The following is a 144,179-nucleotide window of genomic DNA, read 5'->3' on the forward strand; positions in this document are numbered from 1 at the left end:
TGCCACCGATGCAGAGAGTCTGGTGCACCCCCAACCCCCTAGTCAACAAGCCAAGGGGGCTGGCAAGACAATCATGGGACTGACTTCTAACAGCAGACATAATCACACTCGTGTCTGCTGTTAAGAGCTTCCTTCCCCAGCCCTCCTGAGCCCACCCATGCACTTCTTGCTGAAGAGACTCTACGATCGTGGGACCTTGAGTGTAGCCAAGGACCCTTTTTTTTAAAAAAACTATATATACACACACATATGTATTTACACACAACTCACCAAATCTAGCTTTTGTTCTGCATTTCTGCCTTTTCTTGCTTTTCTGCCTTTGTTTCTTTTTGCTTTTGTACATATTTTCACACATACATATACATCCACACATTTACACACTTTTTAGAAGTGTACACTTTTTGTTTCTGATACCATATTTTATCATTTTGTCTTATGTTTTTCTCCTAAAATCTGTTTAATTCACATTGTGACTTGGATCAGGTAGTCAGACCACTAACTACGCTGTAAAATAATTATGTTGGTTTGAAACAACATACTGTTCTTTGACTTCAGCTTATTCTTCCGCTTTTTAATCTTTTTCTTAGCGCCCCCCATTTTCAAAACGCTACTCCTTCTACAGTGTTAGGGGTACAACACCCAAACTCTCCACACTTCTTCACCCTATAGCAGAGCAGGTTGCTTGTGCTTCTCTAAGCAATCCCCTTGTTTTTGTGGTGCCGCTCCGTACACCCTAAGCTTTTCCATTGAGTTTGACTGGGAAGATTCTCAAACTGCTGCCACTCTTGCAGCTTTGAGGCTACGCTCCCCAAACTTGAAACACATAGTCATGGGGTCACCATGAATGAAAATATGATATTTGTTGGGTGCCCAAAAGTGGTTGGAGCTAAGAACAGTTATTAAAATTTTTGCCCTTTTGACTTTCAGTGGAGGAAATTCAACCTGATGCTGTTCCCACAGTTCTATTTGTCTGGATGTGTACTTTCCAAAAATATATGGTTTTCACGGGTCACCCTATATTTTTTCCTCTTTTACCACACACAAACTGCCTGTGTGTTTATGAATTAGGTAAATTCAAGCCATTAAAATAGTGTGTACAAGGTATATTTTGGGGTCTAAAACTGCCACATACATCTATGCACATTGGGCATCAAACTGTTTAGTGGCCCCTGGGGTACATAATTAAGGTGTTTAATCCTTGAATCTAATAGCTTGTGGGAGATAAGATGCTGCAAAGTGAAAGCTGAGAGGGGATTTTCGGAAATGTCATCTAAATCTCCAATTTAAGGAAAGATTTGCAGCTTGGTACTGTGGAATAGAAAGACATGGGTACCCATTTTAGATTCGGGGAAATGTGTACTTTCCAAAAATATATGGTTTTAAGGGGTGAAAAGACTTTCAGAAAATTTTGTTGTGAGGGGCCCCGTGTTTTCTGATGGCGGCCCTGTCTGTGTATTCATAATTATTCATTGTTTTTATTATAATATGCATCCTCCCTGTGAGTGCTTTTTCACACTGCAATGTCGTACACTGTTGTGTCCATGAAGCATTTTATAAATATAATTATACATACATTTTACAAAATAAAATCAAACTCATACTTTCGATAATGCACTTAAAGTGATACTGACCCGAAAAAACTTTTCAAAAACTTTTCAAAATATGAATCTACATAAAAAGTTACCTATAGGTTGTGTTTATGGTTTTTCGCTGACAGGTTTGGTTTTGTAAGTAATTGTTACTTGAAGTTCCTAAACCTGACTGTTTTGCCAACCTGACTGTCCCTTCTCAGCCTGTCCCTTCTCAGCCTGTCCCTTCTCTCCCTGTCTAATGCTAACAGACAAATATGGCAGCCCCCTCATAGAGGAACACAGGGCATCAGACAGGTTATGTAAATGCCTCAGGCAAATATTTTTATGGCAAAATGATAAAGTTCTTGCAAAGACAATGTTATGATAGATGTAAAAAAAGATTTACTTTCTGGTGTCAGTATCACTTTAAAACAAAACTTCAAAAACCATCTAAACCTGTCAACATAGAAGAAAAACGCTCAACATTACAAACACGGATGTAATAGAACGTGCATGCACTAATTACATTTACGCCTTCACGGTTATTGCTGTAAAAAGAACGCAGCATACACGCCAGTTTTACGCAACGCAGAAATTAACTCCAGTACATAAGTATGCAAGTCATTACATTGCGAAACACCGCGAATGGCAGTGTAACTTTCTAAGTTATAAAGCTGTTTTTTACATACTTAAGTATGTAAAAATATGCCCCTTAGATAAAGATTTTTTACCCAACGGCTAATTTCTAAAGTTTTTTGAGTGAGCATGTAGTGTGTAAGGATACAGATCATGGAACAGCCTATGTAGGGAAAGCCCATTTGTTTTTAAAAAACACATCAGTTAATTGTGCTCCTCAAGCAGGATCCTGTACTGAAATCCATTTTTCAAAAGCACTAATAGAATTTTTCTCTGAAATTTGACATGAGGCAAGCCATGTCTTACATTCCCAAGTCCCCTCAGCGTTGTAACATGTGATCTGATAAATTTTAGTCGCTCTTTACTGCTGCTGTGCAAGTGAAACCCCCTCCTCACCCTCCACCAGGTTCTAAACAAAAAAATGGCCAGGTAACAAGGTAACCTCTATCTGACGCACCTCCTGAAGGATTTTACTGCCTGGACTGATAGGAACTTCAGTTCCTATACTGCTGCTGCCAATACTCTCTGTGCTAATAGCAGTGATGTTTCAAATAGCAATTTATCAGCAACTAGATTCGTATACAGAGAGATTCCATAAATATATGCAAGCAGAGGCATTACCTGGTACAGGTATGGGATCCTGGGAAAGCTCTGAATTACAGGAAGGCCATCTTCCATGCACTAAATTTTAAGCAAATAATTATATATTTTTTAAACATTTCCTTTTTCTCTGTAATAATAAAACAGTGCGTTGTACTTGACGGCAACTAAGCTGCATGAATCCTTATTGGTACAAACCAATTCTATTAGGTTTCTATTATAATTCTATTATGTTTAAATACTTCAGGTATGGTAATCCAATAACAGAAACATTTTTCATCTGGAAGGCACCAAGTTCCAAGCATTCTGCATAATAGATCCTAAAACTGTAAGTTAAATTCTGCAGTAAAATCAAAATTTGTGGGTATAGGGGACCATAAATGAGATGAATATATAAAAAACATGTTGGGAGAAATTTGAGAAGTTCAAACACAGAATTTTTTTCTGCCAAAGTTATTAGATTTTGTACTTTTAAGCAAATAAATGTTTTATTTGTAAAGCAAAGAGCTGATTTAGCAAATAAATGTTAGACTGCTGTCTTGGTAAATAAAATTAGAGAATGAGTAACAGGAAACCAACATTTGTTGCTAAGTCTTGTGTAACAAAGTATAAAGAAGCAAAATTAAAGTTTTACTCTAAAAGTCAATGCAAATAAAATAGGTTTAACCCTTTAGGGCTCAGGCACACGGGGAGATTAGTCGCCGAATAGGGAGATTTGTCACGGGCGACTAATCTCCCCGTGTGCCAGAGCCCTTAAGTGCTGTAAAATCGACTGCACCAGAGATTATCTTATCATTTAGTCTATATTATATCATTCTTTACTGAGGACATTGAAACAAAAGTGTTTTATAATGTTTTTATTGTAGTTTTTCAAATTCAGAAAAGAAGTACAGTTTATCTTGATAAAACAAAAGAGCAGGGATACGTAGTACAGATTGTTTCCAAGTATCTGAAGCATTGTTTGTTTAATACTTTGTTGCACTTGCATGAATCTGAATAGCTTGGAAGGAGGAATTGAAAGGCTTTGCTTAAGCTGATCCCATAGATACAGTATGTTTTACATTTGTGAGGCCCTTAGTCTCCCACAATAGAAAGGTTCTCCTGCCCAAACCTGCTGGAAACTCTGGGTTACCTAATATGGGTGCTTCAAAAAGCTGGGAAGAGATCAGTTTTTCTATGTATTTCGTATGGTCTAAAATGCTTGGAGCTAGCTTCATCATTAAGGTTGGATTTTCTGTTCAGGATACAAATAGGATACAAAAGTACTTCCCAGTGAAAATCCCCCTTATCAAAAAGGGTAAGTAATAGAGATAAAAATCCAACACCAACTGCAGTCATAGGGGGTGATGGTCCCATTTATATAGTTGTATGGGGCCACAAGATTTATTGCAATTCTCATTACATATGTGTGGAATTAATGCAATGTTTATTCTCAGTTCTACAATGATTTTCTTGGCAGACCTCTGGAATATGTTGGTGCCTTATAGATATTTATACACTCCCATACATAAACCATTTACAGGGTAACCCTTTTGAAAAAATAACAAAAGTGGTATAAAGGTGATACCTTTATTGGCTAACTAAGATAATCATAGCAAGCTTTCAGAACATTTTAGTTCCTGTAATCAGCTTGAAATAGGAACTAAAATGTTCTGAAAGCTTGATATGATTATCTTAGTTAGCCAATAAAGGTATCACCTTTATACCACTTTTGTTATTTCTTATTTCAAAAGGGTTACCCTGTAAACATTTTGACTGGCTAACATGGTACATCACCTTTTCATACATAAACTATATATACCAGCATCAATACTAACTGTAGATTTCAGAATCGCAATAGCCTTGGATGTTATGCTTGTTTAAGAAATCATTCAAGAAATCAGTTCTGTTCATCTTATCTAAAGGGGTGGACTAATCATTTTTACGATTATATAGGAATTAGAATTATAGGAATTAGACAACTTGTTATCTACAAAAATCCCCAGATCCTTCTCAATTAAGGATACCCCAACACCTTACCATTTAGTGTATCACTCACATTTATACTATTTCTACCAAAGTGCATAACTTTGCAATTTTCAGCATTGAACCTTATTTTCCATTTTGCTGTTTTTCAGTTTTGTCAAATCGCTCTCAACGTGGCAGCATCCTGCATGGAACTTTCCATAATGTATTATCATCTGCAAAAATAGAAACAGTACTTTCTATGCCCACCTCCAGGTTATTAATAAACAAGTTAAAAAGCAAAGGACCAAGGAGAGACCCCTGCGGTACTCCACTAACCACTCTAGTCTAATTAGAAAATGTTCCATTTACTACCACTTTCTGCCAGTTCTTTATTCAATTACAAATATTATATTCCAGGCCAATATCCCTCAATTTTATCATTCATTTTTTGTGAGGTACTGTATTAAATGTTTTAGCAAAGTCCAAGTAGATGACATCCACATCCACTGCCATCCAAGAGTTAAGGCTCCTGTTCACATAACGATAAAAGGCAATTCATTTAGTCTGGGAAGATCTGATACACATAAAACCACGCTAGCAAAAACTCACAGTTTGTGACTTGTAATGTATTCAAGTATCCTATCCCTTATTACCCTTTCCAAAAGATTTCCTACCATTGCTGTCAGACTAACAGGCCTATAGTTTTCAGGCTGATAACGGGATCCTGTTTTGAATAATGGCACCACATTAGCAATTTGCCAGTCTCTCTGCACTATGCCAGACATAAATGAATCCTAAAAAATTAAGTGGAGGTTTGGCACAGATCTAACTAGTTTATTATCCTGGGATGAATACCATCTGGTCTTGTGACCTTTGTTTACCTTAACATGTTCAAGTATTTAAATTCTTCAATTGGTCTATTAAAAAGGAAGCCTTGATTAGCTGGCTCCTCAGTTGTATTGATAAATGAAAAATAAGAGTTCAGAATTTCTGCTTTTCACTGTTCTCATAGACCAACTGACCCCCCTGTGATTAAAGGGTTCCAGGCTTTCTTGCTTCAATTTTTTTTCACTATTTCACTATTTACATATTTAAAAATAATTTTGGATTCCTTTTACGCCTAGCTGCAATGCCCTTTTCCATTTTCTATTTCTATTTGTATTTGAGCTTGCCTGATAGCTTTTTTGCATGCTTTATTTGCTTCCTTGTACGTGATGAAAGTTTCAGCTATTCCAGCTAAGTTCCACACTAGCACATTTACCATAAAGGTTTTGCTTTGTGATGTATTTCCTTGCTTAGAAGGGGAATATACTGACATGTATACTTGTTAAGTAGCATTTTAAAGATATCCCATGTTCCTTCTGTGTTTAAACCTTGGAACAGCCTTTCCCAGTTAATATATTTCAGAGATGCCCTTATACTGGCAAACTTTGCACTTTTAAAATTTAGTGTTTTAGTTACTCCCTTATAGAGTTGCCTCAAAGGAGACCATGTTGTGATCACTGTTCCTTAAATGCTCACCCATGCAAATGCTAGAGATAAGTTCAGCATTATTAGTTATTACCAGGTCCAAAAGAGAATCATTTCCAGTAGGTTCTTAAACTGCCTGAAATAAAAAGTTGTCATTTAGCCTTTTTCCAACCTACTAGCTTTTTCTGACTTAGCCACCCCATTACTCCAGTCAATCTCCGGATAATTGAAGTCCCACATAATAACAACTTGACCTAGTTGTGAGGCCTCCTTCATTTGTAACAGTAGCTGGGCCTCATCCTCCTCACTTATACAGGGTGGTTTATAGCATACATCAATGATAATTTTCTTTGTAACCTTTAGCCCCTGCTGAAATTTGAAGCATATAAGTTCTGAGTTTCACATTCCCCATATTTTGTTGAGACAGCCCTGTTTACTGGATGTTATGAGGATCACAGTTATTGAACAGGTATTAAATAAGTGAAAAACACTTATCATAGAATTGTGTATTGCCTTATGGTTTGAATTTCAGGTCGGACCTTACCTGTCTGATTTGACCCCTTCAAATCTTGGCAGGGCTGTAGACATTTTTAGCTTTTTTTTCAAATATCTTAGTACATCTGGGGGGTTTTCTACATAGATGGCACTGTGTCTATACCATATATGATTATTGTAATGAGACAAGTCTAGAGTTTAAATAAGTTAGGAACCTTCTTTTGTCACTATTGTAGAATGTCCAATAATAGTATTGGTCCATAAAGTGTTTTGAATTTTAATTTATAGGAAACATAAAGAGTACATGCTGTCCCTGTTAATATCTTTAGTGCAAGGCTTTAATTCTGGCTTTATATACAGACAAGCCCCTCCACCTTTTCCATTCCCTCTGTTCCTCCTAAAAAGGGTGTAACCATTTAAATTTATAGATCTATTGCTATTTAGGGGCAGAAAAAAATGTTTACTCCTTTAGGTGACAATGGCAAAGGGACCAATTTAAGAATGTGCAAGCTTTGAGCATTCTTGAATCAGCCCCATAGAGAAATTTAAATAGAGCAGTAATGATTCTTTTTTTAGTTCAGAATAGGTATATTTTTTATAACTGAAGGTGTAAAGAAATCTTGGTAGAGAATAGACATAAGCAGTCATATACTATGTACTGTCCTCTCCAGCCTAAATATCCCTCAGTTTGCGTGCAAGAACAAATATATTAGAGTCATAATCACAGAGATTGTACTGCTCTTCATCATACTTTCTGGGAAAAACCTCCAGGTCTATTATAGCATAACCGGTATTGGTTATAGCACTTCTCATAAATTCCTCATTTAACGATAAGCAAGAAAACCTTTTGTCTCCAAACAAGTAAGTGGTACAGTTAAGGACTTCGGAGATTATTAAATACCCCCCCACTTTTAGCAAGGATGAAATATTATTAAGGGCATTACAATAACTATCCAGATCTTCACAGGCAGATTCCAGACACCCAATAGCCATTACACAGTCAGCTTTGGGCAACACCAGCGGTGCCACAGGATTGCTTTTAGTTACATCACATTTGATAGTCTTTTTCACTGTCTTTTTCAGTTTTTCTCTCTTCTCTTCCACTGTTGTACTGAAAAAAGTAAATTAAACTGGTAAGTGTAATGTTCTAGAAATACAAAGTTGCTTCGTAACTTCTAGACAGCTGACATGAATCATGAGATCAGACAGGTTACATATGCAAACAAGGAGCAAACGACCTAACGCAGTAACCCATAGCAACCAATCAGGACAATCAGGCCTTTGCTTTATTTATTCCAACTGCAATGGTCTAATAATCATTACGTTTCCAGTTATTGCTATAGAGCTAATGCACTGAAGCACATTTGCATGTATGCAAAGTAACCATTATTATAATAGCAATGTTTAAGGGTAGTTCATCTTTAATTTGACAGTATGTTAAAGCAGGGGTCCCCAACTGCCGGTCCGCGGACCAATGCCAGGCCGTGGGCAGCTCTCTAGTGGGCCGCCGGGGGGTTTAGAGGTGCCGTTCAACATGCCACACATATAGAGGCTCATAGGAAAGCACCGTATGCATAAAGGCGTAGTTGAACGCGCCACACATATAAAGGTGTAAATGAACGCACGACACGCGCATCACCCCCCCCCCCCCCCGGTCCGTAGAAAAAATTTTGTGCACCGGTCCTTGGGGACCACTGTGTTAAAGCATAGCCAATTTATATCAACTGGTATTCTTTTATAAGTTTTGTAGTTTCTTTTTATTTGCCTTCTACTTCTGTATTCTTATAGCTTACAGATGGGGGTCACCCCCAACAGCCAAAAAAACATTTGTTCTGTGAAGCAATTCAATTTTAATGTTATTGTAACGTTTTATTCATTATCTTTCAATTCCGACCCTCTCCTAATCATATTCCAGTATCGTATTCAAACCGCTTTCTGGTTGCTTAACCGGTTGCTGTTATTTAGACCCTTTAACTGATCTATTTACTCACTGATATCAATGCATAAATTCCTACTGATATAGAGTAAATGATTCCTAATGTTTTGGCAGGACTATGATTTTTAATATTGAAATAGTGCCTTACCCCTTTCCCTCCAGGTCACAGACTGCTTGTATAACACTTGTCCAGTCAAATATTCCTGGTTCATTTCTCAGGGTTTTTTCATAGTACTCGCGGTTACGGTCAGTGTATTCAGCACCAATGATCTCTCTGAAGGATTCGCATGCAGAAAGTTCCTGATAAATTGTTGGTCCATGGCCAACGTCAATAAGTGTTTCCCCCTTCACTCCATCTGATGAATAAGTGAAGATGACAAATGTTATACAAATAACATTTTTATTTATGTTACTATGTATTACTAGTTCTTTAAAAGTGCATTATTATATTACATGGAACTCCTCTAAGTGCTAAAAGTATTTCAAGGATAAGTAAGGCCCTAAACAGGCTCTATACAGCCCCCAGAATAATATACCTGTCTCCTTGCACTTAAGCTGGCCATACAGGTTACAATTACGATCTTTCCTGAGACCAATGGTCCTACCCTTCACTAATGTTCAGGGCTGAATCGTCAGATATGATGGTAGAATTCTACCTCTATCTGCCGATTCAGACCTAAACGCAGCTTTTGCTTTATCAAAATGTTTTGTCCCGCCTGATCGACAAGATGACCGATATGCAAGACTTTTGCGATATTGGTTGTTTAGTTGATCCACCATACACTCACCAAATATCATATGAAACCTTGTTTCGTACAATAATATCTGTGCATGTTTGGCCAGACTTAGTTTCATGTAGTTTCTGTATTACAAGCAGCTCAACTTCAGTTCTCTCAACTAGATGGTCGAAGAGGTGTCTACTCCGCATACCTGGTTGTTTTCCATTTGAGCAGAGGCAATTAACATTCTTGACAAAATTCAAAGTTTATCAACATAAATCTTGACCCAGGGCTGTGAGTAGCTGTTTTAGAAAAGTGTTACTACTCTGTGCTGTTTGTGGATTCTATAGGGAAATAATTATTTGTCTCAACCCTTAGGAGCTGAATTATTAATGCTCAAGCCTCCTGGCTTGAGCAATCAGTTACTGAAACCAAGCCCTGAACTCAAGTATGGTTTCCATACCAAATCACTTTTCTCTATTGAGTTTAAAGAGATACTGACACAAGAAATGAAATCTTTTTTTACATCTATCATAACATTGTCTTTGCATGAACTTTATAATGTTGCCATAAAAGTATTTCCTGATGCTTTTACATTCCCTATGTGTTCCCCCATGTTCCTCTATAAGGGGGCGGCCATATTTTTGCCGCGCTAATCCGTTAGCATTAGAAGCTATAACTGACAGGCTGAGAAGGGACAGTCAGGTTGGCAAAACAGTCAGGTTTAAGAACTTAAAGTAGCAATTGCTTATAAAAGCAGTCAGATCAGCAAAAAAATGATCAACATGACCTATATGTAACTTTGTACATAGAATGATAATTTAAAAAGTAGTTTTTTCATGTCAGTATCACTTTAAAGGAAAAAAAATAAACCCACTCAGCAGAAAGCCAAGGTAAACAGATTCAGAAATTACATATTTCAAGAAATTAAGTAAATATATACTTACGCATGGTAAATGCCTCATGAAGTTTTTTTAACGCAAAATCCAGATTACCATCCTTCGTCACAAGGCCTGATATTGGGTTATAATATGTATCTAAATAACTCCAAGGATCAAATTCCTTCTCATAAACATCTTTGCCTGTGAAGTCAGTGTCCATGTTGTTTGTTTCCTCACAGCTGAAATGACCGATATTCAAGTCTCTGTCTAAAAGCTGGGAGTGGTTTCTAGAAAGTTTGCTTCCAATAAAATTAAAGGCACAAAGCCAAAGTGTTTTGGAAGACTGCACAGCACTGCTGCTCTAAGCCATGTCAAATAAGTATGCAAATAATTGTTTTGGTTTTTTTTTAAAAGTAATTACAATATATATATATATATATATACAGGTATGGGATCCCTTATCCGGAAACCTGTTATCCAGAAAGTTCCAAATTACGGAAAGGCCATCTCCCATAGACGCCATTATAAGCAAATAATTCTAATTTTTAAAAATGATTTCCTTTTACCCTGTGATAATAAAACAGTACCTTGTACTTGATCCCTACTAAGATATACTTAATCTATATTGGAGGCAAAGAAGCCTATTAGGTTTATTCAATATTTTAATGATTTTTAGCAGACTTAAGTTATGGAGATCCAAATGACGGAAAGATCCTATACCTGGAAAACCCCAGGTCCCACGCATTCTGGATAATAGGTCCCATACCTGTACTAAGAATTGCAGTATCTGTCAATAAAATCCCCTAGTACTTGGTAAGAATAGAACAAAGGCTCTCCAATTCCAAACAAAAGGAAGTAATGAATCTAATATCAGCAACCTGATCAGAGGGACACGTCCTTTTCTGATTCATGATCAGCAGTTGTTCCTATTGCTATGTAATGCTCAAGAAAGCCCTCTATCAATTCTTTACAAGCTGGGAGCAACTCTGGCTGTTTTGGTCATTGGGGTGTCCCTTCTTGGTTTGGTTTTAAATGTTTTTAACAATGACAAACACATTTTTATTTATTGATTTGAGTGTGAATACATAAAGGTTCTCTGCTCCAATTCGTTTTTCCCTTTGGATGTGCTGGTGCAGCACTGTTCTAATGGGAGCTTTCCAATGCATTTTTCTGTAGTCCTTTTACTTCAAGATATTAATTTTCGATTTTTATCTATTAAAGTTATGTAAAGTTCATGATTTGAAGTATTTTGTTTTTTTAATGCATTTTAGTGTCTGTATATTTTTGGTATGCCAAGACTGAATGACCAAGATTTATATTATTTATATAGCGTTGTCAAGTTTATTTTGCTTGACAAACACAAGATTGGCATTATTTGAATTATTTCTTAGGGTGACAGGTCCCCTTTAAATAAAAAAGCTAACATCTAATTCCACATATTCTACTACAAACAAAAAAATATTTGTGAAACCACAAATTTCAAATCAAATTTGTATCAGGCAAAAACCTGATTAAAACAATCATACTGGGCTTATTGTTTATGTTTCGGTCAACCCTATTGAGTTCATTTTGCTTGTGTTTAAATAGACTGTTATGGTGATACACAAATAAATAACTATATATTTATCCATATAGCATGAAAGGAGCACTCAGGGGACTTTTTAATAACAAAAATGGGGACCCAATCAGCTATTTTGGAATTTGGCCAAATCCCAAATTCTTTGCAAAGGTTTCAGCCAAATCCCAAACCAAATCTAAACCTTTATTTGCTCATGCAAAATAGGGTAAGAAAGGGCTAAAGAGAACCGTGTATGGCAAATAATTTTCAACTTCCATTTTCATGTGATAAAAAATTATGTGATTTTAAGGATTCGCATTTGATTCAGCCAGGCACTTGGATTTGGCCGAATCTGAATCCTAATGAAAAAGGGCAAATCCTGGTGAATACTGAACTGAATGCTAGATCCAGTGCATCCCAAAAAATAATTTTGAAATCAACATTTTGGTTTTTACCAAAACATACCATATTCAAGACATATCAAACAACATCAATTTCCCTATCCAACAAATGTCAATATAATCCCCAGAACCTTACACTAAGATGTCATAGGTGTAATGTATAAGTGTGTGCAAGGAACCCACTCAGTGCTGTGCAAAGACAGTAACATTAAAATGTCATATGGCCCTTAACAGTGGAGTAGGGAAAAAAAGAACTGAAAAAGAAAGAGGAGAACAGCGCCCAAATCCATCTATTATATAGGAATTCTAACCAAGCCCAAATAACAGGCACATATTCAGAGGACATAAGGTGGCATTGCAGTCACTACAATCAGTATAACTTAAAGTTGGTGGACGAACTGCTTCCCTTCCAGACTTAGATGCCATAGTAACTGTGTCTAAATCCAGATGTTGCCTCTTTGTGGGAACAGCATATTCATGAACATTAGCACCAGTCAAAAGGGAATAAAAAGGGAAATTAATGGCTCTGGTATGCACCAGGCACAATCCATTACCCTGCAACAGGGGAGCAAAAAAACAACTAGGAGTGCTGATAACACTGTTGTGCACAAGGCAAAAATTCTACAGAATTTTGCAGAAGCTTAGTTGGCAGGGGAGAAAATTCATATGCATTATTTTCATTTGGGGTCCTACATACCAAGTTCTTTAGTTTATCTATTCATATTGGGCATCAAGCCATTCAGCAGACCTCTGTCGTTCATATTTAGGGCGATTTGTCATTTTATGTAAAACAATTGTGTGAGATAAACGTGGCTAATTTTTAGGTGATTTTCAGAAATGCAATTAACCTTTTTAGTGCCACAGGACGTAGAATCTACGTCCTGTGTATCAAAGGACCAAAGTGCCACAGAACGTAGATTCTACGTCCTGCTGCACTTCCGGTTTTGGGAGCGGAGGAATGGCTTTTCAAGCCATTCCTTCGCTCCCCACTCGTTCCCCAGCCTCCAGACAATAGTCAGAGGTGGGGAACGAGTGGCCCCTGGGTAGCGATCGCCCAGGGGCCCCATGGGACTCACCTGCCATCCTCGTGGCTTTGTGTGCAGCTCCTCTCCCTTCCGCAGCTTCCCCCTCTGGCCCCCCTGCTTCCTGCCCCGCCCCCTCACATGAGCTGGTGCTGCTGGTGTGCCAGATCGTTTTTCTCCTCCAGATCCTCACCTAGACCTCAAGTAAGTGGCAAATACACACACAAACACACAATCACACATTTATTACACTAATACACACTTATACTCACACTTACACACACACACATGCATTTTTGGGAGGTTTTCAAACATTTATCACTTACAGCACTTAGAGAAAACTCACACTTGGTTGCACACTCGCACACATGCACACAAAACACATTTTACACACATGTACACACACACTTACACACTTATGTAATTTTATAATTATTTTTTTTTTTCTAATCGCATCGTTTTTATTCTTGCCTGAAAAAAATGTTTTATTGCCATTGCGGATAGTGTATTCGCTAACCGCACTGCGCAATACCTTTTGTGTATTATTTTGGTGTTTCTACTACATTTTCTGTGATTTTGGTGGATTTTTGGGTATTTTACTGCATGTTTAGCCATTTTATAGCATTTTCAGTTATGCATAGTTGTTGTTTGCTTGACTTTGTCTGTAAAACTTATTTGCTCTAGCCAAAATACTCAAACTGTTATTCTGCCCGCAGATATTATTAGGCAAAAAAAAAAAATGATTTTAGTGATTTTTTTTTATCTTTATCAATTGTATTGCTTTTTACATTGTTCTTTGTTACTTGTCTTTGCACATGGACATTTTGTCTGCTGTATTTCAATTTGGCATCCTCTGTACCCCACATAGTTTGGTAAATCTATTCATATCGGGCATCAAACTGTTCAGTAGACTAGTGGCGTTCATACTTAGAGTGTTTTATGTTGGTACGTTACTAAATGTGGGGTACATAATGGGGCAACATGCAAGCTTTGTGACGATTTTCAGAAATGTCACAAAAACAGTTCTGTTTAGCATAGCTTTGTAATTTGGTAGTTTGTAGTAGAAAGATGTATTTACCCATTTTTGTTTTGTCAGAATGTGTACTTTCGGAAAATATATGGTTTTCTAGGGTCTCCTTACTGTTAGGTGGTCGTATGGCACATAATACACATACCGGGTGCAAAAACTGCATGAGCCGAAGCATCTTATGTGAAAATTCATATGCACTATTTTTACTTGGGTGCCCCTGTACCCCACATAGTTTGGTAAATCTATGCATATAGGGCATCAAACTGTTCAGTAGACCCCTGGCGTTCATATTTAGAATGTTTTATGTTGATACGGTACAAAATGTGGGGGTACATAATGGGGTAAAATGCAAGCTTTGTGACAATTTTCAGAAATGTCATAAAAACCGTTCTGTTTAGCATAGCTTTGTAGTTTGGTAGTTTGTAGTAGAAAGATGTATTTACCCATTTTTGTTTTGTCAGAATGTGTACTTTCGGAAAATATATGGTTTTCTAGGGTCTCCTTACTGTTAGGTGGTCGTATGGCACATAATACACATACCGGGTGCAAAAACTGCATGAGCCGAAGCATCTTATGTGAAAATTCATATGCACTATTTTTACTTGGGTGCCCCTGTACCCCACATAGTTTGGTAAATCTATGCATATAGGGCATCAAACTGTTCAGTAGACCCCTGGTGTTCATATTTAGAATGTTTCATGTTGATACGGTACAAAATGTGGGGGTACATAATGGGGTAAAATGCAAGCTTTGTGACAATTTTCAGTAATGTCAAAAAAATCGTTCTGTTTAGCATAGCTTTGTAGTTTGGTAGTTTGCAGTAGAAAGATGTATTTACCCATTTTTGTTTTGTCAGATTGTGTACTTTCGGAAAATGTATAGTTTTCTAGGGTCTCCTTACTGTTAGGGGGTCTTATGCCGCATAATGCACATGCCGGTAGCTTATATTGCAGTGTATACACTTTGTATGCACTAACTTCCTTTTGGGGTCTCTAAATGCCAGATACATCGGTGATCCTATGCACAATGGGCATCAAACTGTTCAGCGGACCCTTGGTTTTCATATTTAGGGTGTGTTTTCTTGGTACCTAATGTTATGTGGGAGATATGGTGCTTGAAAGTGGAAGATTTGATGTGTTTTTCAGGTATTTCACCAAAACTAGCAATTTTGGGAAAGCACTGCGACTCTGTAGTTTGGAGTAGAAAGACATGGGTACCAATTTTGAATTTGCCCGAATGTGTACTTTCCAAAAATATATGCTTTTGGGGGGTCAATGTATTTTTTGTGTTTTTACCCCACAGAAAATGTAGTAAACGTGTTGAATTTTCAGTAGCTAAAGAGATCTCCTGGGCAATTTGTATGCACTACCTTCCTTATGGGTTCTCTAAATGCCAGATACATTGGTGTTCCTATGCACAATGGGCATCAAACTGTTCAGCGGACCCTTGGCTTTCATATTTAGGGTGTGTTCTTTTGGTACCTAATGTTATGTGGGAGATAAGGTGCTTGAAAGTGGAAGATTTGATGTGATTTTTAGGTATTTCATCAAAACTGGCAATTTTGGGAAAGAATTGCGACTCAGTTGTTTGGAGTAGAAAGACATGGGTACCAATTTTGAATTCGTCCGAATGTGTACTTTCCAAAAATATATGATTTTGGGGGGTCAATGTATTTTTTTGTGTTTTTACCCCACAGAAAATGCAGTAAATGTGTTGAATTTTCAGTAGCTAAAGAGATCTCCTGGGCAATTTGTATGTACTAACTTCCTTTTGGGGTCTCTAAATTCCAGATACATTGGTGATCCTATGCACAATGGGCATCAAACTGTTCAGTGGACCCCTGGCTTTCATATTTAGGGTGTGTTTTCTTCGTACCTAATGTTATGTGGGAGATAAGGTGCTTGAAAATGGAAGATTTGAGGTGATTTTTTAGAATTTTCATAATTTTTTTATAGAAAATGCTAAATTCAGTAAAGCATTGCCGTTTGGTACTTAGGAGTTGGAAGACATAGTTACCCATTTCGGATTCGTCAGAATGTGTAGTTTTCAAAAATGTATGGTTTCCTGGGGTAAACCTAATGTTCCAGGATTTTTGGCTTTGGAATGTAAAGTGTGCCGTATTCTGCTGTAATGCTTTGAAAATTTAGTAATTTACTGCTGGGAGTTTTTGATCTATAGAAGTCAGAAATCTCAATAAAACTATACATATCAGGTATTGGCACGTTCGGGAGACATGAGGCTTTCCAAATCAGTTGAATTTTTGTCCATAAAATAAAATGTGTTTCTGGTAGAAATCCTTATATCATGAAAAATAGCATTTTTTCTTTTTTTTTTTTGTATTTCAAGCTCTAAATCTTGTTCCAGAAGTGGAAATACACAAAAACTCAGGTAGATTTGGAAAGCTCAGGTTCTCCTGAAAAAAACAATATATAGTTTGCCTACCTAAACTTAACCCTGCCCCCAGTAAAAGCCCCTACATTGAGAGAGCACAGAATGTTCACAAAACGTCTGGCACTGGGGGGAACTGAAATGACGAATTCGGCTGGCACTTAAAGGGTTAAAACCGCTAACTTTGGGAAAGATTTACTGTTTGGTAGTTAGTCGTAGAAATAAATATTTACCAATTTTTGATTTGCCTACATGTGTACTTTCCAAAAATATATGGTTTTCAGGGATCACCCTATTTTTACTATACAGATTTTACACACAAAACTGCCTGTGTGTTTATGAAATAGGTATCTCTAAGCCATAAAAAATAGTATGCACAAGGTTTATTTTTGGGGGCTCTATATGCCATATATTTTGATAAACCTATGTACATTTGGTATCAAACTGCTCATTAGACCTCTGACAGTACTTTTTTAGTAGCTTTATCCCACATAAAATGATGTAAGTGTGATTTTGCTGTACCTGAAATAACAAAAAAATCATATGGGGTATCTTCACCTTGGTGCTCCTTAATGCCACATACTTAACCTATACATATTGGGCATCAAACTCTTCAGTGGACCCCTGGTGTTCATATTTAGACAGTTTAATCTTAGTACCTAATTATATGTGTGAAATAAGATGCTGCGAAGTGTAAGTTGCCAAATTTAGGAAAGCTTTGTGGTTTGGTAGGATGTAGAAAGACATGTGCACCTAATGTGTACTTTCCTACCATATATGGCTTTCCGGGGTGAGTGTCCCTTTGCATCCAAGCGCGAAATGCACGTGGAACGCAACTTGATGCCACCTGCGTTTGGCACTTGAATGCACAAGTGACAGTAAGGTAAGAATGGGCCAATAAGGAATGGACTGCATTTCGGCCTATGCACCCCTGTGATCAAACACAGGAGAAATCCCCCGCAGAGGAACGCATGGCTAAACGCCAATGTATAAGAGCCCTTAATTCCCCTCATTCACCCAGCCACAGTAAGTTCTATTAACCCCCACCATGATAAATACACCCCAAATCCTGAGAAACAGGCAGCTCCATGCAGAGTATTAAGCATGACAGGCAGCATGATCAGAGGCTGCAACTGCTATGGCCACGATGCACATAGAAAATACAACCTCAGGGCTGGTGTTTTTGTTTGTTTATACAATCTAATTCAATAAAGCAAGCTGTTTAACAAAAAACTTATGACCGCTCTGCTTTGCCAGCATTTTGTATGTATATAAGGTTAATGTAATTGGGAATCCTAGTGGGTGAGTAATAAGATAAATATTTATTGGGACAGAAAATGCACAGTACATGTTTTCATTGGTTCCTATATGGTCCTCTGACAATTATTTTTTATTTGGTCACATAAACATTATGCAGCATCTGCTGGTCTGGCAAGAATATGTTAGGTTACTACATGGTCTGTTGAATCAATGTCACATAAAAAGGTATGCCAACTTTTACCATGGTGTCATTGGTATTTATTTTTTTTCATAAGTAATTGTTGTTTTTGGAGCTAATTTACAAAGTTTGTGGGATCCATAGGCTTACAGCAGGTTACATTCCCTTGTAATTACCCTCAGCTTGAGGAGGGTGGGGTTTGATTAGTTCACCTTTACAGACTGCATAAATAGAACCACAGGCAGTCCAGTGAGCTGCTTACTAACAGGCTGGTGGCTGGTTGAATCAACTTGCTTTCATTTCAACTAAAAAGGGATAAGTATTCTTTACTAACTTTATCAAAACCATTGTGTTTTTTTACTGTTGGGTTTTATTTATTTTTTTCATAAGTAATTGTTGTTTTTGGAGCTAATTTACAAAGTTTGTGGGATCCATAGGCTTACAGCAGGTTACATTCCCTTGTAATTACCCTCAGCTTGAGGAGGGTGGGGTTGGATTAGTTCACCTTTACAGACTGCATAAATAGAACCACAGGCAGTCCAGTGAGCTGCTTACTAACAGGCTGGTGGCTGGTTGAATCAACTTGCTTTCATTTCAACTAAAAAGGGATAAGTATTCTTTACTAACTTTATCAAAACCATTGTGTTTTTTTACTGTTGGGTTTTATTTATTTTTTTCATAAGTAATTGTTGTTTTTGGAGCTAATTTACAAAGTTTGTGGGATCCATAGGCTTACAGCAGGTTACATTCCCTTGTAATTACCCTCAGCTTGAGGAGGGTGGGGTTTGATTAGTTCACCTTTACAGACTGCATAAATAGAACCACAGGCAGTCCAGTGAGCTGCTTACTAACAGGCTGGTGGCTGGTTGAATCAACTTGCTTTCATTTCAACTAAAAAGGGATAAGTATTCTTTACTAACTTTATCAAAACCATTGTGTTTTTTTACTGTTGGGTTTTATTTATTTTTTTTCATAAGTAATTGTTGTTTTTGGAGCTAATTTACAAAGTTTGTGGGATCCATAGGCTTACAGCAGGTTACATTCCCTTGTAATTACCCTCAGCTTGAGGAGGGTGGGGTTTGATTAGTTCACCTTTACAGACTGCATAAATAGAACCACAGGCACTCCAGTGGAGCTTGCTCTGGTGGTAGGTGCTCTGTAAGTGTTTGCTCTTTAAGTGGGACTCTGTAAGTGGAGTTATAAACTCAGGAGTTAAACACTAAGGGAGTTAAAAATAAGGTAAAACAAGGTATTTACTACAAGTCCTTACACCTATTTTTGTTTAACTGTTCTTGTAACTGGGAGAATGAGTGGTAGCAACATTGAAGGTCTGACACAGTGCACAGCCTGCCACATGTATGCAGTTGTGGAACAACAGTTCCAAAGTGCATACCTCTGTTGTGGATGTGAGCGAATTGCCACTTTAGAGGCTCGCGTTAGAGTCCTAGAGGAACACGTCGCAACACTGCGTTCAATCAACAATCTTGAGAGGGGTCTCTTGTTAACTGAACAAGAACTAGTGGGGTCAGATAGTAGGGGGGGAGGGGAGCAGCAAAAGGATGATAGGGCAGTAAGCTGGGTGACAGTTAGAAAATCTAGTGTGGGGAAAAGGAAAAGGGAGGCTGCTCCAGGGTTTGCGCATCCCAACAGATTTGCCAGATTGTGTGAAGAAGATGGGAGTGTGAACTCTGGATTGGCGGTTCTAGGTGAGGCTGATCTCTCTAACAGCCGGGAGACCAGTTTCACTAGTAGTGGTGGGGAGGAGAGCAGAGCTAGGCCTAAACAGATGGTGGTTATAGGGGATTCGATCATTAGGAAAGTGGACAGGGTAATCTGTCAAGCGGATCGCTTCAACCGGACAGTTTGCTGTCTTCCTGGTGCCAGGGTTCGGCATGTGGTTGATCGGGTTGACACATTATTGGGAGGGGCTGGGCAAGACCCGGCTGTCTTGGTACATATCGGTACTAACGACAAAATGAACGGTAGGTGGGGGACTTTAAAGAGTGAGTTCAGGGATCTAGGCTCTAAGATTAGGCAAAGGTCCTCCAATGTCATTTTTTCGGAAATTTTGCCGGTGCCGCGTGCAAGTTTAGGGAGACAGCGGGAGCTTAGGGAGCTAAATGCGTGGCTAAAGTCTTGGTGTAGGAAGGAAGGGTTTGGGTTCCTAGAGCACTGGGCTGACTTTTCCTTGGGGTACAATCTATACAGCCCTGACGGATTGCACCTCAATGGAAGGGGGTCTGCTGTGCTAGGGGAGAGAATGGTTAAGAGGTTGGAGGAGTGTTTAAACTAGACAAGGGGGGGGTGGGTGAGCTAGAATTCCATGGGAAAATTAGTGTAGACGGGGTAGGGGGACTAGCAAAGGGTTGTGGGGGAGGAGTGAGGGGGGCATATAGTTTATCAGATAAGGAGCTTCCGTTACAAGGAAAGCAGTCTCATAATTGCCTTAGCTCTAATTCTCCCTTAGCTAATGTAAACATCAGAGGGAGAAGTAATAATCTCCGCTGCATGCTGGCTAATGCGCGTAGCTTGTCGGGTAAATTAGGGGAGCTGCAAGCTATTGCATGTATTGAAAATTATGATTTAATAGGTATCACTGAGACCTGGTGGGATGATAAATGCGACTGGGCTGTGAATTTAAATGGGTATACACTTTTTAGGAGGGACAGAGAGATTAAAAAGGGTGGAGGGGTTTGTCTTTACGTAAAGTCAGACTTAAAGCCATGTAATAAAGACATTACCAATGAAAACGTCGAATCTCTTTGGGTAGAAATTTCAGTAGGGCTGAAGGTCACAAAGAAAATGATCATTGGTGTATGTTATAAACCACCCCGTATAGATGAGGGGGATGAGGCCCAGCTATTGTTGCAAATGGAGGAGGCTTCAAAACTGGGTCAAGTTGTTGTTATGGGGGACTTTAATTATCCGGACATTGACTGGAGTAATGGGGTGGCTAAGTCAGAAAAAGCTAGTAGGTTTGTAAATATGCTAAATGACAACTTTTTATTTCAGGCAGTTCAAGAACCCACTAGGAATGACGCTATTTTGGACCTGGTGATTTCTAATAATAATGAACTTATCTCTAACATTTGTGTGGGTGAGCATTTGGGGAACAGTGATCACAACATGGTCTCCTTTGAGATAATGCTGCAGAGACAGCGCTATAAGGGAGTAACTAAAAACACTCAATTTTAGACGTGCAGACTTTGCCAGTATAAGGGCATCTCTGCAATGTGTCAACTGGGAAAGGCTTTTCATGGGGTTAGACACAGAAGGAAAATGGAACATCTTTAAAACATTGCTTTGTAGGTATACGCAACAGTATATCCCCCTAGTAAGCAAGGAGAGGCATCGCAAAGCAAAACCTTTATGGCTGAATAAAAGTGTTATTGTCGAGGTTGGTAAGAAAAAACGTGCTTTTAGGGCATTCAAGTTAGCTGGGACAGCAGAAACTTTCATCAGGTACAAGGAAGCAAATAAAGCATGCAAAAAAGCTATCAGGCAAGCTAAAATAGAGATGGAAAGGGATATTGCTGCTAGGAGTAAAAAGAATCCAAAATTATTTTTTAATTATGTGAATAGTAAAAAAATGAAGCAAGAAGGGGTGGGAACTTTATTATCACGGGGGGGTACGTTGGTTGATGAAAACGGGGAAAAGCTGAAATTTTTGAACTCTTATTTTTCATCTGTCTATACATCTGAGGAGCCAGATAATGAAGGCTTCCCTTGTAATATGCCCAGTTCTAGTAATTTAGCTACTGACGCATGGGTCACTCGGGAGGAAATTCAAAAGAGACTTGAACATGTAAAGGTAAACAAAGGTCCAGGGCCGGATGGGATTCATCCCAGGGTATTAAATGAGCTGAGCGCTGTGATTGCCAAACCTCTTCACTTAATTTTTCAGGATTCATTGAGGTCTGGCATGGTGCCAAGAGACTGGCGGATTGCTAATGTGGTGCCGTTATTTAAAAAGGGATCCCGTTCTCAGCCTGAAAAACTATAGGCCTGTTAGTCTGACATCAGTAGTAGGAAAACTTTTGGAAGGGGTAATAAGGGATAGGGTACTTGAATACATTGCAGTTCACAATACTATTAGTTTGTGCCAGCATGGTTTTATGCGTAACAGATCTTGCCAGACTAATTTAGTTGCCTTTTATGAGGAGGTGAGTAGGAACCTTGATGCTGGAATGGCAGTTGATGTCATCTACTTGGACTTTGCTAAAGCGTTTGATACAGTACCTCACAGAAGGTTAATGATCAAATTAAGGAATATTGGCCTAGAACATAATATTTGTAATTGGATAGAGAACTGGCTGAAGGATAGAGTACAAAGAGTGGTTGTAAATGGAACATTTTCTAATTGGACCAGTGTGGTTAGTGGAGTACCGCAGGGGTCAGTCCTTGGGCCTTTGCTGTTTAACTTGTTTATTAATGACCTGGAGGTGGGCATAGACAGTATTGTTTCTATTTTTGCTGATGACACTAAATTGTGCAAAACTATAAGTTCCATGCAGGATGCTGCCGCTTTGCAGAGCGATTTGACAAAATTAGATAACTGGGCAGCAAACTGGAAAATGAGGTTCAATGTTGATAAGTGCAAAGTTATGCACTTTGGTAGAAATAATATAAACGCAAACTATCTACTGAATGGTAGTGTGTTGGGGGTTTCCTTAATGGAGAAGGATCTAGGGGTTTTTGTTGATAACAAGTTGTCTAATTCCAGGCAGTGTCATTCTGTGGCTACTAAAGCAAATAAAGTGCTGTCTTGTATAAAAAAGGGCATTGACTCAAGGGATGAGAACATAATTTTGCCCCTTTATAGGTCCCTGGTAAGGCCTCACCTTGAGTATGCAGTGCAGTTTTGGGCTCCAGTCCTTAAGAAGGATATTAATGAGCTGGAGAGAGTGCAGAGACGTGCAACTAAACTGGTTAAGGGGATGGAAGATTTAAACTATGAGGTTAGACTGTCGAGGTTGGGGTTGTTTTCTCTGGAAAAGAGGCGCTTGCGAGGGGACATGATTACTCTGTACAAGTACATTAGAGGGGATTATAGGCAGTTGGGGGATGTTCTTTTTTAGATTGAGAACGCAGCTTCCATTTGAAAGCATTACAGCAAGTATATAGGCTGTGATGTGTATGGCGAACTGTTAATGCCAACAGGGCTGGTAGTTGTTGTCAATCAAATTCCAAGGCTATGTTTATAAATATCTAATTCATACTAGTGGTATATTATAGTTTATGTATGATATACATTGGCAAATGAATGTTTTGGTTACCTTAGGGTTAACTTGATACTCGGTCTTTTTTCACACTTGAGTAACAAACTAATAACATGTAAAGGATTTAGCCAAGTCACTGACTGATCTAGGATGAATTCCAAAATAGTTGAAATTATGCAAGCAAAGAATTTGGGCCAGGTGGCATTGAGTTAAATGTGTGGAAACTTACAGAATTAAAGGGGACATAAACCTAGTAAATAAAAGTGAGATTACCATATAATCAAACATAAGGATAGTAGAAATTAAGAGACTGAGGTGGGTTTAAAAGCCACACAATATATAGGTCAGATCCTCTTTTGAGATAACAAACCTTGATAGAATTTTCTTTAAAGACATGCTACATTTGTGCATAGCCTAGTATATAACAGCATTTTGATTCCCAGCATCTCTAGTAAGAACAGCATTAACTCTTAGCAGTGGCCTAGCTGGTAAAATACCAGCCAAAGCCAAGGCCAGTATTACAAATTTCAGGCAAAGTACCCACGGACACCCTCTCCTTTCTCTCCTGGCCCACCCCACTTCCTATTTAACTTACCGTCTTTGGCCCTTCCAACTGTCCCTTCAGGTTCTGATCCTCCCTTCTGTGTTGTCAGTCTGCTTGCACTGAATTAAAGGCCCGCCTTCTCTAATCGGCCAAATCCCTGTGTATTATTGCCCCACCCTCTCACATCATCACCCATCTCCTGCCGGTATTTAACTTTACCTACCCACAGCACACCAAGTATTGTGACTTCCAAAGTACATTGGCAGTCTGATCCCCAGCAATGTCTAGCATAGTACCACTGTGACTTCCAAATTAAAATTACACTGTAACCTCAGCATCTCCAGCACAGGACATCATTGCAATCAGCATGAAATAAAATGTAGTGACCTTAGCAGTAAAACTCTGCTTTTGGCCATCTGCAATATTTTTTGCAAAACTATGGCAACATTCTGCTGTAAATTTTTTTTAAAATGCTGCAAAAAAAAAAAAACCTACGGGTGATAAAACATTGACTTCAATACAATCAAATCAACACAGCAAAACTGTCCATTGACTTAAATGTATTTGTGCAGAAAAACACAGCTTAACCCCCCCCCCCCATTGATTTAATCACATTTTGTGATTTTTTTTTTTCCCCATTTTGTGACTTTTTACGTGGTTTTGTTAATTATTAGGCAAAGTGAAAACAGGACAGATTTACTCATCACCAAGTCCAATTATTCAGCTCTTACTTATGAATACAGCTTCTATAGGTTCTTGCTCAAATCAGGGGTCAGTTACAGTCTGTGGATTTATTCTCACTTAAAAGTGTCCATCCTGAGTACAGGCCCTCAAAGTGGAATTTTTTCATCTCTGGGTCCTAGCTGTCATTTTTGAGCGAGCTATTACAAAACTATTTTCACACTATCATTACCTATAGGGAATACGTCCTCCTAAACTCTTAGTCCCATTAAGTCTCTACAACAGGTAGAAAAACTATGACATCTCCTGGCCTGTTACTGAACTGCCATTAAAATAGTTTAACCCAAAATTGGAAAATATCTTTCCCCTCCCAACTGTAAATTAGGACCACACTTAGCTGTCTCAAAAATCCTCTACACCAGCATACTTTACCATATTGTTAAAGCATGCTAGTAGCTATGGTTCAGCAACCATAATAATTGACTTTTACAAGGTTGGAGTCCCACTTTTAGACTATATAATATATCTTATATATATTATAAACTTTTACTAATGTAGAGATTTTTTTCAATATTATTGAAGCAAAATCATTTAGGTTTGCATTTTACGGTGAATATTTGTGATAGGAAGATCAATGTTTTTTTTGCATCTCAAGCAGTGTAAAGATTAATCCTACAGGAAAGGCAAGGTCCTAATTCAGTCAAAATATGTCTTTTTCACTAAGTAAAATGTGAGGTATGCAAAATTGTAAATCTCTCTGTTTATGTCTTTCTCTTGAATTACCCCATTTTAAGGCAGTACTGACAAATCATCTGGATAATATACCTTTAAATGCAGGGCCAGTTGGTAAAGAATACATAGAAAATCTAATAATAAAGTATAAACTATTACATTATTTAAATATAGTATATACTGTAAGTGTAGAAAAATATTTTCATGCCTGTGATGCTTTCTATTACATTGTCAATAGAGCTGCAAAAATTCTATTTTTTATCAAAAGAATTGTCAGATTGCATTTTTAAATGCAGACACTCTTTATTAAACTCCTCATAAACCAAGGTATTTATAGCTCCATTTAGTTAAACAGTGTTTGAGAATTCAATTTCTAGTTTATAGGAAACCTACAGTGAACATAAACCTTCTCTAAGCCTAGCGGCACACAGCCTTATTTTCTCCACCGGTGTTTTCTACATGTAAATATGCACAGATACAATACCACATGACAGCTGTATGTTGTATATGTAAACGCTCAGATATGTGTATTTTATGCAATATTATTGGCAGATAGATGGAACAAGCAAAATAAAATGTTCAGTGTTTATAATAAAATATTTTACTGTGTTATAAAATATCAAAGGCAATTATTGGTGAATGGAGAACAAAGTACATTTAATAAAGTTCAGTATAGGTATATAGTATATACTTTTACATGTCTGAATGTCTAAAGATTTATAAGGTTTGTCTTGCCTTTGCTACTGTATGTGTGGAGGAGAATTTCTGTAACACTGTACCATGTAGATCTACATTTGAATGCATTGTTTATATTACATATGCAAAAATGCACTGACACACAGAACCAATACTAGATAACAGCTGTATTATATATATATAATAATATATGTATTATATGGAAACACTCAGCTCTTTTTTCATAATGCAGTATTATTGGAAAATAGATAACATAGTACAAACAAAAACAGGATAATAGAGGCAATTACTAATGGAGAATAAAGTTCACTATAGGTATTTTGATTTCACATGTATGACTATATAAAAATATTCTCCTTAGGGGAGAATAAGTAGGCCTATAATAGATGTCACAAATACAGATGAGAGAATGCTGACATAGCCTGCCTTGAATTCTTTCCTACCTAAATATCCCTCAGTTTGCGTGCAAGAACAAACAAGCTTGAGTCATGATTACAGATATTGTACTGCTCTTTGTCATACTTTCTCGGTATAACCTCCAGATCTATTATAGCAAAGCCAGTGTCAGTTATAGCACTTCTCATAAATTCCTCATTTAAGGATAAGCAAGAAAACCTTTTGCCTCCTGACAAGTAGGAAGTACAGTTAAGAATCTCAGAAAGGATTAAATACCCCCCCACTTTTAGCAAAGGCGAAATGTTTTTGAGTACATTGCGGTAACTATCCAAATCTTTACTGGCACATTCCAGGCACCCAAGGCTCATTACACAGTCAACTTTGGGCAGCACCAGAGGTGCCACAGGATTGCTTTTAGTTACATCACATTTAATAGACTTTTTTACTGTCTTTTTCAGTTTTTCTCTCTTCTCTTCAACTGTTGTTCTGAAATAAAAGAAAATCAAACTGTTGAGTGTAATGGAATTATTTTTAACCATGCACAAAGTCTAATTTTAAAGTAGCCTTTCAATTAACCTATTCAGTCATAGATATCAAGGCATAAATACCCACAGATAGATATTTGGATCACAGATAAAGGCTTCCATCCCTTCAAAATAAAATGAAGAAAGGTGTAGGATCTTAAATAATAATGTATACTTTTTTAAATTAAATACCACTTACCCCTTTCCCTCCAGGTCACAGACTGCTTGTATAACACTTGTCCAGTCAAATATTCCTGGTTCATTTCTCACAGTTTTTTCAAAGTACTCGCGGCTACGGTCAGCATAGTCAGCACCAATGATCTCTTTGAATGATTCACATGCAGAAAGGTCCTGATAAATTGTTGGTCCATGGCCAATGTCAATAAGTGTTTCCCCCTTCACTCCATCTGATCAATAAAGATAATTGGTAGTACAGCAGCTTTTTCTGTAGATCACTTTTCATTAACTCAATATAAAAATATTAGAACAATGTATTGTCTAGTTACAGAGTGGCATTAACACATAAATTACAAAACAGTGAATATATTAATGATGTAGAGGAGAGAATCCTCCAAATTTCACATACAAGAGATGGTTATGTAATATTCTCCACAAAAATAGCAAATTGACCTAAAGGGACCTAACACACCACAAAATAGAAAAACTGTTTTGAATTTGAATATAATTCCCTGATACCATGTACTGGTGTTTGTTTCAAGCACTGCTACAGTTTACATAAATAAGCCTCTGTGTAGCCATAGGGGAAGCCGCTCCATTGGGCTGTAGGGCAGATAAAGCTTAAGATGTGTAGAACACAAGATAAAGAGTGGGCAGTGATATTTAATAAAAGAAATACACTTACGCACGGTGAATGTTTCATGAAGCTTTCTCAAAGCGAAATCCAGAAAGCCGTCTGTCACCAAAACGCCTGATTTTAGGTTATAGTATGTATCCAAATAACCCCAAGGATCAAATTCCTCCTGATAAATGTCTTTGCCTGTGAATTTAGTATCCATGTTGCTAGTTTCCTCACAAAACTGGAAGGGTGATTGTTTCCTAGGTCTATCTATTTGTACTTAGTCTTGTACGTAGAAGTTGGCAATGGTTACTGAATGTTCTTTAGTTTATGTGTTATCCAATAAAAATAAAAGGCATGAAGCCAAATTAGTTTGGAAGGCTGCACATAGAAATATTTAAAGAAAAGGATTTTTAAAAAGTAAATACAAGCTATGAGACGGCAAAAGTAAAAGAATTGCTAACAGACAGATATGTGTGCATTACATATAATACCATGTTTTCTCTGTTGAATAGATATTGTTCCTGATGAAGTGAAATGATTAATTCAAGATGTTCTTAAATAACATGATCCCCTATAACCCGGTGGTTAATGGGACAAACCTTCACCTACTCCAGGACCCCTTATCTCAAGCCTGGAAAAAGCCAATAGATATAACCCTTTAAAAAAGTAAAACAGATAATCCAACAGTAAGCCAATAAAATATATACATACAACACAAAGTTGAATACAATAAGTTACCAAAAATAAAGGGTGGCCTCAGCACGAGGAATGTGTGCTTTGTATGTGTACATACAAAACAATGGGATAGGCACTCAAGAAACCATATACTGTACTTCACTAAAAATGATGTTCAAAAAAATGTAAAGCTTATAATTAAGTGCTCTTGTTATCTTATGTTATCTTAAAGATTGTTTTACATACCGTATATACTCGAGTATAAGCCGATCCGAATATAAGCCGAGGTACCTAATTTTACCTAAGCCAACTGGAAAAACGTATTGACTCAAGTATAAGCCTAGGGTGGGATATGCAGCAGCTACTGCTAAGTTTCAATAATCAAAATAAATACCAATACAATTACATTAAATGAGGCATCAGTGGGGTATATGTTTTTAAATATTTATTTGAAAGAAAAACAGTAAACTAGCTCTGTAAGTGGAGAAGAGGGCCAACAAAAACAATATGGTATCAACAATGATACCTTAAGAGTACTACCCCCTTAGCTCAATCAGCAACCAAGCAAAAACACAAAGAGTTTAAATCCTTCAAAACTATGGTTTATATAGAATATAAAGTGCAATGTCTAGTGCAGTATAGGACAGGTGAGGACGGTAGATGAAGATTAATTTGGGAGCGGCCAGGGCACTGGAGGGTCTGGTTGTGGGTGGCCTTATTTGCACACAAAGGACAGAGGGTGCTAGTCTTGTGGGATCCATGGATCCTGACTCGAATATAAGCCTAGGGGAACTTTTTCAGCACATTTTGGGTGCTGAAAAACTAGTACAGGTATAGGACCCATTATCCAGAATGCTCGGGACCAAGGGTATTCCGGATAAGGGGTCTTTCCGTAATTTGGATCTCAACACCTTAAGTCTACTAAAAAATCAATAAAACATTAATTAAACCCAATAGGATTGTTTTGCATCCAATAAGGATTATTTATATCTTAGTTGGGATCAATTCCAAGGTACCGTTTTATTACTACAGAGAAAAAGGAAATCAGTTTTACAATTCTGAATTATTTGATTATAATGGAGTCTATAGGAGACGGGCTTTCCGTAATTCGGAGCTTTCTGGATAACGGGTTTCCGGATAAGGGGTCCGATACCTGTATATACAGTAATTGTTGGTGACCTATGTGGTTACTTAAGTGCCTCTTTTTTTGTATAAATCAACAGCAATTTAATTTTCTTTTTGCTTTCAGTGAGTAACTTGTAAGGATACAGATCATGAAACAGCCTATATACGCAAAACAACCCATTTTTTCAATTATTTGCACTCCTCAAGCAGAATCCTGTACTAAAATCAATTTTTCAAAAGCACAATTTTTTTTTAGATTTTACTTTGAAATGTGACACAAAACAAGCCATTAAACTTCACTCTCTCTTTACTGCTCTCTTTCTGACGCACCTCCTGAAGTATTCAGCTGTCTGGACTGATAGGAGCTCCATGTATCTGTTGCTACCACTGCTCCACTGTATGCTAAAAGCAGTGATGTTTCCTATAGCAACCTATTAGCAACAAGATTCCTACAAGTTAGAAAACAAAAGCAAAGAGACAACGAGGTGTAGTTATGTGCACTTTAAGCAAATAATTCTGATTTTTGAAAAACATTTCCCTTTTCTTTGTAATAATAAAATGGTAACTTGCACTTGATCCCAGCTAAGATATAATTAATTCTTATTGGAAGCAAAACAATCCTATCAGGTTTATTTAATGTTTAAATTAATTTTTTAGAGGACTTACGTTATGATGATCCAAATTACAGAAGAATCCCTTATCTGGAAAACACCAGGTTCTGAGCCTTCTGGATTGTAGATCCTATAAGTATAAGTTCAATTCTAACGTAAAATAAAAATGTAAAATTATAGTGGACCTTTAATGAGATGAATATATGAAATAGTAAAAACATTTTGTGAGACATAAAAGATAAGAAAAGTTCATACACAGCATTTTTTTCTGCCAAAGTTGTTGGATTTTGTACTTAAAAGTATCCAACAACAAATGTTGTTTATGAAGCAAAAAGTTCATTTGGCAAATGAACGTTATAAAGCTGCCTTGGTAAATAAATGTGGATCTCATGAACTGGCAGAGAATGAGGAACAGGAAACAACTGAAACATTTTTCATGATAAGTCTTGTGTGAGAAATTGTGAAGAGGAAATAAGAGAAATGAATGTTTTGCCAATAAAAAGTCTATGTAAATAAAACATTTAACCCTTTGAATGGATGTGTGAAGAGTCCTGAAACTGCCGGGGTACAGATGTTAGAACAGCATTGTATGTAGCAGACAGATGGTGTCGAAGTCCCCTTCCTCTGTTTAGGGATGGTTTCTCCACTTTAACATGAATGGCCTCTTTTACACCTCTTTCAAACCAGCTGTCTTCTTTGTCCACAATTTGGATGTTGCCAGCATGGTTTTATGCGTAACAGATCTTGCCAGACTAATTTAGTCGCCTTTTATGAGGAGGTGAGTAGGAACCTCGATGCTGGAATGGTTAGACTGTCGAGGTTGGGGTTGTTTTCTCTGGAAAAGAGGCGCTTGTGAGGGGACATGATTACTCTGTACAAGTACATTAGAGGGGATTATAGGCAGATGGGGGATGTTCTTTTTTCCCATAAAAACAATCAACGCACCAGAGGCCACCCCTTTAGATTAGAGGAATGGAACTTCCATTTGAAGCAGCGTAGGTGGTTTTTCACGGTGAGGGCAGTGAGGTTGTGGAATGCCCTTCCTAGTGATGTGGTAATGGCAGACTCTGTTAATGCCTTTAAGAGGGGCCTGGATGAGTTCTTGAACAATCAGAATATCCAAGGCTATTGTGATACTAATATCTACAGTTAGTATTAGTGGTTGTATATATAGTTATGTATGTGAGTGTATAGATTGGTAAGTATAGGTTTTGTGTGCTGGGTTTACTTGGATGGGTTGAACTTGATGGACTCTGGTCTTTTTTCAACCCTATGTAACTAACTATGTATTTTCAAAGGAGTGTCCCTTGTCTTTTAGGTGTTGAAATACAGCCTGGCTTGTAGAGTTCGCCCTCCTATGTTGAGATATTCACTTGCATTCATGCAACTCTAACAAGTAACACCTGTTTCGAAGAGCTGCATGATACTTTGGTAATCCTTTCAAAGTAACTCCACAGCATTCACACCTCTGTGAGTTTCAGATGTCACCTTTCTGAAGAGTTACAAAGTGCCATTGTGATTGGATTAGTGGAAGAGAATATATGCTGAGGACTTCCCATACCAGTCAGTTGAACTGAAGAAGCTGCTCGGATGAGTAGTGAAACATCTTCAATGATTAATTTACAAGTCCAGTTGCTTTAGATTTATTTATACTAGATATACCATGACCTGGATGAATGAAAATCTTCTTAGTCATATCTGAACCACTGTATGTTATTTAACAGGGTTGCACTTGCATGAATCTGAATAGTTTAGATGAAGGAATGACATTGTTTTGCTTAATCTGATTCTATTTTTATATTTAGATATATTTTATATTTGTGAGGCTTTTAGTCTGCTATAATTGAAAGTTTCTCCTGCATAACCCTGCTGAGAATCTGGGTTGTCTAAGTGTTTCAAGAAGGTGAAAAGAGATCAGTTTCGCTCTATATTTCATATTGTTTGTATGATCATATGGACAGTGATCTTATTGGCTTGTCTTAGTTATGTAGTGCTCATTAGTGATGATCAAATCTGTCTTGTTTTGTGGGAATTGTTACCTGCAGTGGCGTAACTATAGAGGACGCAGACCCTGCGGTTGTGGGGGGACCCGGCACATCCTCACTCTAAGGGGCTGATTTACTAACCCACGAATCCGACCCGAATTGGAAAAGTTCCGACTTGAAAACGAACATTTTGCGACTTTTTCGTATGTTTTGCGATTTTTTCGGATTCTTTACGAATTTTTCGTTACCAATACGATTTTTGCGTAAAAACGCGAGTTTTTCGTATCCATTACGAAAGTTGCGTAAAAAGTTAAGCTTTAACGCTACGAAAAATGCGCAACTTTTCGCGTAAGTTTTAACGCTACGAAAAATGCGCAACTTTTTACGCAACTTTCGTAATGGATACGAAAACTCGCGTTTTTACGCAAAAATCGTATTGGTAACGAAAAATTCGTAAAGAATCCGAAAAAATCGCAAAACATACGAAAAAGTCGCAAAATACCGATCATTACGAAAAAAACGCAATCGGACTCCATTCGACCCGTTCGTGGGTAAGTAAATCAGCCCCTAAGAATTCTCCCTTCTTTAGTCACTCTCTTACCTACCCAAAGCAAGCAGCTGGGAAGTGGGGTACACAAGTGGGGGGTGGAGGTTTTTTGGGGGGCCCCAAACTGTTGTTGTTTACCTGAATACAGAATTTTGCTGCAAATCCATACCTGGTGAAAAATTCCCTCTTCACTCATGCTTATTATTACAAGTGTGAAAAACAGGAGTGGTTAAGTGGGCTTTGCTATGCACAGCAAATTTTGTTGGCTCCTAGTTTAACATTTACCATATTTCATTGAGACAGCCCTGTTTAGATGTGATGGGGATCACAGTTATTGAACAGAAATTAAATTGCAAGTGGAAAGCACTTGAAATATTTATATTAGATATGTGAATTTCTTATAATTTAAATTCCAGGTGGGACACATTTGTCCCCTCCAGGTCTTGGCTGGTAGGTAGATATTTTATCTATTATGCTATTATATCTGTTTTCTTTGCGCTTTGGGTCCCACAGGAGAAAAGCGCTTTACAAATGTTTTGTTGTTGTTGTTCTTTTTTCACTGTTTCTGCACCATATATTACTATTGTAATCAAACTGTCTAAACTTGTGTCAGGAACCTTGTTTTCTCCCTACTGTAGAATGTCCAAAATCTGATTTTCTTATGTTTTGTATTGCTTTGACCTTGTAGATCTGCAAACTAGTACAAACGAACACAAAACTATAAATATTTAAGGAAAACACATTTATTAAGCTCATGTTGAACACAGGTATATATTGCCTCTTTAATTTAACCAGTGTAACCATTCAGAATATGTATTTATATTTTCTATGACTGAATATACAAAGAAATCAGCCTTGGTAGAGAATAGACATAAGCAGTCATATACTGTCAACTGTCTTCTCCAACCTAAATATCCCTCAGTTTGCGTGCAAGAATAAATATGGTTGAGTCATGATCACTGATTTTGTACTGCTCTTCATCATACTTTCTGGGAAAAACCTCCAGGTCTATTATAGCATAACCGGTATTAGTTATAGCACTTCTCATAAATTCCCCATTTAAGGTTAAGCAAGAAAACCTTTTGCCTCCAAACAAGTAAGTGGTACAGTTAAGAACCTCAACAATAATTAAATGTCCTCCCACTTTTAGCAAAGATGAAATGTTATTAAGGGCATTACAATAACTATCCAGATCTTTACAGGCACCTTCCAGACACAAAATAGCCATTACACAGTCAGCTTTGGGCAACACCAAAGGTGCCACAGGATTGCTTCTAGTTACATCACATTTAATAGTCTTTTTCACTGTCTTTTTCAGTTTTTCTCTCTTCTCTTCCACTGTGGTACTGAAAAATAGTAAAATAAACTGGTGTTTAAAGTGTAATGTTCTGTAATTACAAGTGTGCTTTGCAACGTGCATCTACACATAGCTAACAACGGGTTTCATATGCAACAGAAGGGCTAAAATAGGGATTAATACAGTAGCCAATAGCAACCTATCAGGCCTTTGTTTTAATAATTCGGTAAAGATCTAATCATCACTACTTTCCAGTTATTGCTATAAACTACTACACTGAAGCAAATTTACGTGTGTGAACTAACCATTATTGTGATAGCAAGTTCATCTTCAACTTTATTTTTACTGTGTTATAGAATGACCAATTCTTTGCAACTTTGGTCTTCACTAACCCTGAAAGCCAAGAAACTATTGTTCTCTGAGGCTCCAATTTTATTGTTGTTGTTACTTTTTCTTATCTTTTTATTCTGACCCTCTTTAAATTCTAGTCTCTCATTCTAAACACTGCCTGGTTGCTAATGAAAATTGGACCTTAGCAACCAAATAGCAGATTTGGATTACAGAGAGTAAATAGTAATGAAACATCTTCTAAATGGACCAGTGTTGTTAGTAGAGTACCAAAGGAGTCAGTACTTTGTTCTTTTTAACTTATTTATTAATGACCTGGAGGTGGGCATAGAAAGTACTGTTTCCATTTTTGCTGACAACACTAAATTGTGCAAAACTATAAGACTTATACTATGAGGTTAGACTGTCAAGGTTGGGGTTGTTTTCTCTGAAAAAAAGGTGCTTGCCTACAAGTACATTAGAGGGCATTATAGGCAGATAGGGTGTGCTCTTTTTTCCCATACAAATGATCAGTGCACCAGAGGCCACCACTTTGGTCTTTTTTTCAACCTAACAATGTATTTATGTAACTAGCTATATATGCTGAATCTCCAAACTGGAGAACTGCTAAACAGAAAGCTAAAGAAGTTAAAAAAATAAAAATGTAGACCAAATGCAAATCGTCACTCTCTACATTATATTAAAATTAAGTTTTAAGGTGAACAGCCCCATTAACACCATATGGAGAACATTTAGTTTTTCTGCTACAAATAAATGCAGAACAGAACTCCCATCCACATATATATGAGTGATTTTTTTTTTCTTTGCAAAACAGAATTCATGGTGAAATACTTGCATGGATTAAAAAAAAAAAAAATTTCTGCAGGCAAAACTGCACATTTCACCTCAAAACTGTGCCAGGCGGAAAAATGCCCTTACTTAGAAAGCTCTCAGTGACATTAAGGCCACCTCCCACAGAGTCTATAAAGAAAACAGTACCTTGTACTTGATGATTACTAAGTTGCATAAAATCATACTGATGGCTGAGGGCTGTGGCACACGGGGAGATTAGTTGCCGCACGAAAATTTCCCTTGTTGCGGGCGACTAATATTTCGGAAATGACATCCCACCGGCTAAAATGTAAATCGCCAGTGGGATGGCATACGCAGCGCGTGATCGGCGAAGTTGCCTCTTGAGGCAACTTTGCCGATTTCGGCAAATCGCCTTGTATGCCATCCCACCGGCGATTTACATTTTAGCCTGTGGGATGGCATTTCGGGAGATTAGTCGCCCACAACAAGGGAGATTTGTCACGCGGCATCTAATCTCCCCATGTGCCACAGCCCTAAATAGTCCTGTATCATCAATGCTATTTTCTTGCTGAAGAGTTAAGATAAGGTGCATGTAATGAATAAATGGCAAATAATACTGTTTAAATAGAATTTGCAGTCTTCTTTAATTTATGTTTTTATGTTTGTGTCAATATTTCTGTCTTTGTTGTAAAAGTGTTACCTTTCCTTTAGGTCTGCCATTGCTTTACAGCAGCCTTTCTATGAACCTGTTTACTCATTGATCAAAGCATTCGTTTCCACTGCTAGTTTTATGGGGTTCCTTTTATTTCTAAAAAAATGTCACACTTCACCCCCTGGCACATAACAAGATAATGTTTTTGTAGGGCTAGGATTTTTTTCATAATGACATATTGCCTTACCCCTTTCCCTCCAGGTCACAGACTGCTTGTATAACACTTGTCCAGTCAAAGATTCCTGGTTCATTTCTCAGGGTTTTTTCATAGTACTCACGGTTACGGTCAGTGTAGTCAGCACCAATGATCTCTTCAAATGATTCACACGCAGAAAGGTCCTGATAAATTGTTGGTCCATGGCCAACGTCAATAAGTGTTTTCCCCTTTACTCCATCTGATCAGTAAATAAAGATGACAAATGTTGTGCCAATTTTTCTTTAGATTTTTATCAACTACATAAAAACAATTATCTTGCATCAGTGTTAATATATTTAGCTGATACCATGCACTGGTGTTTTTTTTTCAGAAGCAGTACTACAGTTTATACAAACAAGCTACTGCATATAGTGGTAATTCAAGCCGAACTTGGGATATAGGGCACACATATATGTATCAGAAAACAAATAAGCTGTGTAGAATACCATTGTTTTTGCAGTTACACTGGTAGATATAAAATTTTCAGCAACTGGTTTTTCTATGCTAGTAGAGATAGGCTATAAGAGCCTTCTACAGTACTACTAACAATAATACTACAGAAGAATTTTACTTCTTTATGCTGTTTGTGGATTTTGGTTACACTTCTAATATAACCACTAGCAACACTTGTAGAGTTGTTAATAATTTAATGGGTCTGCAATTATGAATTTCAATGTATAAATGAAGAAAATATATGTAACATGCATGGTAAATGTCTTTAAAAATTAAAAAAAAAAAAATAGCCTTCCTTTGTCCGAAGGCCTGATTTTGGGTTAAAGAATGTAACTCAAAACATCTTGAAGTCAGTGCCCATGTTCTTAATTGCTTCACAGAGCTGAAATAATTGTTTCTGTCTATTTGTACTTAGGACTTGTCAAACAAGCAGATACTTACTGTAAATGCAGTAATTTATCTCATGTAAAATATGTCAAATGCAGGATTGTACATTGGATAGTTATTAATCCTGATGCCACAATAAAATAATTTATTTATTGTGCCACTTAACCAGGTGTTCCACTGAATATATCTCCCCCCCACCACTACTAATAACAGTTTATCTAAATATATGTGATACTTACGCACAGTAAATGTCTCATGAAATTTTTTCAAAGTGAAGGTCAGGAAGCCTTCCTTTACCAGAATTCCTGATTTGGGGTTATAGTGTGTTTGTAAATAACTCCAAGGATCAAATTCCTCTTCATAAACATCTTTGCCTGTGAATCCTGTTTCCATGTTGTTAGTTTCCTCACAAGCCTGAAATGATGATAGTTACTTAAATTTTTTTATCTGTTTGTACTTACAGGCACAAAGCCAAAATATTTCGAAAGACTGCACAACACTGCTCTAAGCGGTGGATAAAGAACAGATTTTATTTATTTTTTTAAAGTAACTACAATATATATTTTCAAAAAATTACTACAATTAACTCATTAGCAGTTATCTCATGTGCAATGAATGAATGTACAGTGGATAGCTATTAATCCCAAAGAAGTCAGAGGTGGTCCACTGAATATATCTCTCCCTCCCCCTGTAATATGGTGCTGTGGGACAGCAGCTGGCAGATCAGGACTGGCAATCTGTGGATTCTGGCAAATGCCAGAGGCCCTGCTCTAGCATACCATATACAGTCACTGGCTGGTGGGGGGCTATTTGTGTCTGTGTACTTAAAATGCCTGAGCCTATTTTTGAAATCCAGTCCTGACCTGACAGCTGTTCACATGTTCTCTTCTTCCTGATTCTGTACCAAGTATGCAGAAGTCTTAGCCACAACAGTGTGGTTGTTTTGCTACAACAAGGGGGGCATTTACTAATGCTCGATTTTTTCTGTTTGGGGTTTTTGATGCCAAAATATGATTTTTTTTTTGCAGAAAAAAAAGCTATTTATTGTGTGACAAAACCGCAACAAATCTGAAAGCAAAAGTTCACCATCTAAAATCTAGATCAGTGATCTACAACCAATGGCTCAGGGGCAACATGTTGCTCACCAACCCCTTGGATGTTGCTCTCTGTGCCCCCAAACCAGGTAGTTATTTTTTAAATTCCTGACTTGGTGGCAAGTTTTGGATGAATAAAAACAAGATTTGCTACCAAATAAAGCCTCCTGTAAGCTGATAGTGTGCATAGAGGCTACCTAATAGCCAATCTTAGCTCTTATTTGGCACCCCCATGAACTTTTATGATGCTTGTGTTGCTCTCCAAGTCTTTTTACATTTGATTGTGGCTCACAAGAAAGAAAGGTTGGGTACCCCTAATCTAGATCATGTAGATGTCCCTTTTACCACAAAAACGTTGCAGTTTTCTTGCAACAATACAAAAAGATGCAGTTTTTGCATTTTTCTCTGCGCCTTTTTTTGTTTGTGCTTTTTCAGTTCAGATCTTTTGATAAATGACTGGCATTCATAGAAATGAGTCTAGTTGTGGTTTCAAAAAAACTATAAAACCAGAAAAATTTCCATTTCTATGAATGTCAGTCACTTATCAAAAGATCAGAATTGAAAAAACACAAAAAATAGCATTTTAGAAACTGTATTTATTTTAGGGTCTCTATACTGGTAGCTGCATTCTTTATTAATTTTATGCATATTAGGCATCCAACTGTTTAGAAGGCCATCTGGCATTCATTTTAATTATGATATGTGAAGCAAATATGGGCGATGAGATACTGTAAATCAGTGCTGTCCAACTTTTACGGTGCCGAGGGCCGGAATTTCTCTAGCATACATGGTGGAGGGCCGCTAATTGAAGCCAGTTTTGACCACTCCCCTTTTTGAAACCACACCCACTTCAAACCACACCTATTTTATCACAATGGTGGTAGCACAGCAAAATCCCAAATGCTTGGTCCTTACTGTGGGGATATCAACCATCATTCATATGTGAAAGAATTATGTCATATTAAGATATACCCTTAAATTCCATATGCCTCCTCCTCCCCTGTGGATAGCAGAGCAACCCCCAGTACATAATTACACACCTTAGGGACCATTTAATGGCTATTTCCAACTGCTAACAAACTCCCACAACAAACCCCTGCTCCCACAAGCAGCATAGGGCAAGCAGAGTATGGCACACACAGGCAGCACTCTGCCTGTCCTATGCTGTCTGTGTGTGCCATACTCTGCCTGCCCTACCCTGCCTGTGTGTGCCATACTCTGCCTTCCCTACCCTGCCAGCGTGCCATACTCTGCCTGTCCTACCCTGACTGTGTGTGCCATACTCTGCCTGCCCTTCCCTGACTGTGTATGCTATACTCTGCCTGCCCTACCCTGCCTGTGTGTGCCATACTCTGCCTTCCCTACCCTGCCAGCGTGCCATACTCTGCCTGCCCTACCCTTCCTGTGTGTGCCATACTCTGCCTGTCCTACCCTGACTGTGTGTGCCATACTCTGCCTGCCCTTCCCTTCCTGTGTGTGCCATACTCTGCCTGCCCTATGCTGCCTGTGTGTGCCATACTCTGCCTGCCCTACCCTGCCTGTGTGTGCCATACTCTGCCTGCCCTACCCTGACTGTGTGTGCCATACTCTGCCTGCCATACTCTGCCTGCCCTACCCTTCCTGTGTGTGCCATACCCTCCCTGATCTATGCTGCCTGTGTGTGCCATACTCTACCTGCCCTATGCTGGCTGTATGTGCCATACTCTGCCTACAGTACCTATGTCTGAGGTGTGAAGAAGTGAACAAAGGGAGTGATTACAGTCTGAGCCTGAGGTGTGAACACTGCAGGGGGTGAACAATACAGGTATTAAAAGGTGTGAAAAACACAGGGGATTACATTTTTAAACAATACAGAGGTATTACAGCCTGAATCTGAGGTGAGAACCATGCAGGGGGCCAGTTAATCTCAGTACTGATACCATTTAATGCTTACTCAAAGGTAAGCCATCAAAGCAGCCAGACAGGTGGGGGGCCTGCGGCCCGCGGGCCGCCAGTTGGACAGCACTGCTGTAAATAGTCAATTTTCAGAAATTTTACAAAAACTAAATTTTAAAATTATTTATGTGTTATTTATTTTGCACCAACACATTTAAACTGTGCTTTACAGACATTATGCATATATATATATATATATATTTTTTTTTTTATGCTTAAAGGCATAGGATCTCTTATACGGAATGCTTGGGACCTGGGATTTCCAGATAAGGGATCTTAAGGTACTGTTTTATTATTACAGAGAAGAAGGAAGCTTAAAATGAAATCCATGGGTTATATAATGAGCTCTCTGTACACTGGGCTTATCAATAAGTATTCTAATATTTGCAATTTATCTTTTTTTGTCACATTTTACATAGTTACATTATTGTTCTTTATCTCTTGGAAAATTGTCTGCAGTTTGGTTGCTAGGGCTTCATGAATGTGAGTGGATTGGAAATTACTAGATAAACACTATTAAATAAGTAAATAACCATGTTTTGGTTGCTGGGGTTGGTTACCTAAAAAATAGACAGCTTTTTTAGTTGCAGGCTGGAAACTGGTAGAAAAGGAAGGCTAATAAATAAAAAAACATGTAATATAATTAATGAAAACACACTGAAGATTAGCTTAGATCTGGTTACTTCATAGCCTGATAAATTAAAATTTAAAGGTAAACTTCCTCTTAAATTGAGTTTATAAAGCACTTACCTGGAGCCTATACTCTACAATGAATATTTATAGAGTAGATGCTGACCACCTGGCCTATAAAACTGCAGACTGGTTTCTTTTGGGAGTCTGTGTCAAGCTTTTGTAAGAGGCAGTTATTAACAGACATTTTTAACCTTTCCCTGCTCCAGTCTGCTGTCCCAAAATGTTTTAAGAGGACCACCATCATCCCTGTGTATAAGAAAATGAATGTGAGCTGCCTAAATGACTATTGCCCAGTAGCACTCACCTCCATTGCCATGAAGTGCTTTGAGCGTATAGTCCAGGCTCACATCACATCTTTACTCCCTGCTTCACTTGATCCACTCCAGTTTGCCTACAGGTCAAATAGATCTACTGATGATGCAATAGCAATTGCACTTCATACTGCCCTCTCCCACCTGGACCAGAGAAACACATACGTGTGGATGCTGTTCATTGACTACAGCTCCGCTTTCAACACCATCGTACCATCCAGACTTATCATGAAACTCCATGACCTGAACATCAGTTCCACTCTGTGCAGCTGGATCCTAGACTTCCTGACAAACAGACCTCAGGTGGTTTGGATCGGCAACATCACCTCATCCACACTGACACTTAGCACCGGTGCCCCCCAGGGAGGTGTGCTCAGCCCCCTGCTGTACACCCTGTTCACCCACGACTGTATAGCAACACACAGCTCCAATACTATCATCAAATTTGCAGACGACACCACCATCATCGGCTGCATTTCTAATTGAGATGAGTCGGCATACAGGGCAGAGGTGAGAGCCCTGACATCATGGTGCCGGAACAACAACCTGCTGCTCAACATCAGCAAAACTAAGGAGCTCATTGTGGATTACAGGAGACTGCAGGGAGGAGGCCATACCCCCATTCACATTGAGGGAGCAGAAGTGGAGAGAGCCAGCTGCTTCAGATTCCTTGGCATCAATATCAGTGAGGATCTGAGTTGGTCTCACCACGTTGGTGTGATCACAAAAGCTGCAAGACAGCGGATTTTCTTTCTGCAGCTCCTGAGGAGGTTCGGTATGGACTCCAGAATACTCACAAACTTCTATCAATGCACCATTGAGAGTATTCTGTCCGGCTGTATCACCACCTGGTATGGCAGCTGTAATGCTTTGGACCGCAAAGCTCTGCAGAGGGTGGTGAGATCAGCACAGCGCATCACCAGGACTGAACTGCCAGCCATGCAGGACCTGTACAGACACCGATGTAGGAGGAAGATGCAGCGGATCCTCTCTGACCCCAGCCACCCCAGCCACAGACTTTTCATGCTCCTACCATCAGGTAGGCGGTACAGGAGCATCCAGACCCGCACCAGCAGATACAGAGACAGTTTCTACACACAAGCCATCAGGCTTCTGAACTGCTGACATTCTGCACAAACCAACACACACTCCCCATAACTACTGGACTCTTCGCAGTGTCACTTTAAGCAAAGCCACTTTAAATCCTCACTGCACAATTTAAAATATTTCATTGCATTTTTTTTTATTGTAAATACTTGTACCTTTATTGCACACCTTTATTATATTTATATTTGTATTTTTTTTTTTTTGTCTATGTAAAGTTGGGAGGAACATGGGTCAAAAAATTTTCATTACAGTAATGATGCTTCATTGTTATCTGTCTTTGACAATAAACTTGAAACTTATAGAGCTCCAGGAGTGTGCTTGCAGGGTAACTATTGACTCCCTGCTGATAAAAGTCTGTATTGCACCTTTGCAATTACTGTTTTTTTTTGTATTTGATAAAAATAAAGCACAATATTTCCACTGATGATCTGTCTGGCTACTGAACATGCACGCACCCAGTGACAGTAAAATATATATGTCTCCATCAACATCCATCAAGTTATAATTTTCAAATCAACCTGCCCTAGTATCTTGTGGCCCATTCACCAGCCAAAAAAAGATAATATACTGTATATATATATATATATATATATATATATATATATTATAAATATATATGTGTAATAGTGGTCTAGTAAAAAAAATTAACTTAGTAAAATCAAAATTTAATTAATTTTCTCTATTAGTTTATTGCTAAGCTAAGCTTGTCCCAGAACAGACAAGGTGATTGGCCAGTGAGAAAGTAGGGTAGTTGGAGCAGAGTGCAAGTTTTGGGATGAGTAGTGGGAGGCATGACTATATGCCTTCCCACACCCACCCTACTAGTGTGCAGGCTGAGCTCTATTTAAAGGAGAACTATACACCCCGGGCTATAAAAGCTCCCTTAACTAACAATGCCTTGAACCTCCTCACCTCTCCCTTATCCCATAGTTTCTAACTTTTAAACTGTTCCTAAAAGAGTAGAGCAGTGCAGCTGCATACCTGACTGACATCTTCCCTGCAACTGAACACACTTCGGGTCTCACCTCCGATATGAACCCTGCTTGCTCATGTGCAGTTGGAGGTATCAGGAAATCTGCTTACCGTATTTACTCGAATATAAGCCGAGTTTCCCAGCACCCAAAATGTGCTTAAAAAGGAACCCTCGGCTTATACTCGAGTCGAGTACTAAGGGCGGCACCGGATTACTTATCCGACCGGCCCCATTCATTGCTCATCCCCCTCCCCCGCACGCGTGTGCGCTCCATAATGGACTGAACCCTAGTGGTTAGGCATAGGTAGACATGCTATGTATTATATACAATAAGCTGAGCCAATACTAAATGTCAGAAAATGATTTCTTATATTGTTTCAGAAATCAATAGGGAATGGTATATGTTCCAGCTCAGGCCTTTCATTCATTTGGCTCCATGTTGCTGACTAGCAATCACCTGAATGCAACGTAGCACTTCCTTGGCAGGCTATTCTTGCTCAGAAACCCTGACTGGTGAGTTTTCCAGGGACAATCACCTGAGAGCTCAACAAAAAATATACAACAACAATGGAAACTTTAAGGCGAACTCTTCTCACCCCCATCCACTGAACTATCTTTACCTAGAACTTCTGACAAGCAGCAGTTGAGAGCACTGCTCTGATTGGTGGGAGATTCAGTGGTTTGCTCACAGTAGCTGCTTATCAGAAGTTCTAGGCATCAGGCACAGCTTTCCAGACGGGGTGAGTAAAATTATTTTAGGCTCCAACTCCATGCTGTTTATGTATTTTATTAATTATTAATGACTATAATACATATTATTGCTCTTAATTTGCAGCTGCCAACATTATATATTTATGTAGACAGGGGGTCACACTGAGTGTTCTTTTATTAATTATTTAATTATTGAAACTTAGCAGTAGCTGCTGCATTTCCCACCCTAGGCTTATACTCGAGTCAATAAGTTTTTCCAGTTTTCTTAGGTAAAATTAGGTACCTCGGCTTATATTTGGATCGGCTTATACTTGAGTATATACGGTAAACTGCCCATGCACAAGCAGGGTCCGTATTGGCGGTGAGACCCGAAGACTGGTCAGTTGTAGGGAAGATGTCAACCAGGTACACAGCTGCGCTACTCTGCTCATTTAGGTTGGGGTTAGTGATAGGGACAGTTTTAAAAGTTAGAAACTATGCGATAAGGGAGAGGTGAGGGGGGTCAAGGCAGTGCTAGTTAAGGGGGCTTTTATAACCTGGGGGTATGGTTCTCCTTTAAGTGCCAGCTATAGGGGTCTCCACTCCATTTTGGAGAGCAGAAGCCTATGCAGCAGCAGTCTTTCTGCATCACACTATATGAAAAGAAGAGGGACTGCAGGTCCCAGAATCTGTCTAGTAACATCTTGTTCCACAGCCTGATGTGCCACAGGAGGGTCTCAGCAGTTACCAGTTACTAACCCCCATTGCTCAACATCATCTTGCATACTCACATCTTCAACTCTTCTCTGGCTTCTGGAAGTTTCCCCTCTTTGTTCAAACAGGCCTGTGTGAAGCCTATCCTTAAAAACGCCAAGCTGAACCCATCCTGTCTCTCGGTAACTAATGTCCTGTCTCACTTCTACCGCATGCCTCCAAAATCTTAGAATGCATTGTCTTCTCCCGTATTGCTAACTTTCTTAACGCCCATAATCTGTTGGACCTGCTGCAATCTGGGTTTCAGCCTGCGCACTCTACTGAGATGGTGTTGTGCAGAGTTACAAATGAATTTCAGGTTGCCGAAGCCAAATGTCACTTTTCTATACTAATCCTCCTTGATCTATCGGATGCGTTTGAAACGGTTGACCACTCCCTCCTGATGCAAATTTTTCATCCAATTGGTCTCCGTAGTCAGGCTGCATCCTGGATCTCTTCTTACCTCTCTAACCGTTCATTCACTGTCTCCTATGCTAACAAAACCTCATCTCCAGTTCCTCTTATTGTCGGGGTACCCCAAGGCTCTGTACTTGGGCCGTTGTTGTTCTCCCTCTACACGCTGTCTTTGGGAGATCGTATCCTTTCATTTGGCTTTAAATATCATCTGTATGCTGATGATATCCAAATGTATTTTTCGACCCCTTCATTAACCCTTTCACTGCCAGCCGATTTGTCCCAAAATTGAATATCTAATGCCAAGCTGTTTTTAGACATTTTGCACTCATTACATTTGCTTCGGTTTCTTGACAAGAAAACCTACATGAAATAAAGCATGTTATATATCGTTTTTTCCGGAACGAATTGGGCTTGAACATTGTAATAAAATTTTGTACTTTTTCTGGAGATTTAACACATTTTTTGAGTGAAATATGTTAAAAAAAAGTGAAATAAAGAAAAAAGTATTTTTATTTTGTTTTTTTTCTAAGAACGATTACATTAACTTACAAAAATTTTACTGTTTCTAAAAGCCCCGATTCTACTGAATCCAACAATACCAAATATGTATTGGTAACCCACTTTTCTTGCCCAGAAGACACCACAATAATAAAACAGCATTTTGCGTAATTTTACATCGAAATAAAAGTGAAAAGGCCATCTCTATTTTAACATGGCATATCTTATGACAGAAATGGAAGACCCCCATAAGTCACACATTTTTAGAAACCGCACACCTCCATATTTTTAGTTGTGGTGTAGTTTTTGCTCTAAATGTAGCTCCCGTCGTACAGATAGCGTAAAAACATATGCCATATTTTAAAAAAAAAAAAAAATTTCTGAAACACTATCACAGTCACGAAGTCCAAAGTAAATTTGAGAATAAAACACTAATGAAAATTTTCAAATGAAGGCAGGTTGTAAAAGAAAAAGTTATCCCGAGTAAAACAATACCCCACATGCATGGGTGCACCTAAAGCCACGGCCTCCAAACAGCCCAAAACAGGGGCAATACATAAGAGCAATTTCAGCTCGAAAGTTTGGAGCTGCGCTCTAAGTGCACACCATGCAGCTTTTCAGTCTAAACACCCCCTTACCTGTGAAATACCCCCACAAACTATATGTTTTCTGAAAGTGCACACCTGTGGCTATTCAGCAGCGCCATTCTTGCTTTCCTGCATGCAGAATTGTGGACGCAGTTCTCCGTAGAAGTTTGCAATTTGGCCTGAAATAAAGAAAAAAAAGATCCAAAGTTAGATTTCTCCCCGAAATTGCCATAACAACGAAATAAAACCACTAAAACATCAATCTGCAACTTGTCCTGAACAAAACGATACCCCACATGCATGGGTGCACCTAAAGCCACGGCCTCCAAACAGCCCAAAACAGGGGCAATACATAAGAGCAATTTCAGCTCGAAAGTTTGGAGCTGCGCTCCAAGTGCACACCATGCAGCTTTTCAGTCTAAAAACCCCCTTACCTGTGAAATACCCCCACAAACTATATGTTTTCTGAAAGTGCACACCTGTGGCTATTCAGCAGCGCCATTCTTGCTTTCCTGCATGCAGAATTGTGGATGCAGTTCTCCATAGAAGTTTGCAATTTGGCCTGAAATAAAGAAAAAAAAGATCCAAAGTTAGATTTCTCCCCGAAATTGCAATAACAACTAAAAAAACCTGCCCAATTTAGCCCCAAAATATATTCTATTTACCTTTATCTGTTTAGTTAAACATCTTTTGACTGTATAGCTTCATCTGTATTCCTGCGAATCTTCGGGTGATGCGGGGAGGTGGTGAAAGGGAGTCATTGCCCCCACCGAGTAATGACAACCGGCGGGGGCAAGAGAAGGGAGCGCGGGCTAGGGTTAGGCAGGAGAGGTTTCTGCCTGGCTACCCCCAATTGTTGCACCCTAGGCAGGTGCCTCTTCTGCATACCCCTAGTTCAGCCCTGGCATTAGCTAAAGCATACCTCTCAACATTTGAAAAATGAAAAGAGGGACAAAAAGATTTGGTATGCACAGCGCGGCAATTTTTTGTGTGTGCCCACTTTTGTGGCCCCAATTTCCACACCCCATTTTTGAAAAAAGAAAAAATACTCCTTATATATAGTTGAAATGGCGGGATCAGATGCAAATGTGCTATACCCTCATACTGTACTATCTAATAAAAATAAGATAAGGCAGTCAGTTATAAGTGAGTTATAACTATGTACCAGTTTTGCCCCCCCATACACAATGCACCCATAGAAAGTGCACCCATAGACAGTACCCCCCCATACACATTGCCCCCATAGTCAATACCCCCATACACAGTACCCCCATACACAGTGCCCCCAATTGCCCCCATACACAGTACCCCCAATTTCCCCCATACACAGTACCCCCAATTTCCCCCATACACAGTGCCCCCAATTTCCCCCATACACAGTGCCCCCAGTATCCCCCATACACAATGCCTTCAATTTCCCCCATACACAGTACCCCCAATTGCCCCCATACACAGTACCCCCAATTTCCCCCATACACAGTGCCCACAATTTCCCCCATACACAGTGCCCCCAGTATCCCCCATACACAATGCCTTCAATTGCCCCCATACACAGTACCCCCAATTTCCCCCATACACAGTGCCTTCAATTGCCCCCATACACAGTGCCCCCCATACACAGTGCCCTCCATTACACAGTGCCCCCATTACACAGTGCCCCCATTACACAGTGCCCCCCATTACACAGTGCCGTAATCTATTACATAAATTGCATAGCACCACAATTCTGAAAAAAGCTGAATGCCTGCACCAAGAACAAAATATATATTGCCCAAAATAAAGGCCTCAATATCTGCATTGAAAGCTGAGCTAATGAGTTGTGAATTCGCCAGTTTCTCTCCAACCAAAAGAGCTATGCCATCAGAACAGTACTATTACTCATAATAGGGAGAAAGACTACAATTAGCATAAGTGTTGAAATGTTAACTCCCATCTACCAACAAACTAGAACTTTCTTTTCACTACTGCAAACAAAGACCCTAACTGTGCAAAAATAATGAAAAAAATATTCCATGGAGACCTAATACTGTACACTAGTAAAACCTAAAATGTCACCCAGAAATACATATAGCTTTAGCAACTGCCCTGAAACACTAGTACTGCCCTGTACACTAGAAAAACCTAAAATGTAACCCAGAAATACATATAGCCGTAGCAACTGCCCTGAAAGGGTAGCTTATGAGGTGTCAGTAAAAAAAAAACCTTGTGGCATCAGCAGGGGAGATGAAATCATCCGCAGGCAAGATGAAACATCATGATCATCACGCACCACAAATTTTTAGGGGCCCAGTCCGTCACGCAACCCCTCAGTTGGCTATACATAACCTAACATAACATTTTAGGTAAGGAAACACCCAAACTAACCACGACATAAAACCTAAAAAAAAAATCTGACCTGAATACATAAACCAAAAGGCTATTATATTAATTTTGCACAAAGCGGGATGCCAATTATAATAAATTCCATCAGTGCACAACAATTTATTACCCTTTCAATAGTGCAGCCGAGTATGGTATATCTCAAAACATTGTTTGAGACATAACCCAGGGTTGCGAGGGCACTTAGGGCAGTAGTACCGTGTATCTCGTCTTATACCCCTTTTACGGCACACTCTGCAAGCTTTTTGGGCAAACACTTTTCCAGGTGTGGGTGGAAGCGTATCAATAAAGTGCTTCCCAATCAATCGGGCCACATTGTCACTGGGGGGCATCTCAGGCTCTGTCTCCTCTACGCCACTAAACAACAGGGCAGGGATTATCTGCAGCTGGTATTTATAGTAGGATAATTTGGGGCCTGGTACTGCTGCCTTATATACAACGTATGAATTTCGAAGGGCCATTTGAATTAAGTATATACCAACTTTTTTGTACCAGGCCTTAGTTTTTTGAGTGGCGTTGTAGTAATGTTGGAGTTGATCAGTTCTGTCAACGCCACCCATGTACCTGCTGTATTCCCTGCTACAGAGAGGTTTTGTTTTAGGGGGCTTACCAACTCTCCGTACCACAGTTACTGACTCATCGTGGATTGTCGTCAGCATGAATACATTTTTTGTATCATAATAATTTATGGCAAGGAGCTCATCATTTCTGAGGGCATAAACTTCTCCACGATTAAGTTTTTTGCTGACCAGATCCCTGGGCAGTCCCTTTTGGGTACGATTTATAGTGCCACAGGCTGGGGTATCTAAGCAATATAGGGCAGTGAACAGGGGGATACTAGTGTAAAAGTTATCCACATATAAGTGGTAACCTTGGCCCAAAAGTGGAGAGATGAGCTCCCATACAATTTTGCCACTGACAGTCAAATCAAGGGGACAACCAGGGGGGTCTAATTTGGAGTCCTTGCCTTCATAAATCATGAAATAGCTGGTGTACCCCGTAATGCTTTCGCACAGTTTGTAAAATTTGATCCCATAGCGGGCACGCTTGCTTGGGATGTACTGCCGAAATGCGATGCGCCCTTTGAAGAGGAGAAGTGACTCATCTATACAAATGTTTTGGGAAGGGGTACACACTTCTCCACACCGCTCAGACAGGCTATTTATAAGGGGCCTCAATTTATGCAGCCTGTCATGGCCGGGCACATCAGGGGGTACAGCCGTTGCATTGTTATTGAAATGCAGAAACCGGAGCAGTAGCTGATACCGGTTTCTCGGCATGGTGGCAGAAAAAACAGGGATAGACAACACAGTAGTGGTATCCCAGTAGGACTCCAAGGAATTTGCTTTTATGAGACCCATAGCTAAAGTGAGTCCCAAGAACTTTTTCATTTCGGCAATGTCAGTGGGATGCCATGCCTGCGCTCGAGCTTACCTAGGTAGGGGATTACGGGCAAGGTATTGCTCAGCGTATAAATTTGTGTAGAGGACCATATCCTGTAGGATGGCCTCAGTAATATATAATTGAAAAAAATCAACTGGTTCAAAATTCCTGGTGTCCACCTTAACACCAGCGACTGCAGTAAATGGGGGAATCTCAGGGGGAAAATTACAAGGAGGCCTCCACGCAGGCGCTCCTCCAGCTGCAGCATCAGCCCTATCACCCTCTCCCTCATTTGGAACACTCTCCTATACCTCCACCTCCATGGGCTCCTCAAGAGCACTAACCGTGCTACTACTACACCATGACTCCTCAGTAGAGGAGTCACTCTCTGAATCAGGAGGCACATACTCGGAATCAGAGTCACTGAACTCCTCCGAGCTAGAGGCCATGCACAGTGCAGCAGCCTCTTCAACAGAGTACAACCTTCTAGCCATGTTGCCAACAAAATATTTTCAAAACTAATATAACACCCTAGTCTAAATGCCCCCAATCAGTCACACAAAAAATCGAGTAAATCACAATATGATCAGAAGCCAGACAAACTACAGCAACACAGGCAAGGCAGAGTAGAAGAAAAAAAAAACAGATAAGATAAACAAATCTGGCAAAGAAACCCCACCCCTCCCTTGAACTCTAGACCTCCCTAAAAAAAACCACCAAGGACAATGTAGAGCAAGAACAATCCGGAACAAGCAAAGAAAAAAAAAAAAAAGCAAAAGCCAGTAGACCGACAGCAACACAAATAAAAATGATTATGACCTAATTACTATTGAAATAAAAGTAATACAAGCAAAGTTCTGTAAATACAACCAAGAACAAGCAATAAGCAAGAACAGTAAATGAACAGCAACACAAATCTAAAAATGCAATGGAACCACTGACATGCAATAAAAGGCAAGAAAAGAAATGCAAAATCAAGGTAATACGCAGAACTGGAAACTCAGAAAATCACAAGAAACACAAGAAAAATGAGATTATGCCGTGTGACTTGCGTTCAGGCTACCTGATCACTTGTCACACTGCAAAATCAAGCTAACACAAGCAATATAACTAATCAAAAGTATAACGCAGAACTGGAAACTCAGAAAATCACTAAGAAACCCAAGAAAAATGAGATTATGCTGTGTGACTTGCGTTCAGGCTACCTGATCACTTGTCACACTGCAAAATCAAGCTAACACAAGCAATATAACTGTAATAAAAGTACAACGCAGAACTTAGAAATCAGAAAATCAATGAAAAATGAGATTATGCCGTGTGACTTGCGTTCAGGCAACCTGATCACTTGTCACACTGCAAAATCAAGCTAACACAAGCAATATAAACTAATCAAAAGTACAACGCAGAACTGGAAACTCAGAAAATCACTAAGAAACCCAAGAAAAATGAGATTATGCCGTGTGACTTGCGTTCAGGCTACCTGATCACTTGTCACACTGCAAAATCAAGGTAACAAGCAGTACAGTAAAACAAGTAAAACAGAAAATAAAGTACAATGCAGAACTGAAAAAGCAATGAAACACAAAAGCAATGAACAAATGAAATCAATAATATAAAATAAAACTGATCAAACAGTGATAAGTGTGTAAAGGCTAAAAAATAAAGGCAAAGTAAAAATTATGTATGTGTGCACACTTGCAAAAGAAGTGAGTGTGTGTACAGGTGTGTATATGTGTGTGTAAGTGTAAAAAAAGTAAAAAAAAAAAAAAAAGTGGAAACTGCAAAAAAAATAATCAGCAAAAAAAAATTACTATAGTGTAAATGGTGTAACGTGTGTAAATGGTGCAAAAAAATGTACCTGGGGCAGATCTCAAAGGCAGGCTGGCAGATCTCTGTGCTGGAGGGTCGCAGGGGGCTGCAGGCAGGTCCACGAGGCTCCAAGAGTGAGAGGGCGGCGCCAGGGGCAGGATTTAAATACCCCAAGCAGCAGGCACGTCTTGATGACGTCGCTGCGACTTGGGGTCAGTCTGGGGGCGATCGGAGGCGGCAGAGGACGTCCAGGGCCGGTGAGCTCGTTGCCTAGGGGGTTGTGGGGCTGGCAGCGCGTCTCTGCACTCGCATTGATCGGCGAGTGCAGAGAACGCGCTGACTTAGTGTAAAACGTAGCTCCTACGTGCTGGGCACTTAGCAACTTTTTTTGCCAGCACGTAGGAGCTACGGTCTTGGCAGCTAAAGGGTTAAAAGTCTCAAATCTCTAACTGCCTCCTGGCTAATTCGATGAACGCCACCTCAAACTGAACCTAACAAAAACCGAACTAATAATATTTCTGCCTAAGCCTTGTCCTACCCCCCCTTTACTATCTCTATCAATGGCACCCACATCAACCATGTCGATTTGGCGCATTGTTTGGGGATGATCTTTGACTCCTGTCTCTCCTTCTCTGACCATATTAACACCACTGTCAAAACCTGTCACTTGTTATGCAATATTGCCAAAATATGTCCCTTTCTGTCTACTGCAACAGCTAGGCTTCTCATGCATGCTCTCATCCTATCCCGACTACTAACCTGCTACTAACCGGCCTCCCTAACTCCCATCTCTCCCCCCTACAGTCTGTATTAAATACTGCTGCCAGAATTTTCCTCCTCTCATCCAGGAGAGTTCAGGCCCTTCCCTGCTAAAGTCCTTATCGTGGCTTCCCATTAAACAAAGGATATCTTACAAACTCCTTCTCTTAACCTTCAAAGCTCTCCATTTGTCTGCTCCTCACTACATCTCATCTCTCAACATTTTCTGTTAAGCCCACACAAGGGCATTCCTGGGGCTGCAAAAAAAGAGCTTCCTCCTAACAATAAATATTACTTAGCAAATCCCTTAAACCTCCAGACTGCTAGGAAACATTAAATAATTTTAGAAGAAAGGGAAAAAATTATATTTAATTTGTCCTCACTCACCTGGTCAACAACAGTAAGAACCAGGCCACCTACTCAACGTAATTTACACCTGAAGTTGCATTAAAGGAGAAGGAAAGGCTAAGACACTTTGGGGTGCCATAATGTTAGGCACCCCCAAGTTCACATTTTCCGCTGCTAGATCTAGATCTAGACCATATAATCAAACACCAGAATTGTAGAAAATAATGGGCTGAAGTGGACAAAAGAAAAAAAAAGCAGTGCCATGCGAAATATTTTAGCTACAATATATTTAGGTCACATGCTCTTTTGAAATCACTCTCGCCTTCACAGCAACATTATTTTTTTTTGTTGAAAAACATGCATAACCTAACATAGCACTTTCATTTCCAGCATCTCCAGTAAACCCTGACATAGACTACCACTGTGACTCTTACTAATCCATAAAAATGGAAATTCGAAAGTAGAACAGCACTGATATTCTTGGAATACCACAGCATATGGCAAATGGCACAGGCCCTACCATTTCCATTGCATAGAACATCACTTTTCCCCAACATACAGTACTTTATCAGGACACTGTGACCCACAGCACCCCAAGCATAGAACAACATTGTGACCTCCAATGTACAATTGCTATCTGGCCCCCCAGCAACTTCTAACATAGTGTCTGACATCCACATTAATATGTCAATATAACCCCAGCATCCCCTAACACAAGACATCAGTGCAACTTCCACTGACCCCAGCAACACACTATACAGGTCAGTACAGACCAATTAAGATTCTCTTGCATTCACTGGACCGTTGAAAAGCAACAGAATGTGTAGAATTTGCTGCTTAAAATTAACATTGGGTTTGAATAGACAGGGTTAACTGAATATGGCCTGAGTACATAGATTATGTGAAGGTTTGTATATAGATTTGACCTTTTTAACCAGCTGTTGATGTCAGGGTTTTATATTGCAGGCTAGCTAGTATTGTTTGAGTGATGGGACAGATGTGCCCATAAAATTAATTAAATAATTATTTTAATTACAAGTTTCTCCGTTTTTCATTGCATGGTTCCAAAGTATTTCTAAAGAATATATATAAATAATATATATCTATATATATATATATAATATATATAAATGTTAGGGGGAAACTTCCCTTGTAAAATAACTTCAAATCAGGACTTAGGAATCTGTAAGGTATTTATTGAAAAAAAGAGCCACGGGAGACAAGCTTACAGTACCCTGGTGGCTGTCTGTTCTAAAGGTTGTCTAAACTAGAACATGCAAATGGCAGGGTATTTATACCCTTGGAATATACATTAGAATATTTAGGTATATCTACATAAGTATCTGAGAAAAACAGGATGTCTGTTACGGTAAACAACTATATATTTTGAGAAATAGATAATTACTTATAGTCACAAATATGTATAATAGTTGCGAGACGGACCGTTACATGATGACGCATGTCTTTGACCACATGTGAAATATGAACAATACAGCAGGAAGCTATACACTAAACTTATCACAGTTTGATGCTTATATAGACTGAGACTTACATGCAGACTCAAAGTATTAACTCTTTCGCTCCTGTATTAACTCCTTTATATTAAGTATTCCCAACAATAAATATTAGTGTGCGGTGAATAAAAAAATAGTAAAATTGTGAACTTATAAGTAACTTAAACACAGGGAAATGAGAACCATATAAAAGTGCATCGTTCTAAATCCATATGCCTCGTAATGGTTTCCAGGTCCATGCAAGGTCAAGGAGGAAATCTATTTCAGTCTTGAGGGACATCATGTGGATTTTTACATTATGATTGCCATTTAATATCTAAATTGGTATAATGACTCTGTATCTGCATTTGCACATGATTTATTATTTTCCTGCCTTCACTCTCTGTCGTTTGGAATAAAGGGTTTCTTTTCCTGAAACCTCGCGTACGTCCACATCTTTGTGACGGAAACATCCTGATTCATCAGAATGAGTTTTTTTTTAAAAGCAAGCACTGTTTATTAAACTCATGTTGAACACAGGGATATATTGCACCATTAAGTTATACAGCGCAGGAGAATAAGATGTCTAATGGACTAAACCAATAGCAGATAACAGCCTACTTATATGTAAACACTCAGCTATGTGTTTTAGTCATAATGCAATATCATTGATAGATATATGTAGAACATACAAAAAAAATATAAAATACAGTATCTAGTAGAATTAAATCTAAAACAACTGGACTTTTTTGAGTTTTTCTTGAAAACTTTTCACCACTCATCCAAGTGGCTTCTTCAGTTCAAATGACTGGTAGGGCATTCCCCAGCATTTAAACCCTTGAGGGTAGTACAATCACAGACATCCAATCATAATGGTTCCATTGAACTTGTTCAGTTAGGTGTTAGCTGAAACTGACAGGTGTTTATATAGATTGTAAGCTCTACGGGGCAGGGACCTCCATCCTCTTGTGTCTTTGACTCTTAACTTATTGCAACTGTAACTGTATCTTGTATTTATTTGTATTTATTGTTATACTTTGTATTTATCTATTATCTTATTAACCCCCTGTTTGTATTAATGTATTCTACTGTACAGCGCTTCGTATATAAGTAGCGCTTTATAAATAAAGATATACATACATACATACATACATAGGTGTAAGAAGGTATGATCCAGTCACAATGGTACCATGATTCTCATTGATGCAGGTGCTAATCCTTCAAAGTACATGACTGGAAGTGTGAACTGTTGTGAAACCGCCAGGGTAAGGATGTCAAAGTGGCATTGTATGTTGTTGACAAGCGGTGTCACAGGCCCCCTCCTCTGTTCAGGGATGGTTTTTCCAGGCTGGCATAAATGGCCTCTTCATACCTCTTTCAAACCATCTGTCCTCTTGGCCCAAAATAAGCATGTTACTGTCCTCAAAGAGGCCTGAGGAGTTTGCCCTCCTATGTTGGGCCATTCTCTTACAGAGAGGTTGTTTTGTCTTCCCAATGTATAAGTCAGAGCACTCTTCACTACACTGGACAGCATAGACCACATTACTTTTCATGTGCTTGGGTGTAGGGTGTACCAGCTTTCGTCTTAGAGTGTTGCTGGATTTGAAAAACACAGAATGTGAATGTTTGTTGAAAGAAATGGGATGACTTTGTTGCTTTGCCTGCTGTGTTCCTCCCTTCTGTGGGTTAGTCTGTTCTTTTTGCTTGTCTTTAAATTAAGTTTTGAAAAGTTTGTATTCCTTCTCTTTAGCCTCTGCATTGGTTGCCACAGTTTCAGCTCAATGATGTAGAGTCCTTATAACACCCAGTTCCAAAGGGTGGTTGCAGGAAAGATTGGAATTGGTACGTGTATGTCCACCTTTAGCCTTCCCAAACCTGCCTGACACTTAAAAAAAATACTGTTCCCTTACTAACTTCTGGTTTGTGTCTAACTGGGGTGAAGTATGATACAAGCAGCCAGTTGTGAGATATATGTGGGAGAACAGTTGCTGCTTGCCTCTTACTTTTAACATTGGTGACCACAGGTCAACTATCATCTGCTACATCTTCCAGTGCCAAGAAAGTTTTAGTCCTGACCAGTACAGCTGCAGGGAATCAGACTGTCTGAAATCTGAACTTCTTTTCAGCCAATCCAATTTCTGCTCCTCTGGGAGTTAAACTTTGTAAGCAGAATCTGCAGTACTGAAGTTGTAGCAGACAAGAAAGAAGATAGTTAACCTGTGCACACAGATTGCAGTAACAATACCACCACATATATCTCTTACACCTGTAACACCTATTTGGCTATAAAATGGCCAACCCAGGCTAGTAGCGTGCTGTAGAGCATGTGTTACATGCGACCTTAATGCACAGGAGTGGGCCTCCGCTACGTGGGAGGTATATAATGGAGCTGAGGGGTTGTTGAACTACAACTAGCTGAAATAGTGTGGTGCAAGAGAGATGAATGGACGCCAGAGGATTCTTATGAATGAACTGGATATTACTTTATTTGTCCAAGACAAAGGTAATCAGGGTTATCAATACTCACTTAATAGATGGTACACAGTATGCAGTTATACAATTGATGTTAAAGATGGATAAATAGCAGAAATATGATGCTCCCCTGGGTATCCCTTCTCATCAAGAGGATTGGGCAGGTAGAACAGCAACAGAGTGATAGGTAGGAAAGCTCACCGGCAAGGCATATTTGCTAACCTATTTCCCTAGCACTTCTGTGTCCCTAATCTAAGGCCAGTAATGCCTGTTAGGAAGACTACTCCTTTGCTATTATCCTGGATGGAGCAAATGGCTGCTCTTTCTGTATAATTCTGTCTGAACTCACCACTTCTAGAGGGTGCTATGAAATATGCTGCTATACTGTCTTTTGCTCATTCACGGGGCCCTGTCCCCGACTTAATTTGGATGGATAGTGGCTTACTGGGCCGGATCTGAACCCAGGCTCGATGGAGCTCTGCTTCAGGTAGCAGACTGGCAGCCAAAGAGGAAAACACTTCCTTGTGCAAGACACTATATAGTCTGCCAAGGGGAGTGGTTAAATGGGCTAAACCTGTAAGGGATAGCTTTAGAAACTGTAACCTGAGTAAAGGGGGTCTACCCAATAACAGTACAGATAAGGAAAAGTAGGGAAGTAAAGCCATAGGGAGCTTAACCCTATGGGTCCCTACATTCACCTGGGGGAAGAATCCATTCCGACCCGGCAATGGTAAATAACCATAAGTACACTTTCAAGCAATAACCATAGTGCAAGAATTTAGTGCAAAATATAAACAGTACCAACATCCGCTTCTGGTATCCTATCCAGAGGTATACCGGGTACATTGGATAACTGTAAAGAAAAAGTTAGGCACATACAGGAACTTTTACTGACTTACATACACCTTGAGTGTCCTGGTGGATCACTCCGGTGCACACATGGGAATTACTCCTGCAGTTCCAGGTTCCCAGGCACATACTTGGCTGTAAAGAAATGTTGCATTGGGTTAACATTCAAACTGTGACACAATCCCACCCATCAACTTTATTAAGTACATGCCCCATTAGCAGGTCTAAGTAGAAGTTGTAGTGTGGTGGGGCGCAGCAGTCTTTTTGGCTGTTCACCCAACTATTTACAACAAAAACAAGGGTTCTCAGCAGTGCCCCCAAGGGAAACAGTCCCTTAACCATATAGGGTTTAACTGAGAAATTTAGAACATCCGGGGCTGGTCATAACTGTTCATCTTAATGGCCATTGATAGAGTTCACCTCTAGCTCCAAGGAGCGAGTCTCTTTGTGAACAATCCCCTTAGAAAATGGGCTCCAGCAAATAAAGCAATGGATAACCCTGGAAGAACTTACTCCTTTGCCCCAAACTTCTTTAAGATGTCCTCGTAGGACCTGTAGAAGGAGGGATGTGGCTTATTGATTTTTGTGCCACTTGGGAGCTTGGCCATGAGGCTGTGGCACTTGTCCTCCTGGAACTTCCCGCTGGTTCTTACGCAGTGCTTCAGTACGGTTCTCCCGAACCACCATTCCGCAAGGGTATCATTTAGGAATTCCAAGTCCTTTTGCCTCTTGGTAGCATTTGAATGAAAAATTCCGCCCGATCCGACATCGGTTCTTTCCAACAGTTCTCCATACAGCCACTCCTGGAGGTGTTTCTCTACTTCGTCGTATACCCACTCAGGGGCATACGGCATATAGTACCCCCACTCCTTGAGGACACGCTTGTTTATGACCCGCTGTACCCGGGACACCGACCGTGATTTGTATGCGTCAGCCCTGCCTGGCATGACCCAAAATTCCTCCTCTCCCTCTTGAGGATGGTATGGAGTTGGAGTGGTTGCTGATGGCTCTCCCTGATCCTCAGGGTCTGGGCTATCTGCTGAAGAACTGAACTCCATGACGTTCCAATTTGGCTTTGGAAAACGCCTGGATGGCTGGTTGTTATCCGATTCCTTATTGTCCTGGCATGAACTGCTGTGTGATGCTGCAAGACCAGGCCCAGCCATGGTAGCTGGTTTTGGGGTGCGTCCGCGACCCCTCCCCTTTGGTGGAGACTTAACCTCCTCGCTTTGGGGTGTGGATATTTGTAGCTGGGCCAATGCCTGCACTTCCTCCCCAACCACTTTAGGGGAATCTGAAACTGCAGGTGAAGTGAGCTCTGAAGAGGTTCTATTGTGGCCCAGCAGTATGGGTGATGACACCCGGGGGAGATTATCTGGTACAGGCTCCCCAGTTTGGACAGGAATGGCAGGTTCTTCCTCTTTTACTGTAAGAGGCCCCACCCAGCACGGGAACAGACATCCAGGGCACCTTATGGTGGCTTCCCGGAAGACCCATTCGGAATCTTTCCCACACCCGCCACAACAGGGGATCATTACATGGCGGCGGGCTGATAAGGATTTTCTAGAGAAAGTCCCGGTCCAAATGTACCTGTCCTTGCTGATATGAGGCACAAGGTCAGCAATCTCTAAGCCCTGGGCCCCCTCCGGCGCCTCAGGGTCTGGCCAGCTGTCCCACCCCTCATCCGCCATCTTAGGGGAAGGAAAGTGGTATTGACTGGTGTAAGCGCACACTGAAGGGTCCGCCCCGCTATGCGGCTTGGAAATGTGTGCTTGGGTGCCTGGTGATATCCTACCGCAGCCGCGTGTAGGTAATGGCTAATGGCACCAAATGTTGGGGAAAGTTCTTGACTCCCCTGCTCCACTGTACCCCTAACCCTTGTTGGAGTAATCAGGTAGGGAGCTTTAAAGGTTGCTCTGCCTGCATGCTTATCCCAGCGCAGCCGCGTCTGGGTAGTTTGAGCACAATGGCAAAAGTTAATGCTTCAGGCCACACTGTATAATCCCCTACTTGGTAGTATGAGGTATGCTGTGGGAAAAATAACAGCTGGCAAGGTGCGCCCTGTTTGTCCCACGCAGCCGCGTTTGGGCAGGAGCGACACTAATTTGGAACAGTCTGTAGCCCTTACACGGTTTATCCTCCCCAGCTATGTGGCTTGGTGTGTGTGTGGCGTACAGTACCCCTCTCACCGGTTGATCCTACCCATGTCCGCAGGGCTAGGTAAGGTGGAGGTCCAGCTGGTATGGTGACTCGCAGCCGTGCAGTCACTTGCGGTAATATGTGGAGCGGTGTCAGTAGTACCCGGTGCAGCCGCAAGGGTCTATCTGATGGCAGGATGTAGCGCAGTGTTACGCACGTCTCACTCCTTGCAAAGCTTTCCACAAAATGGCGCTGGTGACGTAAGGCCCCTCCCTCCCCCTCCGAAATCTTGTAAACAGCGTTAGCTTCACGCGGGATTTCGGGGAAAAGAGCGCCAAAGTCAGCAGCACTTGATGGACAGGTCCAACAGCCAATGGGGATACTCGGGTAGAATCCACAAGCCCGAACCCACGGCCAATCAGTACACTGCAATACGATCAGGCCTGCGGCGCCTTTTGCCTATTGCGTCCGGCAGAGCCTGTCAGTAAAATTTAAAGTGACACACACAACTACTCAGTCCCCTCAAGGCAATGGCTCCGGATTAAATAAATCAAATATAATGATTCAAAAAGCACGTTGGGTGCCAAATGTAACACCTATTTGGCTATAAAATGGCCAACCCAGGCTAGTAGCGTGCTGTAGAGCATGTGTTACATGCGACCTTAATGCACAGGAGTGGGCCTCCGCTACGTGGGAGGTAGACAATGGAGCTGAGGGGTTGTTGAACTACAACTAGCTGAAGTAGTGTGGTGCAATAGATAGAAATGGACGCCAGAGGATTCTTATGAATGAACTTGATAATACTTTATTTGTCCAAGACAAGGGTAATCAGGGTATTTCAATACTCACTTAATAGATGTTATGCAGTATGCAGTTATACAATTGATGTAATTCGGATTAATAGCAGAAATATGATGCTCCCCTGTGTATCCCTTCTCATCAAGAGGTTGGGCAGGTAGAACAACAACAGAGTGATAGGTAGGAAAGCTCACCGGCATAGTCCCATGCTCTTTTGGAGGTTAGGGCAAGGCATATTTGCTAACCTATTTCCCTAGCACTTCTGTGTCCCTAAGCTAAAGCCAGTAATGCCTGTTAGGAAGACTACTCCTTTGCTATTATCCTGGATGGAGCAAATGGCTGCTCTTTCTGTATAATTCTGTCTGAACTCACCACTTCTAGAGGGTGCTATGAAATATGCTGCTATACTGTCTTTTCCTCATTCACGGGGCCCTGTCCCCGACTTAATTTGGATGGATAGTGGCTTACTGGGCCGGATCTGAACCCAGGCTCGATGGAGCTCTGCTTCAGGTAGCAGACCGGCAGCCAAAGAGGAAAACACTTCCTTGTGCAAGACACTATATAGTCTGCCAAGGGGAGTGGTTAAATGGGCTAAACCTGTAAGGGATAGCTTTAGAAACTGTAACCTGAGTATAGGGGGTCTACCCAATAACAGTACAGATAAGGAAAAATAGGGAAGTAAAGCCATAGGGAGCTTAACCCTATGGGTCCCTACACACCTATAACTGCAGCAACAAAAATGCCTGCCATTAGCACCCTACCACCTGGAAACCACCTTTACAGCAGCAGGTCAGTAAAGGAGCAGAAAATCTTTTTATGTGAAAATAGAACACAATGGTGGATGAGACAGTGGTCCAGAGTAGAGAAAACAATTATGAAGGACTGAAAGTATTCAACATAAAAGGAGGAAAGAGGGTCAGAGAAAGTTATAGAGACTGGAAGAATAATATGGAACACATAGAAAGGAAGAGCAAATAAATGTACAAAGAACCTGAAACTGGAGGGGGGAGTGGGTTTGGGAAAGGAGGCTGATAAACTGGCAGATGTGAGAGGGATGGTTAAAAGAAAAACATAAGAAAAGCACAAAAATGAAAATGATGAAAAATGCTGGAAGAAGATAAAGTCAAATGGAGAGTCAGGAAAATCAGGAGAGAAGACAGGATATAGAAGGCAAATAATAAAAAAGTAGAATGTACTGAGCTTCAAAATAGAATGTCAGTAAGATGTTTTATATGTTTAGATGTTTTTGTATATCCATAAACTATAGTACAGGTATAGGATCCATTATCCAGAAACCCATTATCCAGAAACACTGAATTACGGAAAGCCTTTCTCCCATAGACTCTATTTTAATCAAATAATTCAGATTTTTAAAATTTATTTCCTTTTTCTCTGCAATAATAAAACAGTACCTTGTATTTGATCCAAATTAATCCGTATTGGATGCAAAACAATCCTATTGGGTTTAATTAATATCTTATTGATTTTTCAGTAGACTTAAGGTATGGAGATCCAAATTACAGAAAGACCCCTTATCCAGAATACCCTTGGTCCCGAGCATTCTAGATAATGGGTCCTATACCTGTATATGATTGTGAACCTATGATTTACTGTATGTTGCCTCATGCCTAGCAGTGGCCATGTAGATGGCACAGTGATTAAACTGTACCTTAATTATAACCTAACAACATTGTGCTGTGGTGCTTTGGGTATCGGTGCCTTTTTGCCATTCACTGTATGTGCTTGGTGTTTCATTATCCACTACCTTTCACTGTATAACATTCTTGTACAGCCCTGAGAGTATAATACACTTGGGGTGCCAATACTCACTAACTATTATTATATTTAATGTGCTTGCAGCAGTACCCACTCACACCCATACCCAATGTCTGTTTTAAATCTCAGTCCAGACATGGCTAGCATCCACTGAGCATCACTATAGAACAGTAATCCTCAACCAATGGCTCGGGAGCAACATGTTGCTTACCAACCCCAAAAATTCTGCTCCCAGTGACCTCAAAGCAGGTGCTTATTTTTTTAATTCCTGATTTATAGGCAAGTTTTGGTTGCATAAAAAACAGGTGTAGTGACAGACAGTTATCTGCTGGTTCACATTGGGCTATAAAATGACCAATCACAGACTACAGAATATACTTACTTTTCCAGTGCCTTCAGCTTCTCAATAGATAATACACTTAGCTTGGTACCATTGAAAATTATTCTCACCAGTTTGAGCAAAGGTGCTTAACCTGACTTATTAAAAAAAAGTACCTAAGACTCATTTAGACTAATTTATCTAGGACTCCAAGCTTCTCTTCCTCAGTTAATACTTTTCAGCATACGGGATTAAAATTAGGTTTTTGCCTTTGAAGAAAAGTTCAAACACTGTTTTCTGCCAAAGTTGTTGGATTTTGTACTTTTAAGCAAATAAATGTTTTGTTGTTAAATGGAAAAGGTCATTTTGCAATTGAATGTTAGAAAGATGTTTTGCTAAGTGGATCTTATCAACTGGCAGAAAATGAGGAACAGGAAATCACTGAGACGTTTTGTGTGACAAATTATGAAAAGGAAAGAAGTGAAATTTATATTTTGCTTATAGAAAGTCAATTTAGCTAAAAGATGTTTTACCCTTTATGAGCTGTAAAATCTATGTCACAAGAGATTATCTTGTAATGTTGGCTTTGTTATATTAGACTACGAAAACATTGGAAAAAACAACATACCGCTTTGTAGCTGTTCAGTGATAGAAAGGAGTTTTTTTCAATAATGTTTTTATTGTAGATTTTCAAATACAGAAAAGTACAATTTATTGTGATAAACACCTTTAGCGTAAGCATAACTAGTATAGATTGTTTCCAAGTATGAAATAAACCACTGTATGTGATTTAACAGGGTTGAACTTACTTGAATCTGTATCGTTCAGGAGGAAGAATGCAAAGCTGTCAACCCCCCCAATTTTTTCAGGAGCTACCTGCTTTTGGCTGAATAAATTCACTTAATACCAGTGCTCAGTATTATCTGATTTGTGCCCTTCAGATCTTGGCTGGGTTGGTAGGTAACAAATGCTATTATATCTGTTTTCTTTTTTCTCCCTTTAGATGGCACTGCATCTACACCATGACTGGTGCCATCAGACGTGTCTAAACTTTAATGGGGGCATTTAAAAAAACTTGATTTTTTTTCTGTTCGGGTTTTTTTCACTTTTGAACGATTTATTATGCGACAAAACCCAAAGATTCTAAATCAGCATATGATCTAAAACAGTGATCCCCAACCAGTGGCTCGGGGGCAACATGCTGCTCACCAACCCCTTGGATGTTGCTCTCAGTGCCCCCAAAGCAGGTAGTTATTTTTGAATTCCTGACTTGGTGGCAAGTTTTGGTTGAATAAAAACAAGATTTAGTACCAAATAAAGCCTCCTGTAAGCTGTAAGTTTGCATAGAGGCTACCTAATAGCCAATCTTAGCCCTTATTTGGCACCTCCATGAACTTTTATGATGCTTATGTTGCTCTCCAAGTCTTTTTACATTTGACTGTGGCTCACAAGTAAGAAAGGTTGGGGGATCCCTGATCTATGTCAATGACAGATGTCCCTTTTACAACTAGAAGATCTTTCTTTGATTTGTGGTTTTAGAGGTTTACGGAAGTGATGAGTAAATCTGCAAAATGGCAAAAGATTAGTTGAATGCTAATTTTGCAACTTTTTTTGACGCCCATCATTTTTTTTCCTGTGGCAAATTTTTGCGCCTATTTTACGGAACAATCCGCCAATGGCAAAAAAAAAATTTGCTCATCACTAGTTTTCAGGGTTTTTTACACTGGCTTTTATGTGCAATATAAAAGAGAAAATAAATGTTAAATCATTTAGATGACAATGGCATTACTCAAAGATAAACTGAATCATAAACAAGGCAGGAATGATTCTTATCATATCAGTTCGGAATATGTATTATATTTTTGACCGAAGGTGTAAAAAAATCAGCCTTGGTAGAGAATAGACATAAGCAGTAATATACTGTATACTGTCCTCTCCAACCTAAATATCCCTCAGTTTGCGTGCAAGAACAAATATGGTTGAGTCATAGTCACTGATTTTGTACTGCTCTTCATCATACTCATCATACTTTCTGGGAATAACCTCCAGGTCTATTATAGCATAACCGGTATTGGTTATAGCACTTTTCATAAATTCCTCGTTTAGCGGTATGTTAGAAAACCTTTTGCCTCCAAACCAGTAAGTGGTACAGTTAAGAACCTCTGCCATTATTAAATACCCCCCTACTTTTAGTAAAGATGAAATGTTATTAAGGGCATTACAATAACTATCCAGATCTTTACAGGCAGCTACCAGACACAAATTAGCCATTACACAGTCAGCTTTGGGCAATACAAGAGGTGCCACGGGATAGATCAAACATGAAAAGAGAGTGTAACAAATCCTCCAGACACTTATTGCTGAAGTGAAACATAAGTATAACAACACAAATGTAGCAAAAATACAGTTAGCATTTCAGGCACAGATTGTATCATGTCAGGATATGAGCCAGAGTGGGACAAAATCAGCAGAAAAAATTAAAAACCCAAAAGAAAAATCTACCGATCTGTACTACCAAACAGAGTTAAATAAGCCAGGAGCCACAGCAACCACGAGTACCAATAAGTAAAAACATCACCAATTGGAGGTAGAGAGTACCGTGCGGCAGGGGAATAAGCGACAGCGTGTTAGTATTAAAAAAAGTAGAAACGAGCCACTTAGAACAGATCAGTTCAAGCCCGTAGGTGGATACACAGCCCAATGTAGGGCATAGAGTGAAGTAGTGCTGGGAGAGACAGGGGCGCATTGAGGGAATAAGTTGTTCCGTGCCAATAGTAAAAATGACCTGCTAAAACAGACCAGTTAAGTCCACAGATAAAACCACAGCTCACTATCACAGGTAGAATAGGGGTTGGACCCACATTTTGCTAATATACTGCACCCAGGCATACTGTAACCTTGCTATACGTGAGTGCCTACTCTGTTGCATATTCTATAGATATATATATATATATGAATTTTAATGGAATTATGGGATTTTTAAGAAAAATGGACACTTCACGTCCTGTGACATAATAAAATAACATTTTGGCAGGGCTAGGACTTCATAATGAAATAGTGCCTTACCCTTTTCCTTCCAGGTCACAGACTGCTTGTATAACACTTGTCCAGTCAAATATTCCTGGTTCATTTCTCACGGTTTTTTCATAGTACTCGCGGTTACGGTCAGTGTATTCACCACCAATGATCTCTCTGAAGGATTCGCATGCAGAAAGGTCCTGATAAATTGATGGTCCATGGCCAACGTCAATAAGTGTTTCCCCCTTCACTCCATCTGATCAATAAATAAAGATGTCTGATGTTATACCAATTTTTCTGCAGATCTTTAATTACTACAATGTAACGCATTGTCTAGTTACTAGGAAGAGGGTTTACAGTACAAAACCAATACAGTTAGAAAAAGTAAAAATATGCTAATAATCCAATGGTGGGAGACACCCCCCCCCCCCCATCCCACATATAAGGGATTGTTATATAATGCTATTTACCTAAAGACCATATAAGGACCATATACAACAAAAATTAAGGGATTTGTATGAGTTTAAATATAATGCCCTGATATCATGCACTGGTTTTTTTCAGAAGCACTACTACAGTCTATACTAACAAGCTGCTGCATAGCCTTTGACAGGTCATTCAAGTTGAACTTGGGATATAGAGCACAAGTATTATTTTCCCATAGGGAATAAGTTTTTCAGATGTGTAACCAGAATCCACAAACAGCATAATGAAGTTACATTTCACTAGAAAAGTTATTTACAGCTCTGGTTCAATCACCATCAAACAGATATTTTTATTTTATGCAATATTTTTTCAAAATGTATGTTTAGAAATACAAACTGGAATAATACTGCAGTAGGTTTGTGGCTATTTCCACCAGCATAGAAAATCCTGGTACTGCCTGTGCTTTAATTGACTTGAATAGCAAATGTATAGACAATTTGACATGTGACATGAGCCATAAATATTATAACTCACCCCCATGAAATATTAAACTGACCCCTTTTAACCTACCAGTGTAAATGCTAATAACAGTTGTAAATAAATTAATGGGTCTACAATAACGAATTTCAAGGTATAAATGAAGTGAATATATGTAACAAACATGGTAAATGTCTCATGAAATGTTGTCAAAGTAAAATTTCGATAGCCTTCTTTTGTCAGAGGGCCTGATTTGGGGTTAAAGGATAAGGAAAGGTTAATATAAATTAAAAGTAAGTCTAAAGGCAAGTACTGCATATCTAAATTCCCAGATCCCTGCTTGCTTTTCTGAGATATGGTGCTGGCAGCCTACAGCAGTGTGAAGACTACAGTGACATCACTGAAATCTCTCTCCCCTTCCTGTAGGTGCCAGCAGCAGCCTTCCTATTCTCTGAGCATGTGTGTAACTTGATCCTGTCTCCTGTTCTGAGCTACACATGCCCACTAGCCAATCAGAAGTGGATCTGGCAGGGGGGGGAGGGAATGAAACACATGTGCAGTATGAAGCAAGGAGAGAAAGGAAGGGAGAATACCTTTTTAGAGATGGCTGCCTGTTCTAGAAAATGTGAAGTAAGTGTGACTGAGTAAATATTTGATTAGGTGAGCCAAAAGTGTTTTTACTAAACAATAGGAGGACTATTGGGCAGTATGCTTTTGAAATTTTGACTTACATTCTCCTTTAAAGAATGTATCTCAATAACTCCAAACTGTCTGTTTGTACTTTGTCCAAGTTGGGAGTGGTTTATGAAAGTTGGCTTGAAATTAAATTAAAGGCACAAAGTAAAAAAAAAATCTTCTTTACAAGTCCAGTTCCTGTGCACTATCTCACTTACATGCTCCAGTAAATTTCCAAGAACTAGTGGTTTTTCTACAGTGAATGAGAATGGGGCTTTTACAAATGAGGCGGTCTCCTCAACCCTTTTGACTTGTTTGTGAATCCCCACTCCTGGCTCTACCTAAGCTGATCAGAAAACCCTGCACTACACTGATGAGCCCCAAGAAGGGTGAAACCGGTGTGTAGTTGGGAATCTGATCAGCTATTATCCTGGCTTTTGCTTTAAAAACCCAGTGGGTGAGCTTCTGCCTATAGGATAAACCCATGTAAATGGGATTTTTCTAAGAGCCTTAAGGAATTTGTTCCCAGAATCCCTTTGACTTATTTGCATATGTATTAGGCGGTCTTCTCAACCCTTTTGACTTGTTAGTAATACAGGTATGGGACCCTAATCCAGAAACTCATTATCCAGAAAGTTCTAAAGGCCATCTCCCATAGACTCAATTATAAGCAAATAATTCTAATTTTTAAAAATGATTTCCTTTTTCACTGTAATAATAAAACAGTACTTTGTACCTTGTACTATTGGGGGCAAATCAATCCTATTGGGTTAAACTATTGTTTAAACTATTTTTTAGCAGTCTTAAGGTATGGAGATCTGAAAAACTCATTTGATTTGTAGACTTGTAGCAAATGGTGAAAAATGTAAGGTTTGTCAAAAAGGACATAAAAACTGCTGACTTAGCACAGGTTTGCAGTTTGGTATTTTAGAATATAAAATAATGTACCCATTTTAAATTTACAGAATATGTAATTTTTGGAAGTTTAGTTTATTCTGTGGGGTTATTTCTACTTAAAAAAAAACAGGCACTACTTGACAGTAAGGCAGGAAAAGATGTAAAGCATTACATGTAAATGTGTAAATATATTGTTGGTGTATTGGGCAAGTTAATAGGAATGTTGTTGTTCTTTTTTTTTCCATTTGCTTTGCTAACTGCAGGAGGAGCTTTATCTTTAGTGACATGGCTAGGGTTGCCATCTGTCTGGTTTTGACCCAGACAGCCTAGTTATGGGTTGTCCGGGTCAAAACTGTTTGCCTGGTTTTACAAATTGGGAAATCTGGACAGGGCTCTTCTTGAATGATGCAGTGATTGTCTCAGTGGCATGGCATTATGCCCCCCTGGTAAGCATCACCCACTGCACCCTTCTAATGTCACCTCCCCGCCCTCTTTCACTGAGTTCTCCAAACAGAAAGTTGCCAACCCTAGACGTGGCCCTTGTGGCAAAAAATAGCTAGGGATGGGAGCTTCTTGAGGAAGAGAGAGTCAGATACACCCCCAACCCCATGGCATTGAGCCAAGGGGGCTGCCTCATTGCCTCAATATCCTAGCTAAACTAAAAGTGCCCCATCAGGAAAGGCCCCTAATGTGAAAGAGTGCAAAATGTTCAAAAAGTAACCCAATTGGCTGGCAGCGTAAGGGTTAATATATCTTATTCATATAGCACCAACACATTTAAACAGTGCTTTCCAGACATTATAGGGTTGATTCACTAGTGTTCAGTGTATGGGAGCACTCACCGGTTCAGTTCAATGTCAGCAGTAACCTGTGCATACACATCAAAGAAACGCCCCCGATCCTGGCGTAATCAATCGCAGAAAAGTTATGGATGTTAGATGGAGCACGCAGGGCTGCTTGTTCATTAAAAATATGCTTTATTTAATCAGTCCATTAAAAACATGTAGAAAAACAACCCCCCAGCTTAACGCGTTTCATGGCCTATGCCACTTCATCAGAAGCTACTAAAGGAGTCTCCAACCCACCTGTTTCTTAAATACACATAATTAGCCACTCCCCAAATAGTTTTAACCACCGCAGTGCTACATAATTAGAAACAATGTGATGTGTTGGATACATGCAAGCACTAATAGAACCCATATGTATCAAAATATAGGATATAGTTATATACCACCCATAAGATTCAATAGATATGAAATATCCATACAGGGTGTATCTATTACCCAAAAATTATCCCCATACAATCCCACAACCAGGGATCTAACTCCCCAATGGATGGTACCCTATAACATGATTCACATCCGATATCATTATAGACTAAACAATAAATACATATTAGAATTGTGAAATTCTCCCACTCCCCGAATTGCTTAAATATACTAATAAGTCCATACCCTAACACTAGTGAACCCCAGAGTGTCACATGATAATTCATGGGACAACTTTGGGTGAGGTAGAAACCCTATCCAGGTACATAACATGAAATAAAAGCATCACGCCATATCATACACGAAGCATGGGGTGAGGACTAAGTTGGAACCTCAGTTAAGTAACCATATGTATTAATTGACAAGATATCAGTAACATAAATTACTACAATCAGTGATCCTAATGGTAACCTACATTATGTAAACGCTATCCCTGGATGCCATAAGCTGAGATATAAAAATCTAACTCTCCATAGTGGGTAAAAAAGGGGAGTAATTTATATACACAGCTTATATACAACTGCTGGCATTAACAATAACAAGAAACCTCCCATTCCCTGTTCAAGCCACCAAAACATTCTATAGTTCTAAGATAATAAATCCAATACACTTCTCTCTCCAAGAGTTTTTTGTCCAATTCTCCCTTTCTGACATTCATCTTGGGCTTATCAATAATCTGGAAAGTGACTCTGCACCTCTTATCATGTTCCTCAATTGCATGCTTAGCTATGGCAGACCTCAAATCATTCCTCTCAATAGCCGATATATGTTCAAGGAACCTAATCCCAGCTCCCCGTATGGTTTTACCAACATACTGGGCTCCACATTCACAGGTGGCCAAATAAACCACTCCCCTCGACTGACAGTTAAAATATTGGGGAATGTTATAAGACCGTCCTGTATTTGTACTCATGAAAGTTTTTGATATTTTAATCAAGCCACAAGCCACTAGTGTGATAAGCATTATCGCATGCTTTTTTACGGTAAAAATGAAAAAAAAAAAGCGTGTTAACGTGCGTTAAATAGCGTGCAACCGAATGCGTTAATTTTAACGCATTGCGTTAATTAGCACGCAGAAATAATACTAACGCATGATTCACAAACACTTAGACGCGCTAAATGTCTCATTAGTCTGTGCAAAATTAACACCTACTTGGGGCAGGCGGTAATTATAGAAAAGTACAGTTCATGAGCTTTTGGCAACACAATATGGATTTTGCAGTGGGATTTTTTCAAGTATGTGTTGGCCCTAGAGTGATGCAGCCTCCAGTTTACAGGGAAATGGTCATTTTAAAAAAAAAGTAGTTTTACGAGCGTAATGGTGTGTATGGCTAATATGGCGTGTGCACGATAAGTAGTGCACATGTGTTAATTAGCGTGCTGCGTTAATTAGAGTACGTTGCATCAAATACCGTGCGAAAATAGTCTTTGCGACTTAAATAACGCAAACAGCATTATGTCTAAATTAACGCAAGTATCCTTTTAGTGAATCATACGTTACGACGTGAAAAATAAGGCGCAATAAAATTTTTAACGCGTGCAATAAATAGCGCTCGTTTTATCGCACTTTAGTGAATCAACCCTTATATATCTTATGCTTATCCTATATTTGTAGGCACAGTACAGAAATAGGATCTCTTCCAGAGAATGCTTAGGACCAGGGTTTTCTAGATGAGGGATCTTAAGTCGGCTAAGAATCATTTAAACATGAAAAAACCTAATGCAGCTTATTTGGGATCAAGAACAAGGTAATGTTCTTTTTACAGAAAAAAAAGAAATTCTAAAAAATGATTTGCTTAAATGGTCTTATGTAATTCTAAGCTTCCTGGATAACGGGTTTCCAGATAAGGGATCCTATAGCCAATAATATTTGTAATTAGTCTTTAATGTTTATATTTTGTCACGTTACATAGTTACATTATTTTATCTCTGAGGAATTTTCTTTGCAATTTGGTTGTAGATAAAGCTAGATAAGCACCATAAAATAAGTAAAGAAAAACTGAACCCTCTCTGTCCATGTTTTGGTTGCTGGACTTGGTGACCTAGAAACCAGACAGCTTTTTTAGTTGCAGGCTGGAAGAAACAGAAGGCTAATACATCAGTAAAACATACAACATAATTAATGAAGACACACTTAGATATTATACTGTAAATGCAATTTGAGTTTTTTAATTTTTTTCAGTGAGTTTATTTTTTAGCCCATTTGTTGTCAGGTCAGCTTTAAAAAATTCAGTAAAATACATCAATCTAGGATCAAGTTATAATTCTAAATCCAGAAACATTGTATTGTGGGGCTACCATTTTATTGGTTGTGGTATTTATTACTTATTTATCGAGTCTGTTTACTATTCATTTTCCAGCCTGTCATTCAAACTACTGACTTGAACTCTAGGGATAAGCTGTTGAACTTTAAAATATACTGCTACTGTGCTACTTGCATATAGGATTGCCACCTTTAAAAAGAAAAAAAATACTGACTGGGACATAAAGGAAGTAGGGTTGTTGCAAATATTAAGGAGGAAGTGATGGGGGTAACAGAGGGAGCTGAATCCTTATGGGTTGAGCTTCTCACAGATAGTAAAGAATCTACCAAACTAATTGTAGGGGTATGCTATAGACCCCCTAATGTAAGTGAAGAGGAGGATGCTCAGCTCCTGTTGCAAATAGAAAAGGCTGCTAGTTTGGGGCAAGTGATAGTTATGGGGGATTTTAATTACCCTGATATTGACTGGGGCAATAGTACTGCCAGGACAGTAAATGGGAACAAGTTTATAAACTTGCTGCATGACAACTTTATGTCACAAGTTGTTGAGGAGCCAACCAGGAACCATGCTATACTAGGGGGCACATTTACTAACCCACGAACGGGTCGAAATGAGTCCGATTGCGTTTTTTTCGTAATGATCGGTATTTTGCGATTTTTTCGTATTTTTTGTGATTTTTTCGGCGTCTTTACGAATTTTCCGTTACCAATACGATTTTTGCGTAAAAACGCAAGTTTTTCGTAGCCATTACGAAAGTTGCGTAAAATCTGGCGATTTTTCGTAGCGTTAAAACTTGCGCAAAAAGTTGCGCTTTTTTCGTAGCGTTAAAACTTACGCGAAACTTCGCACCTTTTAAGTTTTAACGCTACGAAAAAGGCGCAACTTTTCGCGTAAGTTTTAACGCTACGAAAAAATCGGGCGATTTTACGCAACTTTCGTAATGGCTACGAAAAACTCGCGTTTTTACGCAAAAATCGTATTGGTAACGAAAAATTCGTAAAGACGCCGAAAAAATCGCAAAAAAACCGAAAAAGTCGCAAAATGTTCATTTTCAAGTCGGAACTTTTCCAATTCGGGTCGGATTCGTGGGTTAGTAAATCAGCCCCTAGATCTAGTGATCTCTAATGACCCAGAACGTATAGCAAATGTGCAAGTGGTTGAACCCCTGGGTAATAGTGACCATAATGTTATTTCATTTGATGTTTGGTGCAGGAAACAAATTTACACGGGGGCAACAAAGACACTGAATTTTAGGAAGGCAAATTTTAGCTCCTTAAGGGCAGCGCTTCAGGGCATAGATTGGGGCATTATGTTTTCTGATAAAAACACAGAGCAGAAATGGTTGCCATTTAAAATGATATTAAATCATTACTGTTCTCAATTCATTCCATTAATAAGAAAAAGTAGAAGTGTTAAGAATCACCCTATGTGGCTTAACTCTGAGGTAAAGAAGTTAATAGGGAGAAAAAGGAAAGCTTTTAAGAAATATAAGTCAGAGGGGACAGTAGCTGCGTTTAATGATTATAAACACTATAACAAGTGTTGTAAAACAGCAATCCGGAAGGCAAAGATAGAAAATGAGGAGCGCATCGCGGCCGAGGCCAAGACTAACCCCAAAAAGTTTTTTAAGTATATTAATAGTAAAAAGATGCAGGTTGAGGGTGTGGCCCCATTGAGTTATAATAACAATATGGTTACAGCGGATACAGAAAAGGCAGATGTGCTTAACCAGTTCTTTTCTTCTGTGTATACAGTAGAGGAGCCAGTGGGCCAAGTCCCACCCAATAGCTGCACTGTTGCCTCAGCTCCAACTACACAGTGGTTGGCACAGGATATGGTGCTTAAAGGGTTACACACGATAAATGTAAACAAGGCACCTGGGCCAGATGGAATACACCCTCGGGTACTGAGAGAGCTAGTGGCAGATTTGCAGTGGCCCTTGTTTCTGATATTCTCAGACTCTCTTTCATCAGGTATGGTACCTAGGGATTGGAAGAAGGCGAATGTCATTCCCATATTTAAAAAGGGAGTAAGATCTCAGCCTGGCAATTATAGGCCTGTAAGTTTGACATCCGTGGTGGGCAAGTTATTTGAAGGCTTGTTAAGGGATCACATACAAATTATGTTCTGGAGAATGGCATTATGAGCAGTAATCAGCATGGCTTTATGAAGGACAGGTCATGTCAGACCAATTTAATTGTTTTTTATGATGAGGTAATAAGAAGCTGGACAGTGGGGATGCAGTAGATATAATCTATTTGGATTTTGCCAAAGCATTTGATACCGTTCCCCACAAACGACTGCTTTCTAAGCTAAGGTATATTGGTCTTAGTGAAGTCGTTTGCACATGGATAGAAAACTGGCTACAGGATCGGGTACAGAGGGTGGTTGTTAATGGTACATTCTCTACTTGGAATAAGGTCCTCAGTGGGGTCCCTCAGGGTTCTGTACTAGGTCCACTTTTGTTTAATTTGTTCATAAATGACTTAGGGGAGGGTATTATGAGTAATGTATCAGTGTTTGCAGATGACACAAAACTCTGCAGACCAGTCAATTCTATCCAGGATGTGACATCCCTGCAGCAGGATCTTGACCAACTGGCAATCTGGGCAGCTAAGTGGCAGATGAGATTTAATGTGGATAAATGTAAGGTCATGCACCTGGGATGTAAAAATATGCAAGCCCCGTATACCCTTAATGGGACTGCACTAGGCAAATCCATAATGGAGAAGGACCTTGGAGTCCTTGTAGATAATAAACTTGGCTGTAGCAAGCAATGCCAGGCAGCAGCTGCAAGGGCAAACAAGGTTTTGAGCTGTATTAAAAGGGGTATAGATTCACGTGAGGAGGGGGTTATTCTTCCCCTTTACAGAGAGCTTGTAAGGCCCCATCTAGAATATGCTGTTCAGTTTTGGTCTCCAGTGCTCAAACAGGACATTATTGAGTTAGAGAGGGTCCAGAGAAGGGCAACTAAGCTGGTAAAGGGTATGGAAAGTCTCAGTTATGAAGAAAGACTGGCCAAGTTGGGTCTGTTTACACTGGAGAAGAGGCGCTTAAGAGGTGACATGATAACTATGTATAAATATATAAGGGGATCATATAATAACCTTTCTAATGTTTTATTTACCAGTAGGTCCTTCCAACGGACACGAGGGCACCCACTTCGTTTAGAAGAAGGGAGGTTCCATTTAAACATTCGGAAAGGATTTTTTACAGTGAGAGCTGTGAAGTTCTGGAATTCCCTCCCGAATCAGTCGTGCTGGCTGATACATTATATAACTTTAAGAAGGGGCTGGATGGATTCTTAGCAAGTGAGGGAATACTGGGTTATGGGAGATAGCTCTTAGTACTAGTTGATCCAGGGACTGGTCCGATTGCCATCTTGGAGTCAGGAAGGAATTTTTTCCCCTCTGCGGCAAATTAGAGAGGCTTCAGATGGGGTTTTTTGCCTTCCTCTGGATCAACTAGTAGTTAGGCAGGTTATATATAGGCATTATGGTTGAACTTGATGGACGTATGTCTTTTTTCAACCCAACTTACTATTTTACTATGTTACATAATGCGGCAGATCTTGGCTGGGTTGGTGGGTAACAAATGCTATTATATCTGTTTTCTTTTTCTCCTTTTAGATGGCACTGCATCTACAACATACATGACTGGTGCCGAAAGACGTGTCTAAACTTTAATGAGGGAATTTAAAAAACTTGATTTTTTTCTGTTAGGGTTTTTTACACTGAAAACCTGAATTTGTCACGGAAAAAAAATCTATGACTTTTCAGCTATTTTGATGTGACAAAGCCCAATGATTCTGAATCAGTACATGATCATTTAGAAGTCAATGACAGATGTCCCTTTTACAACTATAAGATCTTTTTTTGCTTTGTTGGTTTTAGAGGTTGGCAGGGTTTTTTTACACTGGTTTTTATTTGACAATACAAAAGAGAAAATAAATGTTTAATCATTTAGATGAAAGTGGCATTACTCAAACATAAACTGAATTGTAAACAAAGCAGGAATTATTATATCAGTTCAGAATATGTATTATATTGTTTATGACTGAAGGTATAAAGAAATCAGCCTTGGTAGAGAATACACATAAGCAGTTATATACTGTATACTATACTGTCCTCTCCAACCTAAATATCCCTCAGTTTGCGTGCAAGAACAAATATGGTTGAGTCATGACCACAGATATTGTACTGCTCTTCATCATACTTTCTGGGAAAAACCTCCAGGTCTATTATAGCATAACCGGTATTAGTTATAGCACCTCTTATAAAATCATCATTATGGGCTACGCTAGAAAACCTTTTGCCTCCAACCCAGTAAAAGGTAGAGTTAAGAACCTCAACAATTATTAAATGCCCCCCTACTTTAAGTAAAGATGAAATGTTATTAAGGGCATTACAATAACTATCCAGATCTTTACATGCAGCATCCAGACAAAAATTAGCCATTACACAGTCAGCTTTGGGCAATACAAGAGGTGCCACAGGATTGCTTTTAGTTACATCACATTTGATAGTCTTTTTCACTGTGTTTTTCAGTTTTTCTCTCTTCTCTTCCACTGTTGTACTGAAAAAGTAAATTAAACTGGTAAGTGTAATGTCTGTAAATACAAAGCTGCTTTCCAACTTGCTTTTACACATGAATACCAACACAGATGGCATGGGGAAAGTGATCACACTCGGTTCATATGTAAGCAAGGAACAAGCATAAGCCCTAATGTAGTAACACAGTCAGGCCTTTGCTTTAATTATTACAACTGTGTGTGATCTAACCATTTTTATAATAGCAACATTTCTTAAAGGGGTAGTTAACCTCTAAGTTACTTGTACCATGTTATAGAATAGCTAATTCTTAGCAACTTTGGTCTTCATTTTTTATTTTTATAGTTTTTTTTACCAATTTGCCACCTTTCCACCTCTTGGGGGCCACTGACCTTGGAAGCCAAGAATCTATTCCTCTGTAAAGCTTCAGTTGTATTGTTATTGTTACTTTTTATAACTATTACTATTTTGACCCTCCTTGTGCAAGTGTCTTATTCTAAACACTGCCTGGTTGCTAATGTAAATTGAAATCTAGCAACCAAATAGTTGCTGAACCTACAAACTGGAGAGCTGCTGAACAATAAGCTAAATAATTCAAAAATGAAAAATGCAAATTTTCTCAGAATATCACTCTCTACATTATATTAACAGTTAGGAGTTTCCTATCTGATGTAATGTTGCTTAATTGGCTTGAATTGCTTCACCAAGATTTTGCAAAAGCATTGGAGTCAATGGGAAGGCAATGAAATTGTGCCTTACCCCTTTCCCTCCAGGTCACAGACTGCTTGTATAACACTTGTCCAGTCAAATATTCCTGGTTCATTTCTCAGGGTTTTTTCATAGTACTCGCGGTTACGGTCAGTGTATTCAGCACCAATGATCTCTCTGAAGGATTCGCATGCAGAAAGGTCCTGATAAATTGTTGGTCCATGGCCAACGTCAATAAGTGTTTCCCCCTTCACTCCATCTGATTAATAAATAAAGATGACTGATGTTATACCAATTTTTCTGAAGATCTTTAGTTACTACAGTGTAACACGTTGTCTAGTTACTAGCAAGAGAGTTTACAATACAAAACCAATACATTTAAGGAAAAAAAATAAAAATATGCTAATAATCCAATGGTGGGAGACCCCCCATCCCACATATAAGGGATTGTTATGTAATACTATTTACTAAGACCAAGTTTATTTAACCCTTTACTGCCAATGACATACGTTGTTGCAGTAAAAGGCTTTATCTGCCAATAACATGCACATGCAGCTTTGCAGAGCGTTTTTAGCGATGACAGCCCCCTGGGCAACGACCCCCAAGCAGCAGACGTGATCGCATCTCATTTTTTTGTTTTTCATTTTGCACACTTATATACACCTGTATACACTTATATACACTCATATACACACTTACACATTCACACAACTTTTACACATGTACACACATGTATACACACTTTTTTTAAAAAAAAGTTTTTACTACTTTGTTTTTAGTTTCTTTTCCCTAAAAACTGTTTATTTTGACAGCATGACTATTGGATCAGATATACTGACCACAAATTAAAGTCGTGTGACTTATTTTGCCGTTTCACTAATTTGCACAGTTTTTGTGGTTTTATTGCATTTTTTTTTTTTTCTAATAAAATTTTTTATTGATTTTAATAACAAGAGGGGAAGGGAACAGAAAAAAGAAGGGGGGGTGTACATATATAGGTAATTTGCATACAATATTTTTTCAGGTTGTACATTAATGAACTTATTACTGTAGGGGTGAGGGGGGGGAAGGAGGTGGGGGGGGGGATCCCTCTAGCGGACTAGCTTATGGATTGTTTATAGAAGTCCGATTCTTTGAATGATAGCCAGCGGAACCAGATTGTGCTATAGGTGTCGTAGTTTTCTGGGGATGATAGGGAGCGTTCTTCGAATCTGTGTATTTCCTCAATTTTCCTGTACCAGTCTTGTAGTGGCGGCGTAGCAGTTTGTTTCCATTTTTGTGGTATCAATATTTTGGCTGCATTTAGTAAATGTGGTTCGAGTGAGTTTCTAAAGCTGGACAATGGTTTATCTATGTGAAATAGCAAGACATACTCAGGAGCATTGGGTATTTCTATATTTGTAATATGGTGTATTGCTTTCCTGACATTCTCCCAGAAAGGTTGGATAAGTGGGCACGTCCAAAATATATGTAGCAGTGAGCCTTTTTCTTTGTTGCATCTCCAGCAGGTATCGCTGGTATGTTTATAGATAAGTTTCAATTTGGAGGGGGTATAATACCATCTTGTGACAATTTTGTAATTTGTTTCTTGGATTCTGCTACATCTGGAGCTTTTGAGTAGTTTGTTCATTAGGTTGCTTAACTGTTCCTCTTGGAACTGTATTCCTGTGTCTCTCGACCAGGATTCAAGGAACCCAGGTTTTGTGAATGCATGTGGTTGCCTTAAGTTCTTGTATAGTTGGGAGATGGTGTGTGTAGGTGGTAATGACATGGCATTTATGGTTTCCAACGGAGATAGGGATCTGCCCAGTGTGGATGTGCCTCCTAGACTTTGGTAATAGTGTTTTATTTGTGCGTATTTCAGGTGGTCCATATTGGAGAATGGTTTGATTGCTTGGAATTTCCGTTTATCTATAAATTCTCCTTTATCCATAAAGTGTAGTAGTTGGAGGTTGTCTTCTATCAGCCAATGTGTAAAGTAGTTTGGTTGTTGTCCTGTGGGGAAGGCTGGGTTATTGATTAGCGGCAGGAGGGGAGATGGGAATTGTGTTAATTTGTATTTTAGGCGACATCTATCCCAGATTGCGAGGGTATTTGTCAGTAATGGGTGGTCTGTGTATCTAATTCTTCTATATCTTTTGTCTAGCCATGGGAGGTGGATTAAATAGCTGTAGGTCGCTTGTTGTTCTATTGCGATCCATAGCTTGGTGTCGGCATGGTGGGACCAGTCAATGATACGCCCCAGCACGGAAGCTAGGTAGTACAGTCTGCAGTCAGGTAGTGTTGCCCCACCTTGTTTTCTGTCCTTTGTTAGTGTTTTGTAGCGGAGTCTGGGTTTTTTACCCTGCCATATGAATCTAGTGATGGTGGCTTGGATTGAGTCAAGTATGGATTCTGGGATATGTAGAGGTAGAGTTTGGAAGATGTAGAGGATCCTGGGTATTATGTTCATTTTAATGACATTCATTCGTCCAAACCACGATAGAGGTTTGTTTAGCCAATTGTCTAGGTCTTTTCTTATAGATGATAAGAGGTTTTTTAGGTTGTTGAGTGTCCAGGTTTCGTAGTCTTTGGAGATTTTTATTTCTAAGTATGTTATGGTGTGGGAGGCCCATTTATAAGGGAATTTTTGGGATAGGGCCTGTATGGTTTGTGGAGTAAGAGATATGTTTAGGGCCATGGATTTCGTGAAGTTTATTTTGAAGTTGCTAAGGTATCCAAAGTTTATTAGTAGTTGATTGAGAGTTGGGATAGATATAATTGGTTGGGTGATAAAGAATAGCAGATCATCTGCATATGCTGCGATTTTGTGGTGGCGGTTAGCGATGGTTAAGCCTCTTATATCGGGGTTTAGTCGGACGTGGCATAGGAAGTTTTATTGCATTTTTATCACTGTATTAGTATTCCTGATCTGTTTGTAGCATAGCTTTGCCATGTTGAACTTTGGTGTAGAAAAATAACTTTACCTATTTTGAATTCATCAGAATGTGTACTTTCCAAAAATATATGGTTTTTTGGTAGGCGAGAAATCCATATGCGCTATTTTCATTTTGGGGTCAGTACATACCACAGACTTTGGTATATCTATGCATATTGGGCATCAAACTGTTCAGTAGACCTTAGGTGTTTCTATTTGGGGTGATTTGCCTCTGTACGCAAGAAATTGTGTGAGATAAATGCGACAAATTGCAACATTTCTAGGCGATTTTCTGAAATGTCATAAAAATCGGCAAACAGGAAAGCTTTGCGGCTTGGTACTCTGGAATAAAAAGAAATGTGTACCCATTATAGATTTGGGAGAATTTGTACTTTCCAAAAAATATATGGCTTCCTGGGGTGAGTGTACTTTTTTTGTACCATTATCCCACATATAATTATGCAAATGTGTTGATTTTGCAGGAGCTGAAATGATACATCATATGGGGTATGTTCCCATTGGGGCCCCTACATGCCACATACTTCGTTCATATTTAGGGTGTTTTATCTTGGTACCTAATGCTATGTGGGAGATAAGATGCTGCAAAGTGGAAGCTTTGAGGGGATTTTTGGAGATGATTTTTTTTTTTTTTTTGAATTGATGAAACTAGATCCACAGTGACTTTATCAGTGATATAAAATCCTGCATTCCAACAAAAACGTCAGTTGTAAAGGTAAAATATATTTGATTTAAAATATATTTTATACCTCCTGTATTGTTAAAGTGATACTTATTCTTTTACACCTGATGTTGTGTTTTAATTGGTGTCAGCTTTAAATTTGTTATAACCAAAATCTGCAAAGTTTTTTCATTTTACAATTATTGTAGCATCGATGACAATGACATGAGCAGCCATATTCATTGGCAAAACTTTACTCATTAGTAAATGTTCCCCAAAGACTATTTTAAGCATATAATTACAATTTTTATAAATTATTTCCTTTTTCTCTGTAATAATAAAACAGTACCTTGTACTTGATCCCAACTAAGATATAATGAATCCTTATTGAAGTAAAAACAATTCTATTGGGTTCATTTAATGTTTACTTTTCTTTAGTAAACCTAAAGTATGGAGATTCTAATTAGGGAAAGATCCCTTATCTTTAAAACCTCAGGTGCTGATCATTCTGGATAACAGGTCCCATACCTGTAATGCAATTGAAGGTACAAAGCCAAACAGGTTGAAAGACAAAGTACTGCTCTAAGCCATGTCTAATAAGTATAGGAATAACAGAACTAAAAAAAAATAATTACAAATATATACCCAAAATATTAGAACAATTAACTCATAAGCAGTTATGTGAATACAGTAATGTATCCTTGTGCAATGTAGGAGTGTACATTGGATAGCTATTACTCCTGATGCCTCAATAAAATGATTTGTTTAATGTGCCACTTTAGCCACTGAATATATCCCTCCCCCCAATAATAACAGTTGTCAATTTGTAAATAATTCAATAGGTTTGCAATTACAAATTTCAGGACTAGTTTAAATTAAGTATATACTGTATATATGTGATACTTACGCACAGTAAATGTCTCATGATATTTTTTCAAAGCAAAATTCAGATAGCCATCCTTTACCAGAAGGCCTGACTTGGGGTTATAGTATGTTTCTAAATAACTCCGAGGATCAAATTCCTTCTGATAAACATCTGCGCCTGTGTAGTCAGTTGCCATGTTGTTACTTTCCTCACAAAGCTGAAATGATGATTGTTGCTTAAATATCTGTGTCTGTTTGTACTTGTTTGTACTGTTGGGAGTGGTTTATGAAAGTTGGCTTAAAATTAAATTAAAGGCACAAAGTAAAAAAAAATCCAGTTCCTGTGCACTATCTAACCTACATGCTCCAGTAAATTTCCAAGAACTAGTGGTTTTTCTACAGTGAACGAGAATGGGGCTCTTACATATGAGGTGGTCTCCTCAACCCTTTTGACTTGTTTGTGAATCCCCACTCCTGGCTCTACCTAAGCTGATCAGAAAACCCTGCACTACACTGAAACCGGTGTGTAGTTGGGAATCTGATCAGCTATTATCCTGGCTTTTGCTTTAAAAACCCAGTGGGTAAGCTTCTGTCTATAGGATAAACCCATGTACTGTATATGGGATTTTTCTAAGAGCCTTAAGTAATTTGTTCCCAGAATCCCTTTGACTTATTTGCATATGTATTAGGCGGTCTTCTCAACCCTTTTGACTTGTTTGTAATACAGGTATGGGATCCCTTATCCAGAAACCCATTATCCAGAAAGTTCTGAAGGCCATCTCCCATAGACTCAATTATAAGCAAATAATTCTAATTTTTAAAAATTATTTCCTTTTTCACTGTAATAATAAAACAGTACTTTGTACTATTGGGGGAAAATCAATCCTATTGGGTTAATCTATTGTTTAAATTATTTTTTAGCAGTCTTAAGGTATGGAGATCCAAATTTACAGAAAGACCCCTTATCTGAAAAACTCATTTGATTTGTAGACTTGAAAAATGAGGTGAAAATTTAAGGAATTTGTCAAAAAGGACATAAAAACTGATGACTTAGCACAGGTTTGCAATTTGGTGTTTTAGAATATAAAATAATGTACCCATTTTAAATTTACAGAATTTGTAATTTTTGGAAGTTTAGCTTATTCTATGGGGTTATTTCGACTTAAAAAAAAAAACAGGCACTACTTGAAAGTAAGGCAGGAAAAGATGTAAAGTGTTACATGTAAATAAACCAATACAAGTGAAGGTAAAAAAGTGAAAGGTGACCTAAAACTATAAATGTGGAGTGGATAAATTAATCAGCTGCCTTCCTCCAAACTAATCCCAAATTGCACAAAATATTAATAAACGGAGTTGGCGCTCATAAACAAACCACCACGTGTTGCAAAAAAATCAAACAATCAATATTTTATTATACAATAAATCATTACACTAAAAACATCTTAAATTAATCCAACAAAAAATTCTCTAGAAAGAAGTAGTACTACTTAGGCCAATAACACTCAGGGATTCAAAAGTAATTAAAGAGTCCTTAGAGTGGGATGAAAAGCACTAAATTTAACAGTTAATTGGAAAAATGATTTGGGCACAATGTGTTAATTCATATAAAGATATTCATTAGACCTAAAAACTAAGTAATACTAAAGACATATAGATATACACAAGATCATTCAATTAAAAATCAATCAAGGTAAGTATGAGAATACAATATGCAAATTAATTCATTTTGACACAGAAAAGATTTTAGCACAATAAATCTATTCATACAAAGATAATCAATAAACCCAGGACTAAATGATGCTATAAAAAGTAAATATATACACACATTGTCAGGAACATTGTCAGGAACGCTCCCGATCATACTACACTGGGAGCTCGTTTCTTGTAATTTGATCTTTGCACTTCTGCACATTTGTAGAATAGGCTGTCATACAGCACTCGATCTCCCTTGAGCCTGCTTCAGACTAAATAGATTTAGTTATTTTTACCTAATTTTAATCTTATATTTATCTCCACTGACTATTGTACTGAATGACAATGTGTGTATATATTTACTTTTTATAGCATCATTTAGTCCTGGGTTTATTGATTATCTTTGTATGAATAGATTTATTGTGCTAAAATCTTTTCTGTGTCAAAATGAATTAATTTGCATATTGTATTCTCATACTTACCTTGATTGATTTTTAATTGAATGACCTTGTGTATATCTATATGTCTTTAGTATTACTTAGTTTTTAGGTCTAATGAATATCTTTATATGAATTAACACATACTCTAAGGACTCTTTAATTACTTTTGAATCCCTGAGTGTTATTGGCCTAAGTAGTACTACTTCTTTCTAGAGAATTTTTTGTTGGATTAATTTAAGATGTTTTTAGTGTAATGATTTATTGTATAATAAAATATTGATTGTTTGATTTTTTGCAACACGTGGTGGTTTGTTTATGAGCGCCAACTCCGTTTATTAATATTACATGTAAATGTGTAAATATATTGTTGGTGTATTGGGCAAGTTAATGGGAATGTTGTTGTTCTTTTATTTTCCATTTGCTTTGCTAATTGCAGGAGGAGCTTTATCTTCAGTGACATGGCTAGGGTTGCCATCTGTCTGGTTTTGACCCAGACAGCCCAGTTATCGTAAGGGTTGTCCGGGTCAAAACTGTTTGCCTGGTTTTACGAATTGGGAAATCTGCACAGGGCTCTTCTTGAATGATGCAGTGATTGTCTCAAGTTGCATGGCATTATGCCCCCCTGGTAAGAATCACCCACTGCACCCTTCTAATGTCACCTCCCTGCCCTCTTCCACCGAGTTTTCCAAACAGAAAGTTGCCAACCCTAGACGTGGCCCTTGTGGCAAAAAATAGCTAGGGATGGGAGCTTCTTGAGGAAGAGAGAGTCAGATACACCCCCAACCCCATGGCAATGAGCTAAGGGGGCTGCCTCATTGCCTCAATATCCTAGCTTAACTAAAAGTGTCCCATCAGGAAAGGCCCCTAATGTGAAAGAGTGCAAAATGTTCAAAAACTGTCTGTCAAAAAGTACAAGTGACCCAATTGGCTGGCAGCGAAAGGGTTAATATATCTTATTCATATAGCACCAACACATTTAAACAGTGCTTTCCAGACATTATAGGGTCGATTCACTAAAGTGTGATAAGCGTTATGTCAAGGTTTTTTGCGTTAAAACTGATGCAAAAAAAAACGTGTGTTAACGTGCGTTAAATAGCGTGCAACCGAATGCATTAATTTTAACGCGTTGCGTTAATTAGCACGCAGAAATAATACTAACGCATGATTCACAAACACTAAATATCGCATTAGTCTGTGCAAAATTAACACCTACTTGGGGCAGGCGGTAATTATAGAAAAGTACAGTTCATGAGCTTTTGGCAACACAATATGGACTTTGCAGTGTGATTTATTCAAGTATGTGTTGGCCCTAGAGTGATGCAGCTTCCAGTTTGCAGGAAAATGGTCATTTTCATAAAAGTAGTTTTACGAGCGTAATGGTGTGTATGGCTAATATGGCGTGTGCGCGAAATGTAGCGCACGTGTCTTAATTAGCGTGCTGCATTAATTAGCGTGCGTTGCATCAAATACCATACGAAAATAGTCTTTGCGATTTAAAAAAAGCAAACAGCATTGCATCTAAATTAACATAAGTATCCTTTTAGTGAATTGTGCGTTAAGATGCGAAAAATAAGACGTGATAAAATGTTTAATGCATGCAATAAATAGAGCTCGTTTTATTGCACTTTATTGAATTAACCCTTATATATCTTATGCTTATCCTATATTTGTAGGCACAATACAGAAATTGGATCTCTTACAGAGAATGCTTAGGACCAGGGTTTTCTAGATGAGGGATCTTAAGTTGGCTAAGAATCATTTAAACATAAAAAAAACCTAATGCAGCTTATTTGGGATCAAGAACAAGGTAATGTCCTTTTTACAGAAATAAAAGAAATCATTCTAAAAAATAATTTGCTTAAATGGTCTTATGTAATTCTAAGCTTCCTGGATAACGGGTTTCCAGATAAGGGATCCTATTGCCAATAATATTTGTAATTAGTCTTTAATGTTTATTTTTTGTCACGTTACATAGTTACATTATTTTATCTCTGAGGAATTTTCTTTGCAATTTGATTGTAGAAAAAGCTAGATAAGCACCATAAAATAAGTAAAGAAAAACTGAACCCTCTCTGTCCATGTTTTGGTTGCTGGACTTGGTGACCTAGAAACCAGACAGCTTTTTTAGTTGCAGGCTGGAAGAAACAGAAGGCTAATACATCAGTAAAACATACAACATAATTAATGAAGACACACTGAAGATTTGCTTAGATATTATAAATGCAATTTGAGTTTTTTTATTTATTTTTTTCATTGAGTTTATTTTTTAGCCCATTTGATGTCAGGTCAGTTTTAATACATTCAGTAAAATACATCGATCTAGGATCAAGCCATTTTATTGGTTTTGGCATTTATTACTTATTTATCGAGTCTGTTTCCTATTCATTTACCAGCCTGTCATTCAAACTACTGACTTGAACTCTAGGGATAAGCTGTTGTACTTTAAAATATACTGCTATTGTGCTACTTGCATATAGGATTGCCACCTTTAAAAAGAAAAAAAAATACTGACTGGGACATAAAGGAAGTAGGGTGGTTACATAATGCGGCAGATCTTGGCTGGGTTGGTGGGTAACAAATGCTATTATATCTGTTTCTTTTTTCCTTTTAGAAGGCACTGTGTCTACACCATACATGACTGGTGCCATCAGACGTGTCTAAACTTTAATGGGGGCATTTAAAAAAAAACTTGATTTTTTTCTGTTAGGGTTTTTTTTACACGGGAAAACCTTAATTTGTCAAGGAAAAAATCTATGACTTTTCAGTGATTTATCATGTGACAAAACCCAATGATTCTGAATCAGTATCAAGATCATTTAGAAGTCAATGACAGATGTCCTTTTTACAAAGATCTCTCTTTGCTTTGTGGGTTTTAGAGGTTGTCAGGGTTTTTTACACTGGCTTTTATGTGACAATACAAAAGAGAAAATAAATGTTAAATCATTTAGATGACAATGGCATTACTCAATAATAAAGATAAACGGAATCATAAACAAAGCAGGAATGATTCTTATCATATCAGTTCAGAGTATGTATTATATTTTTGACCTAAGCTGTAAAGAAATCAGCCTTGGTAGAGAATAGACATAAGCAGTTATATTCTGTATACTGTCCTTTCCAACCTAAATATCTCTCAGTTTGCATGCAAGAACAAATATGATTGAGTCATGATCACTCATTTTGTACTGCTCTTCATCATACTCATCATACTTTCTGGGAATAACCTCCAGGTCTATTATCGCATAACCGGTCTTGGTTATAGCACTTCTTATAAATTCCTCATTATGGGCTACGCTAGAAAACCTTTTGCCACCAACCCAGTAAAAGGTAGAGTTAAGAACCTCAACAATTATTAAATGCCCCCCTACTTTTAGTAAAGATGAAATGTTATTAAGGGCATTACAATAACTATCCCGATCTTTACAGGCAGCTACCAGACACAAATTAGCCATTACACAGTCAGCTTTGGGCAATACAAGAGGTGCCACAGGATTGCTTTTAGTTACATCGCCTTTAATAGTCTTTTTCACTGTGTTTTTCAGTTTTTCTCTCTTCTGTTCCACTGTTGTACTGAAAAAAGTAAATTAAACTGGTAAGTGTAATGTTCTGTAATTACAAAGCTGCTTTCCAACTTGCTTTTACACATGGATAACAACACAGCTGGCATGGGGAAAGTGATCACACAAGGAACAAGCATAAGCACTAATGTAGTAACACAGTCAGGCCTTTGCTTTAATTATTACAACTGTGTGTGAACTAACCATTTTTAAAAGAGCAACATTTCTTAAAGGGGTAGTTTTTATTTTTATAGTTTTTTTTTACCAATTTGCTGCCTTTCCACCTCTTGGGAGCCACTGACTTTGGAAGCCAAGAATCTATTCTTCTGTGAAGCTTCAGTTGTATTGTTATTGTTACTTTTTATGACTAATACTATTTTGACCCTCCTTTGATCCATATGCAAGTATCTCATTCTAAACACTGCCTGGTTGCTAATGTAAATTGGACCATAGCAACCAAATAGTTGCTAAACCTACAAACTGGAGAGCTGCTGAACAATAAGCTAAATAACTCAAAAATGAAACCAAATGCAAATTGTCTCAGAATATCACTCTCTACATTATATTAACAGTTAGTAATAACTTTAATATACGGTAAGTTTAATAACGTTAATAACAGAATTTTACACTTCACCATTGAAAGTAAATAGGTGAAATATGATTGGCTTTAAACAGCAAATACCCAGTGACTAACTGAGGAAAGTTTAACAACCCTGGAATTAATACTTTAAACCAATGAAATTTAATGGGTGGAAATGGATTGGCTGTTGGTGGCTCCGCCCACTTGTTCTAACCCTGAATACATAGTCAGCCAGTGACTGACTGTGCAAAGTTTGGGAACCCTGACATAAATAGTGTGAGAAAAGCAGCATTTTAAATTTAAACCAAAATAAATCAATAGGTAAAGTCTGATTGGCTGTTGGTGGCTCCACCCACTTTTTAAAAACCTAAAAATGCAGTCCCCTAGTGACCCTGGTGTTAACTGTGAGAATGGCAGCAGGCTGAATTTCCCCATTGAAAATCAATAGTTAAAATCTGATGTTGGTTGCTCCACCCACTTTTTCTAACTCTGAACTCCTGGTTACCTGGTGACTAGCTCTGCAAAGTTTGGGGACCTTAGTATTAATATTTAAAGAGTGGCAGCAGTTTAAATGTAAACATATGAAGTGTATAGGTGAAATCTGATTGGCTGTTGTTGGCCACGCCCACTTTTCTAAACTTGGAAGATAGTCACCCAGTGAGAAACTGGACAAAGTTTGGGGACCCTGACATTAAACATGTGAAAATGACAGTACGTAGTCACCCAGTGAGTGACTGTTTGGGAACCCTGGCATCAAACCAATAACATTTAATAGGTGAAATCTGATTGACTGTTGGTGGCTCTACCCACTTTTTCAAATCTAAAACTGCAGTCCCCTAGTGACTGTGAAATGTTTGGGGACCCTGGGGTTAAGTTTGGGTGTTGTACCCTTAAAACTGTAGAAGTAGCATTTATAAATTGGGGGCACTAAGAAGAAGAAAAAGTTGAAGTCGAAGAACAGTATGTTGGGATTTTGAACCCAACATAATGATCAAAGAAAGTGTCTTGAATTGCTTCACCAAGATTTTGCAAAAGCATTGGAGTCAATGGGAAGGCAATGAAATAGTGCCTTACCCCTTTCCTTCCAGGTCACAGACTGCTTGTATAACACTTGTCCAGTCAAATATTCCTGGTTCATTTCTCAGAGTTTTTTCATAGTACTCGCGGTTACGGTCAGTGTATTCAGCACCAATGATCTCTCTGAAGGATTCGCATGCAGAAAGGTCCTGATAAATTGATGGTCCATGGCCAATGTCAATAAGTGTTTCCCCCTTCACTCCACCTGATCAATAAATAAAGATGACTGATGTTATACCAATTTTTCTGCAGATCTTTATTTACTACAATGTAACACGTTGTCTAGTTACTAGCAAGAGAGGTTACAGTACAAAACTAATACAATAGTAAAAATATGCTAATAATCCAATGGTGGGGGACCCCCCCATCCCACATATAAGGGATTGTTATATGATGCTATTTACCTAAAGACCAAGTTTAGTTAAAGGACCATATAAAACAAAAGTTAAGGGATTTGTATGAGTTTAAATATAATGCCCTGATACCATGCACTGGTTTTTTCAGAAGCACTACTACAGTCTATACAAACAAGCTGCTGCATAGCCTTTGACAGGTCATTCAAGTTGAACTTGGGATATAGAGCACAAGTATTATTTTCCTATAGGGAATACGTTTTTCAGATGTGTAACCAGAATTCACAAAAGAAGTAACATTTCACTAGGAAAGTTATTTACAGCTCTGGTTCAATCACCATCAAACAGATATTTATATTTTTTTTTTGCAGTATTTTTGTCAGAGTTTTATGTTTTGAGAATGTATCTCAATAACTCCAAGGAACATATTCTTCCTTATAAATAGCTTTGCCTGTGAAGTCAGTGTCCATGTTGTTAGTGTCCTTACAAGGCTAAAAAGATGGTTGTTGCTTAAATCTCTATGTCTGTTTGTACTTGGGAGTGGTTCCTGAAACAGGCTCAAGCAGGTATGGGATCCATTATCTGGAAATCCCCTATCCAGAAAGCTCTGTCCTGTCTGTCTCCCATAGGGGCACATTTACTAAAGGGCAAATTGTCTTTTTGTTGGTGAAAATTCGTCAAGAAGACAATTTGCCAGCGCATTCACTGATTGTGCTGAAGTGCACAGGAGACTTTTCGCTACCAAGAAAGCTAAGCGCTTGACAATTTCACATACTTTCGCCAGGCGAAAGAAGAGTATCAAAAGGGCAAAACTTTCTTTGTTCCCTTTTTCGTCAAAGTCTATTTTGCCTGGTTCTGACCATATTTAAAGTGATATTCTTCATATAAGTTGTAAAGGTAAAAAATATTTGATTTAAAATATTTTTATACCTTCTGTACCTCCTGTATTGTTAATGACTGTGCATTTTACAGATTCTGACTGGCAGCCTCCCACAAAGATTTTTTAATGATTATAAATAAATAATATTCTCTTAACCTGTTAATTGTTTATGGTTCATTAAGGTCATTAACATTGTGTACTGTTTAACTTTAACCCTGCATTGCAATTTGTTAGAAATAGCTGTTGTGGCTGAACTGTAACAATAATATTTTTTTCTGCCTCTGTCTTGTTCTTACTGCAGCTGAAAAGAGAGTTAGTCTTCCTTTACAATTTCGGGTGAACATTTGCCAGCGTTCTCTATTTCTCACAAACTACTGCCTGACATAGTTACACAAAGGGGCACATTTACTAATCCACAAATCCGAATCCCGAATGGGAAAAAATCGGTTTGGAAACGAAAATTTTGCGACTTTTTCTTCGCCGTCGTGTTTTTTTCGTATTTTGTGCGTTTTTTTCATCGCCTTCACGACTTTATCGTTTTTTGCACAACTTTTCCGTCGCAATTTTTTTGTATTGAGCAATTGTAAATGGCGGAAAACCCAATCCGATTTTTTTGCGACGTCGACGAAAAAAATCGCAAAAATACGGAAAAAGAAATTACGGAAAAAACGCATTCGGCCACTTTTCGTGGATTAGTAAATGTGCCCCAAAGCGTGACAAAACTTCACTCGTTAGTAAATAAGCCCCATAGACTCTAGTTTAAGCATATAATTATAATTGTTATAAATTATTTCCTTTTTCTCTGTAGTAATAAAACAGTACCATGTGCTTTATCCTAAATATGATAAAATGTATCCTTATTCAAGTAAAAACAATTCTGTTGGGTTTATTTAATGTTTATATTTTTTTTAGTAAACTTAAAGTATGGAGATTCAAATTAGGGAAAGACCCCTTATCTGGAAAACCTCAGGTGCTGATCATTCTGGATAACAGGTCCCATACCTGTAATGCAATTGAAGGCACAGGTTGGAAGACAAAGTACTGCACTAAGCCATGTCTAATAAGTATAGAAAGAACATAATTAAAACAAAAAGTAATTACAAATATATATCCAAATTGTTAGAACAATTAACTCATAAGCAGTTATGTGAATGCAGTAATGTATCCTTGTGCAATGTAGGAATGTACATTGGATAGCTATTACTCCTGATGCCTCAATAAAATGAATTATTTACTGTGCCACTTTAGCCACTGAATATATCCCTCCCCCCAATAATAACAGTTGGCAATTTGTAAATAATTCAATAGGTTTGCAATTACAAATTTCAGGACTGGTATAAATTAAATATATACTGTATATATGTGATACTTACGCACAGTAAATGTCTCATGATATTTTTTCAAAGCAAAATTCAGATAGCCTCCCTTTACCAGAAAGCCTGACTTGGGGTTATAGTATGTTTCTAAATAACTCCGAGGATCAAATTCCTTCTGATAAACATCTGCGCCTGTGTAGTCAGTTGCCATGTTGTTACTTTCCTCACAAAGCTGAAATGATGATTGTTGCTTAAATATCTGTGTCTGTTTGTACTTTGTCCAAGTTGGGAGTGGTTTATAAAAGTTGGCCTATATTAAACTTAAAGGAGCAAAGTAAAAAAAAAATCTTCTTTACAAGTCCAGTTCCTGTGCACTATCTCACCTACATGCTCCAGTAAGTTTCCAGCAAACCCTATGTAAGGTCCTGAACAGATTTAAAGCAGGACAAGACACACCATCAGGGGCCCGGTTATGCTAACCCTGGGATTTACCAAAATTTTGATATTTTTACATAGAAAGAAATATAAGCTTAGTAAAATCTGTGTAATGTAAATTTTCCAAGAACTAGGGCCCGATTCACTAAAGTCCGAAATAAGGAGTGCTATTTATAGCATGCGTTAAAAATCTTATCACTTCTTATTTTTCGCTCGATTCACTAAAAGGACACTTGTCATAATTAAGAAGCGATGTTCTTGGCGTTATTTATCTTGCGACGACATATTTTCAAGCAACGTGCTGCGTAATATGTTGTGCTCTGCGTAATATATTGCTTGAAAATATGTCGTCGCAAGATAAATAACGCCAAGAACATCGCTTCTTAATTATGACAAGTGTCCTTTTAGTGAATCGAGCGAAAAATAAGAAGTGATAAGATTTTTAACGCATGCTATAAATAGCACTCCTTATTTCGGACTTTAGTGAATCGGGCCCCTAGTGTTTTTTCTGCAGTGAACGAGACTGGAGCTTTTATAATACATGTATGGGATCGATTATCTAAAAACCCATTATCCAGAAACCTCAGAATTATGGAAAGGCTATCGCCCATTGACTCCATTATAAACAAATAATTTTTTGATTAATTTTTAAAAATTATTTCCTTTTTTACTGTAATAATAAAACAGTACATTGTACTATTGAGGACAAATCAATCCTATTGGGTTAAACTATTGTTTAAATTATTTTTTAGTAGTCTTAAGGCAGTGATCCCCAACCAGTGTCTCGGGGGCAACATGTTGCTCACCAACCCCTTGGGTGTTGCTCTCAGTGCCCCCAAACCAGGTAGTTATTTTTGAATTCCTGACTTGGTGGCAAGTTTAGGTTGAATAAAAACAAGATTTACTACCAAATAAAGCCCCCTGTAAGCTGTTAGTGTGCATAGAGGCTACCTAATAGCCAATCTTAGCCCTTATTTGGCACCTTCATGAACTTTTATGGTGCTTGTGTTGCTCTCCAAGTCTTTTTACATTCGACTGTGGCTCACGGGTAAGAAAGGTTGGGGACCCCTGTCTTAAGGTATGGAGATCCAAATTACAGAAAAACCCCTTATCTGGAAAATCTCCAGGTCCTGAGCATTCTGGATAATAGGTTCCATGCCTATACATTAAATGCAGCTTGTGTGGTTGTTTTGCAGCAACAAAAGTGTCACCAATTAAAGTTCCTTTTTTGGGTTTATATCTGCTGCACAATTAAAAAGACCTATTAAAAAAAACAGCAACATTCATTTTTATAATGTTTTATCTGATACCTAAAGATTTGCAGACGGTGAAAATATAAGGAATTTGTCAAAAAAGACATACAATCTGCTTTATTATTTTAGAATTGAAGTAATGTACCTATTTTAAATTTACAGAATGTGTAATTTTCTGAAGTTTAGCTTATTCTATGGGGTTACTTCTACTTATAAAAACAGGCACCACCTGAAAGTAAGGCAGGAAATGTTGGAGGAAGTGACATGGCTAGGGTTGCCATCTGTCGGGTTTTGACCCAGACAGCCCAGTTATTGTAAGGGTTGTCCGAGTCAAAACTGCCTGCTTGGTTTTCCAAATTAGGAAATCTGGACAGGGCTGACCTTGAATGATGCAGCGATTGTCTCAGTGGCATGGCATTACGTCTCCCCAGCAAGCATCACCTACCACACCCTTCTGTCACCCCTGCCCTTTTCTATCGAGTTCTCCAAACAGAGAGTGCCAACCCTAGAAGTGGACCTTGTTAATATATGTTATTCATAAAGCACCAACACATTTAAACAGTGCTTTACAGACATTATGGGGCTGATTCATTAAAGGTCAATAACTCTTATTGCATGCTTTTTTGCGTTAAAAAGCATGCAATAAATACAGTAAGTACTGATTCATCCGAAGTCATTTCGTATACGTTAATCCGCATATCGCATTAGGAAAAAATGCATCATCGCAAAGCGTTGTGTTGCGTTAATTAGCGAATGGAAATAATACTAACGCATGATTCACAAAGACATATGAAGCGTTAAACACGCTACATATCACATTAATCTGTGCAAATATTAACACCTACTTGGGGCAGATGGTACTTTATGAAAATGGCGGTTTGTGAGCTTTTGGCAACACAACATGGAGTTTGCAGTGGGATTTTTTCAAGTATGTGTTGGCCCTAGAGTGATGCAGCCTCAAGTTTTCAGGGAAATGGTCATTTTCAGAACAGTAACTGGTACGTGCGTAATAGCGTGCGCTAATATGGTGTGTATTGCTAATATGGTGTGCAATTTTTCTCACACGGCGAAAATTATCACGTATGCGTTAAAATATTGCATAAAATTGGTCATTGCAAGTTAAATTACGCAAAGAACATTGCTTCTTAATCATGACATGTGTCCTTTCAGTGAATTGAGCGTTAATAAGTCACAAAAAATAAGAAGCGATACAATTTTTAACGCATGCTATAAATAGCGCTCGTTTTATCACCGTTTAGTGAATCGGCCCCTATATATCTTATGCTTATCCTATATTTATAGGCACAGTACAGAAATAGGATCTCTTACACAGAATGCTTAGGACTGGGGTTTTCCAGATAAGGGATGCAAATGTTGCAAATGCAAACAATTTTTCCTTTAACAAATCAACTTTTGTTTTATAAAGGTTATGCTAAACTGCCCTAGTATTTTGTGCATTTTATTTAACAAAGCTCCATAATGAAAGGGCATTATTTTTGCACCAAGACATATGCAGCTTTTAAAAAGGTGTATGTGCTATGTTCTATTAAAATATGTAATGTACATTGTTACATAGTTACATAGGGTTGAAAAAAGACCAGTGTCCATCAAGTTCAACCCATCCAAGTAAACCCAGCACACCTAACCCACACCTACCAATCTATACACTCACATACATAAACTATAAATACAACCACTAATACTAACTGTAGATATTAGTATCACAATAGCCTTGGATATTCTGATTGTTCAAGAACTCATCTAGGCCCCTCTTAAAGGCATTAACAGAATCTGCCATTACCACATATCTAGGAAGGGCATTCCCCAACCTCACTGCCCTCACCGTGAAAAACCACCTACGCTGCTTCAAATGGAAGCTCCGTTCCTCTAATCTAAAGGGGTGGCCTCTGGTGCGTTGATTGTTTTTATGGGAAAAAAGAACATCCCCCATCTGCCTATAATCCCCTCTAATGTACTTGTACAGAGTAATCATGTCCCCTCGCAAGCGCCTCTTTTCCAGAGAAAACAACCTCAACCTCGACGGTCTCACCTCATAGTTTAAATCTTCCATCCCCTTAACCAGTTTAGTTGCACGTCTCTGCACTCTCTCCCGCTCATTAATATCCTTCTTAAGGACTGGAGCCCAAAACTGCACTGCATACTCAAGGTGAGGCCTTACCAGGGACCTATAAAGGGGCAAAATTATCTTCTCATCCCTTGAGTCAATGCCCTTTTTTATACAAGACAGCACTTTATTTGATTTAGTAGCCACAGAATGACACTGCCTGGAATTAGACAATTTGTTATCAACAAAAACCCCTAGATCCTTCTCCATTAAGGATACCCCCAACACACTACCATTCAGTAGATAGTTTGCGTTTATATTATTCCTACCAAAATGCATAACTTTGCACTTATCAACATTGAACTTCATTTTCCAGTTTGCTGCCCAGTTTTCCAATTTTGTCAAATCGCTCTGCAAAGCGGCAGCATCCTGCATGGAACTTATAGTTTTTGTAATAGTGGTATAGTGAAGAAAACTACATTGGCAAATGAAATTTTTAATTACTTTTCTCCATTAGTTTATTGCTGTGGAGCACTACTGGCAGCAACATCAGCTAGGCTTGCCCCTAACAAGATAGACAGGCAAGGTGATTTGCCAGTGACAAAGTAGAGTAGCTGGAGCAGAGTACAAGTTATGGGACAGGTAGGGGGTGGGAGCCACAGGTCTCTGCACTCCATTTTAGAGCATAGAGGCCTGTGATCTATCTACAATACAAGAACAAAGTGGCAAAGTGCAAAATAAATGGTCATTTGCAGCTAAGCTGGCACATTACCTGTAAAGTGTAATTCCTTAGGCATCATGACCCTCACATAAAAGAGAATACTTTAGAACATTCTAATATAAATGTACTTTTTTATCACTACTAAGGGAGCCATTTACTAATGTTCAGATTTTTTTTCCCAATTGGGATTTTTAGGCCTAAAAGTAGCGGAAAAAAGAGTTGTTACTTTTCCTAGATTTACTATGCATCCAAACAGCTAAGTATCGAAATCCAACAATTTGCTAGCTAAAACTTGCTGAGATTGTGTAGATGTCAATGGCAGATGTCCTTCTTTTGCTTTGTAACCATTGAGGTTTCAGATTTTTGAAGCTGTTTTTCTGTGCGGTTTTAATGTGACAAGTTAAAAAATTCGGAGTCTTCACCACTTTTATTGCTCAGTCTTTTTCAGTTTGGATTTTTTTGTAAATGTCAGACATTCCTAGAAGTTAGTCAAATTTTTAAAAATATCAGAAATGTTTAGTAAATTTGCCCCTAAGGGGGCTTGTTAATAATTTTTAATGCTGTGACCAGAAGAACCACATTTTTGTTGTTTGCTACCCACAGGTTACCCACAAAAAAGAGAGTAACCTGCTAGTTGTGGGTAGGAATTTTAGATGAGGGTATAGATGCGGGTCAGTGGGTCACGCGTCTTATCTAGAGCACATTCTTTTTTTAATGTTTTTTTCTGCCCCTTCTGAGGATGCCACTTCCAGTGTGCAGCAGCAGCCATCGTGGTCAGTAAATCAAAAATTGGGTTACACTGTAATAAGAAATCCCCCTCACTACTTGTAAAGTGATGAATTCTGGAACTTAAAGTCTTTCTGCATTACCCAATATGACTTCTGGTCTCCCTTCAGGCATTAAACTGCACAAAACTATCCAAACTCAGGCAAATATAAGTGGAAATGTGAAACCATATCTTGGTTTGGGCACATCATATCAATAAAAATGGACATTATCCTATAGATACTATACTTATTTAGAACTTATCTTCATGCTGCTTTCCTATTATTTAGCATTCTTAATACTTATATCAATAGGTTATATGGCAAAATAAACCACCAAGAATAACCTTTGCCTGCTCCCAATATTTCAGAACCTTGGGAGGTCTGGGAATCCCAAAAATTAAAGCATATTATTTTGGCTTCATACTAGAGACTGTGGTACCTATGCATTCCCCAATAGGACCATGAAACAACAATGGCAGGTCATTTCTATCTAGTGCTACAAACGGCAACTAAAACAGGAGAAGGACATACGTTCTCATACATGCACAAGTGGAAGGAAGAGCTGTAACTTCAACTCACAGCACTGGCAAATAAACTTAACAGCTCAAAAAGTAGCAACCAGCTGTACAAACAATATAGAGACACATACCTAGGTGACCCACAGGTGGTATCTAACAGGTAGTATCTAACTCCCAGCTCTATAGACAGTACTCAACTCAGTGTTGGAGACAATATTGACAACATGGAACACTGCTACATATGTGGTGCCACTGCCGCTCGGTACAACCTTTTTTGACGAAAGCCTTAAAACTGATACACAATAGCTTGCACTGTGGATTTGCCTCCACAACTCCAAGTAGCCCTACTGTAACTAGATCTGACGGGTGTACAACATACAACCAAAATGCTATCATTTCATGTCTACGTCCTTGATAGCAAAAGTCTTGAAAAAGCCAGATAGCCCTGATATTTAGCATCTAACCCAGCAAATAAATTTTAGAACAACAATGGAAAAATTGACAGCCACTACTGCTGATCTTAAAGGTAAATATGCTGAAATTTGGGATCCATGGCACCATGAACAAAATCAACCCAACACCTTAATTTTCTTCTCTATACTCAGATACCACTAAACTATGCAATACTCAATTGCCAGCATCTTTTTGATACCTATTGTATTTTAATGTACAACCATTTTTCTCATTTATAAGCATAGTAATTTGCATGGTATATTTGCTATGTTAGTTGAATAAAACTTCTGAAAAAGCATAAAGTAAATACACTTATGTATTATGAAGTTTTGAAGTGAAAGCCAGAAACCCACGGTCATCAAAACACCAAAATGTAGGTTATAGTATGTATCCCTATAACTCTAAAGACCAAATAAGCTTTGTGACACCTTTCCTGAATTGCCATGTCTAAACCATTTGATCCATGCCTTCACATAAGTACATGATCTAAAAGGCACAGATACAGTGCTATGCAAAGGTATTTTCAGGTGTTTTGTCACTTGTGGTGAGTGTGATTTCCAACAGGTGGAAAAAGGTCCATGTTCTTATAGTTAGGCTGGTGGCACACTGTGCATTTGCTTTACTGGCATAAATATGGCAGGGAACTAAATTAATTAGTTAATATGGAATGGCAGCATATCGCTTTTTCCCAGCATACTTCCCAGAATATCCCCACATCCTACATACATTATATAGTGATAGGCAAGGGATACTAACACTTCAAATGTATTAAATATGGTGAGTAGTGATGGGCGAAATGTTTCGCCAGGCTTGAATTCGCAGCAGAAAAATTCGCCGCACGTCCAAAAATTGACAAAATAACAGCCGCGCAACAAAATAATAGCTGCGGGCGACAAAATAATAGCCGCAGGTGACAATTTTTTTTTGACGTGCGACATTTTCGCCGTTTCGTGAATTTTCCACTGTTTTGCGAATCTTTTGAAAGCTTCACGAATTTCTAATGGTGAGAGGCAGTGGGTACTTTAGCCCCATACATTATATACTACGAGAGTCAATAAAAACAGAGATACTGTTACCAGAAATGAAACAATTTTTTACATCCATCATTGTCTTTGCATGCTTTTCATAATTTCACCTTGAAAGTATCTGCCCAATTCTTTTACATAAACCTGGACCACCCCCCATGTCCATTACCATTAGAAGCTACAACTGACAGGTTGAGAAGGGACAGTCAGGTTGGCAAAACAGTCAATTTTAAGAACTTACTAGTAACTAATTACTTGCAAAATTTATATCTAGTGGTACTGGAAGCATGGGGCCCCAAATTGGCTAATAAAAGAATTCTTTGGCACTGTGATAATAATAATGGGAGTGGTGCATGTAGTTAATAATTTGTCTTCTAATGCCTCCTTAGTTTTGAGATTGCTTAGGCAGGTAGTTTTTTGTGCACTAAGGTTCGGTATTTGGAATAAAGTGAAACAGATTCCTGATTAGTAATAATAATTTGCCTGATGCATTATCTCATCCTCGGTTCAGCAAGCTCTGGAAAATTGCCAGTTATTGGACAAGACAGGAACAGCTTGTACAGAGCATTTGTGAAAACTACCACTGCCAGAGTTTACGGTGGTTAAATGTATCTTTGGCTAAAGAGACTTGGTAGGCATATGTATTAAAGGAGAAGGAAAGGCTAATAAAGAGTTAATCTCAAGCTGCAGGCATACCTTCAGTTGTCTCAATAGTGCCCTTAAGTGAAGAAAAACGCTGAGCTGTGTAAAGAAAGTTCCCATAATGCCTGCACCGAGACTGAGACCAAGTGAACATGCTCAGTTAGTTTGACTATGAGTCAGCTTCCTGCTGATTGGCTCAGATCCACATTCCTAAGGGGTGGGGGAGTGAGTTCTTAGCATTCTTGAGGGAGGGGGTAGCAGGAGAGGGGAGAGAGCAGAGAGCTGTGTGTCTCTGGCAGAGGAAAACAGACATAACAAATCTTTTGACAGGGAACTCAGTGTAGCGTTTCTGTGAGTGCTTATGGCTGTATTTACATAAAGGTATTAAAGGACAAGGAAAGGTTAATATAAATTAAAAGTAAGTCTAAAGGCATTCTTTTTAAGTACTTACTGCATATCTAAATTCCCAGATCCCTGCTTGCTTCTCTGAGATATGGTGCTGGCAGCCTACAGCAGTGTGAAGACTACAGTGACATCACTGAAATCTCTCTCCCCTCCTTCAGTAGCAATGCACATGTGTGTAACTTGATCCTCTCTCCTGTTCTGAGCTACACATGCCCACCAGCCAATCAGAAGCGGATCTGCCGGGGGGGGGGGGGAATGAAACACATGTGCAGTATGAAGCAAGGAGGGAAAGGAAGGGAGAATACCTTTTTAAAGATGGCTGCCTGTTCAAGAAAACAGATAGAAAATGTGAAGTAAGTGCGACTGAGTAAATATTTGATTAAGTGAGCCAAAAGTGTGGTGTTTTTACTAAACAATATGAGGATTCAACTGCTATGTGCAAATTAGACCCAGCCTGACTGGTCCCTTCTTCATACATGTAGATGGCGGAATAATGACTAGGTTTCAGTTTGGTACGAACAGAAAAAGAAACTTCAGCACCATTGACTAAGGGAAAGAAACAACAAAACTATACTGTATATAGTTATAAATACAGTATATAGTATTTTGCTTTTGGACTATATACGGTTTGTGATATGTTGTGCAAACACAAATATTAAAACAAGTGATCTGTGTTAGAATAAATACAGATTTACATATATCTACATCATAAATCTCAATTGTCTATTAGTCCTACTTACTGTATACACTGAAGACCACATGGGCATTTCAGGCAGAAAACTATATTGTCATAAATACATTTAATGCTTGTTTTATAGTACAGGTATGGGACCTGTTATCCAGAATGCTCGGGACCTGGGGTTTTCCGGATAAGGGATCTTTCCATAATTTGGATCTCTATAACTTAAGTCTGCAAAAAATCAATAAAATATTGAAAAAACCCAATAGGCTTGTTTTGCCCCCAATAAGGATTAATTATATCTTAGCTGGGATCCAGTACGGGTACTGTTTTATTATTACACAGAAAGAGGAATTTTATAAAATTAAAATTATTTGCTTATAATGGAGTCTATGGGAGATGGCCTTTCCATAATTCTAAAGTTTCTGGATAATGGGTTTCTGGATAAGGGATCCAGCCCCTGTTTAAGTAATAGGTTGAAGTAAAAAGAAAAGAAAAGGCATGGAGCCAGTAACCTTGTGGTCCTAACCTTCACCCACACTTAAGGCTGCTTATCTCAACCCTGGAAAAAGCCAGAAGGTAACCATTTAAAAAAGTAAAACATATAACCCATTTTTTTCAAGACACGACAGTTATTTGTGCTAATCAAGCAGAATCCTGTACTGAAATCCATTTTTCAAAAGCACTAATGGAATTTTTCACTGTGAAATTTGACATGAGGCAAGCCATTTTTTACATTCCCAAGTCCCCTCAGCTTTGTAACAAGTGATCTGATAAATTTCAGTCCTTCTTTACTGCTGCCGTGCAAGTGATGTGAAACCCCCTCCTCACCCCCTAGCAGGTTCTAAACAAACAATGGGCAGGTAACCCTCGATAGATCTCTGCACAGATCACAGGTGACTAACCGCTCCAAAATATCTTTCCACTGGCAACAATAGAAGTCACCGGTGGAAAGGCCTTTGCATCACTTCAGTTTTATGTCATCCCACTGGCGATTTACATTCTTGCCAGTGGGATGGCATTGCGGGGAGATTTGTCGTGGGGCGACTAATCTCCTCATCTGTCACTGCCTTTATAGCGGGCGACTAACACACGCCATCAGACATCAGCTTTATGGTGCAGACACACAGAGCTACTAGTAGCAGCTACTTGTTATGGCTACAAAAATATACAATGCTGATCATTTACTGATAATTGTCTCTACATGTGTTTTAGTAGAGGCAATTCTCAGTATTGTCTATGGCAGGGTATTTCCTGGCATTTAGTCGCCATGACAAGTAGCTGCTACTAAGTCGCTCTGTGTGTCTGGACCGATAGGAGCACCATACTGCTACTACCACTACTCCACTTTGTGCTAATAGCAGTGATTTTCCCACTAAACCTAGCAACCTAGGTTAGCAACTAGATAAGGTATGGTCCAAATTACAGAAAGATTTGTCATCTGAAAAGCACGAGGTTCCAAGCTTTCTGGAAAATAGATCCTATAATGGTAATAAGTTAAATTCTGCAGCTAAATCAAAATTAATAGGTGTAATGGACCTTTAATGACTTTAATTTCAGGAGAAATGTAAGATAAGAAAAGTTCAAACACAGCATTTTTTCTTTTCCAAAGTTGTTGGATGTTCTACTTTTAAGCAAATAAATGTTTTGTTTATAAAGCAAAAAGGTCATTTGCAAATGTTTCAAAGCTGCGTTGGTAAATAAAAAATCTTATGAACTGGCAGTGAATGAATAACAGGAAATAACTGAGAATTTTTTTTATAGAGAAGCAAAATTAAACTTTGACTAAAATGTTCAACCCTTTCCATGCTTTAAAATCTATGGTACCAGAGATTTTCTTGTAATTTTATATTATCCCAGACTTACAGTAACTTAAGACTTTACTTAAACATAAGATGAGAGGAAATACTGCTGTTTAATATTCAGTAAAAAAGGTGTTTTCCCAATAACGTTTATATTGTAGTTTTTCAGCTACAGAAAAGAAGTAGTTTATTGTGATAAAATATCTTTGAAACAAGGATAAGTAGCACTGATCGTTTCCAAGTATCTGAACCATTGTATGTTTAATAATTTCTTGCTCTTGCATGAATCAGAATAGTTCGGAAGAAAGAATAAAATGGCTTGGCTTAAGCTTTTCCCAAAGATATGCTTTATATTTGTGAAGCCTTTAGTTTCCTGTGATTGAAAGGTTTTCCTGTCAAAATCTACTAGAAACTTTGGGTGGCCTAATATGGGTGCCTCAAAAGGTGAGAAGAGAACAATTTTTCTCTGTATTTCCTATGGTCTAAAATGCTTGGAGCTAGCTTCATAAACAGGTTGGGTTTTCGGGTCAGGATACAAATGGGATACAAAAGTTTTTCCCAGTGAGAATCCCCCTTATCAAAAAAGGTGATCAGTAGAGTAGAATACATAAGGGCCGATTCACTAAAGTGCATTAAAACGTGCGCTATTTTAGCATGCGTTAATAATGTTATTGCGTCTAATTATTCGCATCTTAACGCACAATTCACTAAAAGCATACTTGCGTTAATTTAGACGCGATGCCACTTGCGTTATTTAAGTCACGAAGACTATTTTTGTGCGGTATTTGACGGAACTCGCGCTAATCAACACAACGCACACAAATAGTCGCCGCGTGCGAAAAAACGCACGCCATATTAGCCATACACGGCATTACTTTCGTAAAACTACTTTTTTGAAAATGACCATTTCCCTGCAAACTGGAGGCTACATCACTCTCGGGCCAACACAGACTTGAATAAATAACACTGCAAAGTCCATATTGTCTTGCCAAAAGCTCATGAACTGTACTTTTCTATAATTAACACCTGCCCCAAGTTATTTTTCGCACAGACGAATGCGATATTTAGTGCGTCTAATTGTTTGTGAATCATGCGTTAGTATTATTTCTGTGCGAGAATTAACGCATGCGGTTGCGCGTAAATTAACACACGTGATATGCGACTTAACACATGCGATACTTTAGCGAATCACGCTGTTTTTTTTTTTGCATCAATTTTAACACAAAAAAATGTGCGATAAAACTTATCAACCTTTAGTGAATCAACCCTATAGTTCCAACACCAACTGCAGTCATAGGGGTTGGGGGGGGCATTCATTTAGTTGTATAGGGCGCATTCTCCATTTTCTGCAATGATTTTCAAGGCAGACCTGTGGAATATGTTGGTGCTTTATAAATATGTGTTCATAATAATAATGTCTGGGTTAGTGTAATACTAATTATCCATTTTCTGCAGTGATCTTATTGCATGCTTCGTGTTAAAGCAACTCTCTGCTTTGGTTTTCTGCAGTGATCTTACAGGCATGTCTGGCTTAATGCAATGCTCTGAATGCTTTTTATACAGTGAATGCTTGTCTTCGTTATGTAGTGCTTATTATTTACTGGAAACATCCCAAAACATGAGCAATGGTAAAGAGGGCTTTTCTATAAGCAGCATATTTTTGTAGGCTCCAAGTTTCACATTCACCATATTTTGTTGACATAACCCTGTTTATTGGATGTGATGAGGATCACACTTATTGAAGAGGTACTAAATAAGTGGAAAGCACTTTGAATAATTACAATAGATTTGCGTATTCCCTTATGGTTTGAATTTCAGGTGGGACCTTACCTGATCTGATCATCTGATTTGACCCCTTCAAATCTTGGCAGGGCTGTAAAAGGTAACAAATGCTGTTATATCGCTTATGCTATTATATCATGCTGTTCTACCCTGTGATGTGTCTTATTACTTTGAAGATATGTAGATCTGCATATTTTGGATAAACAACCAAAAAAGCTATAAATATTAATTATAAATATTAATATTATAATACCCCCCCCCACACACTTTTAGCAAAGATGAAATGTTATTCAGTGCATTATAATAACTATCCAGATTCTTACAGGCAGCTTCCAGACAAGCAATAGCCATTACACAGTCAGCTTTGAGCAACACCACAGTTGCCAAGGAATTGCTTTTACTTACATCACATTTGATAGTCATTTATAGCTTACAGTCACTCACCCCAGCAGCCACAAAACATTTGTTCTGGCTACAATTTTAATGTTATTGTGTCTTATTCAAACCATTTAGTAGTTGATAGGGTAATTTAGACCCTGCCAACCGGATAGCAGCTAAAAGTTACAAACTGCTGTATATTTTTCATTTTCACAAATTGCGGTTTTTAGCACTAATAATCGTGGATTAAACAGATTACATGAAGACTTAAAAAAATTAAAGACCCCAGAGGTCTACTTAACAGTTTGATGCCAACTGTACATAGGTTTATCAAAGCACATGGCACTTAGAGACCCCAAAATATACCTTGTGCGCACTAATTTCATGGCCACCCAAATAAAAATAGTGCATATGTATTTTCACAAATGACGCTCCGGCTCGTGAAGTTTTTTCACCCGGTATGTGTATTATGTGCCATAAGACCCCCTAACAGTATGGAGACCCTAGAAAACCATACATTTTCCGAAAGTACACATTCTGAAAAAACAAAAAAGGGTAAATACATCTTTCTACTGCAAACTACCAAACTACAAAGCTATGCTAAACAGAACGGTTTTTATGACATTTCTGAAAATCGTCACAAAGCTTGCATTTTACCTCATTATGTACCCCCACATTTCATAATGTATCAACATAAAACACTCTAAATATGAACGCCAGGGGTCTACTGAACAGTTTGATGCCCTATATGCATAGATTTACCAAACTACTGTATGTGGGGTACAGAGGAAGCCAAATGTCCATGTGCAAGACAAGTAACAAAGAACAATGTGAAATGCAGTAAAATTGTTAAAATCCAAAAAAAAAACCCTAAAATCAATGGGGGTTTTTTCCTAGTGATATCTGCAGTCAGAATCACGGTTTGAGTATTTTGGCTTGGGCAAATTGGTTTTACAGACAAAGTCAAGCTAACAACAACTAGTGCGGTTAGCGAATACACTATCCGCATATAATTTACTTAGCTTTCGTGGTTTAAGTGAATATTTGTTTTTATTATGACTAAAACCATCTTAATCAGAATTTTGATAAATCTGGCCCTAACATTCATATTTATATACATACCTAAGGACTTGCAAACTTGTAGCAGGGGGTGTAAAATTTAAAAAATGACACAAAAACTGCTAACTAATGTACCTATTTTTTAACTTTTCAGAATGTATGATTTTCTAGCTGCTATTTATTAAAAACAGACTGAACTCAAATGCAAGGCAGAAAGTGTTATAAAGGGGTGCATGAAAATGTGTTAATATATTGTTGGTGTATTGGGCAAGTTAATCCAAATGTTGTTGTTCTTTCTGAAGTGTGGTGGCCTGGGCAGAGAAGAACTAGAGACAGGAGCTGTGTTACAGAAAGGAATAGTGTCAAGAAGTTTCCAGGTACTAGATTTCTGCATTGCTTTTGACACTGTTAATCATTCTTTCATCCCGCAGTCCCTCTATTCCTTTGGCCCTTGTAAAACCCCTTCCTGTGTTTTTCATCTTATCTCTCCAGTTGCTCTTTCAGTGCCTCCTACAATAGAGAATCTTATTCCCCGTTCCCCTCTCTTTTGGCGTTTCTTAAGAGAATGCAAGTCAAAATTTAAAAAATCAAATATTTACTCAGTCACACTTACTTCACATTTTCTAGAACAGGCAGCCATCTCTAAAAAGGTATTCTCCCTTCCTTTCCCTCCTTGCTTCATACTGCACATGTGTTTCATTCCCTCCCCCCCTGCCCTCTGTCAGCTTCTGATTGGCTGGTGGGCATGTGTAGCTCAGAACAGGAGACAGGATCAAGTTACACACATGCTCAGAGAATAGGAAGGGGAGAGAAATTTCAGGGATGTCGCTGTAATCACACTGCTGTAGGCTGCCAGCACCATATCTCAGAGAAGCAAGCAGGGATCTGGGAATTTAGATATGCAGTAAGTACTTAGAAAGAATGCCTTTAGACTTACTTTTAATTTATTTTAACCTTTAACATTGTCCTTTAAGGCTCTGTCCTAGGCCCTTTGTTTACCCTCTTTACGTCCTTCCTTGACAAGCCAATTAGCTTATAAGGTTCCCAATACTACTTCTATGCAGACAATACACAAATCTATCTCTTCTCTCAAAATCTCAACTTAGAGGTCTTAACTCGTGTCTCTTCTTGCTTGTCTGCTATTTCTACTTGGAAATCCCAACATAACCTGATGCCTTTGCCCTCAAACTTGTGATAAGCAAATTTTCCCACAATGAAACATCAATTTGCTGTGAAATTCTGTGAACCCATGGCAAAAATTTTCTGCAAGAAATTTTGCCCCAGGAAAAAACACATTTTTTAATACATTTAGGGGCTGATTTACTAACCCACGAATCCGACCCGAATTGGAAAAGTTCCGACTTGAAAACGAACATTTTGCGACTTTTTCGTATGTTTTGCGATTTTTTCGGATTCTGTACGAATTTTTCGTACGATTTTTGCGTAAAAACGCGAGTTTTTCGTATCCATTACGAAAGTTGCGTAAAAAGTTGCGCATTTTTCGTAGCGTTAAAACTTACGCGAAAAGTTGCGCATTTTTCGTAGCGTTAAAACTTAACGCTACGAAAAATGCGCAACTTTTCGCGTAAGTTTTAACGCTGCGCAACTTTTTACGCAACTTTCGTAATGGATAGGAAAACTCGCGTTTTTACGCAAAAATCGTATTGGATCCGAAAAATTCGTAAAGAATCCGAAAAAATCGCAGAACATACGAAAAAATCGCAAAGTACCGATCATTACGAAAAAAACGCAATCGGACTCCATTCGACCCGTTCGTGGGTAAGTAAATCAGCCCCTTAGAGTGAGCAAAAAAAAACAAAACATAAGAACATTTGCCAATTGACTTTAACCCTTTCACTGCCAGCCGTTTTGTTCAAAGCAGAACTTGTATTGCCAGACAGTTTTTGAACATTTTGCACTTTTTCACTTTAGGGGCTTTTCCTTGGGGGTACTTTAAGTTTACCCAGGAAAACAATATATTGTTTTTTTCAGGACAACCTATTCTTTCAAAATATAGTATTTTGGTGTAATTCCAATTCTGTAATAAGGTATAGGCTTTTAAATGTCTAAAAAATAAAAAAAAAAATCATATTTTCCATGAGATTTAATGGGGATAAATGTAAGGTCATGCACCTGGGATGTAAAAATATGCAGCCACTTATACCCTTAATGGGACTGCACTAGGCAAATCCATAATGGAGAAGGACCTTGGAGTCCTTGTAGATAATAAACTTGGCTGTAGCAAGCAATGCCAGGCAGCAGCTGCAAGGGCAAACAAGGTTTTGAGCTGTATTAAAAGGGGTATAGATTCACGGGAGGAGGGGGTTATTCTTCCCCTTTACAGAGCGCTGGTACAGAGTGCTCAAACGAGACATTATTGAATTAGAGAGAAGGGCAACTAAGCTGGTAAAGGGTATGGAAAGTCTCAGTTATGAAGAAAGACTGGCCAAGTTGGGTCTGTTTACACTGGAGAAGAGGCGCTTAAGAGGTGACATGATAACTATGTATAAATATATAAGGGGATCATATAATAACCTTTCTAATGTTTTATTTACCAGTAGGTCCTTCCAACGGACACGAGGGCACCCACTCCGTTTAGAAGAAGGGAGGTTCCATTTAAATATTCGGAAAGGAATTTTTACTGTGAGAGCTGTGAAGTTGTGGAATTCCCTCCCTGAATCAGCCGTGCTGCCTGATACATTATATAACTTTAAGAAGGGGCTGGATGGATTCTTAGCAAGTGAGGGAATATAGGGTTATGGGAGATAGCTCTTAGTACAAGTTGATCCAGGGACTGGTCCGATTGCCATCTTGGAGTCAGGAAGGAATTTTTTCCCCTCTGCGGCAAATTAGAGAGGCTTCAGATGGGTTTTTTTGCCTTCCTCTGGATCAACTAGTAGTTAGGCAGGTTATATATAGGCATTATGGTTGAACGAGATGGACGTATGTCTTTTTTCAACCCAACTTACTATGTTACTATGTATAATATAAACACACATACCAGAAACAAAAATTATTTTATGCACAAAAAAACAACTGATTTGGAAAGCCCCATGTCTCCTGAACATGCCAATACCAAATATATATAGTTTTATGAAGATTTCTCACTTGTATAGGTCAAAAACTCCCAGCAGTACACTACCAAATTTCCAAAGCACTGCTCCAGAAAGCTACATACTTTAGATTTCAAGGCCAAAAATTCAAGTAACAGAAGGTTTATCCCAGAAAATTACATATTTCTGGGAAGAACATATTCTGAGGAATCCAGAATAGGCACAACTGTCTGTCTACTCCAAACTATCACGTGGCAATACTTTCCTAAAGTTTTTGTTTTTTATCAAAATTTGTGAAATTTTTTAAAAAATCGCTTCAAAGCTTCCAGTCTAAAGGATCTTATCTCCTATAGGTCATAAAGTAAGCAAATAAAACACCCTAAATATGAACGCCAGGGGTCCACTGAACAGTTTGATACCTAAGTTTGTGGCATGTAGGGGCCCCAATGTGAACATACCCCCATATGATCTATCATTTCTGTCATTTCAGCTCCTGCAAAATCAACACATTTTCATCATTATATGTGGAATAAACCTAGTATAAAGTACACTCATCCCAGAAAGCCATATATTTTTGGGAAGTACACATTCTCCCTAATCTAAAATGGGTACCCATGTCTTTCTACTTCAAAGTACCAAGCCACAAAGCTTTTCTAAATGTGGCAATTTTGATGACATTTCCAAAATCCCCTCAAAGCTTCCACTTTACAGCATCTTATCTCCCACATAGCATTAGGTACCAACACCCTAAATATGAACGCCAGGGGTCCACTGAACAGTTTGATACCAAAAATGTAAAGGTTTACCCAAATATGTGGCATGTAGGGGCCCCAATGGGAACATACCCCCATATGTACTGTCATTTCAGCTCCTGCAAATTCAACACATTTACATCCTTTATGTGGGATAATGCTTCAAAAAAAGTACACTCACCCCAGAAAGCCATATATTTTTGGAAAGTACACATTCTCCCAAATCTATAATGGGTTAGAATTTCTTTTTACTCCAAAGTACCAAGCTGTAAAGCTTTCCTGTTTGCCGATTTTTATGACATTTCAGAAAATCGCCTAAAAATGTTGCAATTTGCCGCATTTCTTGCATACAGAGGCAAATCACCCCAAATAGAAACACCTAAAGTCTACTGAACAGTTTGATGCCCAATATGCATAGATATACCAAAGTCTGTGGTGTGTACTGACCCCAAAATGAAAATAGCGCATAAGGATTTCTCGCCTGCCTACTCAGATTTTGCATACAGAGCCCCTTGACAGCGTATTATGTGCCGTAACACTCCATAACTATACAGAAAAACCCAGAAAACCATACAGTTTTGGAAACTACACATTCTGACAAATCCAACATCGGTAAACAGTCCTTTCTACACCAAAGTACCAATCTGCAAAGCTTTCCTAAAGTTAGTGGTTTTTATGTTATTTCAGAGAATCGCCTAAAAATTTTGCAATTTGCTGCATTTATCTCACACAATTTCTTGCGTACAAAGGCAAATCACCCCAAATATGAACACTAGAGGTCTACTGAACAGTTTGATGCCCAATATGCATATTGTGGTATGTACTGACCCCAAAATGAAAAGAGAGCATATGGATTTCCCACCTGCCAGCCAGCGTATTATGTGCCGTAACACCCCCTAACTATACAGAAACCCCCAGAAAACCATATATTTTTGTTAAGTACACATTCTGCTGAATTCAAAATAGGTAAAGTTATTTTTGTACACCAAAGTTAGACATGGCAAAGCTATGCTAAAAACAGATCAGGAATACTACAGGTATGGGACCCATTATCCAGAATGCTCGGGACCTGGGGTTTTCCAGATAAGGAGTCTTTCCGTAATTCGGATCTCCTACCTAAAGTCTGCTAAAAACATTATTTAAACCATAATTAAACCCAATAGAATTGTTTTGCCTCCAATAAGTATCAATTATATCTTAGTTGGGATCAAGTACAAGGCACTGTTTTATTATTACAGTGAAAAAGGAAATCATTTTTAAAAATGTGAATTATTTGATTAAAATTGAGTCTATGGGAGATGGCCTTTCTGTAATTCGGAACTTTCTGGATAATGGGTTTCTGGATATGGGGTCCGATACCTGTAATACCTGTACAGGGATAAAAATGCAATAAAACCACAAAAATTGTGCAAATTAGTGAAACGACAAAATAAGTCACACAACAGTGTAATTAGTGATTAGAATATCTGATCCAATAGTCACGCTGTCAAAATAAGCAGTTTTTAGGGAAAAGAAACTAAAAATAAAGTGGTAAAAAAAAAAAAAAATTTAAAAAGTGTTTGTGTATACATGTGTGTACATGTGTAAAAGTTGTGTGACAGTTTTGTAAGTGTGTATATTAGTGTATAAAAGTGTGCAAAATGAAAACAAAAAAAACTGCTAAATTGTGTGCTGTAAGTGTGTGTAAATGTATGTAAGTGTGTGTAAGTGCAAAAAAACCCCCACCTTACCTGTCCTGAAGCAGGGATCGCAGTCCTGGTCCTCCTGCTGCAGTCCTCATCCGTGGGCCGGCGCTTGGGGGGGAAGCAGGAAGCGAAGACAAAGTAGCAGACACAATGTGATCGCATCTACTGCTTGGGGGTCAGCTATGCGACAATCGCGTTGCAGTGCCGACATAACAGCCCCCCTGGCTTGTTGCCCAGGGGGCTGTCATCGCTAAAAACTCTCTGCAGAAAGAGTATCTTTATCTGCCAAACAACATACGGTGCACGTTGTTGGCAGATAAAGCCTTTTACTGCAACGCCGTACGTCTTTGGCAGTAAAAGGGTTAATGTATTTGGAGTTAAAAAAAACTTGAGAACAATCTCTCATTGACTTCAGTGCATTTAGTGAGGTAAACTGCCATTGACTTTTATGTATTTGGAGTGAGGAAAAAATGAAAGGAGTACAGGTATGGGATCACTTATCCAGAAACCAATTATCCAGAAAGTTCTGAATTACGCATTATAAGCAAATAATTCATATTTTTCAAAAGGATATCCTTTTTCTTTCTAATAATAAAACAGTACCTTGTACTTGATCCCAACTAAGATATAATTAATCCTTATTGGAGGCAAAACAAGCTTATTAGGTTTATTTAATATTTAAATGATTTTTAGCAGACTTAGGGAGTTAGGGAGATCCAAATTACGGAGAGATCTCTTATCCGGAAGCCCCAGGTCCCTAGCATTCTGGATAACAGGTCCCATACCTCTACTGTCATGGGAAACACATCAGTAAATAAAGCTTCTCCAGCAGAACCCTGCATTGAAATCCATTTTTCAAAAAAAAAAAGGGTTTTTTTATATTTAGTTTTGAAATTTCACATGGGGCTAGCAATATTCTTCATTTCCCAGGGTGCTACAGCCATGTGACCTGTGCTCTGATAAACTTCAGTCACAATTTACTGCTGAGCTGCAAGTTTGAGTGATATCACCTCCCAGCAGCCGGTCAGCAGAACAATGGGAAGGTCGCAATATAGCACCTACTTGACACCTGCATTGCTAGAAGTGGTAGATATCAGAATAGCACTCAACAGTAAAAAATTTAAAAATAGTAAAAAAAAGTCCGGTTTGGGACTCGTTCAGTACATGATGCAGGGGAAACAATAGCTTATCTGAAAGCAGTTCTAATGCAAAAAAAAAAGCAGAATTTTTTTTACAAATTTTTAGTGAAGTGACAGACAGATTTTGTGAAGGACAGATTTGCTCATTGCTGCATTCTGCACCCATAACATCTCAAAAGTGGCTAGCTCTGTTAACAACACAATTTTCGCCTTATCTTCCCAGGCACAGTGCCTTGAGGTTTTCCAAAGTACAATCATTTATCAACCAAGATGCTATCAAAATTCTGATTCACCCTCTCCGCATTTTCACTTTGACTAAAGTAACTATTAATTGGCCAAGTGCTGCTGTTGAAAGTGGTAGTATGTCAGTTCTGTTCTGACAATGAAAAAATGGAAAAAAAGGAGGGAGACACCCTAACAGGTGGTCCCTGTCTAGACTTCAGATCACCATTGACCCCAAAAAAATAATTATTATCAGGTAAATCACTTGATCAAGTATGGTAGGATTTTAAAACTTAACCTTTATTAATAAAAGCTAAAAAGTGAAATGTTTCTTAAAGAAATCCACATTAAAAATCGCCTGGGGTGATATTCAATTGTAATAAGAACTCTGAGGTAATATGGACCTTGAAAAAGCTGGGGGAGGTACGGGTGTTGATGTGGGGCGTTGGGTTTGAATGGGTGGGCTGAAATGGCTGCACGAGTGATGTGCTTTTTATTAAGCGGGGGTGCTTCAATCTAAAAAAATGGGAGGTTAGGCTGCAATATAGGGCTAACTGTACCTATTCCACTGTGAGGTGGACACAGAAATGGCTGGATTCCAGCCTTTAGCTGAAAGAGATCCGTACCTGAGCATAGAAATAATGGGGTTTGAATCCCCTACCTTGTTAAGCAGTGACTCTAGATCATAAGGGAATTGAATTTGATGTCTCCGTTTTTTGGCAACAATTTTGCAACAATTGTTTCTCTCTTTGGCTGCTGTCACAGGGCTGTAGTAGTGGAAAGTTTCGATACAAAAGTTATCTTTTGAGCTGAAACATCGTAGTGAATTGAATCACACAGGTTAACTCTGTAAAGCCTCATATTACCTCAGAGTTCTTATTACAATTGCATATCACCCCAGGCGATTTTTAATGTGGATTTCTTTAAGATACATTTCACTTTTTAACTTTTATTAATAAAGGTTAAGTTTTAAAATCCTACCATACTTGATCAAGTGATTTACCTGATAATAATTATTTTTTTTGGGGTCAATGGTGCAGTGATCTGAAGTCTAGACAGGGACCACCTGTTAGGGTGTCTCCCTCCTTTTTTTCCATTTTTCCTATACAATTTCACTTCAGTTGCACATTACCCCTGTGTTCTTACTCTATTTCATCTAATCTCAAGATGAGTTTAGATGGTTACAATTTGAACGTGTATAGTTAGTGTGGACGGTGCTAGCTTTTTCTATTTTCCTGTTCTGACAATGTTCTGAAATCTTTATTGTCATTGTTAACCCCTGGTGCGGCACACATGCAAACAGGTGCAGGGTCTCAGCTTATTCATTTGCCAAAGCATCCTTTCCTTTGCGATACTGTACTTCTTGGTGTAGACTTGACTCAGTCTAAAAAGGATAAAATCATTAAATTGTTCAATTCCCTGGTGGCAGAAAAGCAACCAAATGTGCGCAAACAGGCTGCCTATATAAATGGGGATAGCCGTTAGACCCCCAGTGTAATTTTCTTCAGACTTCACAGGACAAGTGAGAATGAGGATTCTTGACCCACCCTATTTACTATTATAATGATTAAAAAAAAAATATTGCCATAGCTGTTATTATGTTGTAACAAAGCCCCTGGCTAGCATTCCATCTCCCATAGGCTCCATTTTAATCAAATAATTCACATTTTCAAAAATATTTTCTTTTTTCTCTGTAATAACAAAACAGAACCTTCTACTTGATCCCAACTAAGATATAATTAATCCTTATTGGATGCAAAACATATCCTTATTAGGGCCAAAACAGTCCCATTGGGTTAAGTAATTGTTCAAATATTTTTTAGTACCCTTAAAGGAGAAGGAAAGGCAAAGTCACTTGGGGGTACCAAAATGTTAGGCACCCCAAGTGACTTAGATTGCTTACCTTTTACCCCGGGCTGGTGCCCCTGTACGGAGAGAACAGCACCAGTCATTTGAACTGAAGAAGCCACTCGGATGAGTGGTGAAACATTTTCAAGAAAAAACTCAGAAAAGTCCAGTTGTTTTAGACTTAATTCTACTAGATACTGTATGTCTCATTGCAGCCTCTTTTTTTGCATTTTGCACACTACTTTAAGCAATATAAATTACCCCTGGGGTATATTTATTATGCTGTGTAAGAAGTGGAGTAAAACATTACCTGTGATGTTGCTCATAGCAGCCAATCAGATGCTTTCTTTGCTTTGGTTTTCTAACTGTTGAAATCTAATTGCTGATTGGTTGCCCTGGGCAACATCACTGGTAATGGTTTACTCCACTTACGGAAAGATTCCTCATCTGGAAAGCACCAGGTTCCAAGCATTCTGGATAATAGATCCTATAATGGTAATAAGTTAAATTCTACAGCAAAATGAAAATTAGTAGGTGTAATGGACCTTGAATGACCTTTAATTTCAGGGGAAATGTAAGATAAGAAATTTCACACACATAATTTTTTCTTTTCCAAAGTTGTTGGATGTTCTACTTTTAAGCAAATAAATGTTTTGTTTGTTAAGCAAAAAGATTATTTGCAAATGTTTCAAAGCTGCGTTGGTAAATAAAAGTGTATCATATGAACTGGCAGATAATTAATTTATGTAAATACAATATTTAACCCTTTAACTCTTTTACTGCCAAGCACGTATGGCATACGTGCTGGCAGTAAAAGGGCTTAAACGCCAACGACGTGTCTCATACGTCGTTGGCGTTTAAGCGCTGCCCTCTGCAGCGGCGGCATGTGCCGCCGCTGCAGAGGGCTTCTAACAATGACAGCCCCCCTGGGCAATGTGCCAGGGGGGCTGTCATCAGGGTCCTGCGAGCCGATCGCTCGCAGGACCCTCCAGGAAGCAGCAGATGCGATCGCATCGCATCTGCTGCTTCCTGCTTCCTCCCTCTCCCCCAGCGCCGGCCCAAATGAGGAAGGAGGCGATCGGTCTTCAGGAACAGGTAAGGACTTTTTTTTTTATTGCATTTACACACTTTTACACACTTATACACACATTTACATACATTTATACACACTTACATACATTTACACACACTTACAGCACACATTTTAGCATTTTTTTATTTTTTTTTTTTATTTTTTTTTTTCATTTTTCACACTTTTATACACTTATTTACACTCATATACACACTTACACACTATCACACAACTTTTACACATGTACACACATGTATACACAAACACTTTGGTTTTTTTTTGTTTTGCTTTTTTTTTTCATTTTACCACTTTGTTTTTATTTTCTTTTACCTAAAAACTGTTTATTTTGACAGCGTAACTATTGGATCAGATATTCTGGCCACTAATTACACTGTCATGTAACTTATTTTGTTGTTTCACTGATTTGCACAATTTTTGTGGTTTTATCACATTTTATCCCTGTATAAGTGTTCCTGATCTGTTTTTAGCGTAGCTTTGCCAGGTGTAACTTTGGTGTACAAAAATAACTTTACCTATTTTGAATTCATCAGAGTGTGTACTTTCCAAAAATATATGGTTTTCTGGGGGTCACTGTATAGTTAGGGGGGGGTTACTGCACATAATACACTGACAGGGGGCTCTGTGTGCAAAAGCTGAGCTGGCAGGCGAGAAATCCTTATGCGCTATTTTCATTTAGGGTTCAGTACATACCGCAGACTTTGGTATATCTATGCATATTGGGCATCAAACTGTTCAGTAGGCCTCTGGTGTTCCTATTTGGGGTGACTTGCCTTTGTACGCAAGAAATTGTGTGAGATAAATGCGGCAAATTGCAACATTTTTAGGCGATTTTCTGAAATCTCATAAAAACCGATAACTTTAGGAAAGCTTTGCGGCTTGGTACTTTGGTGTAGAAAGAACTCTTTACCCTTGTTGGATTTGTCAGAATGTGTACTTTCCAAAAATATATGGTTTTGTGGGGGTCTGTGTATAGTTAGGGGAAGTTTTGGCACATAATACACTGACAGGGGGCTCTGTGTGCAAAAGCTGAGCTGGCAGGCGAGAAATCCTTATGCGCTATTTTCATTTAGGGTTCAGTACATACCGCAAACTTTGGTATATCTATGCATATTGGGCATCAAACTGTTCAGTAGACCTCTGGTGTTCCTATTGGGGGTGATTTGCCTTTGTACGCAAGAAATTGTGTGAGATAAATGTGACAAATTGCAACATTTTTAGGCAATTTTCTGAAATGTTATAAAAACCAATAACTTTAGGAAAGCTCTGCAGATTGGTACTTTGGTGTAGAAAGGACTCTTTACCCTTGTTGGATTTGTCAGAATGTGTACTTTCCAAAAATATATGGTTTTGTGGGGGATCTGTATAGTTAGGGGAAGTTTTGGCACATAATACACTGACAGGGGGCTCTGTGTGCAAAAGCTGAGCTGGCAGGCGAGAAATCCTTATGCGCTATTTTCATTTAGGGTTCAGTACATACCGCAGACTTTGGTATATCTATGCATATTGGGCATCAAACTGTTCAGTAGGCCTCTGGTGTTCCTATTTGGGGTGACTTGCCTTTGTACGCAAGAAATTGTGTGAGATAAATGCGGCAAATTGCAACATTTTTAGGCGATTTTCTGAAATGTCATAAAAACCGATAACTTTAGGAAAGCTTTGCGGCTTGGTACTTTGGTGTAGAAAGGACTCTTTACCTTTGTTGGATTTGTCAGAATGTGTACTTTCCAAAAATATATGGTTTTGTGGGGGTCTCTGTATAGTTAGGGGAAGTTTTGGCACATAATACACTGACAGGGGGCTCTGTGTGCAAAAGCTGAGCTGGCAGGCGAGAAATCCTTATGCGCTATTTTCATTTAGGGTTCAGTACATACTGCAGACTTTGGTATATCTATGCATATTGGGCATCAAACTGTTCAGTAGGCCTCTGGTGTTCCTATTTGGGGTGACTTGCCTTTGTACGCAAGAAATTGTGTGAGATAAATGCGACAAATTGCAACATTTTTAGGCGATTTTCTGAAATGTCATAAAAACCAATAACTTTAGGAAAGCTCTGCAGATTGGTACTTTGGTGTAGAAAGGACTCTTTACCCTTGTTGGATTTGTCAGAATGTGTACTTTCCAAAAATATATGGTTTTGTGGGGGATCTGTATAGTTAGGGGAAGTTTTGGCACATAATACACTGACAGGGGGCTCTGTGTGCAAAAGCTGAGCTGGCAGGCGAGAAATCCTTATGCGCTATTTTCATTTTGGGTTCAGTACATACCGCAGACTTTGGTATATCTATGCATATTGGGCATCAAACTGTTCAGTAGACCTCTGGTGTTCCTTTTTGGGGTGATTTGTCTTTATCTGATCTTTATCAAGAAATTGTGAGAGATAAATGCGGCAAATTGCAACATTTTTATGCGATTTTCGAAAATGTCATATAAATCTGCAAACTTAGGAAAGCTTTACAGCTTGGTACTTTGTAGCAATAAGAAATATTTACCCATTATAGATTCGGGGGGATGTGTATTTTCCAAAAATATATGGCTTTCTGGGGTGAATGTACTTTTTTTGTAGCATTATCCCACATAAAGGATGTAAATGTGTTGATTTTGCAGGAGCTGAAATGATAGATCATATGGGGGTATGTTCCCATTGGGGCCCCTACATGCCACATACTTAGGTAAACCTATACATATTGGGCATCAAACTGTTCAGTGGACCCCTGGCGTTCAAATTTAGGGTGTTTTATCTTGGTACCTAACACTATGTGGGAGATAAGATGCTGCAAAGTGGAAGCTTTGAGGGGATTTTTGGAAATGTCATCAAAATTGCTAACTTTAGAAAAGCTGTGCGGCTTGGTACTTTGGAGTAGAAAGACATGGGTACCCATTTTAGATTCGGGGGAATGTGTACTTTCCAAAAATATATGACTTTCTGGGGTGAGCGTACTTTTTTGTAGCTTTATCCAACATATAATGATGTAAATGTGTTGATTTTGCATGAGCTGAAATGACAGAAATGACAGTATATATGGGGGTATGTTCACATTGGGGCCCCTACATGCCACATACTTAGGTAAACCTATACATATTGGGCATCAAACTGTTCAGTGGACCCCTGGCGTTCAAATTCAGGGTGTTTTATCTTGGTACCTAATGCTATGTGGGAGATAAGATGCTTCAAAATGGAAGCTTTGAGGGGATTTTTGGAAATGTCATCAAAATTGCTAACTTTAGAAAAGCTGTGCGGCTTGGTACTTTGGAGTAGAAAGACATGGGTACCCATTTTAGATTCGGGGGAATGTGTACTTTCCAAAAATATATGGCTTTCTGGGGTGAGCGTACTTTTTTGTAGCTTTATCTCACATATAATGATGTAAATGTGTTGATTTTGCAGGAGCTGAAATGACAGAAATGACAGTATATATGGGGGTATGTTCACATTCGGGCCCCTACATGCCACATACTTGGGTAAACCTATACATATTGGGCATCAAACTGTTCAGTGGACCCCTGGCGTTCAAATTCAGGGTGTTTTATCTTGGTACCTAATGCTATGTGGGAGATAAGATGCTTCAAAATGGAAGCTTTGAGGGGATTTTTGGAAATGTCATCAAAATTGCTAACTTTAGAAAAGCTGTGCGGCTTGGTACTTTGGAGTAGAAAGACATGGGTACCCATTTTAGATTCGGGGGAATGTGTACTTTCCAAAAATATATGGCTTTCTGGGGTGAGCGTACTTTTTTGTAGCTTTATCTCACATATAATGATGTAAATGTGTTGATTTTGCAGGAGCTGAAATGACAGAAATGACAGTATATATGGGGGTATGTTCACATTCGGGCCCCTACATGCCACATACTTGGGTAAACCTATACATATTGGGCATCAAACTGTTCAGTGGACCCCTGGTGTTCAAATTCAGGGTGTTTTATCTTGGTACCTAATGCTATGTGGGAGATAAGATGCTTCAAAGTGGAAGCTTTGAGGGGATTTTTGGAAATGTCATCAAAATTGCTAACTTTAGAAAAGCTGTGCGGCTTGGTACTTTGGAGTAGAAAGACATGGGTACCCATTTTAGATTCGGGGGAATGTGTACTTTCCAAAAATATATGACTTTCTGGGGTGAGATTACTTTTTACTAGCTTTATCCCACATATAATGATGTAAATGTGTTGATTTTGCAGAAGCTGAAATGACAGAAATGACAGTATATATGGGGGTATGTTCACATTCGGGCCCCTACATGACACATACTTGGGTAAACCTATACATATTGGGCATCAAACTGTTCAGTGGACCCCTGGTGTTCAAATTCAGGGTGTTTTATATTGGTACCTAATGCTATGTGGGAGATAAGATGCTTCAAATTGGAAGCTTTGAGGGGATTTTTGGAAATGTCATCAAAATTGCTAACTTTAGAAAAGCTGTGCGGCTTGGTACTTTGGAGTAGAAAGACATGGGTACCCATTTTAGATTCGGGGGAATGTGTACTTTCCAAAAATATATGACTTTCTGGGGTGAGCGTACTTTTTTGTAGCTTTATCCCACATATAATAATGTAAATGTGTTGATTTTGCAGGAGCTGAAATGACAGAAATGACAGTTCATATGGGGGTATGTTCACATTGGGGCCCCTACATGCCACATACTTAGGTAAACCTATACATATTGGGCATCAAACTGTTCAGTGGACCCCTGGTGTTCAAATTCAGGGTGTTTTATCTTGGTACCTAATGCTATGTGGGAGATAAGATGCTTCAAATTGGAAGCTTTGAGGGGATTTTTGGAAATGTCATCAAAATTGCTAACTTTAGAAAAGCTGTGCGGCTTGGTACTTTGGAGTAGAAAGACATGGGTACCCATTTTAGATTCGGGGGAATGTGTACTTTCCAAAAATATATGACTTTCTGGGGTGAGCGTACTTTTTACTAGCTTCATCCCACATATAATGATGTAAATGTGTTGATTTTGCAGAAGCTGAAATGACAGAAATGACAGTTCATATGGGGTATGTTCACATTGGGGCCCCTACATGCCACATACTTAGGTAAACCTATACATATTGGGCATCAAACTGTTCAGTGGACCCCAGGCATTCATATTTAGGGTGTTTTATTTGGTTACTTTATGACCTGTAGGAGATAAGATACTATAGACTAGAAGCTTTGAAGCGATTTTTAAAAAAAATCACAAATTTTGATAAAAACCAATAACTTTAGGAAAGCATTGCGACTTGATAGTTTGGAGTAGACAGACAGTTGTGCCTATTCTGTATTCCCCAGAATCTGTTCTTTCCAAAAATGTACAATTTTCTGGGATAAACCTTCTGTTAGTGGAATTTTGGCCTTGAAATCCAAAGTATGCAGTTTTTTTGGAGCAGTGCTTTGGGAATTTGGTAGTGTACTGCTGGGAGTTTTTGACCTATACAAGTGAGAAATCTCCATAAAACTATATATATTTGGTATTGGCACGTTCAGGAGACATGGGACTTTCCAAATCAGTTGTATATTCGTGCATAAAATAATTTTTGTTTCTAGTATGTGTGATTATATTATGGAAAATTTGATTTTTTTTGCATTTTTAGACATTTAGAAGCCTATATCTTGTTACAGAATTGGAATTACACAAAAATTCTACCATATTTTGAAAGCTTAGGTTGTTCTGAAAAAAACGATATATTGTTTTCCTTGGTAAACTAAAAGTCCCCCCGAGGAAAGGCCCCTAAAGTGAAACAGTGCAAAATGTTCAAAAACTGTCTGGCAATACAAGTTCCGCTTTGACCAAAATGGCTGGCAGTAAAAGGGTTAAGTGCTTTCAAATCTACGGTACCAGAGATTTTCTTGTAATTTTGTCTATATTATACCAGACTTAACTTAAGACTTTTCTTTTACTTAAACATAAGATAGAAAGAGGAAATACTGCTGTTTTAGTATTCAGTAAAAAGAGTGTTTTCCCAATAATGTTTATATTGTAGTTTTTCAGCTACAGAAAAGAAGTAGTTTATTGTGATAAAATATCTTTGAAACAAGGATAAGTAGCACAGATCGTTTCCAAGTATCTGAACCATTGTATGTTTAATAATTTGTTGCACTTGCATAATTAAGAGTAGTTTGGAAGGAAGAATAAAATGGCTTGGCTTAAGCTTTGCCCAAAGATATTCTTTATATTTGTGAGGCCTTTAGTTTCCTGTGATTGAAAGGTTTTCCTGTCAAAATCTGCTAGAAACTTTGGGTGGCCTAATATGGGTGCCTCAAAAGGTGAGAAGAGAACAATTTTTCTCTGTATTTCCTATGGTCTAAAATGCTTGGAGCTAGCTTCATAAACAGGTTGGGTTTTCTGGTCAGGATACAAATGGGATACAAAAGTTTCCAGTGAGGGTGGGGGGGCATTCATTTAGTTGTATAGGGCTCATTCTCCATTTTCTACAATGATTTTCCTGGCAGACCTGTGGAATATGTTGGTGCTTTATAAATATGTGTTATAATAATAATGTCTGCGTTAGTGCAATACTAATTATCCATTTTCTGCAGCATCTTATTGCATGCTTTGTGTTAAAGCAACTCTCTGCTTTGGTTTTCTGCAGTGATTTTACAGGCATGTCATACGCCTCCATACGGGATGCCAGCCCGCAAGGGCTCTTCCGACGTCCGGTACAGCTTCCTCAGGATCCATGGCCCGAGTATAATGTCAACGGGGGCCTTCGGCACCCACAGGGAGGGTGTAGTCAGGATCAAGGAGGAAGGCCGCTTCCAGCGAGTCCGAGCGAAGTACAGATTCGGGGAAGACCAAAAGAGAGGTCAGGTTCAGGCAAGGTCAGTTGAGGCTGGCAGCAAGGTTCAAGGTCAGGAACAGGCAATGGTTTGGCAATAGGAAAGCAGGAGAGACAATAAGAGACCCAGGAACACAATAGGAATATTGAGCTATACTCGGGCATTGAACCTGGGTCTCTGGCGTCCTTTTATTTTTGAATTTGGCGCCATAGCGTGTGACGTCATCGCGCCGGCGTCCCTGCGCCCACGTGGAGTCCTGGGCGCTGCCATCTTGGATTCGCCGTGCCGGGAGGGAGGACGCCGCCGCACGCTTGGGCCAGGTAAGGAGCGGCGAGGGATTGTGACAGTTTATCCCTCAGAAAAAAAAGTGAATTGTTATTAGAGACTTCTTGGAATTCCCCCCCCCCCCCCATAGAAATGTATGAGATTTCTTTGTGTGTAGTATTATAATAATTTTGCAATTAGTCTTCAGTATCTATTTTTGACATTTTTGAAATAGTTACATTATTGTTCTTCAGCTCCCAGGCTTGGTATTTTATAAAGAGTAGAGGGGCAGAAAAGCTAGATAAACACTATAAAATAAGAAAAACAATAAAGCTGAACTCTCTCTGTCCATGTGTTTTTTAGTTGCGTAAGGGACACCTCCATGATGGGGTTGGTGACACAGAAACCAGAGAGCTATTTTAGTTTTTTATAAAGGATTTGTTGACTTATACTTCAAGTGTCTAGTGACCCATCCACCAGTTAAGAACAGATGGTGCATTTTAGTGTACACAAGTCCACAGTGTATGCTCCATAATTAAAAGTGCATTTTTGCACCATCAAATATGTTTTTATACAGGTGTTTGTGCAATGTGCAAATAAAATTTATAATAGCATTCAGTTAAGAAAGCTACCTTGGTGGCAATAGGGTAGTTGGAACAGTTAAAGCAAACAGCCTTTAATTCAAGGGACTAGATGCAGGTCTCTACATTCCAAAATGGTCTGATTGCAGCCTCTTTTTTTGCATTTTGCACACTACTTTATGCAACATAAATTACCCCTGGGGTATATTTATCATGCTGTGTAAGAAGTGGAGTGAAACATTACCTGTGATGTTGCTCATAGCAGCCAATCAGATGCTTTCTTTGCTTTGGTTTTCTAACTGTTGAAATCTAATTGCTGATTGGTTGCCCTGGGCAACATCACAGGTAATGGTTTACTCCACTTACGGAAAGATTCCTCATCTGGAAAGCACCAGGTTCCAAGCATTCTGGATAATAGATCCTATAATGGTAATAAGTTAAATTCTACAGCAAAATGAAAATTAGTAGGTGTAATGGACCTTTAATGACCTTTAATTTCAGGGGAAATGTAAGATAAGAAAAGTTCAAACACATAATTTTTTCTTTTCCAAAGTTGTTGGATGTTCTACTTTTAAGCAAATAAATGTTTTGTTTGTAAAGCAAAAAGATTATTTGCAAATGTTTCCAAGCTGCGTTGGTAAATAAAAGTGTATCATATGAACTGGCAGATAATTAATTTATGTAAATACAATATTTAACCCTTTAAGTGCTTTAAAATCTATGGTACCAGAGATTTTCTTGTAATTTTGTCTATATTATACCAGACTTAACTTAAGACTTTTCTTTTACTTAAACATAAGTTGAGAGGAAATACTGCTGTTTAGTATTCAGTAAAAAAAAAGTGTTTTCCCAATAATGTTTATATTGTAGTTTTTCAGCTACAGAAAAGAAGTAGTTTATTGTGATAAAATATCTTTGAAACAAGGATAAGTAGCACTGATCGTTTCCAAGTATCTGAACCATTGTATGTTTAATAATTTGTTGCACTTGCATAAATAAGAATAGTTTGGAAGGAAGAATAAAATGGCTTGGCTTAAGCTTTGCCCAAAGATATTCTTTATATTTGTGAGGCCTTTAGTTTCCTGTGATTGAAAGGTTTTCCTGTCAAAATCTGCTAGAAACTGCCTAATATGGGTGCCTCAAAAGGTGAGAAGAGAACAATTTTTCTCTGTATTTCCTATGGTCTAAAATGCTTGGAGCTAGCTTCATAAACAGGTTGGGTTTTCTGGTCAGGATACAAATGGGATACAAAAGTTTCCAGTGAGGGTGGGGGGGGCATTCATTTAGTTGTATAGGGCTCATTCTCCATTTTCTACAATGATTTTCCTTGCAGACCTGTTGAATATGTTGGTGCTTTATAAATATGTGTTATAATAATAATGTCTGTGTTAGTGCAATACTAATTATCCATTTTCTGCAGCATCTTATTGCATGCTTTGTGTTAAAGCAACTCTCTGCTTTGGTTTTCTGCAGTGATCTTACAGGCATGTCTGGCTTAATGCAATGCTCTGAATGCTTTTTCTACAGTGATCTTACAGGCTTGTCTTACTTATGCAGTGCTTATTATTTGGATGTGATGAGGATCACAGTTATTGAACAGGTATTAAATAAGTGGAAAACACTTTGAATAATTACAATAGATTTGCGCATTCCCTTATGGTTTGAATTTCAGGTGGGACCTTACCTGATCTGATTATCTGATTTGACCCCTTCAAAAGTTGGCTGGGCTGTAGATATTTTAAGAGACAACAAATGCTGTTATATCACTTATGCTATTATATTCTGATTTTCTACCCTGTGATGTGTCCTATTACTTTGAAGATATGTAGATCTGCTTATTTTGGATAAACAAAAAATAACAAGAAAACTATAAATATTAAAGGAAAAACACATTTATTAAGCTTATGTTGAACACAGGTATATATTGCCCTATTAATTTAACCAGTGTTATAGAATAAAATAAAATTTATAGGAAACATAATTTTTTTAAATAGACATTTAGGGGGGCAAGAAGCCATATTCGAATGAAGAAACTATGCAAGTGTTAGGGAACTCTTGCATAGTTTTAGCAGCTCAAATTGGCCCCAAAGAGAAAGTTAATAGAGTTCAGAATAGGTATTAGAATTTTTTATGACTGAAGGTGTAAAAAAATCAGCCTTGGTAGAGAATAGACATAAGCAGTTATATACTGTATACTATACTGTCCTCTCCAACCTAAATATCCCTCAGTTTGCGTGCAAGAACAAATATGATTGAGTCATAGTCGCTGATATTGTCCTGGTCATTATAATACTTTCTGGGAAAAACCTCCAGGTCTATTATAGCATAACCGGTATTGGTTATAGCACTTCTCATAAATTCCTCATTTAAGGATAAGCAAGAAAACCTTTTGCCTCCTAACAAGTAAGTGGTACAGTTAAGAACCTCGGCAATAATTAAATACCCCCCCACTTTTAGCAAAGATGAAATGTTATTCAGAGCATTACAATAACTATCCAGATCTTTACAGGCAGCTGTCAAGCACAACATAGCCATTACACAGTCAGCTTTGGGCAACACCAGAGGTGCCACAGGATTGCTTTTAGTTACATCACATTTGATAGTTTTTTTCACTGTCTTTTTCAGTTTTTCTTTCTTCTCTTCCACTGTTGTACTGAAAAGTAAATTAAACCGGTAAGTGTAATGTTCTGTAAACACAAAGCTGCTTTGCAACCTACTTCTACTCAGCTGACATGAATCATGTGATCACTCAGGGTTCATAGGCAAAAAAGGAGCAAAAACTGGCCTAATGCAGTAACCCATAGTAATCAAGCCTTTGCTTTAATTATTCCAACTGCAGTGATCTTATAATCATTACGTTTCCAGTTATTGCTATGAGCTACTGCACTGAAGCAAATTTGCATTATGAGAACTAACCATTATTATTATTATTATAGCAACGTTTATTAAAGGGTACCTCATCTTTAATTTAATTTAAAATGGCCAATTCTTAGCAACTTTTCAACTTAAGATAAAAATGCAGATTGTCTCAGAACATCACTCTCTGCAATTTACTAAGGAGCAGATTTATCAAAATGTGATATTAAAGCTCAGTGCAGAAAAATTCACCCACCTTCTATTTATTCCTATAGGATTTTTAGAAGCGTACCGGTGGGAAGTCATATGCGTCACCCAAATTTGTCTTCAGAGAACAAAGAGACGGGTATGCATTTCCCACCAGTGAATGACTTTATTGCCAGTAGGAAGGCATTTTGGGGAGATTAGTCGCCCAAAGTAGCCGAGTTTTAACCACGCGCAGCCAATCTCCCTGTGTATCCATAAAGCAGCCTTTCAATTAACCTATTTACTTACTCATCTATTTACCTAATGATATCAATGCATGAATTCCCACTGATAGATATATGGGGTTTTGTAAAATAACATATATTATATACAATAAATGATTCGTAATGTTCTGGCAGGGCTAGTATTTTTTCATATTGAAATAGTGCCTTACCCCTTTCCCTCCAGGTCACAGACTGCTTGTATAACACTTGTCCAGTCAAATATTCCTGGTTCATTTCTCACAGTTTTTTCATAGTACTCGCGGTTACGGTCAGTGTAGTCAGCACCAATGATCTCTTCAAATGATTCACATGCAGAAAGGTCCTGATAAATTGTTGGTCCATGGCCAATGTCAATAAGTGTTTCCCCCTTCACTCCACCTGATCAACAAGCGAAGATGACAAATGTTATGCAATTTTTAACACCATATAAAATATTATAATGTATAATGTAAAGCATTGTCTAGTTCCAGAGTAACATTAATACCAAGAGAGTTTACAGTACAAAACCAATACAGTTAAGAAAAATACTCGGTGAATATATGAATATACTTATGATAAAATGGTTGGAGAGATCCAAACCCCACATGTAAGAGATGGTTATGTAATGTTCTCTACCTAAGACCAAATTTAGTTAAAGGACCATTAAAGGATTTTTATCAGTTTAAATATAATGCCCTGATACCGTGCACTGGGGGTTTGCTTCAGAAGCACTACTACTAATTAATTAATTTAGCAAAGTGTTATACTTTTTAGTAAATTACTGATGTCATAGGGAATTAACATTCTTGGTAAAATACTCCAAAATTCAACATTTATCCTTTAGTAAATATGCCTGTTTTTTATTTGTAAACATAAAATTTAACCCAAGCTTTTTTAGAAAATAGTTACTTCTCTGTACTGTTTGTAAATTCTGGCTACACTTCTGGTAAACCTGTTCCCTATAGGGAAATAATACTTTGTCTTGACCCTTTGGAGCTGATTTATTAAAGCTTGAGCCTCGTGGCCTGAGCAATCAGTTACTGAAACCACGCCTGAGTCCCTGAAATAATGGTTTATGTATCAACTCACCTTGCTGCAGATTTTTTTTCCTAGCAGGTTTATAAAAAAATAAATTAAAAAAAAGGGTTTTTTTTCTGAAAAAACCCGCTCAGCAGCAAGCCAAGGTAGTCGGATACAGAAACCACTCGTGAGTGCAGGAAATGCTTGGTTTCAGTAACCGATTGTTCCAGGCGGAACCAGGTGGGAGGCTTGGGCATTAATAAATCAGCCCCTATATGTCTTTAGTCTGAAAAGACCACTTATAACATTCAGTATGTATAGCTTAAAATAAAGATGTTTGCAATTACTCTTTTCAGTAATATATGTGATACTTACGTTTGATAAATGTCTCATGAAATTTTTTCAAAGCAAAATCCATATAACCATCCTTCTTCGCAAGGCCTGATATTGGGTTATAATATGTATCTAAATAACTCCAAGGATCAAATTCCTCCTCATAAACATCTTTGCCTGTGAAGCCAGTTTCCATGTTGTTAGTTTCCTCACAGCTGAAATGATCGCTTATTAAATCTCTGTCTATTTGTACTATAAATTGGGAGTGGTTAATGAAAATTTGCTTCCAATAAAATGAAAGGCACAAAGCCAAATTGTTTTGGAAGGCATCACAACACTGCTCTAAGCCATGTCAAATAAGTATACAAAGTATACAAACAAATGTTTTTTTACAAAGTAAATACAATATATATCCAAACTATTAGAGCAATAAACTCGTAAGCAGTTATTTTAATGCAGTATTTATCTCATGTGCCAAGCAGAAATGTCCACGGGATAGCTATTATTCCTAATGTCACAATGAAATGATTAAGCTCATTTAACCAGCTGGCCAATACCTCCCCCCAACCCTATAATATATGGTGCTGTAGGACACCAGCCAGTCACATGTTCTATTCTTCCTGTTCCTGTACAGAGTATGCAGAAGATAAAGCCACAATTTCTCAGTTTGCGGTTATATATGTTGCTGTGTTGATCCCACATAAAATTTTCTTTATTACAAGTTTAGTTCCTGTGGCCTGGTTCACTATTTCACTTCCATGCTTCAGTTGTTCCAGAAGTTTCCTTCAAATCTTGTGTAAGGTGCCTGAACAGATTTAACCCTTTAAGTGCCAGCCGAATTCGTCATTTCGGTTCCCCCCAGTGCCAGACGTTTTTTAAGCATTTTGTACTCATTCACTTTAACAATGTTTTTTGGTAGGAAAACCTCCACGAAACTAGGGAAATTATATATCGTTTTTTTCGTCACTAATTGGGCTTCGACATACATACCAAATTTTATAACTTTTCTGGAGATATGATGTGTATTTTGGGTGAAATATGTAAAAAAAAAATAAAATTATGAAAAATTTCTGTATATTTTGAGGTTTTTTTCCATAGAAAAGTTAATTTTACTCACTTTTTTTTATTGTTTGTAAAAGCCCTGATACTCCCAATTCCAACGATACCAAATATGTGGTGGTACCCCACAGTTCCTGTCCAGAAGTAACCCCCAAACTAAAGCAATACTTAGTACAATATCACACCAGAACAAAGCAGAAAAGCGCTTGTAACAGTTAATGCAGCATAACTTATATGTAAATCTAAAATATCCCCTCATGTTTGGTATCTTTAGAAACTACAGACCTTCAGGTTTCTAGGTGCAATGTAGTTTTCACTCAAAAGCCAAATACCTTTTGTCAGTGCATTGTGAAATTTGGAACTTTTTATGACATTTTTTTTTTTTTCTAAAACGTAAACTTGGACGCATGATCAAATGTGGATTTGACAAAAAAAAATCTCATAAAAATTTTCTAACAAAGGCATATTTGAAAGACAAACTTCTCCTGAATAAAATGATGCCCCATATGTATGGGTGCACATAAAGACATGGGCACCAAACACTCCAAAGCAGGGGCAATGCACAAGGGCAATTACAGCTAAAAATGTGGGGGCTGCGCTCTATGTGCACTTCCTGCAGTTTTTCAGTGTTAACCCCCCCTACCTGTGAAATAACCCCCACAAACTATATATTTCTGAAAAGTGCACACCTTCAGCTATTCAGAGACACCACTCTTCTCTTTCTACATGGAAAATTGTGGCCGCAGTCCCTTGCAGAAGTAAGCGCTTTGGTCAGAAATCAAGGAAAAACCAGATAAAAAACCTAGATTTCTCCCCAAAATCTCCATGGCAACTACCAAAAACTTACTAAACATCGATCTGCAAGTTCCCCTGAATAAAACGATACCCCATATGTATGGGTGCACATAAAGACGTGGCCACCAAATGCCCCAAAACAGGGGCAATGCATAAGGGCAATTTCTGTTGAAATTTTGGGGGCTGCGCTCTATGTGCACTACCTGCAGTTTTTCAGTGTTAACCCCCCCTACCTGTGAGATAACCCCCACAATCTATATATTTCCGAAAAGTGCACACCTTCAGCTATTCAGAGACACCACTCTTCTCTTTCTACATGGAAAATTGTGGCCGCAGTCCCTTGCAGAAGTTAGCGCTTTGGTCAGAAATCAAGGAAAAACTAGATACAAACCTAGATTTCTCCCCAAAATCTCCATGGCAACTACCAAAAACTTACTAACCATCAATCTGCAAGTTCCCCTGAATAAAACGATACCCCATATGTATGGGTGCACATAAAGACGTGGCCACCAAATGCCCCAAAACAGGGGCAATGCATAAGGGCAATTTCAGTTGAAATTTTGGAGGCTGCGCTCTATGTGCACTACCTGCAGTTTTTCAGTGATAACCCCCCCTACCTGTGAGATAACCCCCACAATCTATATATTTACGAAAAGTGCACACCTTCAGCTATTCAGAGACACCATTCTTCTCTTTCTACATGGAAAATTGTGGCCGCAGTCCCTTGCAGAAGTCAGCGCTTTGGTCAGAAATCAAGGAAAAACCAGATACAACCCTAGATTTTGGTCAGAAATCAAGGAAAAACCAGATAAAAACCTAGGATTTCTCCCCAAAATCTCCATGGCAACTACCAAAAACTTACTAAACCTCAATCTGCAAGTTCCCCTGAATAAAACGATACCCCATATGTATGGGTGCACATAAAGACGTGGCCACCAAATGCCCCAAAACAGGGGCAATGCATAAGGGCAATTTCAGTTGAAATTTTGGGGGCTGCGCTCTATGTGCACTACCTGCAGTTTTTCAGTGTTAACCCCCCCTACCTGTGAGATAACCCCCACAATCTATATATTTCCGAAAAGTGCACACCTTCAGCTATTCAGAGACACCACTCTTCTCTTTCTACATGGACAATTGTGGCCGCAGTCCCTTGCAGAAGTTAGCGCTTTGGTCAGAAATCAAGGAAAAACCAGATAAAAACCTAGATTTCTCCCCAAAATCTCCATGGTAACTACCAAAAACTTACTAAACATCAATCTGCAAGTTCCCCTGAATAAAACGATACCCCATATGTATGGGTGCACATAAAGACGTGGCCACCAAATGCCCCAAAACAGGGGCAATGCATAAGGGCAATTTCAGTTGAAATTTTGGGGGCTGCGCTCTATGTGCACTACCTGCAGTTTTTCAGTGTTAACCCCCCCTACCTGTGAGATAACCCCCACAATCTATATATTTACGAAAAGTGCACACCTTCAGCTATTCAGAGACACCACTCTTCTCTTTCTACATGGAAAATTGTGGCCGCAGTCCCTTGCAGAAGTTAGCGCTTTGGTCAGAAATCAAGGAAAAACTAGATACAAACCTAGATTTCTCCCCAAAATCTCCATGGCAACTACCAAAAACTTACTAACCATCAATCTGCAAGTTCCCCTGAATAAAACGATACCCCATATGTATGGGTGCACATAAAGACGTGGCCACCAAATGCCCCAAAACAGGGGCAATGCATAAGGGCAATTTCAGTTGAAATTTTGGAGGCTGCGCTCTATGTGCACTACCTGCAGTTTTTCAGTGATAACCCCCCCTACCTGTGAGATAACCCCCACAATCTATATATTTACGAAAAGTGCACACCTTCAGCTATTCAGAGACACCATTCTTCTCTTTCTACATGGAAAATTGTGGCCGCAGTCCCTTGCAGAAGTCAGCGCTTTGGTCAGAAATCAAGGAAAAACCAGATACAACCCTAGATTTTGGTCAGAAATCAAGGAAAAACCAGATAAAAATCTAGATTTCTCCCCAAAATCTCCATGGCAACTACCAAAAACTTACTAAACCTCAATCTGTAAGTTCCCCTGAATAAAACGATACCCCATATGTATGGGTGCACATAAAGACGTGGCCACCAAATGCCCCAAAACAGGGGCAATGCATAAGGGCAATTTCAGTTGAAATTTTGGGGGCTGCGCTCTATGTGCACTACCTGCAGTTTTTCATTGATAACCCCCCCTACCTGTGAGATAACCCCCACAATCTATATATTTCCGAAAAGTGCACACCTTCAGCTATTCAGAGACACCACTCTTCTCTTTCTACATGGACAATTGTGGCCGCAGTCCTTTGCAGAAGTCAGCGCTTTGGTCAGAAATCAAGGAAAAACCAGATAAAAACCTAGATTTCTCCCCAAAATCTCCATGGCAACTACCAAAAACTTACTAAACCTCAATCTGCAAGTTCCCCTGAATAAAACGATACCCCATATGTATGGGTGCACATAAAGACGTGGCCACCAAATGCCCCCAAACAGGGGCAATGCATAAGGGGGGGCTGTGCTCTACCTGCAGTTATTTAGTCTAAACACCCCCATACCTGTGAAATAACCCCCACAAACTATATATTTCTGAAAAGTGCACACCTTCAGCTATTCAGAGACGCCACTCTCCTCTTTCTACATGGAAAATTGTGGCCGCAGTGCCTTGCAGAAGGCAGCGCTTTGGTCAGAAATCAAGGAAAAACCAGATACAACCCTAGATTTTGGTCAGAAATCAAGGAAAAACCAGATAAAAACCTAGATTTCTCCCCAAAATCTCCATGGCAACTACCAAAAACTTACTAAACCTCAATCTGCAAGTTCCCCTGAATAAAACGATACCCCATATGTATGGGTACACATAAAGACGTGGCCACCAAATGCCCCCAAACAGGGGCAATGCATAAGGGGGGGCTGTGCTCTATGTGCTCTACCTGCAGTTATTTAGTCTAAACACCCCCATACCTGTGAAATAACCCCCGCAAACTATATATTTCTGAAAAGTGCACACCTTCAGCTATTCAGAGACGCCACTCTCCTCTTTCTACATGGAAAATTGTGGCCGCAGTGCCTTGCAGAAGTCAGCGCTTTAGTCAGAAATCAAGGAAAAACCAGATACAAACCTAGATTTCTCCCCAAAATCTCCATGGCAACTACCAAAAACTTACTAAACCTCAATCTGCAAGTTCCCCTGAATAAAACGATACCCCATATGCATGGGTACACATAAAGACGTGGCCACCAAATGCCCCCAAACCGGGGCAATGCATAAGGGGGGGCTGTGCTCTATGTGCTCTACCTGCAGTTATTTAGTCTAAACACCCCCATACCTGTGAAATAACCCCCGCAAACTATATATTTCTGAAAAGTGCACACCTTCAGCTTTTCAGAGACGCCACTCTCCTCTTTCTACATGAAAAATTGTGGCCGCAGTCCCTTGCAGAAGTCAGCGCTTTGGTCAGAAATCAAGGAAAAACCAGATAAAAAAACCTAGATTTCTCCCCAAAATCTCCATGGCAACTACCAAAAACTTACTAAACCTCAATTTGCAAGTTCCCCTGAATAAAACGATACCCCATATGTATGGGTGCACGTAAAGACGTGGCCACCAAATGCCCCAAAACAGGGGCAATGCATAAGGGCAATTTCAGTTGAAATTTTGGGGGCTGCGCTCTATGTGCACTACCTGCAGTTTTTCAGTGTTAACCACCCCTACCTGTGAGATAACCCCCACAATCTATATATTTACGAAAAGTGCACACCTTCAGCTATTCAGAGACACCACTCTTCTCTTTCTACATGGAAAATTGTGGCCGCAGTCCCTTGCAGAAGTCAGCGCTTTGGTCAGAAATCAAGGAAAAACCAGATACAACCCTAGATTTTGGTCAGAAATCAAGGAAAAACCAGATAAAAACCTAGATTTCTCCCCAAAATCTCCATGGCAACTACCAAAAACTTACTAAACCTCAATCTGCAAGTTCCCCTGAATAAAACGATACCCCATATGTATGGGTACACATAAAGACGTGGCCACCAAATGCCCCCAAACAGGGGCAATGCATAAGGGGGGGCTGTGCTCTATGTGCTCTACCTGCAGTTATTTAGTCTAAACACCCCCATACCTGTGAAATAACCCCCGCAAACTATATATTTCTGAAAAGTGCACACCTTCAGCTATTCAGAGACGCCACTCTCCTCTTTCTACATGGAAAATTGTGGCCGCAGTCCCTTGCAGAAGTCAGCGCTTTGGTCAGAAATCAAGGAAAAACCAGATACAACCCTAGATTTTGGTCAGAAATCAAGGAAAAACCAGATACAAACCTAGATTTCTCCCCAAAATCTCCATGGCAACTACCAAAAACTTACTAAACCTCAATCTGCAAGTTCCCCTGAATAAAACGATACCCCATATGTATGGGTACACACAAAGACGTGGCCACCAAATGCCCCCAAACCGGGGCAATGCATAAGGGGGGGCTGTGCTCTATCTGCAGTTATTTAGTCTAAACACCCCCATACCTGTGAAATAACCCCCGCAAACTATATATTTCTGAAAAGTGCACACCTTCAGCTATTCAGAGACGCCACTCTCCTCTTTCTACATGAAAAATTGTGGCCGCAGTCCCTTGCAGAAGTCAGCGCTTTGGTCAGAAATCAAGGAAAAACCAGATAAAAAACCTAGATTTCTCCCCAAAATCTCCATGGCAACTACCAAAAACTTACTAAACCTCAATTTGCAAGTTCCCCTGAATAAAACGATACCCCATATGTATGGGTGCACATAAAGACGTGGCCACCAAATGCCCCAAAACAGGGGCAATGCATAAGGGCAATTTCAGTTGAAATTTTGGGGGCTGCGCTCTATGTGCACTACCTGCAGTTTTTCAGTGTTAACCCCCCCTACCTGTGAGATAACCCCCACAATCTATATATTTACGAAAAGTGCACACCTTCAGCTATTCAGAGACACCATTCTTCTCTTTCTACATGGAAAATTGTGGCCGCAGTCCCTTGCAGAAGTCAGCGCTTTGGTCAGAAATCAAGGAAAAACCAGATAAAAAACCTAGATTTCTCCCCAAAATCTCCATGGCAACTACCAAAAACTTACTAACCATCAATCTGCAAGTTCCCCTGAATAAAACGATACCTATGTCTGGTTGCGCATAAGTACATGGCCACCAAACCTGAAAATGCATAATATTGGGGCTGCACTCTATGCACCCCTTTTTTTTTGCCTGCACCCGAATGAATGGAATACGCTCGGGTGCAGGCACATGTAGCCGATATACGCATGAAAACGCGTGAGAATGCAAAGTCTCGCGTTTTCATGCGTATATCGGCTACATGTGCCTGCACCCGAGCGTATCCCATTCATTCGGGTGCAGGCACAAGTAGCAAGCGTAGGGCTGAATTTTCGGCAATCGTTTTTCCACTTGCTGAAAAAATCAGCCCTACGCCATGTGTGGCATCAGCCTAACCCTTGGCAATAGAAACTACCAGAACAATCTTAGCACCTCTGGACCTTTCTAGAACAACTGAAATCAAATGAAGTTAAAATGGAATAAAACCACTAAAAGCAATCAAAGAACAATAGTTGCAATGAAATCGGTGGTCAGAGCCCTGGATCCACCAATGTCACTGCAAAAGCAACCTTTTAGGGGCACTAAACACACAAAGAACAATGCAAAGATAAAACACCATAAAATCAGTAAAATCCAATAAAACCACCTAAACCAACAGAAGAACAATAATTGCAATGAAATCGGTGGTCAGAGCCCTGGATCCACCAACGTCACTGCAAATTCAGCACCCAATAGCAATAAAAAAGTTACAGTGCAATAGAATAATTCAAAAACAGAAATCAATTATGAAAATGCCAAAAAACACTAAAATGCAACCAAATAAATCAGATAATTATAGAGCAAGATCAGAAATAAAGTTTTAGTAAAAAAAAAAGACTGCCAAAGAAAGCAAAGAAAGAAAGAAAAGAAAAGAAAGAAAGAAAAAAAAAAAAAAAAAAAAGTGTAAGTGTAAGTGTGTGTGTAAGTGTCTGTGTGTGCTTGGGAAAGTTGTAAATAAGTGTGTATGTGTACAAAAGTGTAATAATGACAAAGATAGAAGAAAAAATTGAAAAAAAAAAAAAAAAAAATTTTTAGACAGTTGAGATAGAAATAAGCAAAATAAACAGTGGTAGAGAGTTGTAGTTCAGCTTACCCAAGGCAGGCAGGCGATCAGAGGCGATCAGGGTCGATAAATCCAGCAGGCAGGCAGCAGGGGAGCTCCATCCGGTCCAACGTGCGCAGCAGGAGTGAGGGAGCCGACAGTAGGCGGCGCTATTTAAAGGGACAGCAGTGGACACGTCATCAATGCGTGTCCACTGCTGTCATTGGCTGGAGCGACGATCGGTGCGGCTGGGCGACCGGATCGGTGAGTATGTCCTTATTCGCTCGTTGCCTAGGGGGTTGTGAAGGCTTTACAAGCGCTGCGCTGCTTTAAAAGCGAGCGCAGCGCTTGTAAACCCGACAGTGCCATTGGACGTAGATTCTACGTCCCATGGCACTTTGGTCCCTTGGTACCTGGGACGTAGAATCTACGTCCCTTGGCACTTAAAGGGTTAAAGAGGGACAAGATACAGCCCCAGGGGTCTATTTATACCAGCCCTGGGAATTATTTGTAGCTCAATAACCAACATTTTTGCTATATCTATGTACATAGAATTGTATGCCTATTAAAACTTTTGCAAAGTATAATTTCCAAGAACGAATGGTTTTTCTATGGTAAACAAGACAAGGGCATTTATGACACATAAAATGCTGCCAGTGTGGTTGTGTCGCCGCAACAAAAGTGTCACCCATGAAAATTTGTACAAAAAGTTATATTTTGTGGCTTTAATGTGAGTAAAGAAGACCCATGCATACTGCCATCAAACTATTTAGACAATGACTAAGGGGCCCATTTACTAAAGTTGAGATTTTTGGTAGGTTTTCACGAATCAGATTTTTTAGTGCTAAAAATTGTGGCTTATAACAATTACTCAAAGACATGAAAAATTTGTAATTGATTAAGCATAAAAACCACAAATAATACTAATATAAACCTTTACCATTTAAAAGCTGGCAAAGTCAGGTAGAAGCCAATGGGAGTTGTTCTAGGCTAATTGTAACAATCTTCAATTTATGGTTATAGATAGTGATGAGCGAATCTGTCCCATTTTGCATTATTGAAACATTTGTGTAACTTTTAAAAGATTCACGTAATGGCGAAAAATTTGCAAAACAAAAAAAATGACACGCCCAACAATTTTTTTGATGCGCGCAACAGTTATTTTTGCCGCAAATCCATGGCTGCCAAAAAAAAATTTGCCCATTACTAGTTATAGAGGTTTCGTGTTTTTTTAGTTTGTAAGAGTATGAACATTTCTAAGAAAATGAGGATTTTGAGTTTTTTATATCTGTACTTTGACACTCCATGTATTTTTATTTGTGCTATTTATATAAGGTGTTTTATAAATTACTTGGCTTTCATGGTTTAAGAAATATGTGTCAAACTCGCGGCCCGCTGGCCACATCCGGCCCGGAGTGTAATTATATCCGGCCCGCGAGATCATTTTATTATTATTGTTTTTAATGGCCCAGCGATATGAAGCGCCACGTAATAAACTACAGATCCCATAATACAGCGCTTCAGCTGCCTTGCCGAACACTTCCTGCGTTAATCAAGGGGCGCGGGGGTGAGAAGTGAGGTCCTCTGCGACCGTACCCGGCGAGTGTGACTGGTATCTGATGTGCAATAGCGGCTCTTACCGGCATCATTCCCGCAGGTACGCCCTTGGCTCCTGATAGCCAGCTGCTAAAAGATTGGTAGCAGCAGTCTTTCTGAGCTGAGCAAGCTGTGGCCAGCAAATGGGGTCGCTAGGGTTTTGACTGCACACACCATACTAGCTGCAGTATTGACAGTATTTACCACAGCTAGTATGGTGTGTGCAATAAGAATATCCTCTGAACTAACAGTAATAATCCGGCTGCTGACTTGTAAATAAGTTGTCTATATTTGTGAAATTGGTACCTACACCTGGCAATACCAAATCATGCTCTTTAATTCATTGAACTATATGAACTATATAACCGAGAGTGAATGGTTATTACAATGAATTCAACGGTCCAAATTGAGTATGTTTGCGTGTGTTTTTTTTTCACCACTTACAATTTTTATTGAAAAGGAAATGGGGGGTTTTGGGTACAGAAAAGAAGGAGGGAAAGGGTTAGCAGTTTCACTACCACCCATGGACAAAGCATAGTAACGCATTTTATATCTTTGTTTACAATTTGTCATTTGTCACAATCGTTTTCTTTTTTCAAGCTTAAACATTGTTTGTTTTACTTTTTTGACAGATTCACCATTACATCATTAGCAAGTTATTCAGTGCAGTTGTCTTCATAACTACAATCATTATTGGTTGGTATCATGAGTGACAGAAAGGTGTTATGGAGAAGTGAATACCAGGTAGGAGAGAGGGAGAGAAAAAAAAAAAAAAACCTAAAAGAAAAAGAATAGTAATGGTGAGGGAGGAAAGTAAAAAAGAGGAGTAATTATAAAAACATAAAATCATAACTATTTACAGTTTGGAATGGTTTTGTAGCGGCTGGGACCTGTTATTTTAGCGGTGTTGGGGGTGTCTCTTCCTTGGTTATTTTGAGTAGTAGCGTGGTCCTAGGGTTAAGCTCTGATGGCCATAAGCAGTTGGGGGTCATCTTCATGTAGTAGCCAGGGCATCCAGATTTTTTCATAGGCTTCCATGTCGTTCCGTAACATATATGAGAGCTTTTCATTAGTGGCTATGCAGATTATCTTTGCTCTCAGGGAATTTAATGGGAGTCCTACTTTTTTCCAGTTGCTGGCGATTATCAATCTGGCAGCCATTAGTATGTGTTGGCTCAGCCTGTGTCCTGAATTTGTAAATCGGGGTGTTTTTTTCCCCAGTAGCAGAGTTAGTGGATCTTTGGGGAACTGTGTGTGGAAGATTCTTGACAGCATATGGGTTACTGTATCCCAAAATTGTGAAACGATGCTGCAGTTCCACCATATATGTAGCATGGTTCCCAGTTCTGGGCATCCTCTGTAGCACTGCGGGTTACAGGATGGGAAGAGTTTGTTCAGTCTGTATGGGACCAGATACAGTATGTTCTGTGGAGGATTTTGATGGAGATTTCTCTCACCGTTACACAGGTGCTGCCTTTGTTGGCCATTTCGCTGCAGTGGGCCCATTGCTTTGTTGTAAGGGTGGTGTTAAGGTCCCTCTCCCATTTTAGCATACTGTTGAGTTTTTTGCTGTTTAGAGGTGGTTGGTTAATTAGTTTATAGATCAGGCTGAGGGTTCCCGGTTGTAGCGGGGTTTGTCGGCATATAGCTTCCAGACCTGTAGAGCTTATAGTGTTGTGGTTTCCCTGTTTGGCCTGTTGTTGTATAAAGTGTGCTAGCTGCGAGGCCCTGAATTTTTCCTGTGGGGGAGGTTGGAATTTGTCCATTATTTGCGCTTCGGTTAGTGGTTTGTTGTGCGCAATTAAGGAATGCAGATTAGTTACGCCTGAATTGGTCCACCATGCAAATGTTCGTTTTGATTGTCCGGGTGGAAAGCCTTGGTTATTTATCAGAGGTGTTAATGGGAATGGCTTGGAGATTAGGTGATGTCTTTGTCGTAGGGTTTGCCATAGTTGTAGCATTTCCTTTGTGATTGGGGAGATATTTTCTAGACCGTTGGAGGGAATTTTTTGGAGCTATAGTATTTGTTGTAGGGTGTAAGGGTAGATAAGGTCATCCTCTATTTGTACCCATATGGGTTTACTTTGGCCTGCATGGGCAGGTGTAATCTGTGCCATTCTAGCTGCCCAGTAGTATTTCAGTAAGTTGGGGGTTGATAGGCCTCTGTTTGTTTTATGTAGATACATTGTCTGTTTTGCTATCCTTGGGTGTTTATTGTTCCATATAAAGTTATTTATTTTGCTTCGGAGGTTGTGTAAGTCCTGGGTAGCTATTTTTATTGGCAGCGTTCTAAATAAGTAGAGCAACTTGGGTAGTATGACCATTTTAGCACAGTGTATTCTCCCAATCCAGGAGATGTTATGTTTATCCCATGTTAATAAATCATGCATTAGGAGTTTTATCAAGGGGGGGAAGTTCGCCTTATATAGTGTTGTTAGGTTTGGGGTGAGTTTGACTCCTAGATATTGCATAGAGTCAGTTTGCATTTTAAAGCCAAAATTTACCTCTATAAGTTTCACCATATGCTTAGGTACATTACAGGGCAGCATTTCAGATTTATCCGGGTTAACTGTTAGCCCGGAGACTTTCGCAAAGTCTGCTAGTGTTTTTACCAGATTAGGTAATGAGGTTAGTGGTTTTGTTACATGAAGCAAGAGGTCGTCGGCAAATAGAGATACTTTGTATTCTTTGTCTTTTACCTTTAGGCCTTGGATATCTCCATTCTCCCGGATTGCTCTGGCCAGTGGTTCCATTGCTAATGCAAAAAGGGCTGGGGATAGGGGGCAGCCCTGTCTGGTTCCCCTATGGATTTCTATGTGTCCCAGTGGGCTAGTAGTTGGGAGGTTGAGCTGGGCTCTGGGGGCAGAGTAGTACGTTTGTATTGTTTTAGTAAAAATGGGACCGATGCCTATTGCTTCCAGGAGAGTAAATAGATATTTCCAGTCTAGCGTGTCGAACGCTTTTTCAATATCTAGAGCGAGCAGGCAAAGGGGGGTGTTTGTTTTGTTTGCTTGTGTAACTAAGTTTAGGATTTTTCGTATGTTGTCTGGGGCTTGTCTGGATGGGATGAATCCTATTTGATCCTTATGTATTGTGGTTGTCAGTACTTTGTTTAGGCGGAGGGCTAATATGGTTGCTAACATTTTTATATCTACATTGAGGAGTGATATTGGTCTATAGTTTTTAGGAGTAAGGGGATCCTTATTTGGTTTTGGGATTATCGATATTCTAGCTTCATTCATCTCTGGTGGTAGTGGGTGGCCTGTAACGATGTGTTGGTAAAGTTTATGTAGGTGTTGGATCAGCTGGTCTTGGATTTTTTTGTAACAGAGGGATGAGAAGCCATCCGGGCCCGGGGCTTTGTTTAACTTTAGTTTTTTTATTGTCTGCTGTATTTTGTCGTGTGTGAAATCTCCTTCTATCATTTGTTTCGTTTCTGGTGTTAATGGTGCAGGGGCATATTTTTTGAGAAACGAGTTAATATCTGTTGCATGTGTTTCGCTATTTGTTTTATAGAGTCTTTGGTAGAATGCCATAAATGTTGAGGCTATTGTGTTGGGGTTGGTGGAAATGCGGCCGTCTGGCTGTCTAATTTTATATATGTTATTGCGTTTGTTATGGGCTTTAAGCAGATTAGCCAACATCCTATCAGGTTTATTAGTGTACAGGTAAAACTTGTGATTGGTTTTTCGGATGACTTTCTCCGCATTGGCTATCTGGCAAGCTTTAAGTTTTTGCTTGAGCTCTTCTATGGATTTCCTAGTTCTGGTTGTGGGGTGTATTCTGTTGCTCTGTTCTAGTATTGCAAGTTCAGATTCTAGTAAGGTTTATGTTCGTAATCTTTCTTTTTTCTTTCTAGATGCGTATTGGATCAAACATCCCCTTATGATTCGGGGTTGGTGTTTTCTTGAAAAAAGAGTTTTAATTCTTGTGAGATATATTTAACGCATTCAGGATCTGCTAGTAAACTCTCATTTAGTCTCCATGTGGGGCGGATGGGTGGGGGGGACTGTTGATCCAGCACTGACATCATGAAATCGTGGTCAGACCATGCACAGTGTATTATTCTCGATTCCTGCAATACTGAGAGATCAAATGAGTTTATTAAGATATAATCTATCCTTGAGTAGCTATTGTGTGTATGGGAGTAGAATGTATAGTCTCTTTTGCTGTTATTAGCTTCTCTCCATGTATCTGAAAGATTGTGCGCCTGTAATAGTTGTTCTATTTGTTTTGTCAGCTTTCTGTGTCTGGTTGCAGAGGTAGATGCGAATCTATCTAGAGCATGGTTGAAAGATAAGTTAAAATCCCCGGCCCAAAGGACTCTAGCTTTAGGGAGGGATGTTAGGATGTTCGCGATTGTTTTAAAAAAGGGGAGTGGAGAGTCTGTTGGGGCATATGTTGAGAGAATGATGTATGGTGTGTCGTATAGCGTTCCTTGGAGGATAACATATTGACCTTGATTATCTACGGTTGTCTTAGTGATGTTAAAAGGGAATTGGTTATGTAAAAATATAGCAACCCCTCTGTGCTTGCTCGCCGCAGATGAAAGATAGTATCTAGTATAATGCTTATGGAAGAATTTTGGGTAAGAATTTGTGGTGAAGTGTGTCTCCTGTAGGCATAATATATCTGGGGAAAGTCTGTTATAATGCTGAAATGCTGCCCTTCTCTTACATGGAGAGTTGTGGGATAGTATTTTAATCGACATTGGGATGGTAAGTTAGGAGTCTAAATTTAGTTGTATGTGTTGTTCGCTGGTAGGGTCTCAAGTCTCCATTGCTATGTATTGCGATTTTTTCATTCCTATACCCCGCATGTAGGATCCCAGCCGCTAAACCAAACAGATAAAAATATAACTTTACAAACTTGTATACATAAAACATACTATAATACAGTGAGTTAACACTTATTAGTGAGCACTGAACCGTTGTGCTCCCCTTTTCCTTGTCAGGGGGGGAGCACTAGAAGGTGCTCTTTGGGGGTGGCAACTTCCCAAAACCGCTAGGGTAGATAGCGATAAAGGGAGCTTTTTGCCCACAAATACTAAGCCAGGGGCTTCTGTGTTACCATAGGTGAACCTTAATTTAGGTTGGCGGCGGTCTCGCTGTGTCAAGTCGGGTCTCCATTCGGACGCGGTCTAGGTGACCTTTGCTCCTTGGTGGGAGAGCTCGGAGGGGGTCGCTTTTGTTGCCTGTTGATGGGGACTGTGGTCCATTCTGGATCCGGACGGGGTGAGGTAGAGGGTGGGCTGTTGGTTCTGGCTGGACTCGGTGGTGCTCCTTCCATTATTGCCATCCCTTCCTCTGGTGTGTGGACGGAGTAGTTTTGTCCTTTCCAGGAGAATTGCAGCGAGAATGGAAAGCCCCATCTGTATCTGACTTGGTGCTGTGTAAGTATTGCCGTGACTGGTTTCATCTGGTGCCTCTTTTGTAATGTAATAGGTGCTATGTCCGCATAGAGTTGCATATTGTAGGGTAATTTCTCTTTGGACACAGTTCGAGCAGCTTGCAAGGCTAGGTCTCTCACTTCTACGTGGTGTAGTTTCAGCACAATGTCCCTGGGTAGGTTTGGATTACGAGGGCGACCTAGGGCCCTGTGGATCCTTTCTATATGTAGGTAATCATTGGGGTGATCGGGGAGTAGCTGGTGTAGGACCTCCTCCATTAATAGTGTGAGGTCGGTTACTGTTTCGGGGACCCCCCTTACTCGTAGATTACCTCATCTAGAGCGGTTCTCTAGATCTTCAACTTTAGTTTCTAGTTGTAGGATTTGGTTCTGGTGTAAGGTAAGCTGTTTTTGGTCGTCTTGCAGGGCCGCCGCATGTAAGTCTGCACTTTGCTCTAGTTTGTCCACTCTGTCGCCTATTTCCCTGATTTGGCAAGTAAATTCTGCTACAGCAGCTTTTAATTCGGTTTTGAATAGCGTTTGTACCGTTTGAAGTGCTGCTTGGGTCTCAGTAGCGAGCAGGGGCTCCTCTGTGTCTTGATCTTGCTCTGCGCACGGCGATAAAGATGGCGTGTGCGAGTTCTCAGTAGCGCGCTTTTGAAACATCGATGGTGTTTGAAGCTGTTGCTTCTTTCTCGCTGACGGGGGAGCCATCGTTATGTACCAGAGCTTATTAGGTGGTGGATTGGTACCTTTTTATAGCGATTAAGGCAATCTGCTCTGCTGATGATTGCTTAAAGCGGACCTGTCACCTTAAGAAATAAATTCAAATTGTTTTCTATTGTGTTTGGCAAGCAAAATAAACTTTACTTACACTATATAAATTATTTTAATCTTATTTTCTTCAGCCTTGGAATTCACAATTGCAGCAAGCAGGCAGGGGCCATTTTGTGAACACTGTTATCAAAGCAGGCATTGCATCCTGCCAAAATCTTGTTTCTGTGCCAGTATAGGGGGACCTGATACCCATGTCCATGCACTGGTTACACAATTACATGGTGCGGAGGGAGGGGGAATGTGAGGAGAGCAGCAACATCTAAGAAGTTCTGAATTGAAAGTGAAAGTAACTGTCTGCCACACCTCTATGCCTAAGGCATAGAGGCGGGGCAGGCATTATATAATTGACAGCTGGGATTTTAAAATGCTTTTATAATGGGTATGGATGTGGTAATAAAAAATTATTTTGGGTTTCATGTTTAATTTGAAAAGGGCTTTTATTATACAGCTTTTTATGTCTGGGTGACAGGTCCACTTTAATAGTGCGGTGAGGGTACGGAGCGTTCACAGACACATCTTGCCTGGTCAGCTGCGCGCATGCTCCCCTGTTTGCATGTGTTTTTAACTTCTATCGTTGATCAATGAATTTAGAACTCACTTGACGATTTTAAATAATTAACTATTTTAATGATTAATCAATAAAGGTTAAGTATTATGATTAAGCAAAGACAACTAAGGACTTGCAAACAGGCCTGGATTTGTGCAAAGGCCCGGGCCTAGGGCGGCAAAAATTGGGGGGCGGCATGCCGCCCCGCCGCACCAAAATATTAAAGTTTTTCGTGCATACGGAGCAATGGGGACCTCTCCCCCACTGCTCCGTATGTGATTGAAAAGGCCCGCGCATGCGCAGGGAGGTTCGCCGTTCGCGCATGCGCAGGGGGGCGCGTCAGGCAAACAAATCCGGCCCTGCTTGCAAACTGCAGCAGGGGGTGTAACATTTAAAAAAAGGACACAAAAACTACTAACTAATGTGCCTATTTTCAATTTCCAGAATGTATGATTTTCTAGCTGCTATTTAAAAAAACAGACAGAACTCAAATGTAAGGCAGAAAGTGTTGTAAAGGGGTGCATGAAAATGTGTTAATATATTGTTGGTGTATTGGGCAAGTTTATGGAAATGTTGTTGTTCTTTCTGTTTTATTTGTCTGTTTGCATGGTCAATAAAGTTTTGGTTGCAGGAGAGCTATATCCTAGGAAGAGGAAGTGTGGTGACCTGGGCAGAGAAGAACTAGAGACA

General features: G+C 38.9%; 6 protein-coding genes across 7 annotated transcripts; all 6 read right to left on the bottom strand.

Annotated features, from left to right (window-relative positions):
- Positions 1–4,717: 4,717 nt before the first annotated feature.
- Positions 4,718–10,638, bottom strand: LOC100127789 (nicotinamide N-methyltransferase). Its single transcript, XM_012967055.3, has 3 exons — positions 10,322–10,638; positions 8,804–9,011; positions 4,718–7,830 (listed from the first exon to the last, which is right to left on the bottom strand). Exons 1-3 carry the CDS (start codon positions 10,473–10,475, stop codon positions 7,392–7,394), a joined length of 801 nt encoding a protein of 266 aa, XP_012822509.1. The 5' UTR covers positions 10,476–10,638; the 3' UTR covers positions 4,718–7,391.
- Positions 10,639–25,546: 14,908 nt separating this feature from the next.
- On the bottom strand, positions 25,547–27,915 carry inmt (indolethylamine N-methyltransferase). The gene is made up of 3 exons (NM_001134805.1): positions 27,747–27,915; positions 27,084–27,291; positions 25,547–26,846 (listed from the first exon to the last, which is right to left on the bottom strand). Exons 1-3 carry the CDS (start codon positions 27,898–27,900, stop codon positions 26,408–26,410), a joined length of 801 nt encoding a protein of 266 aa, NP_001128277.1. The 5' UTR covers positions 27,901–27,915; the 3' UTR covers positions 25,547–26,407.
- Positions 27,916–33,351: 5,436 nt separating this feature from the next.
- Positions 33,352–81,229, bottom strand: nnmt (nicotinamide N-methyltransferase). Of its 2 annotated transcripts, XM_031905465.1 has the most exons (5): positions 81,180–81,229; positions 65,460–65,667; positions 37,051–37,225; positions 35,963–36,170; positions 33,352–33,972 (listed from the first exon to the last, which is right to left on the bottom strand). In XM_031905465.1, exons 3-5 carry the CDS (start codon positions 37,202–37,204, stop codon positions 33,534–33,536), a joined length of 801 nt encoding a protein of 266 aa, XP_031761325.1. In that variant the 5' UTR covers positions 37,205–37,225; positions 65,460–65,667; positions 81,180–81,229; the 3' UTR covers positions 33,352–33,533. The 2 variants fall into 2 exon arrangements, with proteins under 2 accessions (XP_031761325.1, XP_002942948.3); XM_002942902.5 differs by lacking the exons at positions 65,460–65,667; positions 81,180–81,229 and adding an exon at positions 62,457–62,530.
- Positions 75,324–81,382, bottom strand: LOC100496871 (nicotinamide N-methyltransferase). Its single transcript, XM_002942906.5, has 3 exons — positions 81,180–81,382; positions 76,728–76,935; positions 75,324–75,993 (listed from the first exon to the last, which is right to left on the bottom strand). Exons 1-3 carry the CDS (start codon positions 81,331–81,333, stop codon positions 75,555–75,557), a joined length of 801 nt encoding a protein of 266 aa, XP_002942952.2. The 5' UTR covers positions 81,334–81,382; the 3' UTR covers positions 75,324–75,554.
- Positions 81,383–85,475: 4,093 nt separating this feature from the next.
- On the bottom strand, positions 85,476–91,286 carry LOC548368 (nicotinamide N-methyltransferase). The gene is made up of 3 exons (XM_002942904.4): positions 91,089–91,286; positions 88,480–88,687; positions 85,476–86,838 (listed from the first exon to the last, which is right to left on the bottom strand). The coding sequence occupies exons 1-3, from the start codon at positions 91,240–91,242 to the stop codon at positions 86,391–86,393; spliced, it is 810 nt and encodes a 269-aa protein (XP_002942950.3). The 5' UTR covers positions 91,243–91,286; the 3' UTR covers positions 85,476–86,390.
- A 33,003-nt stretch (positions 91,287–124,289) lies between these two features.
- On the bottom strand, positions 124,290–127,304 carry LOC116412074 (nicotinamide N-methyltransferase-like). Its single transcript, XM_031905466.1, has 3 exons — positions 127,114–127,304; positions 125,910–126,117; positions 124,290–125,066 (listed from the first exon to the last, which is right to left on the bottom strand). Exons 1-3 carry the CDS (start codon positions 127,265–127,267, stop codon positions 124,628–124,630), a joined length of 801 nt encoding a protein of 266 aa, XP_031761326.1. The 5' UTR covers positions 127,268–127,304; the 3' UTR covers positions 124,290–124,627.
- Between the last annotated feature and the right edge of the window lie 16,875 nt (positions 127,305–144,179).

The sequence above is a fragment of the Xenopus tropicalis genome, chromosome 7 (assembly GCF_000004195.4).
Source record: "Xenopus tropicalis strain Nigerian chromosome 7, UCB_Xtro_10.0, whole genome shotgun sequence".
Taxonomy (NCBI): domain Eukaryota; kingdom Metazoa; phylum Chordata; class Amphibia; order Anura; family Pipidae; genus Xenopus; species Xenopus tropicalis.

What these genes read in the sequence shown, in the direction of transcription:
- nnmt (XM_031905465.1), bottom strand. Translation starts at nt 37,204, where the DNA reads ATGGAAACAGGATTCACAGGCAAAGATGTTTATGAAGAGGAATTTGAT. An exon ending in TCATGAGACATTTACTGTGC is followed by an intron (nt 36,171 to 37,050) that starts GTAAGTATCACA and finishes TTTACTGATCAG; the next exon opens with ATGGAGTAAAGGGGAAAACA. An exon ending in TGTGACCTGGAGGGAAAGGG is followed by an intron (nt 33,973 to 35,962) that starts GTAAGGCAATAT and finishes ACTATTTTTCAG; the next exon opens with TACCACAGTGGAAGAGAAGA.
- LOC116412074 (XM_031905466.1), bottom strand. Translation starts at nt 127,267, where the DNA reads ATGGAAACTGGCTTCACAGGCAAAGATGTTTATGAGGAGGAATTTGAT. An exon ending in TCATGAGACATTTATCAAAC is followed by an intron (nt 126,118 to 127,113) that starts GTAAGTATCACA and finishes CTTGTTGATCAG; the next exon opens with GTGGAGTGAAGGGGGAAACA. An exon ending in TGTGACCTGGAGGGAAAGGG is followed by an intron (nt 125,067 to 125,909) that starts GTAAGGCACTAT and finishes TTTACTTTTCAG; the next exon opens with TACAACAGTGGAAGAGAAGA.
- LOC548368 (XM_002942904.4), bottom strand. Translation starts at nt 91,242, where the DNA reads ATGGCAACTGACTACACAGGCGCAGATGTTTATCAGAAGGAATTTGAT. An exon ending in TCATGAGACATTTACTGTGC is followed by an intron (nt 88,688 to 91,088) that starts GTAAGTATCACA and finishes TTTATTGATCAG; the next exon opens with GTGGAGTGAAGGGGGAAACA. An exon ending in TGTGACCTGGAAGGAAAGGG is followed by an intron (nt 86,839 to 88,479) that starts GTAAGGCACTAT and finishes TACTTTTTTCAG; the next exon opens with TACAACAGTGGAACAGAAGA.
- LOC100496871 (XM_002942906.5), bottom strand. Translation starts at nt 81,333, where the DNA reads ATGGCAACTGACTACACAGGCGCAGATGTTTATCAGAAGGAATTTGAT. An exon ending in TCATGAGACATTTACTGTGC is followed by an intron (nt 76,936 to 81,179) that starts GTAAGTATCACA and finishes TTTATTAATCAG; the next exon opens with ATGGAGTGAAGGGGGAAACA. An exon ending in TGTGACCTGGAGGGAAAGGG is followed by an intron (nt 75,994 to 76,727) that starts GTAAGGCACAAT and finishes TTACTTTTTCAG; the next exon opens with TACAACAGTGGAAGAGAAGA.
- inmt (NM_001134805.1), bottom strand. Translation starts at nt 27,900, where the DNA reads ATGGATACTAAATTCACAGGCAAAGACATTTATCAGGAGGAATTTGAT. An exon ending in TCATGAAACATTCACCGTGC is followed by an intron (nt 27,292 to 27,746) that starts GTAAGTGTATTT and finishes TTTATTGATCAG; the next exon opens with ATGGAGTGAAGGGGGAAACA. An exon ending in TGTGACCTGGAGGGAAAGGG is followed by an intron (nt 26,847 to 27,083) that starts GTAAGTGGTATT and finishes CTTTTATTTCAG; the next exon opens with AACAACAGTTGAAGAGAAGA.
- LOC100127789 (XM_012967055.3), bottom strand. Translation starts at nt 10,475, where the DNA reads ATGGACACTGACTTCACAGGCAAAGATGTTTATGAGAAGGAATTTGAT. An exon ending in TCATGAGGCATTTACCATGC is followed by an intron (nt 9,012 to 10,321) that starts GTAAGTATATAT and finishes CTTATTCATCAG; the next exon opens with ATGGAGTGAAGGGGGAAACA. An exon ending in TGTGACCTGGAGGGAAAGGG is followed by an intron (nt 7,831 to 8,803) that starts GTAAGGCACTAT and finishes TACTTTTTTCAG; the next exon opens with TACAACAGTGGAAGAGAAGA.